Genomic DNA, 142,108 nt, shown 5'->3' with positions numbered 1-142,108 from the left:
TTCCATTTCTCCTTCCTCTCCCTCTTTCTCTTTCTCTTTTCCCTTCTCCTTATCTGACAATAAAAATCAAAAGACATAAAAGAAAATTAAGGCATAGCATTAGTAAAAATCCTAAATAAAGAATAAAAAATAGAGCTTACCATCAGCCCTTATCCTCTCCGTTTCTGCTTCTACTCTCCACCCATTTTTCTCTTCTTCCACTTGGTCCCTCATCCTTAATAGCTCCAGGGCATTCCTCTCCTCAGTTTCCTCAACCATGGCATCTATTATGGAATGAGTATCCATCTATAAATCAAAATAAAAACAGGGATAAAAAAATATAGTATTATAATCAACTCTCTCTTTCTAAATTTTCTTCATATACATACAGAATCCAGTCAACATACATGTGCAAAGGCGTTGTGGAACCGGCTATACAACTTAAGTCGTGCGTTTCGTGCGGTCACCGGGTTGTTGAGGTTCTCACGAGCGAAGGGGAGCAGTCCTTGCTGGATATGATGACGCAAGGCATTGAACTCTTCGGGCTTAAAGCTATCCCTTGTGAAAGCGTTGTACGCGGGGACGTTGTTGACAAACAAGTGCGCTCTTCGGATAGAGAACGGGAATTCATGTGCAGGTCTAATAGCGGCCTCCTCGTCGAGCTGCAAAGAGGATATGGATGTATTGGACAAATAGTCTATTGAGTTATCAATGTTATCTTTCGGCGATGAGGGCGTGGAAGTGGCGTTGGAGGAAATCATCACGGATATCAAACGCGATAACGGAACTTTTTCCGTTGACCAATGACCTGGACCTTATAGACACTGTTTCTTCTTCACTTTATGACGTAACTATGAAAGCCTTCATCTTTCAGAATCGTTTGGCGTGGTTATTCTTTCATTCCTTTAATATTGACTCTGGTGTTCGACCCAGTTTAATTAATTCTTGGAACACTTTCACGTCATTCTTTCCGCCTGCAACCTTTTTCAATCAATTGGCCAGCGTCAGGAGTCTAATTGGACAGCTCCTTGGCGCTACCTTAAAGTTATTTCATTATGTATTCATCTTCTTTCAACTCTTATATGATGAAAACCGCGGAAAATTATAATGATGCTTTGAACGGCTCCAACAACCATTTGGCCGGCCACAAAATTAACATTCCCGGTTTCAGGTTTGATCTTTCCGATCTTGACTTTCATCTGAACTCGGTTCTAGACGATTCTATTGAGCTGTTTAGCAGATATAACCCCTCAAAGTTTCCCAAGGATTTACGCGGCCCCGCGGGTGCCATTCATTAAACGTTTACGGCGACCTATCGGCCGAAAGGAATCTCAATATTAATCTATTCTAGTTTCATCTCCTCGTCCCTGCCTTTCAAATAAGATCGTAATTAGAGAATTTCATCGACGGGTTTTGGAGTTATATGCGAAGGAAGATGGTCTCTTAAACTGCACGGCATTCCTACTACGCGCGCCCGCGGATTTCGCTTGGATCTTTAACCGGCCCTACACAATCGATACTCAACCCTTAAAAATAACCAGTATATACGATTTTAATCTGCAGAATCGGTTCTTTCGAATGAACTCGGTCTCGAAGATTTTCATCGAGTCGTTCCGAAGATACAGGTCGACTGTTTCCTTCTTTTTTTCCGATGTTCCGCACGCGCGCCTCCCGCATGGAGCCCCCGCTCAGACAACAGGACCCCTCTTTCGACAGCACATGCGTATGGACCTAGGTTCCATTCCCCATCTGGACAAAAATCAAAGCTTTTTTGACGAAATGGTGAACTCCAAGGTGGCCAGCACTGAACATGAAGAATCAATCATTCCCTGCCATCATGAATTCTGGATTCCTGCCACATGATCCATTTATTCTAAAACATCAATCATTCTTCTCCATCATCAATTATCATCATCAATCATTCATTCTCCTAAATCATTCTTCTCCACCATCATGGTCAGTTTCCCTATGGATCCCACTCCTGAAAATCAAATCTCTTCAACCATTCCCAAACAGAAGAATTATAAGTGTTTATATTGCTTTCAGAAGGGTCACACCATCACCAGGTGCCATCTAGTTACTTATGATAAACATAAAGGATTAGTTAGACAGATTGGTAATACTGGCATATGGCTTTCAGATAATTCCTACATCCCTTTAGATTTTTCTAGGTCTGTGAAAATTTTAGTTGAACTTCTAGTAGCTGCTGGGACACTTTCAGAAACCACCCAATTGGAACAATAACACTCTTTGGACAGCTTATCAACTTCCTTGGACTTCAAATTCTCTTCACAGAACTTTACATTATATATTCAGACACTCAGAAATTCAGTCATTCAACCCCAAATCATTCACAACCTTCAGAAATTACAATTATCAACCCCATCATTCATCATCATTGCATTGCATTCTTCCTTGGTCTCATTGTCAGGCAGGAAAATTATTGTATTCTTCAGAGTGGAATTTAGTCTAATATGTGTCTGTCTCAAGGATATTGCCTTCAGCAGAGTTAGATCTTCTTAAACATTCACCCCTCATTGATAATTGGACCTTCTTTTGGAAACTGGACTCTTTGGATTGGATACTGGACTATGGATATTCTGGATACATAGGACTATTGGACTTTGGATTGGACTTGGATACCTTGGACTCAGATATACTGGACTTGGATTATACTTGGATTCTATTTGGCTTTGGACACTGGACTCTTTCTCCTTGGCTTTGGACACTGGACTCTGGATTTGGACTACTACTCAGGACTTTGGATTTCACCTTTTGGAGGAAGAACACTGGACTTTGGACTTTGGACTCTTGGACTCAACATTCTTCAACTCTTTCTGGATCACTCTTCTCTTTGGTGCATTGCCTGGGGACAGACAATAAGTTGGGGGAGGATGTGGTGCTCCATTCCAAACCATAAGTAGTATTTTATTGCTTTCCTTTATACATATTCATCATTACAATGCCCATTTCCCCATAACACTTCACAAATACCTCATTATTATTGCATATTCAGATTCTACGCCAAATTTCACCTATAGTCACTCATGCATAGTACCCCCTTATCTTCAATGGTTCAGTAGTTATAGAGGATATAAGACTTACAGAAACCTTACAGTCTTCATTAGTTACAACACTCATTCCATTAGTAGCTTAGTTGAATCATTACATCACATTCTTTTTACAGATACTTTCTCACATACTAAATCCTTTACATACATTACTCATTATGTACTATGCCTATTGTACACATTACATCATTGGATCTGTGCTTATCCCTTTCAGTAGTGCTCATCATTACAAGTAGTTACTATGTTCACATCACCTTCTCCATTTGTACAAGCCTTTATTCCCATAGCCAGAACCTTTCCCCAGTTGTATAACCTTCATTCCCATAGCCAGAACTCCTCATTGTCTGTGCTCATCCTTCCTTCATATAAGAACTGTCCTTCCTCCCTCACTTGTACCTTATGCAGAATTTATAGAGAATTTTAGATACAGAAATTATAGTGCCCATTCTCATCAACCCATTGCCATTGAACCATTGCCAATTGCTTTCCCCCCCTTCAACCATTGCTCCAACACTCTCACCCTCAGTAGTCAGTAGTCAGCTCATAGTACTAGCTCCTAAGATCAAGTAGAAATCAGCCACACCTTTTCTTCTTTTTCTTAGTGTTACTCTCATCCCCTCAGCATTAGTCAGGAAGGCAGCCTCATCAGCACCCTTGCATAGCTTACATTAGTACTAGTGTTGCTATACATTTCCCTTCCAAGCTCTATTCTCCCCTTTGAGTGGTTCCACAACGGGGCTATGAATCGCTCAAAGGGGGAAAGGGGAAGGAACACTACCCGGGAGAGATATGAGTCAGGGATCTCTCATGAGTATATACAACCAGGGATAGAAGGGGAAGGGGGAGAAGGAGTGTAATATTCCGTTTGGACTCTTCACTGTTGGCTTAAGGCTGGGCTGGCACACAGGCTTGGAGCCTGGGAAAAAGGAATTCTAGGACACCACTCTTGTATTACAATACTAGCCCAGGAGAGAAGTTAGTTTCTCTCTGCTGAGCTACAACTTGAAAGGATGAAAGGGAAATGAAGCTCACCTAGCCCAGGAGAGAAGTTAGTTTCTCTCTGCTGAGCTAGGAGGGCGTCGGGGAGTCTGAACCTAAGATTCCGTCGAAAGGCTTATGTAATCTCGTCTTGGGAGTCCTCGAGGGGGGGCTCACAAGGAGAGAGGAGTAAGAAAGGAGAAAATAGGGAAAATGGGGATGGCTTACCTAGCTGGGAGAGATATGAGTCAGGGATCTCTGCCGGCTAGGAGAGGTGCGAGGACCGGAGAATATAGTCAAGTGGGAAATGTGCCTGTGACTGTTCTTGTGAAACCTTGCGGTACGCGGAGGCTTCACACTCTGTTTTGGTAGTGTTGATAGGGAGGGGCTCTTTTGGCTTTTATCCCTTTACCTTGGAGAAAATTGGCCAGTTCTGTGATCAAAAATTCACAGCTGTTGTCCGCGCAGACGATCTTCACTTGGTCTCTGGTCTGCCGCTCCCACCTCGTGATTGTCCCGATGAGGTGTTTGCTGGTTTGGTCCTTTTGAACCAGGACTTTTGCTTTGCTAAAGCCAGTTGCTAAATCTTGGATGGTCAGTAAAAAACGTCCTTGATTGAACGTGTCAACTTCAAAAGGTCCAACAATGTCAGTGGTGATTACTCCAAGCTTACTGATTTCAAAATCAGAGGAAGAGAGTCTATTCTTGTTCAGACTCTTGGCCCTGGCACAGACACCACACTTAACTTCACCTTTTGGTAGGGATAACAGTAGGCCCGCACAGGGTTTCTCCTGAATGATTTGCCGAACTCAACGCATGCTGGCATGGCCGAATAATCTATGAAAATATAGAAGTATGGTCTCATCTTTGTCAAGACTGTTAGCAGGGACGGTGTTTTTGTCCTTGTTCTCAATGTTCAGTGGGGTCACGAAAGGATGTTGTCTCATTTGGACACGGACATCAGTCAACACCGGGCAGAAATTTGGCTTGGTTGATGGCAAGATCTTATTGCAAGCATGGGAACAAAAAGCAGGAGACATATGTGGAACAGGTTGAGGGAACAAAGGGGAGGGAAAAGTCCACCTGTTTTGGGATGGCACAAAAGGACAACGGATAATTAGGGCCTCTGACTTCAAGTATATATTGAAGCAGTCCTGTTTTATATCATACGCAAAAAGTGTGTCAGCCTTGCGGAGCGCTGCAAGGGATATGAGGGTTGATTGCGCTATCTCACAGTATAAGACTCCGTGAATGGTCACTCGCTGGTTCTTGACACCATTAAACATGAGATCTCCTTTGCCGGTGATGAAAGCGTCATTCCCGGGAGTCGCCACTTTGAGAGGAATAGGAGAAGAGTAATGGCGAAAATTACAAAACAGTTTGAAATCACCACATAGATGGTGGGACGCACCTTAGTCCACAATTGGAACTGTTGTCGACTCCTCAGCCAGAACGTGTTCAAAATTAACATTGGCCAAGTCTTCCGCAACATCCCCAAGCTCCACCATGCGGGCAACGGTTTCCTCTGTTGTTTGGTGGCTGTGGCTTCATTTGTCCAAGGCCGTGGGCGTTGACTGGCCTGGGTGCTGGGATTATTGACTCGTTGGAGGGGGTACTGGTGTAAGCTCCCAACAAGGGGAGCTTCACTGAGCGAAGAGGGACGCAGAGGGTTGGGGATGAAGGGCAAGGGAGGATCCTTGGAGGGATTATGGAACAACTGTGCAGCTTGTATTTCAAAAGGAGCTAGCTCAGGGGAAGGTCAGTCCCTCCCTGTACATACAATTGAGAGAAGAAGAGAAGAGAAGAAGAAGAGGAGAAGGAGCAATGGGAGAGAAGGAGAGGTGGAATGCTTACCTAGCTCAGGGGAAGGTCAGTCCTTCCCTGCTGAGCTAGGTGGGTGCGGGGCGATGGGATCTAAGTAGGTGGCCGGATCCCTGTCTGTGACACTCTTGCGATAGGTTCGGTGAGCTCACAACTGGGGCCGGTAGGAGTCGGCGGCACGTGTCTGAGTCGCAGAGGGAAAACAGCTTGGCGGCTGCTGATTGAAACCGGGGTGGGTTGGTGGGCAATTTGGTCCTTGCAAAAAGGGGCCATGGGTTTGCGGGTAGACACCCCTCACCTATTGCCAAAACCGTAAATCTTTTTCTCTCTCTTTTTTTTCCCCTCCAAACCATGTTGTCCCCTGCCGCCACCAACGTCACTACTCCGGGCAACACCAACCAACGAGACATTGCAAGCCTACCAGGCGCACCAGCCTGTAGTCGCAGAACCCGTGATCAGCTGCCCCCCACTGATACCCCCACCCCTGGAATTCCCCCTGATGACTCTGCACACCCATCCACTCCCCATGATGCCCAAAGATGAACGCAAAGCTAGGCAAACACAGGCGGAAATTGACCGTATCACAGCTTCCATCATTGGCGCAGTCAATGGACAAGTCCGCAATGAAGACCGATTGAACGGTACTGGATTCCATTATTTCTTCCATCACCCCGCCACCAACCTCCTTCATGAGCGTATTGGATAATCCATAATGCTCAACTCACTTGACCGGAGCCTGCAACAAGGCCTACAGCATATCTCCAACTTGCACCAGATGTATCAAAATCTGCGTGCCCTTTTCCACACACTCAGCCGTGCATCCATGATGAGTCTTTTTTGTTGTCTAAAATTGTTCTTGTTTTCAGAGTCTTCTTCAACCCCGGAGATTGCGGCCAAAATTTCCGATATTTTCAACAACTTCAAAGATATGGGTGTCCCTTTCACCAGGGACACGTGGGCCGGCATGTTTCTTCAAGACGGACTGAGCTCGGTACCAGCTATCCAGGAATAGTTCAATAGAAGACTCAAATATGACTACCAGACAGCCACACCTAAACGGCCTCCAATGTCATATGACGGTATGATCACCCTGGTAGACATCATTTGAAAACAACAGGACTTTCACATCAGCAACCGATCGACATCACAACAAAACACCCCTTTGGCAATGCAAGCAGAGTCCCTCCCAGCTTTCCCGCCGGCCGATCCACAATTCCTCGCTCATCCAACTGGCCACCAACTCAGCCATCTGGACAACACACCAGACGCCCATGATTTTATGGCGATGCAAGCCGGACTTTGCTGGCAGTGTCGATCCTCCAAACACCTCCTGCGCAAATGCCCCCTTTTAACAGCCAGCAACAGCACCACCCCACCCCAATCAACATACCTACGGCACACCGGGAGCTTTTCAGTCGTTCTACCCAATTGTGACACCTCTGAGTTTTGTCGGTAGGATTCAAAAGTGCGGATTTTCAAAGATGGGGCGGTGAGATAGACAAAAGGTTGGGGATATGGGTCTGGGTTATTCGGAGAAGAATAAAAACAAAGCAAAACAAGAAAAAAAAAACAATAGTGATGATTTTCTAAAGAGAGATAGAGTTCCAATGCTGAGTTGATGACCACACGAATGACCCTTACGCCTGTTCAGCCCCAAACACCCAGCGGCCCAGGTGAGGATATACTGATGGTTAGCTACTCCACAGTAGCTTAATCAGCAGTATAGGATGCAAACAATCTAGGTTTAGAGAGCTCAAGATATGGTTCCAGTGTGTGATGACAGAGATGTTTGGTGGCAGATTGGGAGGGATTTCAGATGAAAGAGAGATAGAGAGAAAAAAAATTCCAGGTTGATTATACCCTACTCTGGGCTACCTGTGCTGATGAGGGAGATTTTCAGGTTGATTAGGCCCTACGCTGGGCTACCTTTGTCAATGATGATTTTCAAGGATTTTTGTAGCGAGAAACTTTAGGCGCTCATAACTAGAGATCGCCAAGTGGACCCGCGTGCGGGTACCCGGCACCCGTGGTCGGTTACCCACCACATGGCGTCGGGTACCCGCGCGCGGGTGCCGTGTACGGGTCCGGGTGCGGGATTTTGGGCAGAAAAGCACCAGGTACCCGGATACCCGCGGCAGGCGGGTCTTCCAGGTACCCGGGTACCCGCTGTTACGGTCACCGAGGGGGTTGATTCCTCAAGATGACCGGGACAGATGCTGGTCATCAAGGGGAATCAGCCCTCTCAATGACCGGGACAGACCCCGGTCATCAAGAGGAATAGCACAGCCCTCTCAATGACCGCATCAAGAAGAATCAGCCCTCCCGATGACCAGGATCTGTCCTGGTCATTGGGAGGGTTGTTTTCTCTCGATGACCGGGAAAGATCCTGGTCATTGGGAGGAATCAACCCTCTCAATGACCGGGACAGACCCCGGTCATTGAGGGGAATGGAACCCTCTAGGTGACCCGGACAGATCTCGGTCATCAAGGGGAATCAGCCCTCTCAATGACCGGGACAGATCCTGGTCATTGAGAGGAAACAACCCTCTCGATGACCAGGACAGAACCCGGTCATCGTGAGGAAACAACCCTCTCGATGAACGGGATAGAACCCGCTCATCGAGAGGGTTGTTTCCTCTCAATGACTGGGACAGACCCCGGTCATCAAGAGGAAACAAGCCTCTCGATGAGCGGATTCTATCCCGGTCATTGAGAGGAAACAAGCCTCTCGATGAGCGGGTTCTATCCCGGTCATTGAGAGGAGCCATCACTCCCGATGAGCGGGTTCTATCCCGGTCATCGAGAGGAAACAACCCTCCCGATGACTGGGACAGAGCCCGGTCATTGGGAGGAACCATCACTCCCGATGAACAGTCTGTAGCTGTCATAGAGTGAGGGTGTTGGATAAAAAAAAGCACAAGTACCCGCAGTACCCGCAAAAAGTACCGCCAGTACCCGCCCGCGGGTGCCGTGTAGGGGTACGGGTGTCTGAATATCACAAAAAACACCGCGAGTACCCGGGTCCACTTGGCGATCTCTACTCATAACCTGATGAGAAACGGGCAAGAGGATGCGCACAATCACATTACACTTCAAGGATAATTAAATTTCCCAAAAAAAATACTCAAAGTTTCATTGAAAAAAAATCACTCTGTACTGAAAAAAAATGCAAACTGAGCGTGCTCAGCCAAAAAAATAAAAATGTGTCAGACTGAGTAAAAAACAATGGGGCACATTTTTGGGGTGATTTGTTGGACGGGCCTGCACAAGGCTTGCATGGGCCCCTAACAGGCCCGTTGGGCCCATTGAAAAAGTAGTATTTGTTTGGAATTCCCATGCTCTGCTAAAATGTGAAATGGGTCAAACTGAATAAAAAACATGGGGGTACATTTTTGGGGAGATTTTTTGGATGGGCCTGAATGAGGCCCACATGGTCCCCACAAAGCCCACTGGGCCCATTGAAAGAGTAGCCTTGGTCAAGAATGCCTATGCTCAGCTAAGAAACAAAAATGTGTCAACCTGAGTAAAAAAACGTGGGGCCACACTTTTGGGGAGGGCTTATTGACAGACCTGCATCAGGCCCGTCAGGGCCCACCCAAAGCTGGTTTGGCCAACCCAGAATTAGTCTTGGTTAAGAATGCCCATATGATGTTTCAGAACAGCACCAATTGACCACTAATCAACAGAAGATATTGAAGGGCTTCTGACATCTGTATGACATTTGTGCACTCACAGAATGTATGTCCAGGCCCTTTCCTTTTCCTTGGAACCCTGTTGGCCCATACGGGCCTGGCATCAGGCCCGTCCAAAAAGCCTCCCCAACAATGTGCCCCTAGGGTTTTTACTCAGTCTGACACATTTTATTTCTTAGCTGAGCATATGCTTTCTTAACCAAGGCTACTCTTTCAATGGGCCCAGTGGGCTTTGTGGGGACCATGTGGGCCTCATTCAGGCCCATCCAAAAAATGTACCCCCATGTTTTTTGTTCAGTTTGTCACATTTTAGCAGAGCATGGGAATTCCAAACAAATACTACTTTTTCAATGGGCCCAACGGGCGTTTTAGGGGCCCATGCGGGCCTTGTGCAGGCCCGTCCAACAAATCACCCCAAAAATGTGCCCCATTGTTTTTTACTCAGTCCGACACATTTTTATTTTTCTGGCTGAGCACGCTCAGTTTGCTTTTTTTTTCAGTACAGAGTGATTTTTTTTCAATGATTTTCCCAACCTCAAACTTTGAGTATTTTTTTTGGGAAATTTAATTATCCTTGAAGTGAATTACATGTAGAGAAACTGAGAGACAAGTTTATATACATGTAGATTGAAGGGGGTCTAGGAGAGCCCTAACAGCAACCCAGTCCGGGGTTACAACAAAATTCAAGGGAGAAAGAGATCAGCATAATTAGGAACCCAGGCTTTATACCAAACTTAACACAAACACAAGTCTCCCTCGGAGGTTGCGTTCGGAGGCACGAGGCGCAAAGCCTCCATACAGCCCTCCTGGGAGAGGTCGCTCCGCCCGGACGGTCGGCCGCCCGCCCCCTCTTCGCAGTACAGCCTGACGCCGGAAGGGGAGATATCTCGCCGCCTGGAGCCCCACCGTAAACAAAAACATGAAAAGTTCTTCCTTTCAACTCCAGAAAACTCCAGCGTAGACGCAGATAGAACTCAGCCCACCACTCCCCGAAACAGAACAACTATTAGAAAAACAGTTCTTCAGAAGAATTTGGCTTTTCTTGAGGGTCTTCACCCGAAGGAAGGACTTTGGGGTTGTGCACCCTCATCCATTGACATTGCAAGTGAAACCAACCGAAGTTACCGATTGATCAGGCTGAGATAGGACCAATTGTTTTTGCTTGGATGGAAACTTTGAAACAGCTGATCTCATCTCGACATGTTGAAGAGGTAAACTTAAGGAACAAATTTATCTATTTGGAAAAAATCATGCTACGCTATCATGAGATACGTGCAGTTTCAGAAACAACGAAAAAGGTTGCTATTTGAGAGGTTGGAATAGAAGAAACAGAGCAGAAAAAGAGTCTGAATGTTCAACGGGCCGAGTGATATTCCATTTGTCCATCATAATACTTTGCTCAGTCGGCCTTCCTTTATGACTGCGGATTCGCATGACGGGACGGATTTGGTCGGACAGTCAGTGTAGCTTTTGACACTGGCCACTCCTGCTGAATCGCTACATTTGATGACGCCAGGTTGACCAATTCCTCGACCAGAGCAAGTTACACTCCCAACAGTACATGCCACCACTTTATCTGCTACGATTCTACTTTTCCCACAATTGGCAAAGACAACCACCTCAGACCCCACGCTAATGCAGTATCCAGCGAGCATGGAGTTCAAAACGACAAAAATTGTTATTGGGCGGAAGAAGTGAAATCGCATGATGGTTGTGTTCGGTGGACTGGATGTAAAACTGCCGGTTCCTTATACGCAGATATTTGCTGAGCTGCTTCCAAAAGGTCAGCTGATCAACCAATAAAAAGGAAGTAACAGTTAATTCATACCTGGTTGAGAACGAAGATAAACACGTTGGAGCCTCGAAGTTATAAAAATTGACAAGTCCTGACAACGCTTGTTTTAAGTTGGAGATGGCGGAATAAAAACGTAGACCTTGGTCAAAAGTCCGAATACTTTTTTAATGAAGTTGAGCCAGACCGCTTGAAGGCCTTCTGGAGCCGACAGAGCAGGTGACAAAATTGACTTGTTCTATACATAGCTGCCGGGAAAGAGCTTTCCTTTTCAAGTAGCAGACCGAGTGAACTCAGAGTTCGGTCCGACACTTGTTCCAGCGGTCGACGAATCTAAAATTGGTTCCCTTGGAGTCAGCCGACATTCGTAAGACTCCAAGAGAGTGCCCTGATGGTCATTGAAACAAGTTGTCGTCAGCTCGGCCTCACCTTAATCACGAGGGGCTAGACGACCGGACTACTCTTCCCCTGGAACGGTAGGGCTTCGGGCCGGCCGGCGTGAAGTTGGAAGAATTAAACAAATTTTCCACCAGGGATAATCCCCCGCTGGGTTCAGTTTCAACTTTCAACCCCAGGAACTGGCCCCAAGATGCCCAGGCCATAGAGCATTGCCGGGCCCTCGGCTGCATCTGTCGCAGACAGGGTCTACTATGACATACTTGTCTCATGTTAGCGAAGATTGGTTCAAATTGTCTGGTTGCGACTCGAGCAATCCAGCGTTCGCTGCTCTGGCTGTATTTAGCTTCGCTCGAGAGGGAATTTTTCTTTCCCTCTTTCTCCATCTGGGTGGAAGTTGTTTTACTTTATGTGCCTATTCGTGAACCTCGCCACAATCCTTTTGGCATAGCAAGCCCACCAGCCGGGCATGACTTGAGTCTAGAATTCACAGCCCCAAAAGATTCTATTTTGAGCGAACATTGGTATTCTGCCCTGTCGAAGTCGAAGGAGGCTGGCAGTGGGTGTTTATCAATGAGTGTGCCTGTAAGAGAAGGCAGGTTAGTGCGAGTGAAATGTGACCTGTCAGTCAAATAGACGATACGAGGAACAATTCACCTCATCAGCCATCTGAACAGTTTAGGACAGAATCCGGTTTGTCTGAAGAGAAATCGCTCTCTCATGGAGCCCTGGCCGCTTGGCTTCACACTTCTTACTCGGACAAATGGGGTATAAATAAGAGTCTCTTCAACCCCATTTCCATCCCTTTTCATCATCCACCCACCCTTCTCCAGGTCCCCTTGCTATCTCAAAGAACAAACAAGAGAGCAGTGCTCTCCATCGTTCAACCCCCACCCAAAGTACTCCCTCTACTGGTACGCTTGAGCGAAAAACTATTCCCTTCAAACTAATAACCTGAGCTTATTCCTTATCGCACTCTTGTCAACACCACTATCCAACCTAGTCATAAAATTCCCCGGGATACATCTCTCAAATCGATCTATCCACTTCTCATCATGAAGGTTTCTCAATCTTTCGTCGTTGTGTCTCTTTCTGTGGCTGCGCAAACTCAAGTGGGCATGGCCACTCCGGTACCAGATGCCAGTGACCTGAGGTGAGCCTATCTCTATTTCGCTATATGACTTCAAGCAGGATACAAAAAAAACTGACAGATATTACTTACTTACAGTTTTGATTGCAGTTTTGATTCGCCGCTCGTCAGCGAAGCTGTCCTTACCGAAGAACTTCCAACCCGCCTAGTTCCCAAAGGTTTCGGAAAACGTGCCCACCCATCTTTGTTATCACTTGACCCTCGTGCGCGGGCAGTCTCCCTGAGTTTGAACTCCAATGGACGCGTGAATCAACGCGCCCACGCCCAGGCAGACCGCTCAAAGCTTCAAAATTCCATTCACATCGGTGATAGTAACATTCTCAACGCCAGCTTGGGGGCACATAGACCTCTCCATCCTCTTCTGTCATCCGACGAGCATGGTCTACGAACCAGCCTCCTGGATTTATCCCTCAAAATGAAGCGGTCTGCTGGTATGCTCTCATTTGATCCCTCTATCTTAGTTTGAGTGGAAATATTGATATTCACTCTTCACACTCACTTTGATGGAACAGATGAGCCATCAATCCCGGGTATCATTCAGGTGGTAACTGGAGATGTTAACAAGCCAGTATCCGACACCTTATCGAACCTGCCCGGCGTGGTAAACAATTTTTCAGCACTGAAGAAAGTCCTGCCTGTGGAACCCGGAGTAACCAAGCAGCTTACAGGAATACTCGGTACACGTGCTCTTCCGACGGAAGCCCTACCGGCCTTGTCGGCCCTTCCGCTATCTAGCCTTCCGCTATCCATCCTTCCACTATCCAGCCTTCCGCTATCCAGTCTTCCGCTATCCGGTCTCCCGCTTTCCAGCCTTCCCCTTGTCAGTGAGCTGTCTAAAAGCATGCCTGCAGGCACCACTTTGTCTGCACTTCCTGTCGCCGCCCCCTCAACTGGACTTCCTATCGTGGGCTCCCTTCCTATCTTGGGCTCCATACTCAGTGCTCGCTCCGAGCTAGCCGATCCTTCAATGGCCGTGCTTGGAGGATTGAGCCCGCCTGAGTCTCTTCCAACAAACCATTTCAACCCTGAGTGAGTAGTCTTTCGTTGAGATCACAGTTATGATTTAAATCTGACACTTTGCGGAGAAACCCAGTTTACTCAGCGCATCGGATATCATGGCAGCCGGCGGGGCATTTCCCATCCAACCGTCGCACTCTCTCGACGGCCAGACGCTCCCGAACGAGCCAAGTTTTGCGAATTTCTCCCAGCTGTTTGCGGATGCCCAGGCTATCCAATCCAGCGGTGGCGCGGTTTTCCCCGAGGCCGTGCTTCGGAGTGTCAAAGCGCCCAAGAAGCACAAAGGCTCAAAAAGTCATCATGAAGACAAGAACGATGATGACAGCTCAAAGGATGAAAGCTTGAAGGGCAATCATGAAGACGCGGAAGATGAGGATAGCTCAAAGGCCCATCATGAAGACAAGGAAGACACCGTCAGCCCAAAGTCCCAAGCTCAAGACAAGGAAGATGACGAGGCTGCCCTCATGAAGAAACTCCTTGAGAAGCTTAACGTCAAGGCTCTTGTCCCAGCACCCTCCGTCACGACCATCGAGACTCAGGCGCCAGCCGTCCAGGCCGTCGATGCCAAGGCTACCGACCTCACATCCAACCAGCTCCCCGACACACTCGCCCCTCTCACCAAAAAAATCCCGAAGACTATCAAGACCCCTCTAGATGACTCTCAGGAAGATGACATCGATTATAGTCCCGGACCTAAACTCCATCGAACACGTACTGTCATCAACTTTCCTCATCGGAAATAATCCCCGCGCTACGTAGTTAATGCTTACGAACCTTATCATGCCCCCCCCCCACAAAAAACACCTAATTCTCTCCATAATATACTCTGTATCACATCATAACTTTTTTCGAAATTTATGTCTTTCTTCTCTCTTCTCTCAATGCAAACTTCTACTCTCAAGAATGTAACAACTGTTCAAATCCAAAGAGAACCTATGATTGATTCACTCCACAAAAGTGCTATATGCCGAACATTTCAAACGGACTGCTCATGAACTGTCCTTGACTTGCTTTGTTTTAGAAAACACCCTTATGTGTCGCCCAAAAAAACACCTTGATTGATTCACCAAACGCACCTTGGTTGATTCATGGCTACAATATTCCATATCACACAAATTTCCTTCAAGGGCTCCACAATCTGTCTTCATCAGTTCTGTCTGTTGAATTCTGTGAGCTTTCTCATCTCTTCCTTTCATTAATTCCAGCAACGGTGAAAGCGCTATGCTACTGGTAGCGTAGCATAGCGGTAGCATAGCGGGATTGGACCGCGCTGCACTACGCTTTTTGGAAGCGTAAATGCGCTGCTGCTATCACTACTTGGCTCCTAGGGATAAATTTGCAACTATTTAGCGCACTAAATTAGCGGAATGGTAGCGCCAGCGCGCTACTTCTTAGCTCAAAAAGCGCGCTTTGCACTACATTAGCGCGGCTGTAGCGCAGAGTAGCGCGCTATTATTTACGAGTAGGGGGGGGGGGGGGGGAGAAAATGAACTGAAAAGCTATAAACAGAGAAAAATTAAACAAGGCATGAGAGCACCCAGAAAATGAGAAATAATTGTCAGAATACTGATTTGGTAAAGCAACCCGCCAAGAGGCGCAGAGGAGAAACAGAGCCTGATGCTAAGAAACGTAAGCAACAGTGTTTCATCCCTCCAAACAGTCACACCAAAACAAGCCACAAGCTCGGTAGCTAACTCCGAGTTTGTTTTGCAACAGCTACAGCAGGTGATGCAGGCAACAACACCCTGAGGGTACAAGCCACAGCCGGAGGACACGACAACTCCAGGTCAGTCTTGATTCCAAGATCTTCGCTCTCATGAGTACTTAAAGGGCCTGAGCCCCGGCGGAAAGAACAGACACCAGACTAATAGCTTCATCGTCTACACAGTTCTTTAAGCCACAGAATAACCAACCGCCCAGCCAGCCTCACCGCTCGTATAAGTCTATCGACCGACGAGTGAGTCCACCTTTAAGTCCTAGTCAGGCCATCATATGACTGAGACTGACCAAGATGGACCTTTAGCCACAGCCTTAACCGGAACGACTCGTTGCGATCATAAATCGTCACCACAAGCGTGCAGACCATAAGAGACAACAGATCATTCTCTTTGTCCAAAGCCGATCCCTTCCTTTCTCGTTTCTCCCCAAGACCTCATGTTCTCTCCTTTCTTCCATTTCTCATATAAACTCAGAAGCACGGCAAACCGGCCTGCTCTTAGGTGAATAATCTCTTCACTCCATCTCTATCAGATCATGAAAGGATGAACTTTCCGTTGTACATAGCCTCAGCTCATTCATCTGACATGAAATCACATTATCTTAGTTGTCCCAAATTTTACAATAATTTTATCATCATTTCCTAGAAGCGTTGCACTTTTTGACCGGTACATTTTTATACTTATTAAACTTGGGGTTCTGTTTGGCAGCGTTGATAACTTCTTGACAGGCCACAAAGTCACCGCCTAGCTGGACTCCGTTGCGCAGCCACATGTGGCTGCTTATACATCACTCAATTGTCCGGATTGCAAGGCCTGACCTACCCGAAGCGCAGATTGCCCCGGCTGCCGAGAATGTGCGCTCAACACTTGCCGAGCTGGCTGGACAGGCAAGGTAATCCCGAGCCAGTGATCCCAGCACTGGGAAATCCTTTGAATGAGCCTAGAGAATACAAAGAATCAGAAGAAATTCAAAGAGAAAAAGTGAAATAGAAGTGGTTAAACTCACTTTCCACCAGGTCAAAACACAGGACTTTTTGTCCATTGGGAATTCCCCATTATTGTAACGCTCAAGTTCAGTATTGACATCAAGCAAATCTGAATTGGTTGGGTAGTAGTTAAATTCATCATCTTCGGATTCACAGTCGATCGGACTTGCATTTTTCTCGAGTGTTACTTTTGGTGGAGCCGAAACATTTTGGAGCTCTTGAAGCTGCTTTTCTTGAGCATCAAACTTAGCTTGAATCAGTCGAGTGATCCTAGTGAGGTGACTTGCAAATTGCTTTGAGAACAGCATCATCCGCCATGCTGGATGAAGAAAAGTCGCCATAATAACTGTGTCGCATGCCAACACTATATTTAGGTACTTGTTTGTCACCTTGATCATTGGATCAAACATCGGCTCAAGCACAGTCAAGTAAGCAGCAGCCTTCTTTTTGTCCAGGCTGTCCAAAATTTGAATGTATTTGTAAAGGACCATCGGTAATTTGGCCCTGGGCCCGTCCCCTTCCATTCTTTTCGTGAGCTCTAGGAAGTCCTGTAAGATAAAACAAATGTGTTTGGCTCATAAAATATTCGTGATTAGATTGGAATGAAGAGAAATACCCTTAAGATGGTGTTCAGCTTGTGGACATCCTCCCAATCCTGGGGTTTCAGATCGTACAGCTTGAAGAAGTGAGAATTGGCAGGTTTGCCGATGAACTTTTCCGAATCATTGTTGAGAAGCTGCTTAATGAACTGTTTTGAGTTTAATTGCAGTCAGTTATCCGCTTCGTTGAGGTAGATAAGCCAAGTCAATTAGTTCAATTGAGGCTGACCTTCCTGCCCTCATACGCCCGCTGTCGACTATTGTATGCAATATTCCATTGGATACTGTATCCTGCGATGAGACCACGGCCTTTGAAGCCCAACTTTGATGCCCACAACCTCCACTCCTCTTGCTTTTGCGGTGATGATGTTATTCTACAACAGATATAGTCAATCTAGGAGTTTGGGTGATTCAGTGTTGCTTTCATGTATTGCGGAAGTGAGACAGGCATATCGAAGCGACTCACTTTCTTTAGTGTGAATGCAATCCCTGATTCATCGGACTCCACAATATTGTTGTTGTCATTTTCCCACTCCCAGCCAGGTTCCGGCGATGCCTTTTCCGCATCTTCGGGATCGATTTCCTTGTCTTCAGAGACATCATCCTCTACTTCAACTATATCTTCATTGTTTGATTCTTCAACAATAGTTACTTCATCTTTGTCTTCCTTGGTAATCAAGTCGAGGCTAGGGAAATATTTATCGGTCCTCTCAGGGCGAGTGATTTCCTTTGACAAATTGAGTGCCCTCAAACCAGCGCCAAGTATGAGAGCAATCACGTGACAGATACACCGGTGATGATTCTTTTGAACATCCCAGTCGGTTGAGTCGACATCACGAAAAATTGAAGCAACACCGGTAGCCATTGTGAAGTTGTTACTTCCGGAGTCGGTTGTCTGGGCCAAAATGTAAAGAACAATTCAAGATAAGATTTTTGTGCGCGTGAAACGATATAAAAGACAAAAAATTGCTTATCTGGCGATGTAGACCGTGCTTGACTAGAACATTGGCAAATGGGGAAGCAAGATACTTCCCATTGTGATGCCAAGATACATACTTGAGCGCAAGGTGACAACATACATACAACGGTGGGCCGCTACGCTACATTTAGTCTGTAGTTCAGCGCAGCGTAGCGGATCTAAACTACAAATGACAGGGTTTTCCGTTAGCGGGCAGTGATTGCCCGCTACCGCTAACAGGCACCCCTTGAAACTACAGGGCCTCTATCGCCGCTATCAGCGCTAGCAGTGCTATTCAACCGCTAAAAAAAGCTGATAGCGCTGTTAGCGCCCGTTAGCGTAGCGTAGCGGCCCGTAGCGGGCGCTACAACTAACGGCAATGTGTCAGGAACTACGCAACGCTAAACTAGCAGATAGTGCACGCTACGGATAGTTTAGTGTAGCGGCCCACCGTTGATACATACTTCCAGTTTTCATTGATGTAGCAGCAAGTCATTCCAACAAACGCTTTGTGGCTTCCCTTTGTGGTCCACACATTGGATACAATTGACAAGCGTGAGTTTGAAACCTGCAAGCAAATTTTTTCAAATGAGCCACGACTTCGGTTTGTAATAAAAACAAAATACAGTACCTGAATTGCTTTGAGCACCTGCGAGTGTTGCTCCAAGTATAGTTTATGAGCTTGTGAAGCAGCCCAGACACAAGATAATATCTGAGTATTGTAAAGAGCGTAATTGAAGCAGACACGTAAGAGGAAATCTTTGATTCGCAACCAAGGAAGGGATTGTCGAACGATCCATATGACAATTAATTTATTTAACGTTGTATTGTCATATCGTCCTTTTGAGGTATAGGCCATTAAATTCCCTGCTCCAGCGGGAGCAGATTTTGACTTGTCTGTAGCAATCTTGGCGGCAGTCGGGGGAAGTTTGGCACCTGCTTTGATGGCATTTGAACAACCGGGGCAGGCAGGTCGTGGGCGAGTTGATCCTTTGTTATACGCACCATCTCAATGGCTCTTGAGATTGTAAGTGGAACAACCTGATACTTTGAATTCGTTGGGACACCATCGAGAGGCGTACGCATCGGATTTATCATTCTATGTGGGATTATACCAATTCAAAGGCCAATCAATCATGGGTGAAGTCACATTGAAAGATAAACAAAGCAACATAAATACCTGCTTTGGACCTTCTCCGAGGGGGTGGAAGTACTTCAGTGGATGATCAAACCCATCCCTATCAGTCATTTTGTCCTTCTTGTTCCCACCAGCAGCTTTTTCATTCTCTTTGTCAGAGTCCTGTGCCGTATCTACATCTACTTCCTGGCGAGTTCGGTTGGCGACTTGTGTGACACCTGAGAAAGCCTATATGAATAAAATATGATATCAGTTCAGTTCAGCAAGTCTGCACATTCAATTAAGCAATGTAGGAATCAGATAAGTTCAAGAAATAGCATACCGTGCGGCCATTACTAGTTTGATTTTTACCCTTCGATCTGCGACAATCATCTTCCACATCTGGACCAGATTCATCATCAAATGTCATCACAGCGGTAGGAGCCTGCCTTTTCTTCTTGGTTGGATTCACTGGGCCAACCAGGGCACGACGGAAGTCACACGAGGTGGGGATGAATCCAGGGCAGGAGCTTGGTGTGCGCAGGCGGGATGATTTGCGGCGTGCAGATTCTGGGACGGAATTACTGGTGTCTGGGTGGGTATTGAGAGGGGTTGATGGTGCTTCATCCTCAACTTCTTGGATTACCGCCATCAAGTTATGGTCATGGATTAGGGGCAAAAAAACAAGGATTATTTTGCTGATGACAGATGTGGGTGGAGCCTGAGGACAGGCGAGGAAGACTCGTGTGGGATGTGGGAGTAATGTGTACGCAGTTTATCATCAATTTTCAGCCCTAGCGCAGGTGCGCTGTTGTGCTGTGTGCGGATATGCCAGCATGTAGCGCACAAGTAGCACATTTGAGCCGCTGTGGGCTTTTTCTGCACTGTTGTTTAGCTATAGCGCACAAGTAGCCCGCACATAGCACATTTGAGGCGCTGCAGGCTTCTGCTGCGCTATTGTCTAGCTATAGCGCGGGTTGGGCGCTGCACTTTTGCTAACAGCCTGGGGGGGAAAGCGCGGTCGCGCTAAACTTAGCGGTAGCATAGCGCTCTGCGCTATGGTCCCGCTATTATAGCTCACGCAGTAGCGCAGTTGCGCTACGCTACACAAAAAGCGCGCTTTTGGTAGCATAGCGTAGCGCTTTCACCGTTGATTCCAGCATTTCGTACGCAAATGCTGTTGAGTATGTCACTCAGGTGTTGTTTTCATTTCATTTCCTTTTTCCTGCTTCCACCATTTCTCATACATGTCCCACACCTTTCACAAGTTGTAGTTAGTGTACCTGGGGCAGCAGGCGTGGAAGGACTCTTTCACAATCCTTCCACGAACCTCAAACACCGGCAACATCGTGCCTGCTGTCCTCAGAGTTTCTTTCGCATTCGCTCAACAAATGCAACTTTCTACCTCATTAATTGGCGTGAACCGGTTCTTGAGCGGTAAGAAAATGAATCACTTGGATTGACAAAAGCAATAATGAAAATTGTGATTGTACATCTTGACGCTAATTAGAGTAAAACAGATTTTGTACCAGAATGTATCAATTGACTTGATTATGACAGAAACTTTATTGTGACTGTTGATTATTATTTTTTTTTCAAAAAACAGAGGCAAATATTTCAATGTGTTGTTTATATGGAAGACGTATTCAAACAACATACTGACCAGCAACAATATGTTTTTTGAGCGCGGTGATATTTGACGGCGTGACGTGCAGATCAATCTGGGTGCGTTCGAAGAAAGGTAAGCACAAGGAAGGCCCAAAGACAAATTAGGACACAGATCATGAGCTAAATGAAGAGACACGCACATCGGTGAGGAGGACAAAGATGGTGCCGTTGATCACCCGGTAGTCCACCTGGCCGGGGAAAAGCACGCCGTAAGGCTGCACGGTCGTCGCGGAGTCCTCATCTACCTGCTCCAGCTTTGAATACATCACATTGTACTCCTTGGGTGATCGGGATCACCAGGTCATGAGGGTAAATTTCATCCACTGATTTTTCTTTTCTTCCAATCACTCACAAGAATTCCAAGCTGCAAACTGCAGAAATCATAATATATGCTTAGTGTGATGTGATAGAATTCACAAAACTAAGAGCATTTTTTGCATTATAAGAAAACTGGTCTATCTGACAGGCTCAGAGACATAAGAGTATAAAAGAAAACAAGTTTTATGTCCACTTGTCTGCTTGTGTCTGACAGCACCCTCAAACTCTCTCAAAGGTGTGCTAGTAATTCAACCAAATCAACATTGCTCAACTCTCACTTTGCTAAAGCTGATCACGTTTGACTACCGTCTAGGTTTGTCTTGTGCCGTTATCCACCGCTGTCCGCTTGTTGGCTTGTGTCTAACAGCACCCTCAAACTCTCTCAAAGACTTTTGTCTTTTACGGTCAGCTTCTGTCAACCCTTGTTGGACTCTGCAGCGCAGGCCTTACCTCCGTTAACGGGGTTGGTGATCCTGTTGCTGAGGCTTGGACCTAGTTGGTCTTTGGCGTCGGAAGTTAAGGGACTGTATCAGGAGTAAGGTCCTGTCAGCATAACTTTCCTAGCTGAGACAATCCCAGCATCCCGACTTACCTTGTAGGCTTCTGAGTCTGCTTGGGTTGCTTAGAGCATTCACATTTGTTCGCTAAGTTTTTGGGTTAAACAAGCCCGGGTTTGTGGGCAGGTTAGCTGACAAGTTTGCCTTCAAGTGGGAGAGTTTTGGCATCCACATTCTTTGGTCCCAAACCAAGAAAAAAAAAGGACTCATCTTCGGTTTGGGACCGTATTCATTGCTGAGCTGGGGAGGCTGGCTCACCAGCACTGACCTAATGGCTGGTCCAGCTCACCTAATGCAGTCACTGAGTCAGCTCCCCCAGCTCCACCCACCCCACACCATCCCAGCTCTTCCAGCTCTAGCCCAAGGCAAGATAGCCAGCTCTTCCAGCTCCACCTGCCACACGCTATCCCAGCTCTTCCAGCTCTGGCCCAAGGCAAGATTGCCAGCTCTCCCAGCTCCACCTGCCACACACCATCCCAGCTCTTCCAGCTCTGGCCCAAGGCAAGACTGCCAGCTCTCCCAGCTCCACCAACCACACACCATCCCAGCTTCTCCAGCTCACAACCAGCTCCTCCAGCTCCTCCACACACATAAAAACCCAGCTCTTCTGTTTCCCTGCCACACCAATATCCAAATATGCACTTCTGCCACCCACCCAGCTAATATAGCTCTTTCTGACACACATATACCAAGGCCATACACCATGGGCCAGCTCTTCTAGCTCCTTGGCCACATAAATATCCAACTCTTCCAGCCCTTTTTCCACATATATAACCGGTTCTCACACCAATAAAGGGTAGTGAAATTACAGATAACAGTAATTTGATGTTAATTTCACTGGTTATAAACTGTTATAGTTACAGTTGATATTAACAGTGGTGTGCGACTTTATTGCACCCCTTCTTATATCATTTCTTTCTACTCTTTATGTTATTGGGGCAAGCCTCACACCAGATAACAAACTGATTTTAGCGCAAAAGAAGCCTGTGCAGGCTTGCTACCACTTCATCCAAGCAATAAAGTATCATAACAGCTTTGAAAAAAAAATGTGCCAATCCAATGGCAGTTAGTAGTAACAACACCGCAAGTGCTACGCTACGCTATGAAATGCGGCAAAATAGCGTAGCATATCAGGGCCAGGCTATTCCTCAAGCCAATTAGCTATCAAGCAGCGGGGCCATGCTCTTCCTCAAGCCAATTAGCCATAGCAGTAGCAGGGGACTGCTATTTTTAGCGCTAGCGTAGTGAAAAAGTCGCTACGCAAATTTTGACCTCTGGGTAGCAGAGCAAATGTTTTCTGCTTTTGCTGCAAAATAGCGCAGCAAAAGAGGAAATGAGGCTGGACCCGCTTTTTAATGCTTTTAGCGTCTTTTCGCGGGCACTGCGGCACTACACTTTTTGCTGCTGAACTTGCTTTTCTCTATGCTTTGAGCAAATTTTAACTGAGAATAGTGCTAATAGTGCACTGTGCCGCAGTAATATTGGGCACCAGGTCCCTCTTTGCTGAGAATGGGTTCCAGAGCACAGAGCACGCCAGGGCTTTGGTGCACTGAAGAGCAGGATGAGCGAAAATTGCCGCTCTTCAGCACTCAGCGCAGCATGATTTTGGCTTTTTGGCACTAGGCAGGTGTAGCAACCAAATATTGCTGTTTAACTCTGCTATTTCTGCGGTCAGCATAGCAATTTCCTGCCACCGGCCACTGAGATAGCTGGCTACAAATCTTTGGGGTTTTTTGCTCAAACCCATTAGCAATTTGGAGTGTATGTTATCAACACTGGGTCGCTACGCTAACCATAGCGGTTAGTGTAGCGTAGCGCAGCGCAAATGCGCTATTTTTTAGCGTAGCGTTAGCGCAGATGCGCGCAATTGCGCTAACGCTACACATGCAGGGCGCAAAAGAGCGCGCGCTACAGCGCCTTTAGCGGGAAAAAAGGGCTTTTTTCCGCTAAAAGCGCTGTAGCGCAGCGCAGCGTAGCGCAGCGTAGCGTAGCGTAGCGACTGTAGCGGCGCGCTAACGCTAACAAAGAATTGGCGCGCTGTTAGCGCCGCTGAAAATTAGCGCAGCGTAGCGGCGCTAACAGCGCGCTAACGCTATGCAAAATAGATGGGCGCTTTTTGCCGCTACGCTAACGCGTAGCGCTGAAATAGCGTAGCGTAGCGTAGCAACCCAGTGTTGATGTTATGTATTTGTGAACCAAATGCATGAAATCCATGCATATGAGTGTGATCCCTATTCATTTTGGATTTAGTGGAGGTTTGTTTGGAAAACTCAATCTGATGCAGATGTTGGGTTAAACTTGCCTTAATTGGCAGTAAGGCTTTGTTTGGACCCCATGTTACACTTGATAAAGGGGTTTATTTCTCACACAGAAGCCCAGGGGGTCCGTAAAGTGAGCTCAAGATGGGGGGAAAACTTCAAGTCACACTTCAAGTCACACTGCAAGTCCGTGCTCAAACCTCAAAGCAAAACCAACCAACTCAACCCAAAAACCCCCTAGGCTCACCCAAATTCACCTGAACCAAACAGCAAATCACCTCACCAATCAACTCAAAACCTCTCACCAAGTCCAATTCATCTCACAATTATTTAAAATACAACCATGCCTCAAACCCGATCAAGTCGCCAAGTTCAATTCCCAACTGGCAAATCAGTAGATTGCAGTGGCGGAGTTCGCAGTCGTGGCGGTCGTGGTGGCGGTCGTGGCGGTCGTGGAGGTCGTGGCGGTCGTGGAGGTCGTGGCGGTCGTGGCGGTCGTGGCGGTCGTGGCGGGGGTTGTGGCGGTAGTGACAGCGGTCGTGGCAGTCGTGGCAGTCGTAGCTGTGGTGGAGGAGCTGGTGGCAGTGGTTGTGCTGGAGGTGATTCTTCAGATGAAGAGGAGGGGGGAGATTACAATCCGACTGATTTGACACTAGAAAACTTCAAGAGCCACCTACCCTCTTGGACTGAGAACCAACTCCGCCAGGTGATGGCAAAACGAACTAGACCCTCTAACAAAATCTCGACTCAAATGCAAGAAGTACTCCTATTCCACAAAAAGAACTACATCAAGACCAATTTGATGCTTGCTTTGATTGGGAACATTATGGAGAAGATGGTCAATTCTTTCTTGTAAGTTTGCTTGCATTAACCTCCAAGTTTCCGAAGATACTGATCAAACATCTACTCAGAGGAGAAGATCAGCCCCCAAGACAAAAAAGCAATTGGAATCAATATGTAGCTTTCAGCAGAGAAAGTTTGATCATACCAGGTGGGGCCATGTAATTAGAATGTATGCCTGATTTTAATTACTCCAATTCACCGGCTGACTTCTTTGTCAAATGTGACTCTAGCCTTCACCAGGAGGACATAGACAACAATATTGCAGGAGATGATGACGCAAGTGAAGTTGAATCACTCGTTGGAATTGATCAAGACAATAATGAGTCCCTCACTGGATCAGATATCAATCAAGCTAGCGACAAAGATGAAGATGATTGCTATACCACTGATTCATGCAAAAAGACCTTGGCAAAGGTAATAAAGGAGTGAAAATTACGTTAACATATCATAATAAAACTCACATGATATTGTCATCTAGTTTCGCCAAGTTGCCAAGAAATTGAGGTACTCGCCGAGTTCCAAAGCTGAGTTTGTAGCAATATGTCTAGAGAAAAACTGTCAGAGGCCACATATTGTTGAGAGAGATGTACGTACACAATGGAACTCAACACTTGCTCAACTCAAAAGCCTTCTCCAATGTGAAGCTGCTGTGTAAGTCGTTCCTTCTATTTGGGATTATAATTTTATTAATAACTTCTCATTGCCCAGTGTTGAGTGGCAGCGCAAAAAACGACATGGTCTCGAGCGCAGGCATCAGTTGGATCAGTCAGATTTTGACTTGGCCCGTGATTTGGTTAAAGTCCTGAGCGTATTCTCCGAGTTAACACGTCAAGTATCTATTGCAGGCTCCTCTTGCTTGTCCAATATTGTCATATACATCAACCAAATCACCAAGCACCTATCATCGGTTATCAGTGATCAAAGCAATGAGGAATGCCAGCCAATTGGGATTGAAAATAACTAACAAATATTACAGTTTAACCGACACCTCCCTGCTTTATTGAATAGCTATTTGTATGTAGATTTCGCCCTGTTGTTGACTTTTCTATTCTTACTAATTTGCTTGTGTGTTTCAGTTTTGCACCCATCTTTTAAGGATGAGTACTTTAAGCTCGCAAAATGGGAGCCTGAATGGATTGCTGAAGCAATCTGCTTGGCCCGGGATATGTGGGTATTGTTTTACAAGCCCAAATCACTGACTCCTCCATCTTCTGCACCAAATACAACCTCAAAGGTAATTCATGCATTTCAATCATGGCTTGCCTGGTATATATGATTGATTGGTCTAAATTTTCCACAGCCCCAGACAATGATGCTTGCTGGAATTGGAAACGCTGCCGCTGTCCAAGGAGGAAAAAGCTCGATGGACGCATTTGATATCTGGCTGGCGGGCGGACTTGTCCTGGAGGGTAATGATCTGGTAAATCCGCTGAAGTGGTGGCTTCAACAGAAATCTTCCAGTAACACACACGGCAGCCTATTATACATGGCAATTGATGTTTTAAGTTGTCCAGGTGAGCCGGCTAACAATACATTATAGTTATTCCCTTCATCTAACATTTGTTGGACTTGATAGCAACTTCTGTAGATGTGGAACAAGCGTTTAGCTTTGGTCGGGATTACATCTCTGCAAAAAGGCACCGACTCCAAGCATGTTGAGGTGTTGTTTTCTTCTTTATGCTTCCATCTGTCTGTGTTTTCCTTTTCTTGTTTCCTTTCACCTCTCATATCACAGTGTGTGACATCTCAGCTTGTATGTAGTCTAGGCCAGGGAGGCAGGCGCGGAAATCCTCTTCTTCACTCTTTCCGCGCTCTGTCCTTCCTGACCTAGGTTAGTGTCTTTCCTTTTCTCTCTCTTTCTTTTCTTCATATTGCAATGAACTCACTCTTTCCGCGCTCTGTCCTTCCTGACCTAGTTCATTGCAACAGGTTATGAGCTCCAGTAGCCTTTGAAGCAACAACCTCACTACAAGAGTCCGTAAGCTTTTGAAAAAGCCTAATCAACCTATGTCTTCTTCCTCGACACCTCAAGTCGACAAAACTTTTTCCACCATGTTGTCCAATCCCTCTCCCTGACCTTAAAGAGCATCCAGCTCTGAAAACTTCCGGAATCAAGCCTCTCAAGCTGCCAGGGATGGGCTCCAACAACTCAATCAGCAGCGGAATGCCCGTTGCGTTCTACGCAAAGAATAAACGAATCAAAGAAGGCACCTTGGCCACGTGGAAACAGGCATCTGAGGCTGCCAGCAAGACAAATAGGAAAGCAAAAAGAAATTTTATAGTCTTGGATGATGATTGAGCTTGATTGAATAGTTTATAAAGGCAAAAAAGTATTTCAGAGTAAAAATTGGTTTATAACAGAAATCAAGGTAGATTTTGAAGTTTTTTATTGATCATAAAAATATGAGTATTATTTCTTGTGCACCAGTTTCCTTCTCACAGAGAGGGTGACAGAAATTAGCATTGGAGGTACCCGTGGTACCCGCCAGTGGTACTTGTGGTACCTGCCAAGCGGTGCCGGGTGCGGTGTGAGGTACCTGTTTTTGGTCAAAAAACCCGGCGGTACCCAGGTACCGCTTGGTACCAGGGTCCCAATCAAAATTCTCTATGTCACATTGAGTGCTTTGATCCTGTCATGCGAGCCCTAGATGTGCTGGTGGAGAGGAGAAGCATTGGAGCAGTGTTGGAGTTGAAATCAAAGCTGTGTCATGTCACTTGCCATCAAGTGACTACTTTTTTTTCCTAGTGCACAGTCCTCAATCCAGTGAATCAAACTCTGCTTTCTCAAGACGCGCCACAGAAACCAGGATCAACACTGGGTCGCTACGCTAACCATAGCGGTTAGCGTAGCGTAGCGCAGCGCAAATGCGCTATATTTTAGCGTAGCGTTAGCGCAATTGCACGCATATGCGCTAACGCTACGCGCACGCGGTGCGCAGCTATTTTAGCTGATAGCGTAGTGTTAGCGCAGATGCGCGCAATTGCGCTAACGCTACACATGCAGGGCGCAAAAGAGCGCGCGCTACGCTGCGCTACAGCGCCTTTAGCGGGAAAAAAGGGCTTTTTTCCCGCTAAAGGCGCTGTAGCGCAGCGCAGCGTAGCGTAGCGACTGTAGTGGCGCGCTAACGCTAACAAAGAATTGGCGCGCTGTTAGCGCCGCTGAAAATTAGCGCAGCGTAGCGGCGCTAACAGCGCGCTAACGCTATGCAAAATAGATGGGCGCTTTTTGCCGCTACGCTAACGCGTAGCGCTGAAATAGCGTAGCGTAGCGTAGCGTAGCGTAGCGACCCAGTGTTGCCAGGATCAGCGCTTCAGGATCCACTTCATCAACATCTCCCTCCTGCACAAGGAGCACCAGTCAGAGCAGACAAGGACCTCCGCGGCTCCATGACTATGAATCTCAAAAACCTAGACTTGAGACATAAGGAAACACAAGTACTCACTACCGCCGCATCAATACTCATGGCCTAACTCAATTGCGGAAAGAGGCTGCCAAGAACATTACCCATCACCAACTGACCAACAAGATCAAGGAGGATCTGGAAAACATGTACTACAACTTCCAGTGCAGCATAAATAAACTCTCTGTTGAAAGCGGTATAGGTGCGCATCTATTGTACGAGTACTTGGGGTGGAGGCAGAAAACATGATCTGCAACCAGCTACAACAACTACGCCAAGTATGACCCAATGGCTAAAAAGTTGTTTGCCAAAGGTCAGTAGTTGTTCATCACGTTGATCTTCTGCTTTCATCACTCACCCAGCAGATTTAACTTGGGTTTTGGTTATGTTACCACAGGTGATTCTGAGGAAGTCCATCACGTATGGAATCTCAAGATTCAGGACAAGAAGAATGCTTACTGTGACATGGACTACATTGAATCAATAGTTGATGGTTCTATAGAGAAGGGAAGAAAGATTCAAGTGGTATCGTTCAATTGTAGGTTGCAAGTCAAAAGTACACTTGAACAGTGGTGACCGAGTGGGTCCGCAAAGCTACAATTGATGTAAGTACCAGTGGTGTGTTGTCTTCTGGCTATCATCAAGCACTGAATTCACTTGCTTTGTAGCTCAAGTCAATGAGCTTTTTTTGCCAAGTCAAAGGTTTTTTTGTGCTTGCCTTGCGTCACCCAAAGAGCAATTTCTTTTGTAAGTAGGGGACGCCGCTTGGCATTGAGTTCCTCCAATTGTCAACTGGTGACAACAATCCGCTTGGCAATTGTGAAGAATATTTGTACATAGTCTGGCTATTTTTCAGGGCCTTGGTGGCCGTTGAGATCAATTTTTGTGACTGACATGTGCCTGCTTCATTGTGTATTACAAATTTTGCACTGTACAGAATCTGAAATTGATGATGTTACAACTCTGATTGCAGCTCAACTAGAAGAGTTGAGGATTAGAAAAAAATAATAGAAAGATGGAGACAGCTTGGGCCACACCAGAAAGTTAAATTTGAGCAACAAATGTGCAGAAACTCATGCAGGAGATTGGCTGCAAATTTCAAACCTTCTGAAACAAACACACACACACATACTAGTGTCCAGTGAGCTCAATGGCAACCCTGGTGCTGGGTTACAACAGTAATTAGCTAAGTTAGGTGGAGCTTGGTGCAACATTTCCAAGTTAGACCTAATCAGTTTGATTATTTTCAATCAACTGCAAATCACTCTTTCAACACTGATCAGAAGATACTGTACATACAACAACAATTTACATATAACAGGAAAGAAGGGGATGGAGGAATAACGAGACAAGAGGAGAAAACTAGCCCCAGAAAGAATACTGGCTGACTGCTTGTTTCTCTAAATCTATTCTTTGAGTGTCCCAATGATTGAGTCGGGCGCGTATTTCTTTACAACTTTGGGATCGTGCAACACTGGAGGGGAAGGACGTTAGTTTCCTGAGCACAAGAGAGAAAATGCATCAGAATGGTGGACAGTGGGGTTACTCACTGTTGAACTCCTCTGTGGCATCGCGACCAGCATATAGCATGATGGCTTTCTCTCCACCAGGATGGTCACTAGTGCATATAAACAGTATATATGTCTTGTAAGATACACGAATATGTCACGCCAATCCACAGGAAAGACTTACGCTTTAAATTTGGTGACGTCCAACACCTCCCCGTTAACAACTACCCAGACGTCATCTTTCGTTTTGTGCTTTGCAACTTCGTCCAACGTATACTGTTTCAACGGCCCTTTGTCTTCAATGGTCTTGCCCGCGCCAGGACCGTTGGGTCCTGCCTGATTGGGTGTTTGCTGCGGGGGTGCACTTTGTGAAGCGGCGGATCCCGAGACGGTTGAGCCCCCGCTCCCAGTTGAGCTGAACTGACCATTAGCATCATCCCAGTTAAACGTGAGCTGGACGTTTTTGCTCTGCGGGTTGATTTCGATCGTCGTTTTCAAGTGGTTTTGAATTTGACCCAAGCGGGCAGCTGGCCCAGAGCCGGTAGCCAACGAATGCAGCAAGTAAGAGGATGCCGAGTCCGCCGCTACTCGCCCAAAAACGACACATCCCAGAAGAGATGACCCTCCCAATCGATTGGCTCCATGAACTCCACCAGCAATTTCTCCTGACGCATAGAGGCCTGGAATGGGCTTCTTATTCGTGTCGAGAACCTGAGACTTCTCATTGATTTCCACACCCCCTGAAGAAGGTGAAATGAAAGTTAACAGCTGAATCGTGATGCATGCGCGCATGATAGAGATCGAGTTGCCAAAAGCTCACCCATGCTGTAGTGCAGGACGGGGGTCATCGAAGCTACAAAGAATGGTCCCTGCTGCATGCTAAAGTTGTAATTGTGAAAGAATTCTATTTCGGCGATCAAGTCAGCAAGCGAAGGCATATATCAGAGCCAGCAAAGGATGACTCACTCTTCTTGTATGGGTCGGCCTTTTTTCCTTGTCCAATTTGAACGTAATCATCAAAGGTACTTTTGAGTTTCGACTCCGGGAGCCCCATCTCTTTGGCGAGTTCACTTCCGGTTTCGAAGCGCTTCATGAGACCTCTTCCAACATAGTGCTTACCTGAACAACATCTCGTGGAATGTAAGAATAGTGCAAAGCATCGCTCATGGCTAAAAATGGAAACTTACAATGCCATAATATTTCGTCCGACGATTCCTTGTTGAGTACAAGACGTATTGGAAACTAAAGCGATGAATCGTTAGATTGAATCTCAAAAAACGGGAGGATTATTGGAACGCACCTTGTTGTTTTCCCACATCTTACCCGTAACGTAATCACGGTGCCCCAGCTCGTCGACAAAACGATTTCCTTCTCGGTCCAAAAGAATTCCACCGACGCCACGCAGAGCCTCGGCAGCCAAAAACTTGACCTTGGCGTCGGGTTCATTAGGATCGACTAATCCAGTAGGGTGGACTTGAACCTTTTCCCAGTCGATCCCGGCACTACCTATGGCAAGTGCCATCTTTTGGCCATCGCCCGTGCAATGATCTCCGTTGGTGGTCGGAAGTTTGAGCAAATCGGGGCGGTGCTTTGCGAGCAGCCCGTCTGGGGAGAAGTCGGCAGCGTACCCACTAAGGCGATGGGGCAAAAAGATGAATGAGCAAAGGATTTCTGTATCCTGTAACAACGGGCGTGACTCCTACCCAGTTGCGAGAATGACTGGCCCATTCTCAGTGTAAGTTTTGCCGTCGAACTCATATTCGACTCCAATGACCGCTCCGTTTTCTTTCAGAAGTTTGGTTACTTTAGCTTTCTTGATGATCTGAACACGATTAGGGTCGTTATCCGCTAGATCTTCCAAGGCCTCCATTTGGGCGTAAGTGCTATTGTGGAGAATCTCGATTCAGCTCTTGCTTTTGAAAAACCTGGATGAAGTAGCCCAGGTATATTCGCTCACATAGTCATGCCAGGAAATTGAGCTCCACCCCGATGGGTACGCTCAAACGAATGGCCACCAAGTCGGGAAACCTTGGAGAGATCTAACGAAAATTTGTCTTGTAACCAGTTCACTGCCTCGGCTGATTTCCCGGTCAAGACCTTGATGAGATCGTCTCTTGCAAGGTCTCGGGCACTTTTTTTAGTATCTTCGAAGAACACTTTTGCCGAGTCTGGGATTCCCAGCTCGGCCTGGGCGTTGGTGCCGGCCCCATTGATACCGGAGGTGGCTTTGGTGGAATTGCCCTGGTTCAAGACAAAGATTGGGCTTGGTAGTCAGTCATCCAGGGGTTGAATATTAGTATGATGGGCGAAATAAGATTACTGACTCCGAAGCTGTCACATCAATAGTAACCCAGAGAGAGGATTGTAGTCAGCACAAGTCCGGCAACAAGTTAGGACAGCAAGTCTGGATGGGTTCGACTGACAATGGGTTTTTGTCAAGCACCAATACGTTGGCACCTCGATCGTAGAGTGTGTGGGCAGCAGACAAACCACTCAAGCCACCTCCCACGACAATAACTTTGGACATGACTAGATGCTAAGACGCAACAGGAGTTCTAGTTGAGACGGAAAAGGTTGACTACGGATGGATGGATAAACAGGGAGAATGGATGATGAGATTGCTGAGGTTGGGACAAGCTGGGTGTGCTGTGAGTAGTGGTGGGCATGGGCAGATGATTTAAATAGATGAATGTATGAAACAAGAGAGGCTCACATAAGCAGATTTGTTTGTATCGGAACAGCCTTATGAATCGCATGAGCATCATCGACAGCTGACCTGCGTAATCAACACTAGCAACATTACCCCACAATCGGCGTCGGTGTGGGGTACATATTTACATAAATCAACAGGCCCAAAACGGGAACCACGGACGATGTACCCCACAGACCACGGAGAGAGAACAGTGGTCAAAGAAAACGAAGGCAGACCGTCGACAGTGTCCTTTTTTGGGGGGGTCCAACCAATCAGAAGGTGCGCAATGGTCTTGAAATTGGGCACCAACCAAAATTCTTGCCGGATGTGCATGAGTCACGATCCGGAACATGTACAAGCGCGCAAATGAATGACATCATCTTTAATTGAGCTCTGGAGTCCTGGGGGCAGTCATTCTGTTTTCTTACACAAGGAGCACATGAGCTGCACATCTCAGCCTTTGGGCAAGAGAACCCATATCCTCCCATATCTGAACAAATGTCAGTGTCGACTACATATTTATTTATTTATGGAAATATTTATGTCAGTCCCTCATGTTCAGGCCATGATATGTCCAAACATTTTACATTTTTGTAGGCGTTCCCGGGAGCTTCCTCCCATTTCCTGCGAGTCTCTTGGCCAGCTTTGACTGTCGTCAAGTCTCAAACATTTGGATCCAAGCTCGAGACGGTTGTGGTTCACAAACCCACGCAGCTGTAATAGACTCAGATAGAGTCGTATTGGTTTTCCTGGTGGCGCCGGAGATCGAGCATCTGAATTGTGAAATGTTTTTACTCTGCGCTTACATAGAATTCTGCTATTTTTAGACTATGCTTTCTAATTTGGAGAGCTGTTGGAGCTTTCCGGAAGGATCGGGCCCCAATCTTGTCAGACTGATTTACTCAGAAATTTAATTGATTGGGCTAGATAAGAAGGACTTCAAAGAACAACCAATCTGAAGGGATGGTCTTGCAGCCAATCTGAACCACTACCTCTTGATTTTGCCGAAATTTTGTTCTTTCGTCTCTCCAATGTTGCAACTTTCGGTGTGAGATAAATTCACGGATTGCAATGTGGTGTTTGATTGGTGCTGTATCAGCTGGCGTAGAATAACCAGTTGATGACGAATTTGTATTGGATATATTTTTCGATGAGGTGAACGTGCACAGAGAAAGAAGGATGTGTATGAGTACAAATGCTTCAGTTCGGTTGGAATAAACTAAAAAGACTGTGATCGGATAAATCTTTCCATTCTAGCCAAAGGACCGCACAGCCGACCCCAAAGATTAAGAGGCAAAGGTCGTCGATCAAGCTACTAGTGATGGCAAAGTATTTCATAGCAGTCGAGGCGAGAGTAGAGTAGGGCATCGGCAGTGACATTATAAGGGTATCGAGCAAACCAGGTGACGATGCAGAACCCTACAAAAAAAGCCCGCAGGATTTCAAATGAGCTACATGAGGAATAGTGGGGTTCAGATAAACGGTCCTACCCAATTGAACATCCATCTGGTGGCCTGGAGGGCTAATTCAATCGTCACAAACATCCAAAACACTGGTGCTGGCCCAAGAGCTTGACGGACCGCAGGGGTCGAGCCAGAGGGATAGAGAGCCTCCCATTCAGCTTTCAGATCGATGTTCGAGTCCTCAGCAATCGGGCTGGAGCCTTGAAGGACTCTCCAGTAGTTCGACAAAGGATTCCACCATAGCACAGCTGAGACGACGAGACCGATGACTGTGAGTAGATTGAGTAAGGGGAAGATCCGATCGACCCACGTCTTCTCTCTTGGTGCCTGGTTGCCCATTTGCATCCCACTCAGGCCGGCAGACGCTTGTTGCATCATCGGGTTGGGCGCAGCTTCTGTGCCAAACATCTGGTCGGAAGGTAAGCCGCCTGAGTTGGGCATCTCGAGTCCCATCGCCTTGATCATTTGGAGCATCGGATCGGCTGCATTGGGGGGAATTGAGGAATTCATCGATAGGCGATCTAGAGATGGATCTGAACGAAGTTGCCTTGTCGGCTGCTCAGGTACGTTCATTTTCTGGCTTGTAGAAATTGAACTGGTTGATGATGAAGGTGGCTTGGTTCCCGCATTTGAAGAGTTCGGTGGCCGATCGGTTGAATCCAACTTGGAGATATCCACGTCTGGTGGTTCAGTTGAGACCTTTTCTGATGGACGAGGGGAATTTTTTCCGGGTTAAGATATTCAGATGTATCATCAGCTTTCCCTGCGATTTTCTTTTCTTTTATATTTTTAAAACCACTTCGTCAACTTACCGGCTTCTGAATGAGGGTAGATTTGGCTACTTTTCATTGCTCCGGTAATCTTGGCCAGTCGATCATTTCCTCTTGCGAGAATTTTCGCCTTTCGAGCTTCGGAACGCAATCTAGCTGGGGAAGGAGCTTCTGATTCGGTGTCTTGCTTTGATTTGTCGTCTGCCATTTTCTGGTTTTCGGGCGGAGCGCTTCAGTTTGTCTAGGTTTGCCTTGACGTGGCTTCGGCAAGGAGAATGGATAACGTGTGACAGGTCAGGAAGAGCTCCATGTCACGGAGTCTGAAAGGGGGCCGACACCCGCATGCGATTGGTCAATGGTGACAGGAAAGTGACAGAGGCTGAAGGCAGACATGTTGTTCCAGTCTTTCCAGTCTTCTCCACCAATCGACATCAACAATTTCGAGGGGAATTATCACCGGGTGGCACTGGATTCCACATATCGTACCTCATAGAAAGAATCACGAATCACCACGATTAAGCGATCAGGCGGGCTGAAATCGATCGAGAATTGGTTACCTTTCATTCCAGATGGCACCATCAGCTACAATCAACCTCCACCGTCCTCCGAGTCAAGTAGATGCTCACCTGAATGATTATTTCCTCAATGAAGTCAGTCAGTCAGTCATCACCATTCCATTCGGATTTCGAAATTCAGACTGGTATCTGTAGACGGACTAAGTAAAATAACATGAACCTTAAGATCGTCTCTTTACCCGATCCCTCCACTATTTAACCATAGATGATTCATTCGATCTCCGAATCAGCTTCACATGCGTTACAAACTTCATCAGATGCGAAAAGGGCCTATCAGGAGCGGAAAAGATTACAACTTGGTGGAACAGCCGTCAAGGAAGAAGAACCAGCTCGGATCGCCAAAAATCAGAAAAATGATCTTGACGAAGCTCATCGAATTCGTATGGATGCAGCTGGCTACAAAGTTGGATGGTCATTAGCTGAAAGGTTTCTTATTTTATTTTTTGCCTAGCTTCTATGAATAGGATGTTGACCTCATTTCTCGATCTCATTGTAATATAGATTATCCAGAGATAAACCCCGTTTTTCAAAAGCTACACCAGACCCCCTTGAAGTTATCAAATTTATATGTAAAGACATGTATGTAACCAACGTGACTAACCTTTTCTAGAATATTTCGAGCTCAAAGTACCGCATGACGTCTTTTTTGTGTTGATTTGAATCTCAGTTGGACAGCGATGTACAATAAGCAAGTAGACAACCTTAGGACAAACCATCGAGGAATTTACGTGATTCAAGACCATTCTTATCGTGCATTTTTACGGGTCAGTGTTCCGAAAGGATACGAATCGGAAATGGATGAGATTTGTAGAAAGGTGAATGCTCAAAAACCGATTCAGAGATCTCTTTGGCGTACTGCGACTAATGTGTTTTGCTTCATCATAGATGGTGATCTTTCCTTCGGCAGTCATCAGAGGTGCTTTGATGAATCTAGGCATTCAATCGATAGTCTCCGTCGAAATAGCTATACCCCAATGTGAGTCCTATACAAGATCTTATTCGGATTCCTTCCCTCACCTACACTGCCTTTTTCATTTCGCGTTTCAATCGGATTGTAACTTGAGTTTTGTTGTCCTTAACAGGCACATTTCAAATCCGTACTGCCATCACATCTCCGAACCCTAATACGCCTCCAGGAAACCCCAACCCTAACAAGCAAAACTAAATCAATCCTGATTATTGCGACTTGTTTTTTTTCATCCTCCTGGCCTATGCCTCATGTACAGATATCTTTCCTTTATGCTATTTCACCATGAGTAGCTTTACATCCGTTATGGCAAAAGCATCCCCTAAAGCACTTTTATATGGCTGGCTGCAATGAATACAGTTATTACAAATAATGGAGAGGCATTCAAATGGTAACTTCTGGGAGCCAGCCCCGCCAGGTGGCTATGGGCTTGGCCGCCTGGACAGTTAAATCAGGTATCCGGGACAATCCGACATATTGGATCGCCCGCGCCTACCTGCACTGATAGCAAACTTCAAGTCCCCGGGCAAGCGACCTCCGAAGGATATGAAGGGTCCCTATGAGACGGCGTCCCCCCCTACAGAGCGACATTCCCTCCTCCCGCGCCTTTGATCGAAGGACTTAGCTGAGGTCGAATTATTCAGGTGGCGCGGCCTGTTCCACTTATTTATTTTTGCCCTCCAGATTCATGAACCAATCCATCTGCTGATATAAGTTCATCGCCATGTGCTCTGGCGAGTCTGGGGACCCATGAGTGCCCTCCCACATTTGGTAAAACATACAACGCCACCTTATACACGGTTTTGAAAGAAGAGATACGAAGCAAGTGGTTTTTAGGTAATCTCTTGCGAAAGGTTCTGCGTCGCTGGGTGAAGTGAACATACGCGGACGATAAGAATGATTTTTAAACCGCTGCGTCAATGCAGTGCGATGAAACATCAAACAGGGACTTTCAATGGTTATCTCTGAATGAGTCCCCCCCCGGCGAACACTGGCTTGTTTGCCTTCCAGCTCGTCGCAAAGGACAGCAACAAGCTGGATGGGGCAAGCAGGAAGCTTCCACACCCAAAAATAGCACGGGTGGTACCTGTGGTACCCCGCAGGCGGTGCCGGGTGCGGTACTAGGTACCTCAATTTGGCCACAGAGGCTAGAGCGGTGCAGTACACCCGGGGAGTCCATCCACGGGGAAATCACGCGGATTCCACGAGGACTCCACGTGGTAGCCGCGCGCGAGGTCGGACCAGCGGCTTTCGGTCCAGGGAATCACGGGATCACCACCGGGAGGATCACCCGTGGATTCCACGGCAGATTTCGGCACCGCGTGGAATCCCCGTGGATTCCCTGTGATCACGACGTGAAGGTCGGGCCCACGGATGGATCACGGGTCCTTCAACCGTGGACTCCCCGTGGATTCGCCGTGATACCCACGGGCGGGTCGAGCCCACAACAGGCAATCCGGACACCAGCTATAAAAACTGGATTGTTTTGCAGCAATTCATATTCATCTGGAGTACAGGGTAGCATATGCTGCATTCCATGGATTTAAAAAAGAAAAACAACAATAGATCCTATTTTACAACAGGAGAGAGAATAAAAATAGAGCCAAGAAAATAAGGCAATCATTGCCAAATCTCGACAATCACCACTAGTCCACCAGACTCCTGAAGAGACATCAGTGAGCGCGACGATCAACCAGTTGACACCGCAATGATGACCGCGGGTGGGAGTACCCAGCACAATCTCCGGCGTGCTTGGCGTCTGTCTTCTGCTATTCTTGCTTGTCGTCCGATGATTGCTGTCGTATTCGTCAGACAAAGAGTGCTTGGGACGAGAGGTGGCTCAGAGGCCAAGTAACCCTTGGACAACCTCCTGGCCGATCTTGTCGTGCAGAGCTGCTCTGAAAGCAGCGTTGTTTGAGAAGCTCGGCTTTTTTTCCAAGAGCTTGGTCTCTATCGCGATGAAGACCTAGTTGAGTAAAGCGGGAAACCGGGGCAGGAAGGGAAGAGAGAAGCATCGAAGGCAGAGGGAAGGATCATGCGGCGGCTGCGATCACAGGGGCGGGCTCGGTGGCCGCCTGCGAGACCTCGGGCGTAGTGTGGGCAGGAATCTGTGGGGCGGCGTCGGAGACGGGCACGGGCTGATGGTGCGGAAGAAAGCTGCTCAGCAACAGCGACTCTGGCAGAGGGGGATAGTGTGCTTACCTCAGCGGGGGCTGCCGATTCGGCCTCTTCTTCCTGTGTGGGCTCGGGCTTCTTTGTGGGCTCTTTCTTCTTCTCGCCGACAGCGCCGAACAAGCGGCCGCTGAACCGTTGGGCCAGCTTGGCCAAGTCCTGCACCAAAAGAAGCATGAAGAGATGAGTGGACAGCTCTGGGAGAGAGAGAGAGAGGAAGATGGATCGGCTGACTTTGGGGGACTTTTCCTTCTTCTCAACTTTCGCCTCCTCTGGTGTCTCCGCGGGAGCAGCAGCGGCCTTGGCCGGTGAGGCTTCGACAGCCTCGACGGCGGGCGCTTGAGGGGATGCAGGAGCAGCGTCCTGGGCAGGCAACATCAGCGTGCAGTCTGATTGGACCCAACAGATGCGGGGGGGGGGGTGGGGGGAAACAAAACATACTTCTGCAGGTTGGGGGTCGGCGGTTGGCTCAGCAGCGACAGGGGCCTCGGGCTCGCTGGCACAAGTCCCTTGTTGCCCTGGGTCATCCAGATTAATCAAGCCGGACCGGAAGTTTGAGCCGCGGCGGTTATCATCAAATTAGCCCTAATCTCCCGGTGAGCTGCATTCTTGTCGGTTCCACCGGCAATTCAGGGCCAGCCGTGGGTTCCCCGTTGTTGAGAACAACGAGGAATCCACGGCTGCCCCTGCATGTTGTGTGCTTGTGGGCTCCACTGCAATCCCACAGGCGGCCGTGGAATCCTTGTCATTCTTGACGTGGAAATCCCAGGCGGGTGGAGACGACGGGCTTTCCCGTCGTCTCCACGCATTTTCCACGGGAGGGTGGAGACGACGGGGGGAGCAGTGAATTCCACGTGGGTTTCACGTATCCAGTGATCCCGTCGTCTCCACAAACCGGCGGGCCAGGAAGCACCCCCGCCGTGTACCCATGTACCAAATGACTATGTATCCTTACCTGAAGCGCTGTAGAAATAAAGGTTGGTCACGGTGTTGAAATGTCCGCTTCCGCCTTCTTCAAGAATGTTTATCCGGGCTTGACTGCTTATTGATGTCTCGGCTCCGCACTGCTATCAACAGTCAGTCAGCTACACTAACCATATCTGTTAGCGTAGTGTAGCGCAGCACAAATGTGCTATTTTTTAGCATAGCGTTGGCGCAATCGCGCGCATCCAAACATATCTAAGCCCTCGTCCCCGAAGCGGCCGGGGGGGACTCATTTGGCCTGGGAGAGATGCATAGCATCGAGATCTCTCCCGCAGGGAGAGGACTTATGAATTATCAGGCATTTTGGCCTGAGAGAATCTGGATGTTTTGGTGGTGGCTGATGTAATCACCACCTGCAGACCACAGTTTTTGACAAGTTCATTTTTTGTCTTAAAAAATGGAAGCTTGTATTTTTCTGAATCCAACTGTCTGTTCAGAATTTTGGGATTCCATCGCCCTTGTCCCCAAAGAATATTCAAAGTTTGAGATACTTGGCCGTTTACTGGCAAGGGAGGGGTGTTTTTAATTAAGATTTAATTTAGGTGGGAGATAAAACTTTAAAAGTTGGACCAGTCTTCAAGAAATCACTAATTTCCAAAAAAGATAGAAAATAAATTAAAACACTTGGGGGGTGGCTACCTATGTAGGATTGTAGCCAAGATGCTGGCGCTCAGCTGGGATAGAATATGGATGGGAGAAAATGGAAACCTGATTTTATAATCAAAGAGAAAGAATTCCCATGCTTCCTTTTGAGATTCTCTCATGCAAGAATCTCAGTGTTAGTTGTAAGCCCCGCTTGCACCTACAGCTTGGTGGTGCCGCGGGCTTTGTTACGCTCGGCGTGCATCCGCACTAAGGCTACACGCACAGGGTGAAAACTATTCTAGCTTTTAGTGTAGCATTAGCGCAGATGCCCACAATTGCGCTAACACTAAGAGCATCCACCCTTGTTGCAGTAAATCTTTAGGTAGCCAGCAAGAAACACTGGGTAGTTACGCTACCAGTAATGGTAGCATAACGGTAACGTAACAATTTTTTTTGCATTATCATTACAGTTATCCGTAATTGAGAATTTTTATGTTATAATTATCTGTTTGCACTTATTTTTTGGTTAAATTACGTTAACCTGTGGGCGGGCGGAGATTTTTTTCCCACCATTGCATTACTGAAGTCAAGGAAAAAATGGAATTACTAGTAATATAACGGATAACGTAATTAAAAGCAATGTATTATTATTATTTTGAGGGGAGGATCGCCTTCAATGCCTTCCCGGCCTCCGCGAATTCCCCAGTCAAAGGGACATCCTCGCAAAGCCACATCAGGCTACTAACGCAGTGCAACATGGTTGAGGGGAGTAGGCTCCCGCGGCGACTGCTACAAACATCCAAAGCTGCTGAGAATAATCTATTGACAGCGCAAGAGCTCCCATGTTTAGAAAAAATCTTGCCATATTAGGGCTGTTTCATCCCTGGATAATGTGATATCACATTATCCAGGGGTGGAGCACTGTACATTACATGTTTCAATGTGATAACGCATTATCCAGGGGAAGAGCGCCGTACAGCATCTGCTTCACGGAGATAACACATTATCCTGGGAAAAAATCACTACGTTATCTGTGTTGGGAGGCAAAAAAAAACGGTTCAATTACGTTATGGGTGCCGCAAGAAATAGAGAATTACTGATAGCAGTAACGTAGCCTGGCGTTCACTGAAACCACTAGGTTACTGAGGTAACGTGGATAAAGTAGGGTAACGTAATTACCCAGTGTTGCAGCAAGTCCCACAAGGCTTAGCTAAAGAAAAAAACACCCTATATGTATGGACATACATACACCCCTCAGTAATTAACACAATGCCGCCAATGGCATTGGTGACCGGTGATCCAATCAGATCCAATCAAATGACCTGGTGACCGGTCATCCAATCAAATGACCGGCCATCCAAGCAAATGACCGGCTATCCAATCAAATGACGTTGTCTGATCCATGCTTTCTGTACATGCGACTTTCAGTAAGCTTCTCTGACATCATCCTCAGTGCCTATGTCACCAAATTCACACTGCACTCAGCCGCATGTGCATTCCCGCCCGCACTATTGCCAAGAAGAAATTCTGTCATGCTTGTCAATATGAATCACAACACCGGGTTTGGGCAGGCCTGCCTGATTTGCCATCCCCAATGTTATACCCCACCACTCAAATCCCAGTTTGGATTTGCGTGGGCTGAACCGTGTGGTTGCTGCAGGTGGGCACCAACCCTGTCTGCACTGAGTTTGACAGCGCAGACAGATTGGTGTCCCCCTTGGCCTGACCCATCTGGCTCAGCCTTTGGAGACGCTTTGTGCCTCCTCAGAGAGGCTTTGTTAAGCACATATGAGGTTGAACTCAATACAAGTCCCTCCCTGTGCTTGCAGGGCGCAAGCACCCTTCCGCTTGCAGGAGGGACTTGTGCCTAATGTCCAACATTTGGCTTGAGGCTGCCCAGCCAAATGTTGAAAAAATCCTTCTAACCCCCATGTCACCGCATACCCCTCTGATTTTTTCACAGCCTCCAGTACCATTAGAATCAGCCTTTGTTTCTACATAATCTCATGTGTCCAAAACAACACCTACCACCATCCACTGAAAAAAAAATGATGTAGAGATTCCACCTGGGATCCTATCCGGCCTGATGTAAACCGCATAGCCAGTCTGGCCTAAACACATGAAAGTAAGGTTTGACATCATACATGAAACCCTGTGGGACTCCTTGCTTATGCACTCAAGAGACCTGCCCATATTAATCCAATACTGGAAAAAACCATGAGAGTGTGTCCTACCTCAACCTTTGGATATGGCTTCTTTGCATTGCTCAGGAATAGCCCCCACCAGAATGGCCACTGAGCAGCCAGTTTTTGATGGTTTTACTTGAAAAAATATGTACAGGACAGCTCAGATTGAGGGCTATAACCTGGTATATGGGGCTTTGAATTGGAAGTTGAGAGGGAGAGGGAATAGAGATGTAAATACAAAATACGTGATTTTCTGCGCAAAAGCCTGTCAGCCTCAGGCAAAGAATGTGACTTTAGTGCTAAGCCTAGCTTAACTAAGCCTCTCAAACGGAGGGTCCGGGGGACCTCGCCCGGAGGGCTCTCCGCAGGAGAGGTTTACGCCTAATGTCTGAAGTCTGGCAGGGAAAGGAAGGATATTCAACCAAAATCACTAAATAATTATTTAAAAATCAGAAAAACATGTACAAAAAAAACTGAATCAACAGATTCATTGGCAGTGCTGATGCGCACCCTCACCCAAAAATTTGAGCAAAAAGACCCAAAACTGATTGAAGGAATCCGTTTTGAAGGTCAGAGGAATCCTGAAGGATATTACATTGCTCTGAAGATCCATTTTTGGATTTTCTGATAATATGCACAATTGAATTTCCTTTCTGCAACAAAATGCAACACTACATGTGTAGGATCTGCGGGTTTGCAAATCCAGGATCCACCAGGCATGATGGTTGCGCATCCTTAGTTTACATTTCTTCATGTTTTTTATTTTTATTTTTAAACCATCAGTACAGTGCAAATTGTTTGGATTGAGGAGATGAGACTGGTGCCAAATGAAAGCTGAGGTCCAGAAGTATCTTTTGGCTCTGGGGCAGGTCCACAGGACCTGAGGGGGAGGCTGGCTGAGGCTTAATATTTTCCCTCCAGCCAATTGTGATTTCTTTCCCAGCCAAAATTTTGACATTACGCGCAAGTCCCTCCCTGCGGGAGGGGCCGCTTCGTGGCCAGCCACAGCGAGCCTCCCACCAGGGGGGACTGTTGTAACCCAGGACTGGGTTACGCTAGGGTCTTGCCTAGGCCCCTTTTCCATTCATGTATATAAACTAGTTCCCTGTTTACATACATGAAATATCACTTTGTGACCTTGTTCTTCCGCATCTCCTGAGCCTGAGTTCCATCAGGTTATGAGCGCCTAAAAATTTCTCGTTTCTCTCTCGATTTCTCTCTATAGCCTAGTGTAGGGCATATATTGTTCTCTCTATTGTCGTATCCTCTTTCCACTCTCATAGTCATCAATGGTAGCCTAGCGTAGGGCATAATCGACCAGAATTTTTTCTTTCCTATCTGTCCATCTCTATCCATATCTCGTACCAACTCTAAATTTTGATCGGATCCTCAAGACTCTTTTGAACCTAACTCTGCTGATTAAGCTGCTGACGAGTCGCACTCTGAAGTATATCCATATCTGGGATGCTGGGTTTTTGGGGCTGAACAGGCGTGTAGGCAGAGAGACCAACCAACGACTTGACACTCTACCATTTTTTTCCTCAACTCCACCTCACCGCCGACACACCCCATAACTCTTCCCTATCTACACATCCTCATCGTTTTCATCTTGTTTTTCCTTCCCCACTATCTATCACTTCTATCATCGACTCCTTTCATTCTACACCTCAATAATAAAAAAAAATAAAATAAAAAATAAAAAACTCTCCCTCGACCGATATCTTTCCCCCTCTCCAACTTTTTCCTTTTTTTCTTTACCCAGTTACTCCTCTGTTTTCCCCACCATGTCCGACCCCGCTCAATCCTCCCCGGCACACCCTGTCGGCTCCACCTCCACGACCACCCCCGCTAACTTCCGCCAAGACAGAGAACCACCACCGCATCAGACCCCTGTCGGAGGCGAGGCAGACCCAGCCGATCCACCACCACCAAGACAAGCCACACGACGACCATCCAGACGGGACCTCGTTGATGCCGATCTAGACAGAGTGGCCTCAGGCGTTATCGGATCGATCACGCATGGTTTCCGCGACGCTGACAGACTCTTGGCCGATGGGTCAAACTATGGAGCGTGGCAAGACTTCATCAACAAGCGCATGCGTGACGCTGTCAACGTGACCAATTTCTATTGAAACCCAACAGGCAACGTTTACCACGAACGTGTCGGACGGGCCCTCCTTCTGAATTCCATCAACCGTTCCCTTCATCGCAACCTCACCAGATTAGCCACAGCTCACATGATGTACACTGATCTATCAATGCGTTTCAATTCCGTCAGTCGCGCGGCTCATGTCGATCTCTACAGACGTTTGGTCAATTTCGAAGCCTCCGAACATGTCTCCACAGCGGCCATCACTGCCCACATTAGCGACATTTTCGACGAGATGACCGCAATGCAGATGCCTTTCACCCGCAATCACTGGGCAGGCCTGGCACTTCAAAATGGACTGTCTGCTGAGCCCGAGCTCCAAGCAGAATTTGATCACCGTCTAGAGATCGACCTCCAAGACTCAACACCGGAAGACCCGCCGATGACGTTCACTGAAATGGTGCGGCTCATTGACCAGATACGCCGGCAACAACGAATTCAGGATGCCAGGAGAGGAAGAACGCAAAACACTCCGACTCTCTCAATGAATGCCGCCACCGCGACACCTGCCCCGCCTGATCAACAACATCCCAACTTGCCAACTCATCCTCCCTGTGCAACCGAAATGTGGCCCGGTTTCAATCAATTTGCCAACTTTCATCCGGACAACATCCCAGATGTTCACGATTTCATGGTGATTCAAGCTGGACTATGTTGGCATTGCCGCTCCCCGGACCACATGCTTCGCGACTGCCCTTCCCGTCCGAGACCAAACAATCGAACCGCCAGACAAGCAACGGCCTTCCGGGAACCAAGACCAACACCTGCAAACAACTATCCTCCAGGTTTTCAGTCTTTCTACCCGATCATCACTCCACCCGGTTTCAACGGCGTCTACCCGCAACACAACAACACAGTCCACCTGAACAACGGATACCAACGCTTCCAATCAATCAGGAATCAACCTCCTGCCTCTCGCCCTGCAGACTATTACCGCCCCAGCCAACGGACCAACCCTGCTTCAACCTACCACGGTTCTCAACGGCCTCGCCCTTCTGCAAATGAGGCGACCATGGAACCTCCGGAGGACAACTCCACTGCGTCCTCCGCAAGGATGGTCGAACTCGGCGACGTAGCAGATGGCTACGGCAATGTCCACTTCGGACATGTGATGGCGGGAGGATCAGATGATGTGCCCATTGTTGATTCAGGTGCGTCCCACCACTTGTGCGGTGATTTTCAACTCTTGTCTAATTTCCGTTTGTTTTGCAACCCTATTCCCCTCAAAGTCGCTACCTCCGGCAATCCCACTTTCATTACGGGCAAAGGTGACCTCACGTTCAGAGGACTTGACAACCAAAACATGACGATCCACGGAGTGTTATATTGTGAGATCGCACGCTCCACTCTGATTTCACTAGCTGCTTTGAGGAAAGCTGACGCATACTTTGCGTACGATATCGCTCAGGACTGCTACAAAATCTATTCCAAAAACCACGTTCTTGTTTTCAATTGTCCTTTTGTACCCAGTCAGAACCAATGGGTATTTCCTAAACCAATTCGCTGCTCTCCTTCCCCGTCCTTGTCTGATATGCCACCGTCCCCTATGTCCAAAAGAAATGTCATGCAATTATGCAAACCTTCTTTCTGTCCAGTATCAACTGAGACGTGTGTGAAAATGAGACGAGAAGTTTTCGTGACCCCGCTTGATGTTGAGCCCGAAAAAGACAAAATCGTATCTACTGACAGTCTCAGCTCAGACGAGAAAGTCCTTCTTTATTATCACAGACTATTTGGACACGTCGGTTTGCGGAGAGTCCGACAAACTTTGCTCTGGCCTGCCAATATGGATCCCTAAAGGCGACATCAAATGCGACGTCTGCGCCAGGAGCAAAAGTCTCAACAGGAACAGGCTGATAAGTAGCGACAGAGATATAACAAAGCTAGGGGTTGTCACTGCTGACATAATAGGACCTTTTGAGGTAGAGACGTTCAACAAGGGAAAGTTCCTACTAACAATTCGTGATCTAGCTACAGGATTCAGTGAAGCCAAAGTCCTGGTTGAAAAGGAGCAAGCAGGAGCACTGTTGATGGAGACGATCGCCAGGTGGGAACGACAGACCTTGGAAAAAGTCAAGATTGTGCGAACAGATAATGGGGGCGAGTTTTCCAGCACGGTTCTTGCTGACTTCCTCAAGCAACGGGGCATCAAGGCGGAAAGGGCCCTGCCTTATCATCACTATCAAAACGGTGTGATTGAACGTTTTAATAGAACGGTAGCCGACATGGGAAGGACTATCCTCATTGATAGCGGTATGGGCAAACCCTTCTGGGGTTTCACTTTCATCTGGGCTTGTGACACGCTGAATCTAATTCCTAACAAAAGAAGTGGTGCACTAACACCTTTTGAGGCTTTCTACGGTTTTAGACCATCATGCGACAGGTCAAAAGTCTTCGGCGAAAAAGGTTTTCTCCATGTTCCCTCTGAGAAGAGAAAAAAGCTGGATGAGCGCGCGCTGGAAGGCCGGGTTGTTGCGCATTGCGATGACTCAAAAGGCTGGGTGTTTTTAATCAATGGGACGAACCAGCTAATCGCGTCTGGTTTGGTGGAATGGGAGAATCGTGCGCTGAAGATTCTACATGGACCAAAGCCTCCTTCCAGGTCGATTCTGGATCAAACCACCAAACCGCCTGCAAAGACAACAGCAAATACGGAAGCACAGTCCCCATCAAAAGTTATCTTGCCGTCACCACCTGTGATTCCCCGTGTACAAAACAAATCTGACGTCTCTTACATAGTGAATCTAATGGAACTGGGGAACTTCACTGATGATCTAGTTTTTGAAAAACAGGAACTGATGGTAGATCAATTGTTGTTGGAGTGCACATTCTTCGCAACAAATGTGCCGAAAACTTTCAAACAAGCAAAGCAATCACCTGAGTGGATCCCCTGGAAAGCCGCCATCAATGAAGAACTCCAGAACCTGAATGTCATGAAAGTCTGGTCCGTCAAAGTTGTGCCGGCTGGGCGGAAACCACTGAAGGGCCGATGGGTGTTTGCCGAAAAGACAGATGAAAATGGAGTAACCATCAGATATAAAGCGCGGTATGTAGCAAAAGGTTTCACACAAGTCATTGGTTTTGACTATCTAGCTACCTTCGCGCCCACTGCCACTTTTGTCTCCATGCGTCTGATACTAACACTGGCAGCCAAGTTCAATTGGAAAGTCTATTCTTTCGACTTTGTTGCAGCTTACCTGAACGCGCCAATCGATGAAGAGGTCTATGTGGAAGCACCTGAAGGCATGGACGTAAAGCCTGGAGAAGCTCTTTTGTTACACAAGACACTCTACGGTACAAAACAAGCAGCACGCTGCTGGTGGTTACACCTGCGTGGGGTGCTGAAGGAGCTAGGTTTCGAAGCCAGTCAGTATGATAATAGCCTGTATACCATCAAACATAGCGAACAACATGGAATCATATGGATACACGTGGATGATGGCATCGTCACTGGCTCATCCAACGAGTTACTACAGAGGCTTGAGACTGGTTTGAAAGGCCTTCTAAAAATCAAATGGACTAACGGACTCGAATCAATTGTAGGACTCAAGATCAAACGCTGTAAACAGGGTTTTCAACTACGACAGCCAAAGCTCATACAATCTATTCTTAAGTCTCATTGGGACAGAGTTTTCGTGTCAAAGACTCCCCTACCCCCCTCCCTTGAACTAGTCACTGACCCTGATGGCGACCCCTCCAAGTCTACTGATTTCCTCTCGATTATAGGGGGTATCAACTACCTAGCGGTGGGAAGTCGACCAGATCTGGCGCATGCAGTTAACCTCCTTGCACGTTTCTCTGCAAGCCCAGGAGTAAATCACTGGAAAGGTGTTCGACACCTGATCGCCTATGTTGCTGACTCTCAAGATCTTTACCTTAATCTCTTTCCAGACTCCTTGCCGAAACCGCTGAAGTGTTTCTGTGACGCTTTGTGGGGCGGGGAGTTTGCCAAATCGACTTACGGGATCTTGGTTACATTTTTTGGTTGCCCCGTACTATGGACTTCTCGCCGTTTTGCCACTGTTGCGGCATCAACTTGCCAAGCCGAGTATATGGCCCTAGGTATAGGAACAAGGCAAGTACTCTGGGTTCGACATCTACTTACGGATGTTCTGAAACAAAGTTTTACAGGCCTCATGCATTGCGACAATCAATCTGCAATCAGAGTTTCCGTAGATGATTCCGCAAATAAACGGGTAAGGCACGTTGACAGAGAGTTTTACCTCACCAACCAGGCGTTACATGAGAAGAAGACAGAACTAATATGGGTACCAACCAAAGACCAGTTAGCTGATGTTTTTACCAAAGTGCTAAGCAGGGACCTTTTCGAACAATTCAGGACGAAGATCATGGCCAGTTCCTAGGCGAGGGGGGGAGTGTTGTAACCCAGGACTGGGTTACGCTAGGGTCTTGCCTAGGCCCCTTTTCCATTCATGTATATAAACTAGTTCCCTGTTTACATACATGAAATATCACTTTGTGACCTTGTTCTTCCGCATCTCCTGAGCCTGAGTTCCATCAGGGACTTGTGTTAAGTTAGGTGCTAAGCCGAGTTCGGAGACGCTTCGCGCCTCCTCGGAGAGGTTTCGTTAAGCTCGGTATGAGGTGTCCTCTCTCTTCTAGGGGGTTTTTACCCCAGTTGCTTTTCATATTGGGAATACCAGGCCATTCGCCAGTTTCCCTCATCTTCATATCCGCCCATGTCCCCAGGTTTCAGAACCTCGGGCCTCAGATGTCTGGTGTGATCCGCGATGCCTTACCAGATAGCCCGGATTATCTACCGGAAATCCCCCGGAGAATTGTTCAAGACATGGTTTTGGGTAGATGCATTTAACTGAGAATAGGTCTGGATTTTAGGCGTAAAGGGGAAGAAAGAAACTAATTAAACATTGGCAATCGTTTAGTCGAACTCATGAAGTGAAAGACACGGTTTTTTGGGTAGATGCATATAACTCAGACTAGATCTGGGTTTTAGGGGTAAGGGGGAAGAAAGAAACTAATTAAACATTGGCAGTCGTTTAGTCGACCTCTTCAACAGAGGGTTCGTCGGCTCCAGGTCCGGGTGCGCCTGCACCAGGGAAACCGCCAGGTCCACCGGGCATGCCACCTCCTGGCATGCCACCACCAGCAGCGCCGTACACCTTCATCTGCGATTCAGGAACGGATCGGCATGTTAGCTCAGAGAATTCACCGATGGGAAGATGGGGAGAAGCTTACCATGATGGGGTTGGCAACAGCTTCCAGGGCTTTTTGTCGCTCGTCGTACTCTTCCTTGGAGGCTTCCTGGGAAGCATCGAGCCAGCTGATGGTCTCGTTGATTTCCTTCTCCAGTTTGGCCTTGTCATCGGCGTCCAGCTTGTCCTTGAGGTCACCCTCGATGGAATTTCGGAGGTTGTATGAGTAGGACTCCAGTCCGTTCTTGGAAGTGATCCGGGCAGCAACGGCCTCATCTTCGGCCTTGTACTTCTCGGCATCGTTGACCATTCGGTCAATGTCTTCCTTGGATAGTCGTCCCTGATGAAGAAAAGGGCAGGGTTAGTGCACGAATGGACGAAAGGACATGAAAAGACAGTCTTACCTTGTCGTTAGTGATAGTGATCTTGTTAGACTTTCCAGTGGTCTTGTCGGCGGCGGAGACATTCAAGATACCATTGGCATCGACATCGAATGTGACCTCGATCTGGGGTACACCACGGGGGGCTGGGGGAATGCCGGAGAGCTCGAATTTGCCCAACAAGTTGTTGTCCTTTGTCCGGGCACGTTCTCCTTCGTAGACTTGAATCAAGACACCAGGCTGGTTGTCGGCGTAGGTCGAGAAGATCTCGCCCTTCTTGGTGGGAACAGTGGTGTTTCGCTTGATGAGAGGGGTGAAGACACCACCGGCAGTTTCGATACCCATGGAGAGAGGTGCGACGTCAAGAAGGAGAAGATCTTGTGTCTTCTCGGAAGTGTCGCCAGACAAGATGGCAGCCTGGACAGCCGCACCGTAAGCAACAGCTTCATCGGGGTTGATGGACTTATTGGGCTCTTTGCTGGAAACGAAAAAAGGGGGAGGATGGTCAAAACGAGCAAAAAGAGGCGGCAAGATTCAAGCGAGACGCTTACCCGTTGAAAAAGTCGGAGACCAATTTGATAACACGGGGGATACGGGTGGAGCCACCAACGAGAACAATCTCGTGGACGTTGGCCTTGTCGATCTTGGAATCCCGAAGGACCTTTTCGACGGGTTCCATGGTTTTTCGGAAAAGGTCTTGGCAGAGCTCTTCGAAACGAGCACGGGTCAAGGAGGTGTAGAAGTCGATACCTTCGAAGAGAGAGTCGATCTCAATGGATGTCTGGGCCGCAGACGATAGAGTCCGTTTGGCACGCTCGCAAGCAGTACGTAGACGACGAACAGCACGAGCATTGCCTGAGAGGTCTGTAGACGAAGGCAGGATGTTAGCGAGTTGGACTGCCTCTGTAGAGAGTGAAAATGAGCTGCTAACCTTTCTTGTTTTTGCGCTTGAATTCGGAGACGAAGTGGTTGACAAGACGGTTGTCAAAGTCTTCTCCACCCAGATGGGTGTCACCAGCGGTGGCCTTGACTTCGAAGATACCCTCTTCGATAGTCAACAGAGAGACATCGAAAGTACCACCTCCGAGATCGAAGATCAGAACGTTTCGCTCCCCAGTGGTCTTCTTGTCGAGCCCATAGGCGATAGCAGCGGCGGTGGGCTCGTTGATGATCCGAAGCACATTGAGGCCGGCGATTAGTCCAGCGTCCTTAGTTGCCTGTCGCTGAGAGTCGTTGAAGTAGGCAGGAACAGTGACGACTGATGGGGGCAAAGAAGTTAGGGTTAGATACGGTGCCAAAGGTCCAGATTGGGGAAGAGGGGAACACTACTTACCAGCATTTGTGACGGTAGTGCCCAGGTAAGCCTCGGCGGTTTCCTTCATCTTCAGGAGAACCATGGATGAGATTTCTTCAGGGGTGAATTCCTTCTGTTCGCCCCGGTATTCGACAGTGATGACTGGCTTGCCGCCCTTGGGGACGACCTTGAATGGCCAGTCTATAACGGAGGAAGACAGAGATGAGTCAATGCCATTCTGCTGTGATCGACGTGTGAAGGCGAGGAATACTTACGCTCCATGTCGGATTGGACCTCGGCATCCTCAAATTTTCGTCCTATCAGACGCTTGGCATCAAAGACGGTATGGTGGGGGTTCATGGCAACTTGGTTCTTGGCGGCATCACCGATAAGACGTTCAGAGTCGGTGAAGGCGACGTAGGAGGGAGTGGTTCGGTTTCCTTGGTCGTTGGCAATGATCTCGACCCGGTCATTTTGCCATACACCGACGCAAGAGTAGGTGGTGCCAAGGTCAATACCGACGGCTGGGAAATTACAAGCACGGGCTCAGTAAGAAAAGGGATAGTTCTGGGGCAGGAATGGGGGCAGGATAAGGCCACTCGGCAGAAGAGAGACATGGACAAACCTTTTCCGTTGCTGTTGTTGTTGGACATGTTTACTTAGGGCTTGATATCAGGGGTTGTTTGGGGGATGTGGTATGTGTTCTGCGGAAGTTGATGGTGGATGGGAGGGGGGGGTGGTGGCTTGAGAGAGGAGGCTTTTTAAGTTGGCTGGGTTGCACCAGCGGGTGAAGGTGCCATTTCCTTCCATTGCCATCCATCGCAGGCTGCCGTGCGGAGGGAGGACCACAATCGGGCCCACGAGCGTGCAGCGGGCGCTGGGGGAATGTTCTCGAGCGATGGAGAACATTCCAGCACAGGCCAGAGGGGATGTCACAGCAGATTGCCGGCTCGCGCGCGCGAGGTTGCGCTCGAGCATCCCAGACAGCTCGAGCGGATTCCACAAGATGTCAGCAGATGTGACAGCCTTCAGGCAGCCCTTGTGGCCGACAGGTTCACAGCCGCCATCATCGCGCGCAGATGCCGCTTCGGGCCGGGCTTCGGGGGCCTGAACAGGCCATTGCGGGCGGACTTGACCATGGGCCGGGGACTCCTTCGGGGCGCCCATTCCTATCTGACACGGCCATCTCTTCAGACTTGGACAGCTCCGACGGCCGATGGCAGTACACCCGAGTCCAAGTTGCAATCATGGAAGCAGCCGAGCTGGCGAACCTGCGGATTCAGCAGAGCTATACCAAGGAACGGAAAATCGGTGAAGGTACTTATGCCAGCGTCTACGAAGGTCATCAGAAAAAATCCAACAGAAAAGTGGCTATCAAGAAGATCAAGGTTCGATTTTCTTTTGGTGTTTTCCATATCGCTGTTCCCCCGGCCCATCTACTGAACACGATGACGCGTCAAGAAAACTAAATCAAATCGTTGTCTTGATCGCACAGGCCGGTCAATTTAAAGATGGATTGGATATGTCAGCTATCAGAGAGGTTAAATTTCTACAAGAATTAAGCCATCCTAATGTTATTGGTGTCAGTGGTTCCAATCCTTGCTCTGCTTTTTCCCAGTGCAGAAAATAACCTGAATGCAAATCTTGGAGGGAACCAGATCCTAATGGACTAATCTAATCCTTGCTTCTTGCATGATCAGCTCTTGGATGTTTTCTCATCGAAATCCAACTTAAACTTGGTTCTAGAGTTCCTAGACACCGACTTGGAAGCAGTCATCAAAGATCGTGAATTGGTTTTCCAAGCTTCAGATATCAAAAGTTGGATGTTGATGACAATGCAAGGGCTGGACTTTTGCCATCAAAATTGGGTTTTACATCGGGTTGGTAATTTTTTATTTTATCTGAACTGTATATTTTTCTTTAATCATTTCAACCAGTTCATAGCCGCGTAAGACGAGTGATGTCTCCATGAGCTACTAAGTTTTACTTCGATGATTTTGAGTGACGGTTTGACTTTTTTAGGACATGAAACCTAACAACTTGTTAATTGCTTCAGATGGGACCCTCAAGATTGCCGATTTCGGTTTGGCGCGTGAGTATGCTGATCCCGGTACAAGGATGACATGTCAAGTAGTGACTCGGTCTGTTTCTCATGATAATGACACGTTTGACAACTCTGGAGTTTACTAACCAGTATGGATTTGTTCATCCTCCCTCTGCTTCAGTTGGTATCGTCCGCCGGAACTCCTGTATGGTGCTAGAGCTTACTCAACTGGAGTAGATATATGGGCAGTAGGCTGTATATTTGCAGAGTTGATGTTAAGGACTCCTTACTTGGCGGGGGAAAACGATTTTGATCAATTAAGTACAATCTTCCGAGCTCTTGGAACACCAACTGATCAAGATTGGCCGGTTTGTTCTCCTCGTCTCCTTCTTCTCTTTGGGTTTTCCACAGCGTCGTTGGTTTCCTGCCGTCTGAATCTCTTCTATATTTTTTTTTTCTAATTAGGGTCACAAACGATTAGCAGACTACGTCGAGTTTCCTAAGCAGTATAAGCAGCCACTAGATCTGCTGTTCAGTGCAGCTAATGACGATGCTATCGATTTCTTGGAATGTTGTTTAAAGTTTGACCCACGGAAGCGTATAAATTCTAGACAGGTGTGTACACTGAAAAACACAATTGCCAAACACACTAAATTCAATGAGTCATAGCTGATAAGTTCCGGAGTATCTTTCCGGATGATTGCGACTCATAGGCTTTACGGCATCAATACTTCAATTCAACTCCATATCCAACTAAACCGCAGAACCTACCAAAACCTAAAGGTGCATTAGTTCCAAGACAGATTGCACCGCAAGACCATGGAGCGGGCGGCGGTGATAGTAAGAATGGCAATGGACCCAAAAAACGAAAGTCAGTCGTGGCGAATTCTGGCCAAGATGTCGAAATGGATGATCGCACTCGAAAAATCGCCAAGCGTTTGGATTTCAGCTGAAGGTTTTGGTTTCGAGTTCCTTGCTGTTCTACAGCTTTATCTTTTTTTGTCTCGCGTAGTTTGATGTACATTAACTTGTTAAGCGTGAACACATTCAGGAAAAATTATATATATTGATTTGTGAAGCGGGTGCACTACGGAATCTTTTCAGCTGAATAACCTGACCTGTCAGTACGGTAGTCAAAAGATAAGCTGGATAGGTAGAAAGGTGTTGGATGGAGAGCTCAAGGAATCGATAGATTTCACATCATAGAGAGGAAAATGACTATGTCACAACATCCCCCCCCTCGACAAGACACCAGTAAACAGAAAACATAGAAAGCAAGAGATAAAAAATTAAAGGAAAGTAAACGAAGAAAAGAAAAAAAATAACAAAAGAACTTTAGGTAAAACCTTGAATAGCCGCTCCACATTTTTCGTGCAGTGTTTTCCCTAGAGCCTTAGTGAGAATGTCCGCAACTTGTTCCTTGCCGGGGATCCATTCGAGAGATGTCTTCCGTTCAAAAAGTGCTTGGTTGGTTACATAGAAATCACGTTCCACATGATGCGTCTGTTTGTTTGACGCGTCTTCACAGCCGATCTTTACGGCAGATTGATTATCGCATAGAATCCGAACTTGAAAATTCCCGCCAATGATGTCGAATAACAAATTCCGGATCCACAACGCGTGCCTGGTTGCGTGCCCCAAAGCCATATATTCTGCCTGACACGTTGAGCTGGCCACTGTGACTAATCTGCGCGAGACCCACATCACCGGCGCGCCGTATAAGCGGATGATTACGCCATATGTGGATCTGGAGCTTGGTCCACCCCAATTAGCGTCAACAAAACATTCTACCGGAGGAGTATCATCTTTCGGGTGGATTCGCAGGGAAACTTCTTTCGTGTTCGCCAAATATCCTAGAAGATGTCAAAGCCCCTTCCAGTGGAGTGTTGAAGGACGGGACGAGAAACGGGCCAGATAGTTCACGCTGAATGCTATATCTGGTCTTGTCCCAACCGCAACGTAGCTTAAACCTCCTATAGTCGAGAGGTAGCCCTTGCTATTGATGCCGTCACACAATTCATCACTATTCGCAGTGTAGCCTTCAGGAAGGGGTGTGTTGTGCGAAGTCACACCGTCCCAATGTTCTCGCAGAATTTTCTCAATCAAATTTGGTTGGGTCAATTCAAAACCGTCCGCTGTTTGTCTGATCTTGACTCCCACCATGCTTGTCAGTCCCTCAGACCATTTGATTTCAAGACTTCCTTTCAACTGATTTTCTAGGCGTTTAAGTGCTTTGTCGGAAGATCCAGTGACAATGCCGTCGTCTACATGGACCCAAATGATCGATTTGTCCTGCGCGTTGCTGAGCGTATATACACTGGAGTCGTAATAGCTTGAGACATAACCCAGGTCGGCAAGTGTCTTGCTCAGGTGCTTCCACCAGCAGCGTGCTGCTTGCTTGGTTCCGTATAAGGCGCGTTGAAGCAGGCATGCTTCTCCCAATTGCACGTCTAGGCCTTCTGGTGGTTCCACCCAGACTTCTTCATCGATGGGCGCGTTGAGATAAGCCGCCACAAAATCGAAGTTGTATATGGGCCAATTGTTCCGCGCCGCAATTGTCAGGTGGATTCTCATGGACGTAAAAGTCGCCGTGGGAGCAAAAGTATGCGCATAGTCAGTGCCTTCTTTCTGGTTAAACCCTTTCGCTACATATCTGGCCTTGAATTTGATGGTCCCATCATTATTGGTCTTCTTTGCAAAGACCCATCGTGCCCCCAGTTTGCGTCTCTGTGGGGGCAGACGCCGTACTTTCCAGACAGCTTTCCTGCATAGGTTTTTGAGTTCGGTGTCTATTGCTGCCTTCCAATGTTCTGCATCTTTGGATCTCATTGCCGCCTTGAAAGTTGTTGGGATACCATCCGAGTCATCCGTGCAATTCGCCAAGCACAAGTCGACACACTTCTCCTGTTCTTCAACTTTCTGTTCCTCGGTGAATTCATTCAATTTCAGCAAGTTTGTCACCGGCTCGGGAGTCTGGGTCGGGACCACTGTAGCGGAAGGTAGAGCATTCCGTCCGAAATCTGCCCACGCTGACGACACAAGCTTCTTCGACTGTGGAAGCCAGAAAGTCCACCCTTTTGATTCTTCAAGGTGGCCAACAACAATCCCTTCGACTGCCTGGTCGTCTAGCTTCTTCCTCTTCTCGGGTGCCACAAGAACGTACGCGCGTAAACCAAAAACCCGTGTTCGGTCCAGCTGTGGTTTCACCCCGTAAAAGCATTCGTAAGGTGTTTTCTCTTTTGTAACCCTGTTTGGTATCCAATTGAGAGTCCAGGCTGACCACATGAACGTGTATCCCCAAAATTCGCGTCCCAGTTCGCTGTCATACAGAATGCTGCGGCCCATGTCTGAAACAGTCCTATTGTATCTCTCAGCAGCCCCATTCTGGAAATGATGGTATGGCAGAGATCGCTCTGCCACAATACCTTTCTCGCTCAGAAAAGCGGCAAAAACCTTGGAATCGAATTCACCTCCGTTATCCGACCGTAGTATCTTCAGTTTGGACCCTGTTTGATTCTCCCATTGCTTGATGGTTTGCATCAGCATGTTCGCAGCATCGGCCTTTGTTTTGAGGATCTTCACTTCACTGTATGATGTATGTGCGTCTCGAATGGTCAACGCATACTTGCCGCCAGTCATGGTTGGCCTTTCAAACGGACCCATCAAATCAACACATACCACTGATAGCCGCTTGAGGGATCTTCCTGAGGGGCCTAACTGCGAGGTTTGGGTTGCTTTGCAAATGGAGCATACCGGGCATTTAATCGATCCCGTAGGCATGGTCTGAGGAAGACCGTAACCCAGCTGAAGCTTCACCAGGCGCCTAATTTTGCGGAGGCTCGCATGACCAAAAAGTCTATGCCAAAAAAGAAGAGTCTTCTCATCTGGCGTCAAAACTTCAGGTGTCCAGGTGAACTGGCTGTGTTCAATGTGATCAGGAGACTTGAAAATATTATTGGCATGGATATTGTAATTCAAAACTGTATTACAAGATTGATCAGAACTAGAGACTGAGGAGGCCCGGATCGGTTTTTGCAATGGCCAGGTGTTCTTGATGGGATCAAACGTGCTCCGCAATAGTACTCTGCCATCGCTAGCCATCAAATCAATCGAGTCAAAATTCCCATTGACACGAAACTGAGCATTAGACTGTTTGAATGCAGCTATCAACAGTAGAGTTGATCGAGCTTGCTCACAGTAGTAGACCCTTTTAACAGCGATGGTTGTTTTGTTCATCCCTGAAAATCTCAAAGTACCCGTACCTGTGATGAAATCGCAGGCGGTGTCAGTCGCTACTTTGACAGCGATTGGTTGAGCTAGCGGAGTGAAGTCAAACAACGCACACCTATCCCCGGTGACGTTGTCCGAAGCACCAGAATCCCAGATGACTTCTTGGCCATCGCGATTGACAGTCATCTCGCGAAGATTGAATCGGTGGCCTGAGGGTTCCGCGGATAGGTTCTCGTTTTCAAAAACAAACTCTGCCTCTTCTTCTTCTTCGGCGAACAGCTCAGGATTAATTTGTCTGGTCTCAACTGCTTTCTTGGTGGCGTTGGGATCGACTGGTTTTGAATGAGGCGTGTTGTGCTGGCGAAAGGTTGTCGGTTTGGAGGTAGTTGTCCTGGAGTCCGGCTGAATTGGTTTGATGTAGGGAACCCGATCAAAATTGTATGTGATCAAGCAGGGAGGGAAGTTTTGTTGACCCGTGGGCCTTTGGGGCATAGTCCGAAGAGGTTGATTGTTCTTTCGACTGGTCGGGCAGTTCGGAGCAAAATGACCTGATTGCTTGCAGATGTAGCAGTGCAGGGGCTTGTCCAGAGCCATCGCGGAGACGCTTGAATCTTCCTGAGGTCCTGAAACGACACCTGAAACGCTAGACTCGTTTCGGCTAGCTAGATCGACTGCTAGAGCGGATGGTTCTGATCGTCCCGATTCTTCGGCCAAACGGTGTTCAGTGCGCGCGGCTTCCCAGAAGCGACGTATGTCTCCGGCCGACGGTAGCTCAAAGTCGTGAGTCTCCATGAAAAGGCCGACTTTCCGATCAACTACTGATCCGAGGTGGTCCCGTAGATTGCCCTGGAAGATAAAGCTGACGATGGTGTCCCACGTGAGTGTGACACCTTGCTCCCTGAAGGTTCTCGCGCACTGGTCGATCGCTGTGATTGCTTCGGCCGAACTGTTATAGTTCGATAGTGATATTTGTTTGAAAATCTCCCATGTGTGGAGCTGTTTCGCGCGGTTGATGATGCGAAACTTGGACAGTAAATGTTCGTAGACTGCAGCTGAGTTTTCAAAATCAACGAGGTCGTAGGATAGGTCACTATGTACTGAAGAGTGGATAATCCCACAAGCGATGGTCTCAAAATAGGGGTCAACAATTGAATCCTTGCTCGGTGTGAAAAAAAGCTGATTATTGAATCTTTCAAAGGCCGTGAGGCGAAGAGCGTCCTCCCAGCGTCTGACATTTGATCCGTCCGGTTTGAGTATGTCTTCAGGATCCAACTTATTGATTGCCGCGTTGATGATGGCTGATTTTTTGGCTGATTCATCAAGCTCACGACGTCTTTGAGTGCGTACCTCCTCAGCTTCCCGGCGGGCTCGATCCTCTTCTCGTCGAGCTCGGTCTTCATTCAAACGGGCCTGATCCAGCTCGCGTTGGAAGCACATCTCGGCGATGAGACTGTTGAGATCGACTTGTCCCGTATGTTGCGATTGAGGTTGCGGCGCAGGATTAACGTGAGGAGGCGGTTCTGTGCGTCGCCAGTTGTTGGACGAGGATCCAATGACTAGGCCAGTCAAGCGAGGTTGGAAGGTGGTCTCCTTGGGTAAGTCGTCCGACATTTCCCGTCCTTTGCCTTTGCCGTTGTTGAGGAGAAAGGATTCGTCGCTGTCATGCCTGTTATTGTTGGACAGAGAAGGACCTTCTCCATGGGAATCAGAGGAGGGAATGCGTCCAAGTTGGCGTCGGAAGAGGTCATTTGTCAAAAGCTGCGGGCCAAGAACGCTTTTGATTGTCGGGTTCTTCGGGGTTGTGCGGTCTACAGTCCGTAGTCCTGGGATTGCGCCGAGCTTGGGTTTTGGGTACAGGCGGCCGGTCGGTAGTTTGGTATTGGACATGATGCTTGAGGTGACGAGAAGTGATCTTGCGAGTCCGGTGTTGAGAGAGTAGGACAGAATCAAGAGAAAAAGGAAAAATGGAAGTTGTCCACGGTCGGCGTAGGCGGTCCAAGGTCGAATAGAACCACAACCCAACTTGCTGGGCTACACGCAAAGTTTAAACCCAGAATGTTTCTCTTTCAGCGGCACCGTGGCTATGGGTGATCAGTCCAACGTAAATATCTGCAGGATATTCACCACGGGCTTGCTTAAAGAGTAGCAAACTAAGAATCTACCCGCGAGCGTTACCACACAAGACTAGGAATTACAAGAGAACTATTCTTCCGAGGTCGAGTTCGGTTGGATAATCAATTGAAGAGAAGAGAAAAGGATATTTTGTTATTGGTTTTATATTTATTTTTTTTATTTATTATTATTTTGTTTCGAATCTGATGTGTAGGATGTATAGAAGTCGGATAAAGAAAAAAAAGAAAGAGAGAAAAAAAAAATCAAGTGTTGAGATAAATAAGGGTTGGTGATTATTGGTGACTCGCCGGCGGACTACGATTGCTCGTCTGGAATGACTACGGTGCTTGTTTTTGATGAAACTACTAGGATAGGACTCGTCCTGATGCCGGCTACGGGTGTGGATGATGGGTAAACTTTGTTTTTTGAAAGATTTTTTGAGCTACTCCGGCGAGAGGCTCATAACCTGTTGGATGGAGAGCTCAAGGAATCGATAGATTTCACATCATAGAGAGGAAAGAGAAACTATATAGTGTATCTACAAGTCTGTGACATGTGGCGCAGTTGAGTACCATGACTATGTCACAACAAAAGGCTGGGGGCCCACATCACACTAGATTTGAGGTTAAACTGCTCCAACATGCCTGCTGTAACTTCTTGCAAGAGTAACTGGAGGATGTGAAAGGCTGGTATGAATTTGGATGGGCTACTTTGTATTGAGGCAGGCAGAGCTTTATGGGAAGAGGTAGTAAAACACACTACATTTTGGAATAGTAAAAGTTTAAAATCCACTTCCCACACAGTATAAACCTTGAATACAAATCCATTAGCCATGTCTTCCTACAACAGTTTCAAAAAAGGGGTCACATATTTTCCTTGTCCAGCCAACTTTACTGATCAAGTTGGCACTACTCTCAAACTTTCACTGTGCATCAGCAAAGCAGGATTAATACCAGAATGTTCTTTTGCACCACCAAATTCCACCTTGGTGCCCAAGAGTTTCGGCATCAGGCTTGTGCAAATTGGAATGATGTAGTCATTAAATTTAACATTTCTCACTCCACATTAGAAAATCCAAATACCAAACATTCCCTCAGATTATAATCTTGCTCCTGGATTAGTGCTAATCTAGGCTGTCAACCGTATTGATGAAGAATAAATTGATGTGTAATTATGTTGTATGCACCTAGAGCTCATGTAAGCTGTGTATGGTGCATACTCCACGGGACCTGTATCTAAGGTTTGGGCCTGTCCCAAGGATGCTTTTGTTGAAAAGTAACCCCGGGACAGCTTCAACCTGTCCTGAGGACACCCATGTCACCATTGGTCCCAAGGATGCCCTCACAAGCATCCTGAGGACCCATCTGCACCAACAGCATCCCAAGGATGCATCATTGAGCTCAGAAAAAACCATCATCAGGATACACTTTGAGAAGTTGTCCTGAGGATGATTTTGAACACCAATCCTCAGGACACTCTTCATCAAGGTGTCCCAAGGATTGCTTTGAGGGATTTGTGAAGCTACATGGATTATTTATGGCTTCACATGCAATCTGTGCATGAGAAATATCAATAGGCAGCTCAGTAAGCTCTCCCACACCACAAACCTTGCTGTTGAAGCAGCCAGTATGGTCCCCAAACCCACTTGGGCTTGCTGAACAGCCTGTGTGGTCGCCTGCTCACAGGTGTGGGGGTGTTGCTGATGTTGCCAGGGGGTAGCAGAAGGCAATTGATTGCCGGTGGGGTTGCTCGAGGTTGGTGGTTCAGCGCTGCCTGAGTCTGGGCTTGTTTTTGGTCTTGGTAGGCAGACATGCATCCTGAGGATGCAGTTTAGGAATATGGCTTTTTAGCATCCAGAAGATAACCTTAGGACACTTTTGAAAAGATTTTCCCGGTGTAGGTTGACCATTTGGATCCTGGGGATGCTTTTTTCCCTGCCACAGGAGGTGCATCCAAATGACCTCCCAACATGCATCCCCAGACAACCCATTCAGCCCATGGTGTACACCACAGGGCACATTCCTGGAAATGCACTACATCTCACAGACATCCCTGATTGAGAAGCATCCAGAAGAAAAGGTGAGGTGCACTGAGCATCACTTGGACATTTCTGGTGTGGTGATTTATATAGGCATGCGTTGTAGAATGTCCACTCGGGGATAGCGCGGGCGGGAATGCACAGAGCGGCTCAGGCAGAGTGCATTCCAGTGACATAAGCACTGAGGATGATGTCAGAAAAGGACGCTAAGAAAGCTTACGGAAAGTCACACACGGACTGGAATGCACATATTTTGGATCGGAGCGGAAAGACAGGGCTGAACTGCGGCGGACTACACATGTGGACTGGTAGCAGCGGCGCGTCAGCGGGTGAGCCACAACAGCCAAAGCGGGTGGAACTGGGGTGGAGGCAGTGGTGAGAGACTGAATGGCGGGGGCTAGACAGAGGACGGTGGGAGGTCAAGCATTGGAGATGGGCAGATTCTGGGAGAATGATGTGCAGAAAAGCGGGCAGAGCTGAAGGACTAGTGCAGGAAAGTGTCAGATGTGCGGGATTGGGTGGGAACGGTGATGTGGGTGGAGGGAAGGACAGGAAAAGGCTCAGGGGTTTCTCTTCTCTTTCCTCATCCTATAATCCTATCATCTTATGGATTACTCATTATTGTACTTACACTTGGGACGTACTAGAGTATTAGGAGAGTTATACGTGACCTTATCTTTACTTTCAAAGTTACTTGCGGAGTGCAGAGCTTTATACACTTGCGGATTATTACGCTATAGATCAGGCTCAGAGAGGAGCGCTGAAGGCTAGCGGATAGTAGCAGTGCAGAGCCAATTCACCAATAATCACACAGCCCAGACACAAATATTCTTGAAGAAGGCGGTTAGGGGACATTTCCACTGACACACCAGCTTTTATTCTCACACCGGAAGTGCCCATGTGATGCTTGGCCCTACATCTTTCAGTTGGACATCAAAAAAAGCCTTCCATTGGACACTCTAAATTTAGAGTGTTCAATGGACATCTTGAGGGTCCAAAAAAGTCAAAATCCATTGGACATCTGGCTGGAGTGTCCGGCATCCACCACAGACCACTGTCCTTTGAACACTCTCAATCAAGAGTGTATAAGGGACACCAAAAAACTCTGTCTGGAGTGTCAAAAGGACATTTGGGCACAATTTTCCAATGTCTTAGTGTAGGGTTTGTGTGCTTGTGGGCCCCTGTTATCTTTGTGATGATGTAGCTGGTAGGTACTCTGTCCCCCTATTCCCTACCCTCCCTTGACTCTGAGGCCCTGTGTTTGACTTTTGGGCTGCACGATCACCACTCTCCTCTCCAATACTCCAACCCCTCCTTCTCCCATCCATCTACACCAGGACCCCACCCCTTCCAAGTTCCAGGGTGCTGCTGCTAGTGCATCAGCTTTTCAAGCTGGCCTGAAATTTTGGCAATCCAAGGATTTTTGCATATATCAAATGGACACCTGCATACCATCTAGTGAACACTTGGAGACCATCCACCAGATGCCTTCTGAGGTAACATCTCAAAATTCCACATTTTAGGTTTGTAAATTTGAATTTTGCACACAAAGGTTCAAGTTATCAGCAAGAGCCAAAGATCAGGGCTTTGTAACACTATTATATTGAATCTCAACAAAAAAAATTCCATGTTTCTTGAGTAATTTTCTTCTAATCATTGATTACACAACAGATTTTCAGTTATCTGTAATTATGGTGTTCAAAGTTGGTTTGCATAATTTTATGCATGCATAAATCATAAAATCATGAAATCTTTTTTGCAGGGGATATGACTGTCTGATTATGTAATACAAAATTTCCTCACCAAAATATTTTTATGATTTTATGATTTATGCATGCATAAAATTATGCAAACCAACTTCGAACACCATAAATATAAAAATGTGATATTTTTGGCACAAATTGAAGATAATAGTGTTACAAAGCCCTGATGTTTAAATCTTGCTGATAACTTGAACCTTTGTGTGCAAAATTCAAAATTACAAACCAAAAATGCGGAATTTTGGATAACGTATCTGCCCACCGCATTAGGGGGATGTAGAGAATTGGGTCTATAATCAGATTAGTATTTACACCATGTTTTGTATAGATCCACTGTTAGAAGCTTGTTTTTCTTTTCTCTTTTTTTCCTCACACATACAGTCATCACTCCTCACCTCAATAGGTGATTATTCTTCATTCTTTGTGTTCTATTTCCCTCATTCCCAAGATCTCACATTGTGCTCACTGCAGTCCACTGGTGCTTCTCAGGTGATTATTCTTCCTTCTCTGTGTTCCTTGTCCCTTGCTCCTCCCAAGATCTCACATTTTGCTCACTGCAGTCCACTGGCACTTCTCAAGGAGTGTCTGCATTCAGCACTTACTCCTAGGATTACCAAGGAATAAATTCACTCTTGTGTAGTCCAAATTGTACTACCAGGAAGAGTTTACATGGTCCAATTAAATTGGACCTGATGTGGTTGCCAGGGAGGATTATTTATGCCAATCTTCCCTTAATTCACAACTGTTGCCAATGTTCTCAAGTAAAAAAATATATTACACCTGATTAAGCTGGGTTAGAACTGATTAAACTCTGATTACTCTGTTCCATGGGTTATGCAGGGTTATGTACACCACTGTGCTTGGAAACCTGTGGAAACTTGTGGAAACATCTGAACAGTCAAACACCCTAGAACACCCTGCAGTAAGGTAGTAACACAGAGCCCCCTCTTCCTCTACCCTGGCCAGCTGGCCAGTTGAAGAAAAGAAATAAAAAAAGACAACAGCTAACCCCCCTTCCCATTGGCATAGCCATAAGGAAAAAAGTAGATTTTTGGAGAGTACCCTTAGCCAAAAAAAAGCACCTTCATACATATTTGGTGAGTACCCTTAGCCAAGAAGAGGCCATTCATACATGTTTGGTGAGCACCCTTTTGGGTTTTGGCCCAAAAATTCATACTCTTTGGTGACCCACCTCCTAAAGGATTTTTCCAGGGTCTGGTATGAATCAGCCAAACAAAGCCATTCCCGGTGCCCCCCAATGTATGAAATTTGCCAAGATCTTGGAAAGTTTGTTGTTCCCCTCTTTATAGGGTTTCCAGACTCCTAACAAACATTATCTTCACTAGTCCCTCCCAAACAAGGCCAAAGGCCTTAACTAAGTCCCACCCCTGGTGAAGCCCCCCTGGTCAGTTGAGTTTCACAAGGACAGTCACAGGCTTACACAAGCCCCAGCTGTAGATGACATTTAGGGTTCTCAAAGTTGAGTGACATAAAATCATAGCATAATTACTCTTGGACTAAAGGTCAAAAAGCTGATATGGAATCTTGTGTAATGTGATCTACTATCATCCCTCTACCCCCAGCAAATTGGTCCATATCAGTTTTTCAACATTGAACTTGAACCCATAAGGCTTGAAATTTGTATGTTTTGAACTTTGAGAACCCTTCTCCCCAGGCTAGGTGAGCATTCCTTCCCTATCTACTCTTGTTGTACCTACTGAGACAACTGTCATGACATTCTCTGCTGGCTAGCCTGAAATAAAACCCGGACAGTTTGGACCTAGAACCGCTCTCAGGTTTTCAGCTCCATGTGCCCCTCTCGAGCTCATTTCCAGTGAGGGTCCACGTGACCCCTACCCCCCTCCCAAGAGAGGCCCAAGACCTTAAATAAATCCCTCCGGAGGGAGGCCAAAGGCCTTCCTCTTGTGGATTTATATTTATTATTGAAAAGGCTGTTCCTAGGACCTCTGGGTTGGCCTTTGTGATCCAGCATCAAGACGGTATCGCGAGCGAGTCGGGAAGACTTATGATAATATTGGTGCATCAAAAATTAGCCAAGAGGCAGGGCTTGCTAATTATCCAACAAAACAATGCGGGGATTTTTGTAGGTGAAGGAGCCATAGAAATATTTGTGAGAATTGGTGATCTTGCCCATTCCGCACAAGTCCCTCCGGTGGAGACGCTTCGCACCTTCGGGACTCAGTTAAGTTTGTAACAGACGGTAGGCTGCCACCAGGAAAAAAAGCGAAGCAACGTGTTTTCTCTTTTAGAGCCTAGTGGTGTCGTCTGGATCGTCGGTGCATCCTTGCTGGTGGTCAATCGAGTCGACCGATTATAACGTGGATTACCCTGAAGAGCCGACTGGAAACTATCCATAGGCCGAGCGTGGCGATTGAAGGCCCCCTAGTACCCCTAGCGGTGTTTGTTTGTCTTTGTTTCCCAAGAACTGGTCGCCGACTAGAGAGTTGGTCACGCTCGTTGGCAGGCGATTTCAGGATTCTACTTGGGCCCACCTTATGAACCGGTAACCGGTTTCCATACTGCCATAGATCCATTGCCGGTGTGCTCCCGTGAACTGCTGTAAATATTTGACGGGAGCTCGAGGTTTTGCCTATAAGTTTTGCCGGTGAGTCATATGTCTATAAGTTTTGCCGGTGAGTCATATGTGAACCTTGATCGCCCCCAGTCCCCACACTGCTTGCCCGATGGTTCCAGACTGTGCTGAGGGCACTGCAGGCATGGAAGTGATTGCAGAGATTTAAATATATTTCATGTCACCTGATCCCATCCGGAACTCGATTGATAAAGAAATATGGAAGCTGCTCGAGGCTCCTATGGAGAACTTAACTCAAATCCCTCCTTGCCAGGCAGGCAGGGACTTCGGCCTTGTCAAGTTACCTCCTACGGACATCTGGGGCGATGTGGCCGAGGACAGATAACCGGCTCCGTCCCCGGACACTTCTTTTCCTTGCAATCGGGCTCCCTCTCACTTAATATTTAAATACATGTACATCTAGCAATTAACTAGTCGTCCATTTCATTTTCGTCGGTTCGCCGCGGCGTGTGTTCGCTGACTTGAACTAATCGGCGTCCTTATCATCAGTCGGACTCCGAGTGATGTAGTACCCTAACAGATGTATTCCCCACTCTAATCACTCGATGAGACGCTTGCCGGTTCTTGTTAAGTCCGGTGGCCAGTCTTCTATCTATTGAAACTTGAATCATCAAGACCAATCTGTCAACAGAGGTCAACAGGCTGGTCAAGTCACAAAGACAGGCAAGCCTCTTCTCCGCGTCTCTTCTCTCTGATCGCTATCTTCTACATGAATATGTACCTTGTTTATCATCGTAAGGATCCTGAGCACACACTGCCCCCAAAGAAAACACAATTTTTAGGCCAGCAGGTCTTCGATCACCGATCCTATTTTCGGCCAAACTACGTATCAACCCCTTTCAGGGAATCTTTGGCAGGATGTCGTTCTGTCTCCGCCAAACACGCATGCCGCCCTAGTGTCCAAGCATCCAAACCTCAACTCTAATATCGAATGAAACGATTTATTTAAAACTGGGGATCAGGAACTTTCGTTCATATTCAAGGTTTTCTTGCTTGTGATCGAGTAGTCGATTGGCATTGATTGCGGATTGTGCTCTTCCTGAACCTGAGCGCCAGTCATGTCCCCACACTCCTGCATGAGCTGGGGGGATGTGTAGTAATCCCTCCATCCTCAAGCTCATCGGGAACTTGGACATTCCATACAACCTGAGCTCATGGCGTGCTTGACGATGATTTCTCGGGGGGATGCCTTGCAGTTCGTTGCCAATCGAGACTGATTAAAAAAAAAAAAGAAAGAAAGAAAGAAAGAGAGAAAGCTTAATGCTCACCTTTGGCTTGGCCTTGCATATTCCCTTAAAGTGACCCACCCATTCCCAGTCGCCATCCTCGATGGTTCAGTTCTAACAACTTCTTACAACATTCGCTCTCTTTCCCACTCTCTCCTGCCTGCCCTTTGTTGCCTGGAAGCGGCCTGCGAGTCTCTGGCGTGTCGTGTACCTTGGCTTGGCTTGCCTCGAGCGTGTCAGGGATCGACCCTATATATCACCATCTTTTCCATCTCTTGCGTCTAAGCTCGCCACTAAGCTCTCCATAAGACATCATCGGTGGGTCCAGGATATTTCCGGAAGAGGTGCCCCTCAGGTGATCGACCTGCCCGGTTGGACGGCTTTACCTTTGTTATAGCTCTCCAGGAGGCCAGGAGGGTTCTCTTGATGTCGAACGTTCCCCTCCTGACGTGTTCCGGATCCGGCGCTCAGTAGAGCACTGCCGATGGCAGAAACATATGGTCAGCACCCGTTTCATCATCGCTTGCAGTCATCACCCCATCGCCCGGGTATAAGCCTGCTTGTCTGGTTGAAGAGCTCATCCCGGGCCCATATTCATAACCAGTGGTGTATGTACACGTCCTCATACACTCCTCTGACCCCCAACAGACATTTATTTTTGTATGTGGTATTGACATAAAACTGTTTGGCTGCTGGCAAACAGCAGTCTCCAGCCAGCCTCAGAGGCAGCAGGACCAGTCCCTCCAACTTGATCAACACGAGCCCTTGTCCGCCGCTGCCCCCTCCGGCCTACTGCTGCTGGCCACGCAGACCACTGCTCTAGCACCCTACCACGACCACCAGCGACCAGCATCAGCACAGAACCACCACCAGCCCAGCAGCAGACTCACCTTCCGCCTCAGCAAGCTCCTCAGTCGAGTGGGCATGTCTATTTCCATCGACAATCCCCTCATCTTCCTCTACCCCAAGCCACTCTCGACAGCCGAGCATCTAGCACATATCAGCAATCCCAATAGCAGCAGCAGCAGCAGCAATAATAATAATAATAATAACAATAATACTAGTAATAACAGTAATCAGCAAGCTAATCTGCTCGAGAACCGAGCCAGTGGTCGAAGCCATCCCCAGCCAGCCCTCTTCCCAGCATTCCAACCCCCCTCGCCCCTGCACCCGCCCAGCTCGGATCATCCGACGGTCCCGCCTTCGATCGATGAGCTCGACAGTCGCAGCACCATCCTCTCGGGCTCATTGATCCTCAAATTCTCAAAGCCCAAAGAAATCAGAAAGATCGTGATATCCCTCTGCGGCCAATCCTACATCGGCTTCAACGACCGTCCCTACGAATACCAAACCATCCTCGATAAGGAGCTCGAGGTCGACTTGGAAGCCCAACTCTTGAGCAGCCCAAACCAACATCCCAGCCCCGGAAGCGTCCACTATAACTCTCAGTACAAGACTTACATCCTCGACAAGGGAAACTATCGCTTCCACTGGTCATTCATCCTACCCCCTGACCTGCCTCCCTACGAGAGGGGTCAGTTCGGACGGACGACCCACAAGGTCGTAGCCAAGGTCAAACTGGGCTCCGGTCTAGGCTTAGGATTGAAATCCGTCGGAAAGAATCTCACCTCGATCCTCTTCGGCGTCGGGGGCGGTGGGCATGAGATCGAAACTGAATCCTACTTCGTCGCAATTAGTAACCCGTCTGGCAACAACGAAGACGTTGGCGAAGATCTTGGTCTCAATCTCAACGTCACCGAGCTATCCGAACAGTTAGGGGTGAGTGGAGCTGGCGCTGGGTGGAATATATTCATGATGATTCAATCATTGCTAGCTTCAAGTAATTGATGCTAATTTTTTGGGGGGTTTTTCTTTTCTTCCTACTGTCAACAGCCGTATACGCTATCTGCGAGCTCTTGCTACTTTACAGTCGCCGGCCTTTTGTCGTTCAAATTTAAATTGGAGGAAATCCCTCAAAGGAAGAAGATAATCAAAATCTACAAGATCGTCTGTCTTATCAAGCAACAGTATCGGTTGATATCCATCAAAGATAAGGACTCTCGCACCGGTGAACCCGCCGAATCTTGGCCACCACCCCAACGTCGAAAGGTGTTCGTTCTCGATCATTCTAACGTGCTCGACATCAAGCGAGTTCTTCCCAATGGACTGCCGTTGGAGCCATCTGATCCGTCGCACTCGGGCAGTCACACGCCTGATTGTACGACTTCGGCTTCCAACGTGGGTGCCAGCAATGCGCCCGGTCGGACAACTTCCTCTCATCGCCCAGCGGGGACCGTCCAACAGACCTCGCCTTCGCAATCCCGCTCCAGATCACGTATCCGAGGCCTACTGATAGGCCCTGGGAGGAGTGGCGAGCACCCAAGCGGCGAACATAACGATCAATCGCGCCATGGAAACCACTCCTGGAATGGGCTCACCTCCATCAGACTAGGGCGCCGGCGCGAAGAGCCTGCTCCCTCAGAACCACCCCCAGCTGCTCAAGAGCCCCGACTGTATTCGAGCCGCTCCGCAGACCGTTTGGGAAACCCTTCTCCAGCCAATCACCAATCGAGCCCCACCAACAATCCAGGCACTCCTCTTGCCCAGAGCGACATCCCAAACAACACAGCACCCCAATCTGCCAACGCTGGACATCAGAGACCACGCTTGCCCAGCCACCATTCCGTGGTCGGCAGACCCGTCGAACAACCATCTGGTGGTAGCAATCTGGAGGCTTTCGAAGCTTTGCATCTCGAGCAGGTCCCGCCTCCCCCAGCCGGTCACCCCCGCCGAGGACGACAGCAGGAAGGCACACAGGCCGGCCCGACGGCGAGGGACAAGTCACGCACTTCTCGGAGCCGGGGTCGCAAATCTCGTCCCGAGCATGGCCCTCACGATGCCCAGCCACACCCCGAGCAGGAGATCCCCTTGGTCACGCTGACTGATGACCATTTATCTTGGGAGGTCGAACACATCGGGTGAGCTCTTATTTCGTGAAATCCTCACCATCATCCTCATCCCCCGATTTTTCACGTTGATTTTTGCTTTCGACTTATCCTCTCTCTCTCGCTCTCTTTCTCTAGCCGACTACCAACTGATGATATTATTCGACCATCCACAAACCCTGGCACTCAAACCAATATACACATTTTTGTAAGTTTTTTTTTGTCAGAAAGGATTTCGATCACGCGTTCCGACGGTGACCGGCACACTCACTTTGTATTGTCCTTCAGCACACGTTGTTGTTTGAGATTCATTACAGCGTTGAGGATGATAATCGTAACAAGCCTTCGGATTTCAGCGATTCAGGGGGTGCTCATGGGCCCAAAAAATCACCTACGGATTGTCACTCCACTCCCAATCCGATCACACGAAAGGTCTTGTCAATCAGAAAACCTGTTCAGATTTCTTCGTGAGTCTAATTTCGTTTTTCTCTTATTGAGGTGGCGAGGAAGGAGGAGAAAATGTGGTATGCTCATTGTTTAGTTGTCGGGCTTGGATAGGTGTTGTTGCATGGTCGAGAGTATGGTCTTGCCGCCCTATTCACAATTCGACCCCAACGCTCAATTTGTACAGCATCCGACTCCGTCACATGCTGCGCGCATGTTCAAATGTGTTTGTGGGATGTAGGTGGTATTTTGGGTTTTTGTGAACGATTTGGGGTGGATTGAATAAGTATCTGACGGATTGTACCAATCTACAATCACACAGGTCAACCGATGTCCTACTGAAGACACAGAACCCGAAAAACTCTCAGCCTGGCCCGAACGACCAGCAGCCAGAGACCCTCGCCGCCTCGTCCTCTTCAACTTCCTCCGCCTCCGCCTCTTCCTCAGTCACCACCTCCACCCTCACGGTCCGCCCAACCTCCTCCAATTCCCACACTCCGTCCACCGACCTCCATCCCACCTCTTGCGTCATCCATCATCAAGCCTTGCCCGGCAATCAGAACTGTAACCTCAATAACTTCGACAATTGCTTTATCAGTATCAAATGAAATCATTCATCACCCGCCTATTCTTCCTTCACTTACCCTCTATCTCTTGTTTGCATTAGGATATTGATAAACCTACACATAAAAAAAAATTCAGGCTGCTTCGTTGAGATCCTCCGGCATCGTTTCCAAAAAATCATATATTTGTATATATATGTATCGTTAGATTTCAGAGACGTACATCCATAATAAACATTCTTACTTTCTTCATTCATCCGTAGCCTGCTGGATCTTGTAAATACATCTACTACTGAAGAAAATCTGTACATAATAAAGTAGAAATAGTTATGATTATACATATAAAGCTTGTGTATATCAACATTTCTTCTTTATTGGCAGGTCAGTTTGTGGATGTATGTGACTGAAGTATCTGTACAACCAGATTTTTGCTTACTTGCATTTGACTCCTGTTGGCCATCTCTCCAGTCTTCATAAACACACCCAAATTCAGTTGAGTCGTCATGGTTTTGTCCTTGGCCTGTCACTTTGTATGTAGCTATAGATCTCTCACTGACTGTCTCTCTCTATCCAGTTTGGTATGTGTAAGGAGGAACCACTTCAATCATTTGCAATCCTCCCCCAAAAGAAAATGTGACCTTGGAAAACCTATGACCAATTTTGAATAAAAAAAAATTGACAGAAGTAAAAACTAAACTATACTGAGCATGCTCAGCAAAACAATTATATTCACAAACTGGGCAAAATGCATTTTTATTCAGTTTGGCAAACTTTGGGGTGCTGCTGAGCACACTCAGTTTAGCTCACTTATTATTGCTGTGCCATTTTGTTCAAAAACATTGACATTTTCCCCAACCCAAACAGAAGATTTTTCTTAGAGCACAATTGCAAACAAGTTTTGTGACCCTGGCAAGCACTAGGATATTTGGTACCTGTGGCCAGTACCTCTCACACTAGTGCAGTGGTGCTGGGGTTCACAGTCAAATTTTACAAAACTTTGGAGTCAATTTGAAGGTGTTTATGAACAAAAAATATACAAATTTTGGAAATCTGTCCACATGGAGATGCTTTGACTGATGAATCAGTGCAATTTGTCAATTTTTATAAAATTTGTTCAGAAACACCTTAAAATATGCCCTAAAATTAAGCAAATGTCAATTATGAACCCCAGCCCTGATCCAATCCATGAACTTTTATCTCCTACTCTTCAATGGCATGAAAGATATTGAAAGACTTCTCTTTGACTCTGTAGTGTAAGAATTTGAAGAAATTAAGGATTTATTTATTTCTTAAGTAAGTAATAATATTTGCAATTTTAGATAAAATAGAAATGGCCTATACATCAAGGCAGATATAATCTAGCAAATATGATATAAGAAATGATTATAATTGTGATTGAGACTGATAATTTGCATTCTGTTTTTGATCTGATTTGGCAGTTATAATTCTAATTAATTTCTAATGATATTTAGTTAGTTATTTGATTAAACAAGAAATGAACACAAGTTCAATAAAGCAATTAACTTGAATTACTTTACTATAATACTGATTTACACAATTGATGAGTATCAATGGTTTTTACACTTTCAGAGAATTAATTGTCTTAATAGGGGGGTTCACAATAGGATAAAAATAAAACTTTAGAGTCAATTTTAAGGCCTTTATCAACAAATTTTTAAAAATATGGCAGGATGTACAGGATTAGGTATCCCCTGGCAATCAGAGGGTGTTCTTCATTTTTTAAAAAATTGTCTGTAAAGGCCTTAAAATTGGCTCTAAAGTTTTATTTTTATAGTATTGTGAACCAATAAATCAAGGGACTTGGAAAAACGACTCCCATACGTTGCCGGGACTGGGTTTGGGAGTCGTTTTCCCAATCATATTTTTCTGGGAGTTGTCCGCACAGTTTTATTATTATTTTTTTGACCATAGAAAAGGGAGTTGGCTGCCTAATTGACCCTCCACAGAACACAATTTTCAGAGTTGTCTGCATGTACTGGTAGTTACCCCTGTATGAAATTGTTACGCGGCATTTAACCCCGTATAAAATTGTTACACAGCATGCAACCCCGTATAAAATTGTTACACAGCATGTAATCCCCGTATAGCATTGTTACGTGGCATGTAACCCCGCATAACAATGTTGTGTGGCATTTAACCACTGTATAACATTGTTACACCCCATGTAAAGTTTACATGTATCAAGCTTCTGGCAGTGCAACATGTAACATGTTCCCACATCACACAATCCCCATGAAACATGTTTCTGCAACACACAACCCCCATGTAGGATGTTCCCGCAACACATATGTAACCCCCAAGTACCCCGCATGAATGTCCCACACCATGTAACCCCCATGCAAGAAGTTACATGTACACACCACCCGTGACATGCACAAACACCATGTAACCTGTAAGCAACAGGTACGCACACCACAAAACACATTTAAACACTTGGCATCCAGCATGTAACCCAACATGTAAAATTTAGCCCAGAATGTAATATTTCACCCCCAATGTACCAATTTGTTAGGGTTATGTAACTGGGGGGTGTGCACACCGCCATTGGAGCAGAAGGCTGGACGGAAAGTGCTGTAAAAAATGCAAACATCAGCGGAAACATGTAGAAATTGCTTCATTTGAAAGTAGAGATTCAGGAGGTTCTTTTCAGCCAATAAAATGGATACAAAGTTCAGCGGGACCATGTCTAAATGAGGTTTGAAGTTGGTAATGCATGATGACTAACGTGCAGCCCTCAGATGTAATGTTCAGATTACAAAATATAACCATAATTTTCATAGCAGAAATTAAATACAGCATATAAATCTAACTGAAATTCTTAGACTGTTTGGTTGTTTAACAAAAAAAGTTATACAGTTAGCGGTAATTTCCTATTAATCACCCCCCCCTTATATCTCATGTTATGATGACACAATATTGCTAATAATTTAATATCACAGATGATATACATCATTAAAAGATTCCTGGAAGTTTCAGACTGTTTGGTTTTGTAACAAAAAAGTTGTGTGGTTAGCAGTCATTTTCCTACTCCGTCTGCGCACCCCTCATATCTCATGTTCTGATGGCACAATATTGCTAAAAATTTCAGGGGTTTCATCTTATGCATATTTCTCTGTGATCTGAAATTTTTATGCATGTGGTGCTTGGGAAACAAAAGTTATGAATATGGCGGATCATAAAATGTGCACCCCTCATATCTCATGTTTTGGTGGCATGCTATTGCTATAAATTTTGAGGGGTTCAATTTATGCACAATTCTCTTTTATATCAAATTTTTACGCATGTAGTGCATGGGAAAGAAAGTTATGGGTGGGGCGGATAATAAAAAGAATATAACTATTTAATTAGTTGCGGCAACTCCTGAAAAAAAATCCATTTTGGGAAAACAACTCCCAAAAAGGGCCGTAGCCCCAAAAAAGGGCTAGGTTGACGTCCAGAGCCGGTCACAATTTGGTCCTGGCAACGTATGGGAGTCGTTTTCCCAATTTATGGGGGTCGTTTTTCCAAGTCCCTAAATAAACCGATTCACTTTCTGCACTGCAAAAAAATCTTTGCGCACTGTGCAGTGCGCGTAGTTCCAAACACTTTGTGCACTCCAGGTGACAGGAGAAGGAAGCCACTTTTTCCAAATTTCTTTTGATTAATCATCAACAGGCCTTTTATTGTCCTCCTTCATTTTTTTGGGAGCTTTTTGAAGCTTCCTAGTATACTGAAAACCCCAACAGGTACAGTCATTTGGGGACCTAGATTTGATTCATGTTCCTGCATGCCAAAAACTCCAAATAACTCATTGAATCATGATATACATATATAAAGCTCCTTCAGAACTTTTTGACCACTTTTTCCAAGAATAAGGCTTTGAAAAGTTAGGAAATTTCACCACATACTGGCACACTTTCACAGATTTCATGTGAAATTTCCTGATTTTTCAAAGCCTCATTCCTGAACAGAGTGGTCAAATGTTTCTGAAGGACCTTTATATATGCATATCGTGATTCAATAAATTATTTGGAGTTTTTGGCATGCAGGAACATGAATTCCAGGTCCCCATGAAATGGTGGTACTTGTTTTGTCTCAGCATACAAGGAAGCTTCAAACAACCGGTTAAGTGGTTTTTACAAATCATATTTTACAGGACATATGTGCCGTAAAAGCGGAGGTATGTAAAATTCTACAGAGGCATGGGGTTTATGTAATTTTACAACCCATAATGCTAATTTTGAGGGATGTAAATAAATGTGTTGTAAAATATAGTGGGTGAAATTGGCCCAGGAGGCCCTTCACATGATATTTACAAACCATACTTTGCATGTCTTGCACATGTAGGATGTGTAAGTACATAAGAAGCCTTAAATGTATATATTTACAAACCATAGTCTTGCAAGCAATGATGTCATGTAAAAGTATGTATGTAAAAAAGCTTTTGATAAGCGTGAGATAGAATTTTGCACCACATAATGCAGAAATTTGCAATTGATCAACAAGCAACAAGGATGAACATCCCGCCAACAACAAGATTCAACAATCACATCAAAACACAAATCAACAAACATATCAAAATAATGAAATCAGCGACTAGGCATGCAGCCTCCTCAACCTTGAAAAATCCTTCCCCCATTCAGTCGGAACCCACGAAATCTTTCCCTATTCACTCGAATTCCCACCGCCTGCCCATCCGACCTCCCAAGTGCCTGCGATGACAAAGATGACAAATTCGAAAAACAGGAATCAAACTAGTCCTTGACTCTTTCTCCCTCGATCTAGCCCGCTTAGCTCCCTCCCACCATCTAGTCCGAGACCAATCACCCCTCCCAACCCCATCAGCTCCATTGCTCCAATCAACTCTCTCATCCCACCAATAACTTCTGATTCCACAGAAGAAAATCCTACACCCGCGAAAACAGTCCCAGAACCCGCGAAAAAAATCCCAGAAAGTCCTACACCGGCTGAAATTGTTTCCGCAGCCGAAAAATCGACTTTCTCTCCAACCACAAGAGCCATGCAGCCGCCCAAAAGGTTCCCCAAGCCGTCAAAAACCACGTTGAAGTTGAAGGTGTCACCGAAGCCCCCCAAGATCTCAAAATCTTCATCCTCATCCTCACAACACCGCTCAAAAAAATCGGCCCTTTCCACGACGTCCCAGAAGGAGGATGAAGATGAATACAGAATTACATTGTCTGATGATGCTGACGATGAATCTTGCAATCGTAATGTCAAGGACTTTGAGTCCGACTCCGATGACGATGCCGGTCCAAGCCCGCCAAAATCAAATCCAACCCGTTGACTTATTGTTGAGAGTGCAGCCGAGTCTGCCTCCATCCCCGATGATGCTGATTGCTCCAATTCCGACAATGGCGCTTGCTCCGACTCCAATGATGCTGATCCAAAACCAAAACGCCAATCAAAAGAAAAAGAATGGTTTCTCCCCGACATGGACGAGCAATTCAAAACCTACATTGATCATGGACGTACCCTTGACAAGCAAGGATACCCAATCTATCCAAATGGCAGGACGAATTTTCTCCGGTTACCTGGAGAACAAATCACCAACTTTGGTACTGTCGGATATACGAAGACGTGCTCAGTCAATTATCGCCGCAATTGTACTTGGAAAGTCTCTTGATATTTCTGCCTAGGAGCTCTTGTGTGTGATAACCCATCGTGCAATTGGGCAGGAGCACCACCAACTGGAAAAGCAGGTAAAGAGAAGTTCAGCAGCAAGTAAGTATAGTTTGCAAACGAATTTTACATACCATTATCGCTTGCAAAATAATTTTTACAACCCATATCGCTCGCAAAATTAATTTACAACCAATAACTGATTCTGCCTTCATTTCATTTGTTCACAGGAAAATGAAATGCAAAGGCCTTGCAGGCAAATGCCAAGGAACTGTCATCCACAAAACCTGCCCGGACACGGTAGCGACTCGATTTGATCACCACCTCCCGACTGGATGGGGGCTCCTCAGACACAAGGGCACTCACCCTCATCCTTGGCCAGAGGCCAAAAATCCCGATCGTATTGCAAAGGAAGAGTTGAAGGCGGAGATCAAAAAAAATCCCAAAGCGGGTGCTCTTAAGCTTAAGGTATGTCAATCAAATCTTATCTAAATTCATTTTGGAAAGCTCTAATCCTCTCCCCTTTCTTGTTTGGTAGATGGGGAAGGGGATCAATCCTGCATCTGGATTCGACAGTGTTGTATCGCTGCATCCGGCTTACATCAACAGGGATCGATTGGCTTATTACCGCCGAACTATACTCGCAGAGTTGGGGTTAGCCCCAGACAAACTTGGTGCTGGTGTTGGCGACAAATTCCTCTTGGACATGTTTGGATGGTCCGCGTAAGTAATTAGGCATTATTTATGTTTTAAATGGTTAATTTTTATCTGATAGACTTTCAATTTTTACATCTACAGGCGAGGAATGTGGATAATATCCTCATCGTTCATGCCACAGTCAGAACATTTTACGTTCCAAACAAAATGGATGTCGGATCGCTTACTGGCTCGCGATCAGCAAAATGAAGTCTACAAAGGCGGTCTTCCGTCGGATGTAACTTACCGATACTTCAAGAACGGATACTTGCTAACAACATTGATGTTTTGCGATGAACTCCAACGTTGGATTCCAATCCAACTGACTTGGATGCGGGGCCTAGGTGAAGAGTATTATAAGATCCACTTTGCCACATTATTCCGGCAATTCTTGTCCGCTTCTCTCACTCCAGCCGAACGGGATACACTCGTACGCCAAGTGGTAGACTTCTCAACCGCTCAAGTCAAAGGTTTTGTATCGGCATACATTGAAGTGTTTTGTCACGGGACTCGCAAGGAGGTTTGAGGCATGTTGAAAGGATTCCGGGAGCATTTCCGGCAATCAATTACGCAAGTCAAGCGGAATCGGGCGCTCATAACGGTAGATCAAGAGGTAAGTCTTCTTATTCATGTGTTTTGTAAAAGTACATTTGCAAAATTACTTTGCAAATGTACTTTTACAACTTTTGCAAAATTATTTTACAACTCTTTCTACCGTCATTGAGCATACAGCTGATTGTTTTGTGGCCACATCTTATTAGGAGCCTTTCCGGAAGGCATGCATGGGTCTCCTGGACCAAGCCGAGCCAAATGGCCAAACTCACGAGGAGAAGGTTGACTTTATTCGACGATGTTATCCAAAGGTTCAAAAGTGGCTTGATTGGTGGACTGTCTCAGATATCGAGGCCCTGTTGTTTCCTTCCCAAGAACCACGCCTTGAGGACACACCCAACGGACTTCCTGATACTACAAATGGCCAGGAGAGCTTGCATCGGACTTACTATTGTCTTAGGTCCGTTATTTCTTTACAAATCATATTGGAAAATTACAAATCATTCTGATAACACCTATTTCCTCTTTCCCTCCTGTAGTGAAGGAAGACAATGCTTCATGGTTGGAATGATTGACCTTTACACTTTCGTCGACATGCTGGAAAACGACTGGAAAGCACTGATGAGCGGAATACCAATCAAATACGGCGACGATCTCAAGGATGTTGGCGCCAGCTTGGGGCTTGGCAAGAAGCGCAAGCGTGGTCAAGGGAAATTTGTAAACGATGGGAGACCACCAGACACTACTGACAAGCTTGTTGAGAAGAAACAGAAGAAAAATACCAGTTGGCCACCAAATGCAACCAACTTCAACAAAAATCTCTGGTCCGCCTATCCATCCTACCGCCGGGCCCCGCCCAACAAGCCCAAGCGCACCAATCGCTGCTGGTTAGCCGCCGGATTGGAATCTCTTTTTGCCCTCTTCAACCCGTTATGGCTCCGCGGAATCAGTGGAAAGGGCAATGATCTTTTCTCCCACATTGCTCATCATTTCTCTTGTCGAACCACTGGCGAATTGAACGGCAGCAACACCATCCGATCAACTCTGACTCGCGGGCAAAACATGATCTTCAATATTTTGCGTGATAAGTATCCTGCCGAATTTATCCCGGGTGCCTTTGCATCGTGTGATCGATTCTTGGAGGTATCGTTGGATCCCAAGCTCCACAGGAAGCCTGAATACAAGCAGCTTTTTTCGATCAAAGAAGGACAAACGTTTACTTGTGAACTCCACCCTGATAGACAACAATTGCACCCCGATCGAGCGAGCAGAATGTACCATGTGCTAACTATCAAGCCTCGAATGTTCGACCAAAACAGTATACCTTACTCCGATGTTGCCAAGCTGATGGAGACTTGGCAAACAACTGGTTTGGTATCAATCTCTGGACTTGTGTGCAAAGAATGCACAAAAACCAAGATCTCTCCTAAACCTAAGCCGAAGCCGAAGAAGAAGGCAAAACTCCAAAAGATATCATCTTCGGACATTACTATTCTCCAGGACTACGGATTATCACAATCGTCTTGCCACTACATAGTTGACCGATTGAAGCTCGTTTTTGATAAGGACAATCCTCCTCCTCTTCATCTGAATTTCCACCTCGAGGCCACTGCCACTGGCTTTGGAAGCGACGCTCTCCAGGATGAATTCATGGGTACGACTAATTGGCCATTCAAGATGGAAGTAGGAGGTGCGACTTACACACTTATCTCTTGAGGCTACTGGGCCCATCACCATTACTGGTGTAAGGTCCTGCGAAGCGCAAACATCTCCGCCGAAAAGGGTAGCTTGACTGCTGTTTGGCTACATAACGACGCCAAAAACAATGGGTTTGCTCAACAGATCAATTGGGTTCCGAGTTCGATTGCAGGTGCAGATCCACATACGAGCTGGCTTCTCTATTCTCGGGTCTGGACCCCTTCGGAGGAGGATTATGTTGATCGGGCGATTCAGAAGATAAAGGAAGACAATCCAGGGGCAAGTGGCGACATTCCATTCAAAGAATTGAAGTCTATCTTGAATGTCTCCCACACGTCAACATCAATTTCACATCTGGTCCCAACAGAACCGAATAACACATTCACCACCTCGGGAAAAACCGGAAAAACAAAGAAAAAAACAAGAGCAAAGAAAACCAAGAGCAATTCAGACAAAGACAACGATGGCGAGTCTGCGATTGTGAATATTGTAGAAGATATCCTAGAGGAAGAGGAATCTTTTTTTGCTAATCAGTTGGGTCAATCCGACCTTGTTGATCAGACTTTGGATCCTGCCTTCGATCAATCAGAAATTGTGGATCCTGGCCTCGATCAATCAGAAATTGCGAATGGATCCAAACATCACGATGAAACTCAAACTCAAGATGTCAAACCAGACACTCAAACTCAAGAAGTTCTGTCAAGGCCTTCACTTCGACTGAAGGTCATCCCTCCCGCTGAGCCAATACCAGCCAGGTGACGGTCTGGCAGGATCAAAAAATGATTTATGTCTTGTTTTTTTTTTAATTCTTCCCCCCCTTTTCCTTTTTATCTGTTTCTTTGTTATTTTTCCATATTATGTGTACGGCACATAGCCAAAAATAAGCTTGATGTCAATTTAGGTGCTTAGGTTGACTGTATTGTGACAAGGGTTGCAAGCCATGGTTTGTAAATTTCTATTTTTTAGGTCTGTGTTGTGGTTTTGCAAAACATTTTTTGCAAACTATAATGAGCTGTGGCTGAATGGTTTGCAAAATTGCTTGAAAGTGTGTCAAAGTAATGTTTTACAGATTATATTTCTTGCAACCCATATAGTGCGTAAATTATGTGTTGTAAAATTGAATTAAACCGGCCCTGAGTTGTATTTTGCAAGCGTAATCTTGCATACTTTCTGTTTTGCATTACATTTTTTTGGAGGGTGAGTTGTAAAAATGCATAAAAAGCACCTTTTGTGCATTTTTACAACCCATTTTGTTTGCAAACCATATGTCTTGTAAAATATGGTTTGTAAAATTACAGCGACCCTCAAACAACTCCCAAAACTTCACAGAGGACAAAAGTCCGCAAGTTTTTTGCGCATGCGGCAAGGACTGAGGATTTTTTTTTTCATTTCCGCATCAGGTCCAGGAATGTGAAGGCTTGATGTAGTCGATGGGATGGATGGATTTGTAACTCGGTCTTTCAACAGCAGTAGGTGGGTTTGATTATCCCAGTATTGGGTTAGGTTAAGAAAGTAGTTTTTCCGGCTGCCACCGTTTGAGTGGAAATTGAATAGAACGGACACAAAACAATCGAAGCGAATGGGTACAGAAGAAAGTGAGCACAGTCTGCCGGTCAGCGACTCAAAGCTAGCACTACTACCAACGGCCGACGATAACTATTCGACAAGACTGATCAAAACTTCGATCAGCCATGGGATCCTAAAATTTGGAGCGTTCGAGCTGAAATCCGGCCGGAGCTCGCCATACTTCTATAACTCAGGTCTGTTCAATACCGGTTTCCTACTCAACCTTCTCGGCTTGTCATATGCGTCGAAGATAATCGAGTTGAAGGATCAGCTCGAGTTCGATGTGATTTTCGGGCCGGCGTACAAGGGCATCCCAATTGCCTCGATCACGGCTGCCGAGCTCAACCGGCTGGATCCGCTGAAGTATCATTCTCTCGGCTTCAGCTTCGACCGGAAGGAAGCCAAGACGCACGGCGAAGGCGGCACGATCATCGGCAGCCCACTCAAGGGGAAACGGGTACTCATCGTCGACGATGTTATCACCGCGGGCACAGCAATCAGACAATCGATCAAGACCATCGAACAGCACGGCGGTCACTTTGTCGGCGTCCTCGTCAACCTCGACCGACAAGAAAAATCCAACGACTCTGAGCTCAGCGCGATCGAGATCGTCGAGGCCGAGTTCAAGACTCAAGTCCACTCAATCATCAAGCTCAGTCAGATCATCGACCTGCTCAAGTCCATTGACGGCTACCAGGACGAACTCTGTCAAATGGAAAACTATCGTAAACAGTGGGGCATACAGCCCGCCAACAACTAACCTCCCACGGGAACGAAACCAAGCGTCTCTTTGGGGTTCCTCTCACTCCTGCTATCGTCTTGTCAACCTAGTAGATATTGGAATGTCCAAAAATTTTCAGATCATTATTAAGCAAAAAAAAACAATATCGCAGGCGTGATTGAGAATGAATAATGAGCACGAAAAATGAACAACCACCAGCTGGGGTGCACTCAGGGAGAAGCGTATAACTAAAGTTAAGAACAAATTCACGTGTGGGCCCATTCAATAACTCAGCTCAAGCAATTGAGTCCAGTGCCCAGTTATTAAACCGGTTTTTGTACCAAGAATGATATCGACGAGTGGAATCGCAGCGCCAAACGTGGTGTGGTACAGTCCCAATCCCATCACCTTGGCAGGGTTCGTGGGTTCCTGTTGGAATAACAAAAACATGATTTACGGGCAGCTTCCAAGCAAGAGTTACAATGAGTACAGGGCAACAATGGTAGATTTATCAACAGGATGAGTTGTATACAGGAGAAACGGGAACTAATGAAACACAATTTTTAAATAGATACAAGTCTGCTGAGAGCTTCAGAGTCGATGTCAGAGGATCAATGTCTTGAGAGGAGCATGACCACCTGTGTGTCGTCGATGTGATGGGTTTTGGCGTCCTTGGGGTGGGTGTTCTTTTCGTTGCAAGTGCTCAAGATGCTGTTGACAGCCTTCTGGAGGATGTGGTCCGGGCTATGTCCAGTAAAATACATATCGTTAGCTGCCTAGGGACTTTTAGGGGGATGGAGGTTGAGAATGCTTACATTTCTTTCGCAACCACTTTGTCCTTGGAATTGTGGAGTGACAACTGAAACAAGAAAATCAAACTTGTGAGTTCCTCTCGAGCGCACACGGCAGGGTCACGGCGGGACTTACTTGGCAGCTTCCAATGGAAGCAGAATGTAAGCTCTTCTCGCGCAAAGTTTGAGCTGCCCTGTTGAAAGAAGAATGCAAGAATGAGAGTAGAACAAGGTCAGTTGAAAATGATACAGTGAGATAAAGGACAGTCAGCGTACTTCAGACATTGAGATTTGGAGAATATTTCAGAGACGCCTTTGCTGCTGGTGCAGGTGACACTGTCGGCGGAGGCTCGACGCAAGAGGCGGTCGGCATCGAGGTGAATCGCACGACGACTGACGGAGTGCGCCGCTTCCTGTTCGGAGGCCTTTGCAAAGAAGCCGCCCATGCCGAGGGCCATGTTCATCGGGAACACGGCGCCCCCAAAGCAGGCGCCGCCCATTGACCAGGCCAGGCTGTTGATCCATGGGGATCCAAACATGCCCAGTCCCATCCCGCCCAGCGAGTAAAAGCTGCTGTACATCCCACCGAATCCGCCAAGCCATTTCGCATCGACGTCTTCGCTCTTCGCCCCGCTTACTTCTTCCGCGCGCGATGCCGCGACGAGCACAAAGAGGAGGGTGATCAGGTAGGCTAAGGATACCATTCTGGATTGGCACGGAGCTGGGTGAAGGTTGGGTTAGAGTGGGTGAGGCTGCAGTGTTGGTTAGGGAGGCTGGAGTGTTGGCGCGGTGGGTTGGATAATGATGAGTGAGACATAGAGGCGCACAACGAGCCCGCTTTATACCTTAATCAGTCGCTGCTGGTTTTTTTTTTGGAAGCAAGTCCACCACTGGCTGATAATCGAACCCGGAGTAACGTAGATTTTGCGGGCAGTATCTACATACCTCCCAAAGCTGGGTGTGAGAAGCGGCACGAGGCCGGTCGGTAGGTAGGTAGATGGAAGATGTTATGTCCAACCAGGCTGCCAGTGCTCTCTTCCCAGACCTTTCTCTGTGTTGCTTCTACCGACGGAAGCAAGCCCACATCGGTGAGAAATACCCACCACCAAACACGGGATGAGTGCAATTGGTTGGCCGCGGAAGTCTTTGGGCGAGACTAGGCTTGGAAGCTTGGATAACATCTTTGGCATAGATGTTCTATACAGGTCCCATACCAGCCCATACCCATGTCGCTGGAATAATCGTGATCTGAGGCTCAAGGAGGTGCCGGATGAGCAAGACGCCGGTTCCTGCGCCGTCGCCGGCAGAGTTCTTCTCGATGGTCCGGCCGGCACCACGCAACTTGGCGTCTTTTCTTGACTGGGCAGGCTGTTGATCTCGCGCAACTGTTCCTCATGAGGGGCTTTCACGACGGGCGCTCTTCAAGAGAGGCATGGCTCCCTGCCGGCGCCGGTCCGCTGTCGGCACTGTTACATACGTCCAGGGCGCCTTGTTCAGGATGGACACCTCGGCGAGTTACGTGTATCAAGAGATGCACTTCTACATAGCATGCATCATGCAATTGCAGCGCTCAACTGACCCAGGGAAAGGCAGCCTCTGCTAGCTCATCATCGGCAAAACTTCCGCGAACCTGAATGTAGCCTAAACAAAGATCACCAATATAATTTGGTTGTGGATTTGCAACAACAGCAAAAAAAAGTGCAACAAAAAAAAGCGACCGACATGCCGAGTAGCCTCCCCGGGAAGCGAGTGCTTTAACTGCTGGAACGGACCAGTCATTGAGGCTCAATGACCGGAACGACCTGGCCATTGAGGGAGTTGTGTGTTCCCCCTCCCCGTGGCCGGTTGTACCGCTTGGCGCTCATCTACATGTGTCAGCATATATCGGCAATCACGCTTGATGGCCGGGTAGCTGGTCCGTACCGGTCATCAAGGCTGAACTCTTGATGCCGGGTGTGTATATTCTACTTTCTCATACATCTGGCCATTGAAAGGAGTGTGAAATGTCCTCTCAATGGCTGGGGTCATCAAGAGCAACACACTACTCGATGGCCGGCCATCAAGAGGGTGTACACACTCCCATCGATGGCCCGTCTATTTCAGTCATTGAGGGGAGTGTGAATCTCGTCTCGATCATTGTCAGACGTACACACTCCCTTTGCGACCTGCTATCCGGCCTTCAAGAACAACTCACCAAGCCTTCAATGGCCGACCCCGACCGGTCATCGAGAGGGGATCAAACTACTCCCCTCAATGAACATTTCATTCCGGCCATTCTGGTCCGTTCCAGTATGACCAATACCCGCGCCGGCGATTGGTATCGGTCATACTGGATGAGATCCGCCCGCGGCTGGGTGGGAGGGTGGGCACCTGAGATGGTCAGCATACGTACTTGACATTTTTTTTGTGTGTACATAACCACGGTGATTCTACCAAAGCAGAATTGCTTAGGCTAGATTCATCTTCCCAAAACTTCCCCCTTACTTTATTTGAGCAGGCGTGTGGAGGACTCCACAGCTTTTTGAACCAAGGAGTTTCACCTTGGAAGGCATGGGTCAGTTTTGGAATAATAAAAACATAATGTATGAGCAATTGCAAAGCAAAAGTTACAATGAGTATAGGGCAACAATAATTGAGTTATCAACAGGATTAGTTGGATACATGAGGAAAGAACAGTATTGAGACACTATTTTTGAATAAGATTAACAAGCTGCAAAGAGTTTTAGAGACGGAATCAGAGGATCAATGTCTTGAGAGGAGCATGACCACCTGTGTATCGTCGATGTGGTGGGTCTTGGCGTCCTTGGGGTGGGTGTTCTTTTCGTTGCAAGTGCTCAAGATGCTGTTGACAGCCTTCTGGAGGATGTGGTCCGGGCTATGTCCAGTAAAATACATACGGTTAGCTGTCTAGAGACTTTTAGGGGGATGGAGGTTGAGAATGCTTACATTTCTTTTGCAACCACTTTGTCCTTGGAATTGTGGAGTGACAACTGAAACAAGAAAATCAAACTTGTGAGTTCCTCTCGAGCGCACACGGCAGGGTCACGGCGGGACTTACTTGGCAGCTTCCAATGGAAGCAGAATGTAAGCTCTTCTCGCGCAAAGTTTGAGCTGCCCTGTTAAAAGAAGAATGCAAGAATGAGAGTAGAACAAGGTCAGTTGAAAATGATACAGTGAGATAAAGGACAGTCAGCGTACTTCAGACATTGAGATTTGGAGAATATTTCAGAGACGCCTTTGCTGCTGGTGCAGGTGACACTGTCGGCGGAGGCTCGACGCAAGAGGCGGTCGGCATCGAGGTGAATCGCGCGACGACTGACGGAGTGCGCCGCTTCCTGTTCGGAGGCCTTTGCAAAGAAGCCGCCCATGCCGAGGGCCATGTTCATCGGGAACACGGCGCCCCCAAAGCAGGCGCCGCCCATCGACCAGGCCAAGCTGTTGATCCATGGGGATCCAAACATGCCCAGTCCCATCCCGCCCAGCGAGTAAAAACTGCTGTACATCCCGCCGAATCCTCCAAGCCATTTGGCATCGACGTCTTCGCTCTTCGCCCCGCTTACTTCTTCCGCACGCGATGCCGCGACGAGCACAGAGAGGAGGGTGATCAGGTAGGCTAAGGAGACCATGTTGTGTTGGTGTGCAGGTGGTTGAGGTTGGGTTGGAGTGGGTGAGGCTGGTGTTGGTTAGGTAGGCTGGAGTGTTGGCGCGGTGGGTTGGATGATGAAGGGAGAGACATTGAGGTCAACAACGAAAGCCTTTTATACCTTCAATAGGTGCTGTTTTTTTTGGCGAGGCTTTGATGCACGCCTTGAAAGCAAGTCCGCTTGCTTGCTGAAAATTCCGGTCATCGCATCTCGTAGATGGATTAGGCACACTGCTGGCACCCGGTGTAACTTGGATATTGAGGGCATTTCCTACAGCAAAGCTGGGCGTGAGAAGCGGCCGCCCAGTCCGCAACATGGAAGATCCCATGACACAATTGTCAGAGCCGGCAGGAGAAGACTCTCTTTGTTACTTCCACCAACGGAAGCCTATTGGTCTCAACATTCATCACCAAGAACGTGCGAGTTCAATTTCTTGCCCGCTGGTCAAGGCAAAGCCTGATGCCCAGGCCTCTGGGAGAATCATGATCTCATGTGGGCATGTGAATGGGCTTAAGGAGATTCTGGTTTAACAAAACACCAATTCTTGAATCGTTGTTGCCGGGGCACCCTGTTTTACTGGTCCGACCGGCACCAACGGAGGCTCATTGGTCTGTACTTGGCCTCTTTTACGCAGCAGTCTGTTGGTCCTGGATTCTGCGTCAGCCCAAGCATTTCTCAAATGGGGTTTTCACGACTGGTGATCTTCATGAGAGTCCCACCTCCCTGCTGGCCCCGGCCGCTACCGGCAGATCTCTGTTCCGTCTGGCGTGCCCTGCACCCGCTTGATTTCTATTTATCGGCGAGTTATGTATATCTACGAGTTTTGTGTATCTACTGTTGCGATTCTAGCACATGCGGGCGCTCAACTAACCCGGAGAATGGCAAAGTCGACAGCTCATCACGGGTCTAACTTCCCCCTTACTTTCTTTGAGGGGGCGTGTGGAATACTCCACAGCTTTCTTGACCAGACGGAAGAGTTGCAGTTCAACTTGGAGCGTCGTCGCAGTAATGAGCATCATCAACCAACGGCCACCGGACCGCCACAGAAGAAGAAACGACCGGGTAATCCACCCTGGCGCAACAAATTCTCCGAACAATAGCTCAACCACAAGTAAATACACTGGCTTCCAGCGGGATAGGTTAAATATTCTATAAATGTGCATTGGATTTTCTTTTCATTAGTCACTTTTGCACTAACAAAAAATAAATATTTATGAGCGATTGCAAAGCAAAAGTTACAATGAGTATAGGGCAACAATTATTTATTTATCAACAGGATTAGTTGGATACAAGTGAAATGAACAATGTTGAGGCGCTGTTTTTGAACAAGATTAACAAGCTGGTAAGGCTAAGAGCTTCAGAGTCGCACCCAGAGAATCAATGTCTTGAGAGGAGCATGACGACCTGTGTGTCGTCGATGTGATGGGTCTTGGCGTCCTTGGGGTGGGTATTCTTTTCGTTGCAAGTGCTCAAGATGCTGTTGACAGCCTTCTGGAGGATATGGTCCGGACTACGTCCAGCGAAAGACACACGGTTAGCGGTCTTGGAGACGTTCAGGTGGATGGAGGATGAGAATGCTTACATTTCTTTTGCAACCACTTTGTCCTTGGAATTATGGAGTGATAACTGGAGCAAGAAAATCGAATTCGTAAGTGGACTGTCTCTCGAGTGCACACGTCAGTGTCGCGGCGGGACTTACTTGGCAGCTTCCAATGGAAGCAGAATGTAAGCTCTTCTCGCGCAAAGTTTGAGCTGCCCTGTTGAAAGAAGCGGAGCAAGGTCAGGTGAGGATGATACTATAGCGAGATAAAGGACAGTGGTCGGCGTACTTCAGACATTGAGATTTAGAGAATATTTCAGAGACACCTTTGCTGCTGGTGCAGGTGACACTGTCGGCGGAGGCTCGACGCAAGAGGCGGTCGGCATCGAGGTGAATCGCGCGACGACTGACGGAGTGCGCCGCTTCCTGTTCGGAGGCCTTTGCAAAGAAGCCGCCCATGCCGAGGGCCATGTTCATCGGGAACACGGCGCCCCCAAAGCAGGCGCCGCCCATCGACCAGGCCAAGCTGTTGATCCATGGGGATCCAAACATGCCCAGTCCCATCCCGCCCAGCGAGTAAAAACTGCTGTACATCCCGCCGAATCCTCCAAGCCATTTGGCATCGACGTCTTCGCTCTTCGCCCCGCTTACTTCTTCCGCACGCGATGCCGCGACGAGCACAGAGAGGAGGGTGATCAGGTAGGCTAAGGAGACCATATTGGATCGATGTGCAGGTGGTTGAGTTGGGGTTGGAGTGGGTAAGGCTGGTGTTGGTTAGGTAGGCTGGAGTGTTGGTGCGATGGATTGGTTGATGAGATAAGTGACTGGTGTACAAGACAAGCCCTCTTTATACCTTCAATCGGTCAAGTTTTTGGCGAGGCTTTGATTCACGCCGTTGAGGCCAGTCCACTTGCCGAAAATCCAAGTAGAGACACCGCTGAGCCTGGAACTCGGTATAACTTGGTGATCGCGGGCATTTTCTACAATTTTGAGAGAAAGCACAGGCCATGGGGTACATAGATGAACGATTCCACGAGAGTGAGAGTTGTCATGTCTCTAATCTAATCATCACATTCTCTTTGTTGCTTCCACTGACGGAAGCCCATTGGTAAAAACGGAAGTGGCCGGGTAAAACAGGGTGGAAGTTGGGATAACGTCTGACAACGCCGTTTGCCCAAGTCTCGTTCCCACACCGCTGGAACAATCGTGATATGTACAATCTGGGCATGTGAATTGGGCGGAGTACTGGCTCGAACTCAGCTGTCCGCCGTCAATATCACTTTATAAGCACACGTGATCCACCAGTGCAGTGCTGCAACACTCACCACGCCGTTTTTTGGATGGACGGAGAGGGTTTGGTCATGGCCCATCCCAAATCAGAAATTCTTGAATTCCTTCACCAATGCTTATCAACCCAGCTCAGCCAGCCTGAATGAATGCGATCATTTTGCTCATTCAGCTGACTAGCCGTTTGGCATGAGTCAAAAAACCCAGATGGAGAGCTGATCAATCATCACAATTTCCGAGGAAAAAACACTGTCATCATGTTATAATTTTTCATAACTTTGCTCTTGCAATACATGCATGCGCGAAAAATTTATGTTTACATTTTGTTAAACTGCACTTCAGGTAAAAAGTGAAGAAAAAAAAATCACATTTCAGTATCCAAAATGATTTGTTCTTCGTGTTTTTGTGCTAATGTATGATACATTTCAAAACTACACAAATACCAAGGTGAACAAAAAAATCCCAAAAAGTAGAAAAACAAACAGACAAAAACACTATGTGAAAATTACTGTGTACTGTTGAAAGTCAAAGTGGGCTTTGTGAGGTCAAATGAAAATTGGAATTGTTCTCGGGGGAGGAAATTTGATGAAAAGTGTTTATACGTCAAGAATAATCAATCTTCCATCCAAGTGATGACAGCATGTTCACCCCAGCGGTCACGATGAATGAAGTCGAACGCATGAGGAGTCGAATCGTGAGTTCTAATTTCGGCGAGATAGTAAGTGCGTTTACCACCGGTACCGGTCTCATCGGTCTCAATGATGCGTGGCCGAGTGGGAAAACGGAGCGGATAATCAGAGTCGCCCGACCAGGTCTTCTCGATCGTCCGCATGTCCTCGCGACGCAACGGGACATCAAACCGGGTGACCGTGTATCCCAGCGTCACTAGCTCCCGGCCATCGTCGTACACCGCCCGACGCATGAAGTTGTCGCCCCCGAGGATCTGCGCCGCTTGCTGTAATAGCAGGAGATGGTTCAACGCGTTATCTGACCGGTCGAAGCTCGTCTGGTGTTCTCGTGCTGTGTTGATTTCATCATTCGAAAGCACAAAACCCAGATTTGTTTAGCACCCTTCTGGCCTCTTTTCCTCAGGTAGGCGATCACTCACCGAACGCGTCCGTCCATCCATGCCACAAGTGGTGCAATGAGAGAAAGGGAAACCCGGATTGAAAGAAGCCGGTACCGTCTCCGGGCAAGTCCAACTGGTGAAGGGAAGTCAATTGGGTTACGACAGTTTCCTTTGTCTTACCGTGTCCAGCCGCGCGTGCTGCACTATTTACGAATATAAACCACACATTGAGGGTTTGTTGAGGATTGATCAGTTCACAGTGTCCAGTGATCATGTGTGGTCAGAGGACTATGGAGTGGAACTCGTACCACAGCGAATACATCTCATCGCCTCCAAAGACATTCTTGGTTTGCTCGACGCAGTCAGCATGAATCTTAAGCATCTCTTTGCACAGTCCTCGGGAGATAATGATCCCAGCACCGCCGAAAGCCATGTTACCAAACTGTCGGATTTGCGAGACTCCCTCGGACGAGGAACCCACTTTATGGGGACAGCAAAATGACACGAAATTGGAAGCGTTAGTGGGAGTGGCGAGAGATGTGCACCGCGCAGAGGCGGACAGGCAGCCACTCACGAAGCCAGGATTGGTTGGGATCATAGTTACTGAGTTCTCGTCTGAGCATCCGTTCGTCGGTCCATATTGTGTCATCATCCCCAACGATGTACCAGAGTGGTTGTCGGTCAGCCTGGCGGGCTGCCTCGTCCATGTCCCGGAGCATTCCAAAGTATCGCAGCTCGTATCGGGCCGCCTGACCAAGCCAGCTGGTCGTCAAGAGCACGTTATCCAGCCCGCGTTCGTCTCTTAGCTTTGCCGATAAGACGTTGGCTGCACTTTTGGCCTCGCCTGTATGGTCCTCTTGGGGGAGGACTACAATTGCTAAAGGTGATTCTCCTCCGTCGTCTTTTACACCAAGCCAAGCCGGCCACAGTTCTGAAAGAACACTTGCTCGATGAGCTGTTGTCGCCATACCAAATATTCTATAAGTGTGATACAATTTAATCAGTTTAAAAGGCAAAGAAAAAGGTGTCATTGATCACGACTCTTACAGGTCGGATGGGCTGGGGGCATGACTTGGAAGCTTGATAACCCGAGGAAAAACGCGCAGAGTGAGAGGTTTAGTAGCTTTGAGGAGACGGTTGGAGGTTAAGAGGACGGGCCAGCGCAAGGGGTTTGTCCAGCCGATGGCCGAGGCGAGAGAGGCTTTGTACCATTCCACGGGAGCGTCAAGGCCGAAGAGGAGAGGACTGTACTCGATTTCGACGGGCTTGATGAGGACGGGAGCCCAAGAGTGAGAGAGCCTAAAGAACTTGGAGGTGGAGAACGAGGGCTGTCGGAGCCTCTTAGGGGTAAGGAAGAAGAAGGTGGCCGAGATGGAAAAAACAACGAGGACAGATAGGATCCGTCTTTTTAGCGTGCGTACCGCCCCCGTCGGTTCCGTGGCCAGAGTGAGAGTCGAGGGGAGATAAAGGCTGGGGAGCTTGCCCATGGTCTTCTTCCTTGCGGCAGCAATTTTCTAATCTGAATATTTTATTATTTATCTTACTATTTCACACAAGAACCAGAGGAAAGAGAAAGCAGGGTATCATTCGAAAATCTTAGCCGTTTTTTATGACATCCGCAAGCGACAGAAGAAGTTTTAGGAGGGGGAAGGCTCTTGGCACGTACAATGTTTTTTGAGGGGTTGCGGTGGGTGGGATGTTGAGGGGAGATGATGAGCTAATGGCGGGAGTCTGGTTATGCTATGACGATCAGAGGCGAGCAGAGTTGTCAATTGATTTTCACAGCTTTCTTTGTGTTGACCGCGAAGTTGAACCTTTGTCGAGCAGGCTCAAGCTTGAAGAAGAACGGTCAAGAAGAAAGAAAGCAAGACCGGCGACTAATTTTAGTAATAATAATAATCGGCTTGTTTCTTTGACCTCTCAGGTTCTCACTGCGGCGGTCGATTTGCTGGCTTGAACGTCAAAGCTCGGAGGGATCTACTGAATGTGTCTGGTTTTTTTTCAGGGGGCGATTGTTTCTTGGTAGACTGTCCTAGCTGGTCCAAGTGGGGCTCGGTGGAAGCTGGTCTAAGGGGGGCGATGAAGATAACAGAGTTTAGATAGAAATCAGACGGAAAGGGCGGACGAGCTGGATGAAAGCATCTCAAGATGAGCTATTTTGGCAGTCAGTACCCGGAATGAAAAAGAGGAGATATAGTAGAGCACAGTCAAACCCAAATGTGGAATGCTGAATGAATTCCGCTGGCCAATGAAGAAGAGGAATCGCCCGAAAGACACCGTCGATTTTATCCGGAGAGGCTCAGTGGGATAGCCAGCTGTCCGAGAGAGTCCCGTTTGGGAGGGGCGAAGCAGCAGCCATCCATGGATGATCCTAGTGGTCTCTTGGGCGTTTCCTTGCGTTGGCTCTTGGCTATGTAGTGTCCCCCAGCAAACCCGCTTGTCCGCACCACGAAGAGAATACATAATCTTCTACCTGAGCAGATGGGTCTCATGAGCATCCTTGTATCCATCCTGCCTTGCCCACATGCTCCAATGCAACCGGCACAGCGCAGAGTCTCTAATCGGAGGTGAGGCCGAAATCAAAGATGGCCACGACCTGTTGACTTGCCAGGCCGTGGTCCGACCTGCGAGCATTCATCTGCTCATCAGAGGAGCGGATCGGTCACAGGGGTCTAAGGACCGTGAGAGTCATCTTCAATACGCCTCGGCGCACCCGGGTGGCAGATCGGCAATCACTGGCCAGATCCTCAAAGGATGTAAAACCAAAACATGGGCCCATGAGAGTCGACGATAAGGGTTAGCCAAGTCGATGTATCGGCGAAAGAGCGAGAATAAGGAACCCCACTAGCTGCCTTCCCAAAAATGGACATGCTCGCTGTCGTCGAGCTCTTCTAGCGCTCGAAAAGGCCATCATGATCAAGAACCTGCTGCCTTGCATTCTTGGCTCCAGACCTCCATGCGCATGTATGCAGTGTTCTCCAGCGACCCTGGGCACACTGGAAAAGTGGGAAAACAGAATCGGCCCTCATCGGCTCAGCACATCCACCGCCTCCCATCGGCATCGGCCATCTTGATCATCTCTCGGCTTGAGCTCCGCACAACGTGCATGTCCATCTATCTCCAGCAACAACCTTGAACACATAAGTTATGTATAAGTATCATTGTCAGACTTTTGGTCATGAGGATTGACGTCATACGGTTTAAAACTTTTGGGACGGGACTCTTCATACAATGAATGACGTATGCACTTTTGTTGCGAGATAGAGCAAGATTCGGAAGTGTGGATTGTTACAAACATCCGTATGCGTACAAAAGAAAAGTGTGTTTCAGGAGCTGACTCTGCTGCTCGGCACTAACACAAAATTGATGGCTCAACTTCCCAAGGATGCATTTGAAGTACTACGTTGATTCATACACATCTTGAACTGCTTGTTATCCTATAGGAACTTAGACAGCAAAGAAAAATAACCTTAATCAAACTGCTCACCATTGACAGATCTTCTAATTACAAACTGGAGGACTTCCCATCAATCTGGGAACTCAGATTTTTCCAGATTTTGCGGGGAAATCTGGGCCCAATCGTCCCAAATCCTAGATCTGCCTAGATTTCCCTGCGAAATCTAGGAAAATCTGGGTTTCCAGATCGGCGGGAAGTCCTCCACTAGCAGTTATTTCAATCCTCTGGTTCTTCATCAGGTTCTCAAGAGGAGGGCTGCTAGGTAATGGTTGTTTGGAACACCCAAAATGTCCATTTTCAATGCAAGCACAAATATCTTGGTGGCATGGCACATGAATGACTGACTTATACTTTCTCAGGTCAAGTACTGGAGGACTTCCCGTCGGAATCTGCGGGTCTCCCAGAAGTGATCTGGACCCCAAAAAGCTAGATTTCCCTGCGAAAATCTAGACTTTTTGGGTCTATATTGACATCTGCAAGAGTCCCAGATCGCACGGGAAGTCCTCCACTACACTGCTGCAGGGAAGCCATTTCCTTGAAATGGCATCTTTGGGACTCCCTTATAGCCCATTGGCCACCAGCAAAGTGTGTTTTTGGCTGCCACATGCATCTGTCTGATATGGCCAAATTGAGTGCCAACTCCTTATACTTTCTAGAGGTGAAGCTGAATATTGTCTCAAATTTTTGATAAAAGCAAAGGATCAAAATGAAATGGTTATGGTGAGGCCCAGGGCATAGAAACGGCAGGTACTAGCTTTCCAGTATCAAAATCATAAGACCTTCAGAAAGTGAGAGTGTTAACTATGTAATTGAGATCAACTTCAAGAATGTGTCTCAAGACTTGGGTGCCACACCTGTTTTCCCCCAAAGATGCCTTGCACCCACCAGAAGGTGCCGGTGTAAAGCTCAAAAGTGTTCCTGAGAACCTTTTGCTGAGTGCAGAAAGGGATGAATGAGGTTACCTCTGCCTTTCCTGGGTCACTAGACACTAAAACAAGCCCCCCAATCTACGATTGGAAGGTTTAATGTAATGATAGTGGAGGTGTATCAAAAGATAGCCTACTTTGAGCAGGTGGCTTAAGGGTTATGGTGATGTAGCTGATGTGTAAGTGTTGTAATGAGGTTGTAATTTGTATGTAGTTGTTATGTAATAAGGGTAAAACCACAATATAGTGGGGGCTAATACTGTAGAGTGAGCAAGTGTTGTACTGTTATGGGGTAAGCTGAGTGCAAGTAGTTTGCTGAGAGAAATTACAACTGGGGGGAGGAGAGCCTCCTCAAATAGAAAAGAGTGAGACATTTTAGCTCCAGGGGAACAAGAGAATGAGGGGTTTTAGCTGCCCTTAAGACTACAATGAGGTATTTTGGCTGGTGGTTGACAGGTCACATGAGGTCATGATGTCATATGAGGGAATTTAGCTAGTGAGAAATAGGAGGTGAGATGTTTTAGCTGGCCTGGCCTGTAAAATGATGTCATCTGCAAGCTGCATGAGGGGTTTTTGCTATCTTGACACCTGCATGATGTCATCTGTCAACTGTCAGACTGCAGCCCCTATTACACTAGTCTGCATGCACCTGCATAAGACTGCATAAGCCTGCATCAAGTGTGCATAACACTGCATAACACTGCATGACATGTGCAAAGCACAATGAAATGAGTGCAGCTGATGAGGTAAAGTATATGTAAAGGGTAGACAAGCTGTCAGGGTGGTCCATGTAACGGATTACATGTCCTGGGTAAGTGTGGTTTATGTAACGGATTACATGACCTGAGTATGGTGTTTGTGTGTGTGAAACTGACTGATGGTGTCTTGAAAGGGTTGTATCTTCTGATCCAGAGGGGTGTAAGGTGTGTTGTCCATGGTGCCCTGTGTAGTTTTGGCCGTAGAATCCAGTGGTGCCGCCGTATTGGTTGATTTGAGAGTGTACATATGAGAAAAAAGGAAATTTTGAAATGGGCTTAGATGGGCAACCATCAAGCATACCACACCGGGTGTCTGTTTTTTTGGGGAAACAGGTGTGGAACCAGGGTACCTGCATGGGTACTACCCCAGCTCATCCAGGAGGGGTGGGGGCTGGTTCAAGGCTTCTACCCCACACCCCATTGGGTCTCCGGCTGTAAGACTCAAAAGTGGGTTTGAAACCCTTTTTCTGAATGGCAAAGGGGATGATGTAGGTGCAAAAATCTGCCCTCCTGGCCATCAGCTAACAAGACCCACAAAGGTAAGCTTGGAAGTTTTATTATCAAGTGATAGGAAGTCTCTGTTCCAGATGAAGTTGTTTGACAAGACACCAGGGGAGATTTTGACACACTCTCCAGAGAGTGCATACTGCACCCTTTTTCTGTAACTGTGCTCAATACCTTTGATGAAAGTAGTGTAAAAATTAATGAAGAATTATAGAACTAATCCACATATGATCTAGAGATTGCCAAGTGGACTGGGGTACCCACCGCGTGTCTGGGTACCCGCAGTGTTTTTTGCAATATTCAGACACCTGTACCTGGACACGGCACCGGCGGTACTTTTTGCGGGTACTGCAGGTACTTGGCCTTTTTCTTTTATCCAAAACCCCCACTCAATGACAGGACAGACTGTTCATTGGGAGTCTTTTTTCCTCTCAATTACTGGGGAAGAACCTGGTCATTGGCAGGAATCAACCCTCTCAATGACTGGGACAGACCCCAATCATTGAGATGTTTGTTTCCTCTTGATGACTGGGACAGGCCCCTGTCATTGAGGTTGTTTCCTCTCAATGACTGGGTTCTGTCCTGTTCATCAAGAGGGTTGATTCCTCATGATGACCAGGATCTGTCCCGCTCATTGCAAGGACTGATTCCCCTTGATGACCGGGATCTGTCCCAGTCACCAAGAGGGTTGATTCCTCCCAATGTGGTGATTTATATAGGCTAGTGGCGTAGAATATCCGCTGACCGCAGCACATGCGGAAATGCAGTGGGGTGGCTGAGCAAATGCTCAGTCTACATATCCAAACAAAAAATAAGCATCTGTGCTTATGCGTACCATATGTAGGCTGAGGAAAAACCTTGAATGTATGGTGTAAGACTCAAAAGCGGTTGTGAAACCCTTTTGCTGAATGGAGAAGGGGATGGTGGAGTTGCAAGCTCTGGCCTTCTAACTACCAGATAACAAGACCCACCAAGGTAAGCTTGGCAAGTTTTAATCACGTGATAGGATTGGTTGGTTCAGGATGAAGTTGTTCAATCAATGTGTATAGAGTATAGAGTACTAATGAGTGTTGGTGATGAAGATGTGAAGAGGGGGAATTGAAATGAGGTTGGGTGAGGTATTGGTATCAATGACAAGAGTCGGGATGGAACCCGGGTTGGCTCAGGTGAGGTGTGAAGGGTGTGGGAGCACTATGCTTCAACTAGGATTGGAACCAAGGACGGGGCACTGGCACTAGGCACTTGTTATATTGATGCCGAGAAGAATGTGTTAGACTTTTAATTGTACTTCTAAGGGTAATAATATGAAATTGTAGGTAGTACATATTTCAGTGTGATGAGGAGTGATATGGTGTGATGTGGGGGGAATTGCCAGCATGAGGAACAAATGGCTGGAGAGAGGCCTCCTTTTATACCCGTGGGTGAGGGATTTTAGCTCCAGGGAAACAGGATTTGGTGAGCTATATAGCTAATGGGGTAAATCCCTACAAAATATAGTTTGACAGGAGCACAGCCTCAAAGGGACCTACCCTAAAGAAACAGGGTGCTACATACAACAGAAAGGGTACAACCCCGCAGAGTATTATAAATACAAGCAAAATTATGCATATGTAATACAAAGTGAGCTTGAAGAACAATAAGCAAGAGAAACATTCTCCGTGACAAGTTTAAATCTGTGTAACTCCTAAACCGGTGGAGATAGAGGGGTCATTCCAGTGGGTTATTTTGTGTGAAAAGTCCATCTCTGGGGTTAATTTTACAATATCTTTTATGTATAAAGAAGTATTTGTACTTAATATGTTTAATATGCAGTTTATAATGTACTTTAATATTTAAAACTAAACCATTTTGACACTGTTGATGGTTGATTGATCTTACCGCACCGGGCAGGTACACAGCAGGTGCAAGCGGTACCTGCCAAGCGGTGCCGGGTACCGCCCAACAGGTCCACTTTGACATTCTCTAGACCCAGCTGACTCCCAGTACATGCTGGCCATTGAGATGGGCCTATCCAAGCCTTGTAGGCAGTATAAACTGCCCACCAAGATCAGATAGGCCCATATCAATGACCAGCAGGTGCTGGTGGTTGGGCTAGGGATTCTCTAGATCAATTACAAGCACAAACTGGGCATCAAGTCGGCAGAGACCGCGCTTGGTGACCAAAATGCACTGGTCATCAGCACCCTGGCTCTTTGAGCTCAAACTCGAATCAAAATTATTCATCAAGCCAGGGAATACCTCGCACGATGACCAGCACATGCTGGTCATCTATCTGAGATTTTACAAGCTCAGTAGGCAGTAAATTCTGTACAACAAGCTTGGAAAAGCCCAGCTAAATGGCCAGTACATGCTGGCTGCTGATCTGGGACTTTCCTAGCACAATGTGCGGCTCATGCAGGCTCACTAGGCTGAGAAAAGCTTGGCTCCACCACCATTATTTGCTTATCATTGAGCTGGAAGTTTCACATGCCAGTGCCCCGTAATCAAGTGGATGGTGTCTCCACTTGATGGCCAGTACACACTGGTCGTTGAGAGGAGAAAAACTCCATGTGATGGCCTTACAAACTGGTGATTGAGCAGAGGATTTCTCCAATCAATGGCCGGTCTAAATGGTCATATACGCACCGGCAAGTGGAGGATCCCTGTGTGTACCAGCAATTGATTGGTGAACCCCAATAGTTGAGTTCTGTGAGATTATCAGCCTAGGTGAACAGCATTGTCCTCATAAATTGAGGAAGGTGTTGGGAGCTAAACTAGCTGCAGATAAAGGTAAGCAAAGCAAACCATTTTCCGCAGTCCAATTCAGCGCAGCGGAGTCATGAAAATACTGATAGACATCTGAATTATGAATACAGTTTTGACACTCGCGAGCAGCAAGACCAGACCCAAGGAAAATCCCGGTCAAAGAACTCTAGCAGAGAGAATAACTACTGGCACTAAAGGTGAGCAGTATGATCTCTAGCTAGCAGTTATAAGATGGTTGCTAACGCATCCATCTCTGTCCTGTCAGGAAAATTCAAGCAGGATAAGACCAAACGAGCCAACTAATCAACTCAAAGAGTAGATACAAAAAACGGTGAGTGAGCAATTCCCGCGCAAGGCAAAAGAAACAAACAGGCTGAGATTGTTGGTCTGAACAGATAGTGTTGAGAAACTCCTACACCGTTTTGCCAAAGCGCACTAGCTGGGAACCAAGGCCATAAGGCACCAGCAATGTAAGAGGAAACTCAGCTTAAGCCAAGCGGAGAGCAACTCAAGCTAATGAATTATTGCAATGCAATATGGGAACACAGACACAAAGAAGAAGGTGTTCTTCATTCATCTTTCAATTCATTTGATCCCCAATCTCTAAAGTAGAAAGAGGCCTATCTCTTGCTTTTAGGTTAATATTTCTTTCTCTCTTCTCTTAAGAGTCTTTGTACTTAGATCACATCTATCACAACAAGAAGTCTAACTTAGAAACATATTTTAGTTCTTGCAAATCTTTCAAGTTCAACTCACTGTAACACACAAGATTGGATATGGAAAAGCTCAGTATGAGCTCAGTATAAACATACAGCTGACCCACAATTGAGTTACACATAAGTAAATGGTTCACATATGGAAGACTTACAGAGAGAAATTATGGTCTGGCACTCTCTAGAGAGTGCACCAAATCCCTCCCTGGTGATAAAAAATGGGAAAAATCAAAAGTTTTTCTTATATTTATATTTACTCATAGGAGGCCTCAAATTACAACCAAACAGACCCCATAATCAGATTATACAGCCAACTTAACCCCTAGTCACCACTGGGAGCGTAACTTGAGCCCCACTGTGTAAGAATACAGGCCAAGGGGAGCGGGCCCACTCGCCTAAGGCAAGGAGGGTACCGCAAACCACAACAGCTGCGGAAGAAGGTAAGCCAAGCAAACCCTTCTCCGCAGTCCAAGCTGCTTGCGGGGTTGGGAAAACTGTGCGCATCTTCTTGATGAATGCAGGTACCAACCACGACAGCAGCAAGATAGACAAAGCAAGCAAACCTGTCAGCCGGGCTACCATTCTAGAATAGAGCCCCGCCTGCAGCTCCGGTAGCGCAGCCAAGAGCACCGTAAACCGGGTGCAGAGCAGACCGCAGCGCGGATCTCTGCGCAGCATAGATTTGTTTTAAATTGTTTTAAATATTACAAATAGCTTCCTAGAGAAGCTAGACACCAACGGGACCGCCGCGCGGTCCAGAATCTCTTCTGTACAATATATCCCAACTAGGTACAAGTAACAAAAACAAGGGAGCATGTATAAAAAGACCCACTCAGAAGATCCACGTAATACTCAGCAGACAGCCACTGGTTGCGCGAAAACTACGTGGGCTTGTTAGCGGCTAAATCACTCAGCCACGCGATACAGAGTACTGTAGTACCTGGTCGCATGGAAACAACAGCCGCCAGTAGGCGGCTAAACAATCAAGCCACGCGACTCAGAGAACTACAGTACCTGGTCGCGTGGTAGCAATCTTCTTCCGAGCTCCGTCGCAGCAACAGTAGCGGAAAGACTCGGACACGAATCGCCGAAGAGCTCCGCATAGGAACCGACTCCTAGTGATCCTCCACTCGAGAGCAGAGGATCTCTAGCGTGTCATTTCGAGTAGAACTCTTTAAACGAGTTCCGAGAAGAAAGAATCTTCCTTGTGACCGGTATCCAAGAGATACGGGTCTTACGAGTAGCAAGACCAGTAAAGAGGCTGTGCCTTCCAACAAAATGTATTGGAAGGCCATCCAGGAGAATAGCGAGCCGACGAGCCTCCCAGAAACAGCATAAAAGCCGGTGTTGGGAGGACTCTGGCTCCCCAGAATCGTCAATCACTTTAACCGCCCAGCAGCGCACTACTTCGCCGAACATATTCGTTGATCAGTTCGCTCTCAGCTTGTGTTAGATTGTTTTTAGATTCATTGCTCGTCGCTGGACTCCTGCTCCAACAGTAAGTCCAGCTCATTTTCTCTTTATCATCTCGGGAGTAATCCCCATCAATTATATACTTGGGAACTTGTCGAACAACCCCCGCTTGTCGGACCCCAGACAACACAGGACATACTACCCCTGCTTGTCAGGCCCTGTAAGAACCGCCCCGGAGGGCACCTTAACCATTCCGCTGCTCTCGCGGCCCCTCCGTTACATCCCATCAGGGATATAAATCTTTATAAACCATCATCTTACCGCATCTACAGACGCGCCCACTCGCCGCAGTCACTCGTGTAGCTAGAGGACTTCGTGTCTTGGCATCACCGAGCCTGACAAAACCTTGCCGATTGTTGTTACTGGAACAGATCTCTTCTACCACCTCTGGTGAGTAATAGAGTTCCCGCCCTGATAAATGACAAGGAAGAAGCTGATAGCTCTTCCCCTCCAAACAGGCAAACAGCCCAAAAGAAGAACTCAAGCAGCATCTACTGCGAGCCAAATAGGCAACGCAAGAGGTAAGCAGCCGAGTTCCATAAGCTAGGAAAAAGAAGCAGAGGCAGAGGACTGAAACACCAATTCTGTTAAAGCAGATATTGTTGGCAGCCCGGACCAATCGTAAACCCTAAGCCAAGGCAGCAAAAGAGGACCAACCTCAGCCCAAGTAAGAAAACCTTACCTAAACCCACAAGGGAAGAAGAGGGTCAAAGACTGACGTTGATACACAACATCAATAGATCAGCGGCAGCTTTGCAGGACAGCAATATCCCCTCTCCCTCACCCAAACCTAGACAGCGGCCCTTTAGTCTGCTTCTAGGTAAATTCTTCTTCCTAACTCAATCTCCTTTCTTTCTTATGTTAGGACTGTTACTACAACTTGAACTACCGTCTAATGAAATATGAATTCTAGTTCTCCTAATTCTCTCACACTGCACTGGAAGTTAGACCCTACGGACAAACTGTAGCACGCTGTCAACCCCTGTCACACACTTTCATGCCTCAAGCCACCTTTCCTCAATACACACATACTTTTCCCTCCTGAATTATATATCCAATGAATATATTAGTTTGCCTTTGTCTGCTGTCTGCATGAAATCATTCAGCACTGCCCCTGCAGTCTGTGCCATTGTTCTCTGCATTCTAGAACTTTCACCTCCACTTTTGTTTGGTTTTATTTCATCACATGCCATTGTTCCCTGCATCATGCATGCACTTCTTGTTTAAATTTTACACAGCCCAGGCCTGCTGAAATCCCTCACTGGGGCTGCCCTGGAGCTAAAATCCCTCACATTTGTCTATATAAGGAGCTCTCTCCCCCCCATTTGTAGTTCCTCAGTTTATTACTCATCAGTGATTCACTCACCACCTTGTACAACCTACAACCATACTCATAACCACCCTTATATATCAATAACAACTCTTTATATGGTGTCTTGAACAAACTCATCTTGAACATACCACTCCTATCACCTTATTAAAACTTGCCAAGCTGAGCTTGGTGGGTCTTGTAGCTGATAGTATCAACGGTGGGTAGTTATGTTTCCAATAACGGTAAAACAACGGTAACTTAACAATTTTTCAGCCGTTATTGTTACTGTTATTTGTAACGGTGTGGTGCTCCATTCCAAACCATAAGTAGTATTTTATCATCTTCTTTTACACATATTTATCATTACACTTCCCATTACTCTATAACCCTTCACAAATACTTCATGATTATTGCATATTCAGATTCTATGCCCCATTTCACCTATAGTCACTCATACATAGTACCCCTTTATCTTCAATGGTTCAATAGTTATAGAGGATATATGATTTACCAAAAACCTACAGTCTTCATTAGTTACAACACTCATTTCATTAGTAACTTACTTAAATCATTACAGTACATTCCTCTTACAGATATTTTCTCACATACTAAACCCTTTACATACATTACTCATTATGCACTATGCCTATTGTACACATTACATCATTGGATCTGTGCTTATCTCTTTCAGTAGTGCTCATCATTACAAGTTGTTACTATGTTCACATTCCCATCCCCATTTGTACAACCTTTCTTCCCATAGCCAGAACCCTTCCCCATTTGTACAGTCTTTATTCCCATAGCCAGAATTCCTCTTGATTGCTCATCTTTCAGATCAACATAAGAACTGTCCTTCCCCTCACTTGTACATTTATGCAGAAATTATAGTAGAAATTAATCATCACCTATTTGCTCACTGATATCATTGCTGTTTCCCCTGAACCCATTGCTATTGAATCATTGCAATTGCTTTACCCCTCTTCAATCAGTGTCCCAACCCTCTCATCCCCAGTAGCCAGTAGTTAAGCTCATAGTAATAGTTCCTAAGATCAAGCAGAAATCAGCCACACCTTTTCTTTCTTTTTCTTGGTGTTACTCTCATCCCCTAAGAATTAGTCAGGAAGGCAGCCTCATCAGCACCCTTGCACAGCTTACATTAGTACTAGTGTTGCTATCCATCTCCCTTCTAAGCTCTATTCCCCCCTTTGAGTAGCTCCACAATGGCAGTGCATTATGTGAAATGCCGGATGGGCGGCAGTGAGCAGCGGGCCAAATGATGGGACGGTGAGAGAAGCAAACAGAAGGGAAATGACAAGCACCTGTCGATGGTGCGGGCGATGAGATGACAGAAAGAAGTGAGTGCATTGCATGGAAAGAGAAAAGGAGATAAAGCGACCAGAACCAAGAGAAAGGAAAGAAGCAATACCTGTGAAATGCCGGATGGGCGGCAGTGAGCAGCGGGCCGAATGATGGGACGGTGAGAGAAGCAAACAGAAGGGAAATGACAAGCACCTGTCAATGGCGCGGGCAATGAGATGACAAAAAGAAGTGAGTGAGAAAGAAGGAAAAACAAGGTGTAGCTATCATCTAATATACATGCAAGGAGATAAACCTAAATAAATGATACTACATGCGCCACAGTTTTTCCTCCTCGCTCTGCCTTGTCGTCCATTGCTCCTGTTACATGTTGCTATATCTCAACACATTACGGTACTTCTGCAATGTGACAGAAAAATATTCATGTTTGTTACGTTACTGGCGCCTGTGGAGCGCCAGATAACACCCAATAATGGTAGCTCCTAGTAATATATAATATTACTGGTAACTATACCTTTTGGCCAGCCAGCTCTTCACAAGAGAGAGCCGGCTGACAAAATATGTGTTTGAGAAAAACTTTTGATTTTCACATTTCTGTATACCACACCAGCCTTGGTGCAGCCGCCTGTGGCTGTCAATCTCACTTTCAGAACCACAATTGTACTGTTGGGTTACAGGTGATCCAACTATATGACTGTGGCATGTTCATGTGCAAGAGTCACTAAGTACCACCAGTTCCACCTAAATCCTAAACTAAGACACTACTAAAGCCACAAATAGCACATATGATAGCAATGAACTACAGCCTCAGGAAAACATTTTACTTTTTACTGACAATTAAGAGATCAGGTGTGTAAATTGAGATCTGGGAGGCTCCCAGATTCAAGAGGGAAGTAATCCATTGTCAGCTTGACCAAAATCCCTAGCAAGTTTCTCTTTCTGTGAAAGAAGTCCGCAAATTTGGTAATAGGTTCCCTCTGTCAAGTAGGTTGCATCTTCATATAATTATACTTGTAAAACCCACAATATTAATAATTTTTAAAGATTTAGAAGGGTTTTACATTTTCTTTCTGCAGCAACAAACAAATATAGCAAGTGAGAAAAAGATTTTACAAAAAGTTGGTGCTTCATAAATAAGATGTCTTTTACATTTGAGGTCGACTTTTAAGAAAGAAAAATGAGTTCTGCTATATTCAAACAATTTTAAGAAATATAATATGTTGATGAAAAGAAATATGAATTCATCATATTTTACAGAGATTATCTGCGGAAAGTGGGTCCAGTGTTTATTTTGAAACGGTTATTCTGTCGTACATAAACGAACTGAAGTGAGCTGAGAATGGAAATATGGATAGATAGTTTAATCAAGAGGAAGAAGAAGACGAAGTAGAGCTAGTGGAGCCGCAGCTATTCAAAGTGAATTTGCTAACGACTTCTTTTCTTCCTGGATATAGGGAAAAATATTTTGGATTGTTAGACGAAAATTTAACGAGATGTCCTTCGTCGCTGGATTTTTTCTTTGGATGGCCGGGATAAAGCATATCATTATCGGGTGCCCTTCGAAGTCTAGTACGACCGGTGTTGTTCTGAAGTTGTTGGGGTCCTCGAACTTGGGAGGCCGCTTCGATGTATGATTTTATCAAACAGTCTTGGGAACAGAACGCGGAAAAGGGCATATCGATTGTAGACTCGGTCGATTGGTCCTTATTCTGCTCTTCATCCTCATGATTGTCCCAAGGAGCACTTCAGATCCAGATCAAAAAAAAACCAGATAGCGTTTAAAATAAGCACAATATTTTCGTCAGAGTCGCGTTCACCACAAATTACAGAAAACGGGGTTTAAAGTTCAAGCAGTATGCACCCATGGCGAGGAGAAATTCTCGTATCGCAAACAATGCACCAATCAGTATCCATGATGGACGGATACGATCACTGTTCCAATCTTGGGTGTCAAGGTCGTTATGGCAAGAGTTCGCCTGGTTACTTTTTCGGCGGCCAGGCATTGGGAAGAAATGTTTGTATAAAAGAAAACCTGTTAGCCTCTGAGAACTGATTGCCTTCCAACCGAAAACTTGGCTTACGGGATATTACCTAGGCTATTTGGTAGTTGAGAATGTGAAGACACCAACGGACTGGAGGGGAGTGCGGACTAACGAAGAGATCGCTCAGTCGAGTTTTAATAGCCTATTAGACTAGATCAGTTCAGTGAGTGCCGAGAAGATGAGATGTGAACGGAGGGAGTTAGAGAGCAATCTCTTGCGGTATGATCAATTGAAGATGTCTGGTACTTATACCCGAGACAATTAGTCCTGATTGGTCGAGCTGGCGCAAAAATATCTATGAAGGGCTATTTGGCCAGAGTTAATTGAGATACCAATTTGAACAGACATTGTTAATTGAGAGCCGAAATCTTGTCGGGAGCAAGCGCAGTGTCGCCAACCCCTACCCCACCTTTGGCAAAAATTTCAACAGGCACAACTAGGAGATGCAGCATGTCTCAACCGGGTGCCAGAGGTCCGGATAAGTTTATCTATGATCAAGTAAACATGTATGAACCTCTGATGAAACTGGGCACGGATTTGATGGAGATGGATCGGACATTAGACATTAGACAACTTGAAAAAAAAGATGACTTGCGGTGCAGTTTGCCTGCCGATGGGATGGGTGTGTATACACAATTACAAACTTCATATCAAGACTTCTCCACAGTCAAATGCAAGTTGTGCATTGGCCGATTTTCAATTGAAGTTTCAACGCCTCTTGCTAATCTTCATAACTTTTCCGTTATCCTGTGCGGTGCCAGTTCCATCCGGTGCGGTGCCACCGTTAGCGCAAGCACCTAATCATGATTCACTAAGGACGTACCTGTTTCAGTCACACCATCATGAACCGCTGTCTGCAAATCTTTATCAAGTTTGGGGATGTCGAGCAACATCGGCTTTCCATCGATTCAGACCTGTGCCCAGACTGAATGGCTGCATGGTTATTTGGGTTCTCCAACATAAACTTGGATCCTCTTGAGAGATATCTAGCCTCCGATCAAAAGCATAGGAGGGGAGGGCCTCAAGGCATCCAACAAAACCCTATAGATTATATCCGATAGATATGAACATGATCAAGCCGACAGTTCTTATCAAAACGTTCAACGGCAATGAACTCGGCTATGTATCAACGCGCCCATATCTCTGATGGTCAAGCAAATCTTACATACATACAAATGAATGTAGAAAGATGTTCATCGCCCGATTGCTAGAGGTATGTGCACGCAGCGCCACTGAATCTTGCACACGTGTCCCGAACTGATAAACCAGAGTCGGGAAATCAATGACGTTTCCAAAATGTTGTTCATGGGCGCTTCTCTATAGCTCGACGCGAGCCTCTCCATTGGAGGACTGACAAGACCTATGGCCGGCGCAAAGTCGTGGCACATAGACGTTTGTGCCAGCGATAGGTCTTGCCGGACTTCCGGCGTATGTACTTTTGACTGCAATAGATCTCATCCGGCTAAACGACTTGTGTTAAGCTCACTCTGCACGGCAGTTGCGCGAAATAAAGTTTTTCTTGGCGTATTGGCCTGCGGGCTGTCAGATTGCCGGCAAACGGACATCAGACCAGACAAGCCTGGGTTGTTTTGCCGACAAAAATGGTTGACCGAACAACCGCCAGCGCACAAAGGCCCAGCAGCCGCCAGCTGGAAGAGTTGATGGCGAGCACATCAGCGCAGACGTAGGACACAAGTGACTGATATCAAGCGGGACGGGTCGACCCGAGGCCAGCCCAAGACTCAACCAGCTGGTACCATGGCGAGCTTAACATTAAAGCCTCTCCGAGGAGGCGCGAAGCGTTACGCTCCCCCGAGGAGGGTATGTATACGCTTGTGTGAAGTTTGGTGACATGGTGGATGACAACCGACCCGTCGGGCCGGGCTCTGCAAGGGCTTCAGCGGATCGGGTTGACCCGTTGACCCGGCAACTAGATTATATTCACAGCCCAATTACATGGCTCCAGGTAGAGGCTGGAACTAGAAAATCTCAAGAAAAATGTCCCTTGCCCTGAAAGTGTACACTGTACAGGCTCAGCCTGGGCTGGCGCAAAGCGCGACCTCTGAAGTAGGTCTTGATTGTATCCATTTGGTGTGAGAGCTTTGAGCCTTTTGGTGGGAGTTTTTTCCCACAGTGCCTTTTCTGTCCAAATCTTTCATGCCTGTAGTGCCATCAGATTAAAGCACTTGATTTTCTCTTTCTTTGAGTGTCAAAAACCAGCAAACACCCCTTTGTTTCTTTTCATGCTCTCCTCCCCTCCCCCTTTCAATTTTTGAGTGATTGACCAGAGCTTCAGAAGGATGCATGTGGTGGTGGTGTAATCTGGCTGGGGGGTTAAGAGGTTACATTACTGCAGAGCAGGGCTTGTATATGTAATTGGGGGGCTTGGGGACTGAGAGCATCCACATCAGTCGCAGATTAAGGAGGGATTTGCGTAAATCCTCCTCAGCAACCACATTGGATCCAATTTAATCAGACTGAACTCCTCCTGGGAGTACAATTTGGACTAAGCCAGAGTAAATTTACGCCTTTCTAATCCTGGGCAAACTTCACAAAATTCTCTGCTCCAGGAGGGACTTGTGCCTAATTTCCCAAATTTGGCTTGAGGCTGGATTGATTTGGGGCAAAGTGTTACAAGCCTGATTTCTTAAAAATATATAATCAATCTTTTATTCAACTCCCTTGGCAATGATCTGTTTAATCTCTTTGTTATGGTCTGGTCTAGGGAGAGAAAGAGGAAGTCAGGGTTTCAGGGTTTCAGGATCCTAATATGGTAGATTGCAGGATGAGGAAGCATTCTGGGATCTCCAGGATCTCAAACCTTGAGAGTGCCATCTGTGACATGTATGTGTAAGCTATATAGATGGAAGCCTGCACTGCAGAGTCTGCACCATGGCTCATAAGGCTCTTGGAGAAATCCATGTACTGGAGGACTTCCTGTTGGTCTGGAAAGTCAGATCTGAGCCTACAGATTTCAGATTTTGCAAGGGAATCTAGGTCCCCAAAGTAATCCAAATTTCCAGATTTCAGATTTCCCTGTGAAATCTGAAATTCCAGATTTATTCAAATTCAATGGGAACTCCTCCACTATGGCAGCAAGTCTAGAAGGCACTAAGGACATCAAATTCAAACAACTGTTCTCATTGAAAAACAAGCCAGACAAGCGAGTTGAGAAACAGTTAAAATATCAAGGGTCTTGCCACCACCACATCTAACTCCAATCATTTCCCTACCCACCATAACTTCCAACTTCACTGATTTTCAGCCAGAAAATGGTAGTTTTGTTCATTTTGGCTTTTTGAGCTAAGAGTGAATTGGAGTACTTGTATCAACCTGTGCAAATTTCATTGAACTGATTACTGTGTTCCCTATGGACTGACAACCCAGCACATTTTTTGCCAGATTTCTTTGCACAAAGGCCTGCTCGGACTGCTATCCCAATCCATGATTCATCTCTCTCATGGGCATGATGAGTAAGACCTAGCTGATAAAGCTGAAGTTCAGATTGCATATCTCCCTTCTCTTCCTCCTATTTAACATGGAGATAAAATATATATCATGTTAAAATATGCAATAATCATACTCCTTAAGCCAGCCACTTCTTTCTATTAATACAGATTGGATAACCAAAAGGAGAACTATCCACAATGCTTCAAACTCTCAAAAGCTCAAGCACTATGTTGGAATTTGTGGCACTTCCCACAGTGCCATACTGTGATTTCTTTCTGTAACTGTTCCAGAAGTCAACTTGTTGTGCATGTGTAAATCAAGTCTGACTAATGTTCATCTGCTGTTGAAATCATGCTTGTGTCTTCTCTCACCAATAAATCAGCTACCAGGAAAATATGTGGCAGATTTTATTTCAATTGAACCAACAAAGCTACTAGAAGATAGGAGAGGAAAGGTAACAGACTTTCAATGTACATCCAAAACAAAAATTATTTGTTTCATTCTCCAGGCCACTCTCAACCTGGTTTTAAGCCAAAAATCACTTTGTGAGGATCACATTTCCCCTTGAAATAAGCAGTTACAGCACCCGCCACCACCTTCTTTAGTGGGAAAATCCAAGTCTGTTATGTGTAGCATTAGGAGAGCATCCAAGCAGTTCCAGAAAGATTTGGAAATAACAGAAGGAGAAGTGTCCCCCAATGATTTCAAAGTGCTCATTGGTAGTTACAACATTGGTCTGCTACACTATAATACACTACAAAGCCACTTTGTGTTAGCTTAGTAGTGCTAACAGTGGCCCTTTATTCTGTAGTGTTAGCATGCTGCTACCATGGCTACACTGTGTTACACTAAGCTACAGCACTTTTGGCACCAAAAAAAAATACAAAAAGCCACTAACAAGCACTGTACCACAGCTTAGTGGCCGGCCCGGGGATGGATAATAGGCAGCCCGGCACCATCCAGACAAGGGGCTTGAGCTATTTCTTGAACAGGCCTCTCATCTAAGTAAATGGTCTAGAACCCCAGAGGCTGTCCTGTCTGGTTCATGATCAAAAATTAGGATTGGTGCAATTGGAGCCCACAGGTGGCCCATTGGAAAGCCTGCCCATTAGCCATCCTGCCTGCGGGTCCCTTTTTGCAGCCTGTGCATGCATGTGGCGTTAGCATGGATCCCCCACAATTGCACTGAAGCTACACTAAATGTGAGCAGAGTTCTGCTACACTATGTCACAGTAATGCTGCAGTTATTGTAGCTGACCCATCCTTGGTAGTTCATTGGTAAAGATCTGTGGATTGTTTGGCTTTCTTGAAATCAACATGGGGATCCAACCTACCAATGTCCAGTCATTCACATCATCATCCTTGTGAGGCTGGTTCAGGTTGTGGAAAGGGAGATCTCAGATACATCTGAGCAAACATGAACAGCCCAATTAGCAGTAGGGATCACCATTCTTGGGTTGACTCACTCAATGGCAGGTATTTGAGATTGTGAAGCTTTCTTAATAGCCATCATGAAACCTACAAGCAACACCCCCTCAGCCAGCTTCAAGTCACGCAACCATTTTAAAATGGTGAGTTTTCCTTATTCTTACTTACTACATACTGTGGATTTGTGCTTACAACGTGCGGAGTGTATGACCTGCATACTATTTATCAGACTCATTGCAGAGTTCTGAAGATTAGTGGAACATAGCGGCAAAGAGCAGATGCCATTGGTAACCACTCAGCCCAGTAAACATTCTTGAAGAAAGGGCAGATTTGGACATCTCTTACCAAGTATCTCTACACCACACCGGCCTGCCTGGTCAAAGCCCGCCCCAACATTCCCTCCACTGCCGCAGCACCGCCACCATTAATCATGCGCTCCTGCTTATGCGAGCCTTTCCGTGCTGTGCCGCTCCGCGCACGGCCGCACCATTGCCGTCTGTAGCACACTCCGCTGTGATCCGCAGGACCCCTGGAAGATTGTCTCAGTTCAGTTTGGGGACATTAGGCCCAAGTGCCTCCTTCGAGGGTTGCCCTTCGCGCCAGACCAGCCGTAGCAGGGCCCTCCAAAGTAGGGGACCGGTGTTTAAGCTAGGGTAGGCCGGGAGACAAGTCAGCGTGCACAAAACTGCAAGTGAAATCTCCCAGCCAAGATTGCAGTTTATGATTTTATGTAAAAAAAAGAAAAAAAAGAAAACAATTTCGAACACCATAAATCTCAAAGTGCCTTGGTCAGGTCTCACTATCAGCCATGGAAACAGACCAAGGATCCTCTCTCAATGGCTTATCCATGCTGGCTCCTGCAGCTGCTTGTTTCTCGATGGGCGCAACGGCAATGTAGATGCTTCCCGAACTGTATAAATCAACACCTGGATGTTGTTTCCAGATGAATGCGTTCAGATGGGGTGGCATGATCTATATTAGTGCAGGAGCAGATATGTATGGATAACCACACGCCTAGATCCCTGTACCAAGTTTATTGACTGATGAGTCGGCCACATGGATATGAGGAGCAAGGATCAACAGCTGCGAGGCTCCCGCATGGCATTGCCAGCCAGTGAGAGGGGGATCGTGACGACCATCAGTCTCTGTTACTTCAACGGCCGACGGACCATTGCATACAAGAATGTTCACAAAAAGAAATCGATTGAATGGAGCAGAATGAGGAGAGGAGAAGAAACAAGAGATGCAAGCGCGCCATGTGAAGTCATATATGGAATCGTAAAAGGTTCTATCACATCAGGGGATCCAAGGGATCCTTCTACGTATGTGTGTGAGTGGGTATTCATCGCAAGGGTGGCCGCCAAAAGGTATATCTCAGTATCCACAAGATCTAGTATGTCACCGAGGCTCACACTCTCAAGAGAGTCCGACGATCTTGCCGGTGGCGAGGTCAATGTCCTGCTCGAAGAAGCCCGGGCGGGTACTCAATCCGGGCATGGTTTGCCTATATACCACAAATCAAAATCATCAATCACTCATTTCCTCAAAGACCAGCCCCTCCAAAGTGAAAGTTGGCATGTTGACTTACATGTCTCCGACGATCGGGTACAAGAATCCAGCACCAGCAGACATCTTGATCGTGCGGATAGGGAGAGTGAAGCCTGGATAAAAGAAAAAAATCGATCTCGCGGGGTTAGAACGAAAATCTCGGCAAAACAGAGTGCAAGATCCACTGACCTTCCGGTCGACCTTTCAATTTAGGGTCATGACTCAAGGATAGATGAGTCTTGGCCATACAGATCGGGAATCCGCCAAAGCCTTGCTTCTCGTAAGCCGCGATCTGACTCTCGGCCTCCTCGCTGTAGCTGACACCCTGGGCGCCGTACATCTCCACGGCGATCTTCTCGATCTTGGCCTTCAACGGCTGGTCGAGCTCGTAGAGGAACTTGAAGCTTTCGTTCGACGGTCCCTCGCATGCGGCAATCAGCGCCTTGGCAAGATCGATCGCTCCTTCGCCTCCCATGGCCCAGTGGTTGCAGGCTACCGCTGAGTGAGCTCCCGCCGCCTTGGCTACGCGTTCAACCAGGGCAAGTTCCGCTGGGGTATCCGATCTGAAAAGAAAAGAAAAGAGAATCAGGATCACCGTGTTACCGCAAACGTCAATCTGATATTCTGGAGAGACTGACGTGAATCGGTTGACAGCAACGACAACATTGATTCCCATCGATCGGGCGTTTTCGATGTGCTTAGCCAAGTTGGAACATCCTTTCTCGAGGATCTCAAGGTTTTCCTCCAAGTATACATCCGCCAATGGTTTACCTGGTGTGACTTCAGGACCTCCACCATGCATCTTGAGCGCCCGGATCGTGGCCACCAAGACGACAGCGTTGGGCTTCAGACCGGAGATTCGACATTTGATGTTGCAGAACTTCTCCATTCTAGAAAGGGAGTGGACATGCTCAGCAGACTGTCCACGATACAAAAAAAAAAGTATTCTTCCCACACCAACTCACCCAATGTCAGCTCCAAAGCCGGCTTCAGTGACAACGTAGCCGTAGTCGCTTTCGCTTTCTCCTTCTTCGATTCCGGCGAGTTTGAGAGCGATTTTATCAGCGATGATGGAGGAGTTTCCATGTGCGATGTTGGCGAAGGGTCCAGCATGGACAAAGACCGGGGTCCCCTGAAGGTCACAGCAACAGTCGGTAAGTATCGTCTGTAAAGAGACCAGCTAGTGATGGTATGGAACTCACTTCAAGGGTTTGCATTAGGTTGGGTTTGATGGCATCTTTCATCAAGACGGCCATGGCACCAGCGCAACCAATGTCATCAGCGGTGATGGGCTCTCCACTTTTGCTGTCAGCCACGACCATCCGGCCCAATCTGTTGAGAGGATTGTGTCAGAGAAAGAAAAAGGTCGACATGTGATAATGTGAGGAACAGAGACCGGACCATACCTTTCCCTCATGTCGGCAAGGTCGTTACTGAGAGCAAGAACGGCCATACATTCGGAAGCCACGGCGATGTCGTAGCCGGTTTTCAACTCTCGACCTTGTTCGGCAGGCCCTTGTCCGATCGTAATATTCCGCAGGAAACGATCATTGGTATCGACTACTCGATGCCTGATGGTCACAATCGTCAGCCACAATCAGACGTAGACATCATCGAGTGATGGACAAACCAAGTGATCTTCTGCGGGTCGATATCCAGTCTGACGAATCGGGAGCGCTCCTCTTGGGTGAGTTCATCGGGCGTCTTGTTGGTGTCAATGCCCAGTTTTTTCAAGCGACGGAGCATGATAGGTGCGAATCGTCTTTGGCCTTTAATTGCGGGGCAAAGACGGTTGAAGAGCGCTGTGTCACTTTGTGTTGACTCGTGGAAGTAACGAGCATCGATGGCGGCAGCTGAAAGAATATGCATCAGTTTGAGTGCGAGAGAGATCAATTTTTTTGAATATGTATATAAAATCCCACTTACCTAGCAAGTTGTTGGCGGCCGTTGTAGCATGGATGTCGCCGGTTAGATGCAAGTTGAACTCGTCCATGGGAATGACCTGACTGTATCCACCGCCGGCCGCACCACCTTTGATTCCGAATGTTGGGCCCTGGGAAGGTTGTCGCACGGTTGCGAAACTGATTTTGCCAAGATGGGCGCTCAAGGCTTGGACCAGGCCGATAGCAGTGGTAGATTTACCTTCTCCCAGAGGAGTAGGTGTAATACTGTGTGTGTGTGTGGTAGAATCATCAGCTGGTTGCCCAGTTGAGACTCGATTGATAGACATACCCAGCAACCACCACATATTTTCCATTCTTGCGATGTGCAAGCCTTTCAAGGATGTCGAGATTAATCTTGGCCTTCGATTTTCCATAGAGTTCCAACTCGGAATCCAAGACGCCGATCTCACTAGCAAGGGTGGCTACGTTTTTTGGGTTATGTGCCATGGCTACTTCGATGTCGCTAGAAGAAGAAGAAAAAAAAAAAAAGCTCGGGGGGTTGTCAGATGATGGTTCGAGCTATAAATGGAGCGAAGAAGACATACCTGGGTACCTTATCGAGCCGGTTGAGCTTCAAGGGCTTGATAGAGCGTTGCTTAGCCTTTTCGTTGTGTCTTATGGCACTCAACAGGGTATTTTCCATGAGCATGGCCACGGTCATGGGGCCGACACCCCCAGGGACCGGGGTGATCCGGCTGGCTACCTGGGAAGCCGAGTCGAAGTGGACATCGCCGACCAATCGGTGGCCGGATTTCTTGCTGGGGTCGGGGATGAAGTTTGTTCCGACGTCGATAACGATGCATCCCGGTTTCAACCATTGGCCTTGGACGAATTCTGCTTTGCCGATTGCGGAGACCACGACGTCGGCCGTCTTGAGCTGATAAACATGACGGGGGGGGGGGGGGGGGGGGGGGTTGTAATTAGTTTGTGGGTACTCTCAGAATGTGTGGAAAGAAATTTCTTTGACTTACGATTGAGGGGAGGTCCTGAGTGTACCTGTGGCATTGGGTGACGGTGGCATCTTTGCGACGGAGCAGAGAGCAGACTGGGGTGCCGACGATATCGCTCCGACCCAAGACGACGGCCTGCTTGCCGGACAGCTGGAAGCCGGTGGACTCGATGAGTCGGATGACCCCCGCAGGCGTGCACGGGTTGAAGAGCGGTTCGGAGCCTCTGGAGCTGAGCAGTCCGATGTTGTACGCATGGAAGCCGTCGACATCCTTGTGAGGACTGACGGCCTCGGTGAGCCGACGCTCGCCCTCCTGGCCGATCGAGGCGCTCAGGGGAAGCTGGACCAGGAGACCGTGCACGGACGGGTCCTCGTTGAGCCGGGAGATTTCCCGGGCCAGCTCTTCCTCGGAGGCGCTCTCGGGCAGGATGAGATGGACGAAGGCGATCCCGGCCTCTTCGGCCGCCTTGCGCTTCATGTTGACATAGGTGGTTGAGTCAGGGCGGTCACCCTGTTGGATGATGGCCAGGGAGGGTTTGAAGGTGGGGGAGGTGGCTTGGATCTCAGCAATCCTCTGAGACACAGCCTGCCTGATCTCTCTGGGTGGGACGGGGGGAGGGAGGTCAGTGATGGGCGATATGTATGTTTATGTGTGTGTGTGTGTGTGTACTAACTTGGCTAGCTGGGTGCCATCAATTAGTTTTGAGCTCATCCTGAGTGAGTATGGCCTTGTGGGATGGGATAGGGGGGGGGTGCGAGGATGGGTGGGAGAAGGATGGAGAAGAAGGTTGGGGGCTGATCTGGGCAGAGGGGGGGAGGCGGCGGAGGCGAGGAGCGGGCGGCTGGGGGAGATCAGCGGGTGCCGGCGGATGTACGGGTACAGGGGATGAGGGGGTGCAGGGCAACTGACAAGCTTCGGGACGGTAACCACCCGGTTGCGACGAGCGAGGCACATGTGGTTCATGACTGGCGGCAATGGGCAAGACGAGGCTGGTGGGGGCCCAACTTATACTCGGAAGTTTTCCTGGCCAGAGTCCGACAGCCAGCGTACAGTTCATGTAGCCAGGCTGGGCGCGGCACTGAAGATCACGTCGGGGCAGTACGGCATTGAGACCCTTCTCACATTCGGCTGTACACCTGCCACTGAACTGTACCATTAAAACTGACCAACAGAATGCCGAAGAACCAGTCGAAGGGCCTATCGGAAACCGGTATGTATAAGGGTTGGGTGTGCTGCGGCCAGCGCAGTACTCCCGGGCTCACTGCAGAAAAGTGACTGTGCAGGTTCAGCACGAATAAGAAGGAGGCAGAAGGAACTGTCTTTCCGGGCAGCCGGAGTGCACGGCGCGCGGCCACTCGGTGCCAATCCGCACATGTATGGATGCTGCCGTGCTCCAGATAAGGTTCAAGCACCGCTGCTCACGCTGTTGATCAGCAGCTTTTGAATTCCTGGCCTGCGCTTGGTTCAAACAAGAAAAGCCCCCTGCGGGAAAACCGTTGAATTAAGCGCCCCAGTCCGCCAGGGGACGATGCGATAAGGTTGGCAGGAAGGAGCCTGTATGATGTACCACATGAACACCGGGCTGTGGCTATCTCCGACCCTGGTCGGGAAGAATCGCGCCGGAGCAGGCCGGCGGCAGGCTGCCGTCTGGACTGTACAATGCTCATGCACATTCTTCGTCTGAGACCGAGCGTCCGGCCGGTGCTTGAGGCTGGGGCGCTGGTTCTTTTTTTTGGTTGGTGTGGGCGGGCGCGGCCCCCATTGGGATGAGCCAGGGCGCGCGCGCGGACCCTGCAAGGCTTTTCTGGAGACGACCCCCTACAGCTCTCCAAACAATCGACCCGGAACAGATCACAGATGGCCACGCAAGACGAGCAAGCCAAGCCGCACGAGGAGCACCAGTACCTCGACCTCATCCGCCATGTCATCCAGCACGGCCAACACCGGCCCGACAGGACAGGCACTGGAACGTAAGCCAAGCCTCGAGCTGCCCACCGCCCGCGCGCGCTGATCGAAGTGGCCTGCAGTCGGTCGTGTTTCGCCCCCCCACAGCTGCGCTTCAGCCTGGCGGACGCGACCCTGCCGCTGATCACGACCAAGAAGGTGCACACGAAGGCGATCATCCACGAGCTGCTCTGGTTCATCCGCGGGGCGACCTCGACGGACGAGCTGCGTGCGGCGGGGGTCCGGATCTGGGAGCCCAACGGCTCGCGGGCCTACCTCGACTCGGTCGGCCTCTCCCAGTACGCCGAGGGCACCCTGGGCCCGATCTACGGCTTCCAGTGGCGCCACTTCGGCGCGGCCTACCAGGGCCCGGACCACGACTACTCCGGACAGGGCGTGGACCAGCTCCGGAAGGTGATCGAGGCGATCGTCGAGCGGCCGACGGACCGGAGGATGATCCTTACCGCCTGGAACCCTGCCGCGCTGCATGAGATGGCCCTCCCGCCGTGCCACATGATGTGCCAATTCTACGTGACTCTGTGTGTGGGCGACTGATTGGTTTCTGTGGCTGGGCTGATTCTCAAACCTTGCTTGCTTGCTCACACACCCAGGCCGGATGAAGCGCATCCCAAGCCGCGGCTGTCGGCGATTCTCTACCAGCGATCGGCGGATCTGGGGCTCGGCCTGCCGTTCAACATCACCTCGTATGCGCTGCTGGTGCACATGATCGCCCATGTGACGCAGACCGAGCCCTTCGAGCTCGTCATCCAGCTGGGCGACGCCCACGTGTACGCCAACCACATCCAGCCGCTCTCGGAGGTGCAGCTGTGCCGGAGCCCGAAGGCGTTCCCGACGGTCAAGCTCAGCGCGGCGGTGACGGACATCGACGGGTTCACGTTTGACGACGTGCAGATCGTCGACTACTCGCCCCATCCGCGAATCGGTAGGTGGCCACACATACATGCTCTGCTGGTGGGTGGGGCGGTGCTGACTGTTTCTGCTTGCTTGGCCCGACAGAGATGGAGATGTCAGTCTAGGATTGATTATTTATTCCCACAAGGATGATTCGCACTAGGATGTCATTGTAGATTAGACCGCATTGTGCCTGTGCTGCTTATTATTATGTAAATACATAAACACCAGGGCTGGAGTGTATAGAGTGTGTTGTTTGAGTTTTCCCAGGCGGGAGTTCTGTGACAGGCGGCTGGGGCAGCTCTCGCAGTGACAGCCCTTCCCTCTTTTCCGATCGCAGCCTGAGCTGGCGGGGCATTTGACTCCGATCGATCGATCCCCCTCCTTAGCCAGCCCACTACCACCCTAACCCCAGCCAGCCTCAGGATGGCCCCGCGATCGCCCCAGAGAAGACACCTCCCCTTCCTCTCCGCCCAGCCAGCCAGCACCAGGCCACAACCAACAGCACACTCCGCCCACTCCTCCCCAGGCTCAGCAACACCCGACCCAAAAACTAAAAACCAACAACAAGAGAGCGTGCCCGTCGACGACGAGGAGAAGCCGAGCGACTACGACCGCGGCGGATACCACCCCGTCCAGATCGGCGAGCGCTTCCACAACAACAGATACCTCGTCGTCCGCAAGCTCGGCTGGGGCCACTTCAGCACCGTCTGGCTGGCCCACGACCACCAGTTGAGTCCATCCAGCCCCTTGCTTCTTAAGAGACTCTCACTCACACCCTCTCTGCGCAAAGACTCGACCGCCACGTCGCCCTCAAGGTCGTCAAGTCCGCCAAACACTACACCGAGACCGCCGAGGACGAGATCAAGCTGCTCGAGCGCGTCTACTCCGCCAACCCGACCCACCCCGGCTACGGCCACGTCGTCGCCCTGCTCGACCACTTCAGCCACAACGGCCCGAACGGCACCCACGTCTGCATGGTCTTCGAGGTGCTCGGGGAGAACCTGCTCGGGCTCATCAAGCGCTACGAGTACCGCGGCATCCCCGAGCCCATCGTCCGCGAGGTCGGCAGACAGATCCTGCTCGGCTTGGACTACCTCCACCGCGAGTGCGCCATCATCCACACCGACCTCAAGCCCGAGAACGTGCTGGTCTGCATCGACGACGTCGAGCGGCTCATCCGCTCCGAGCTGCTCCTCACCCACCCAGCCCCCGCCCCGGAAGACGCGCTCATCGGCCTCCCCTCCTGCCAGGGCCGGAGCACCCATCTGACGCCCCGCCAGCCGGCGGTGCCCACCAGCCCGACGACCACCATCACCGGCTCACAGCCACTGCCCAGCCCACGCGGATCGAGCTCCGCACTCGACAAACTGGCCCTCCAGATCAGCAAGATCTCCTCCTCCTTCTCCTCCACCTCCACCTCCACCTCCACCTCCACCTCCACCACCTCCTCATCCTCCACCTCCCCCGCCTCCCTCCTCGACGCCTTCCCGCCCCCGCCTCACCAGGCCGACTACGGCTCCATCACCGTCAAGATCGCCGACCTCGGTAACGCCAGCTGGGTCACCAACCACTTCACTGACGATATCCAGACCCGCCAGTACCGCAGTCCCGAGGCGATCATCGGCGCCCCCTGGGGCCGTCGCGTCGATATCTGGAGCGCAGGCTGCATGGTCAGTGATATAAACACACACTCTTGTTCTCTCTCTCTCTCTCTCTCGCCATCCCCGATCGCCGAGCTGAAGATCCGCAATCTTCTGCTTCACACAAGCTGTTCGAGCTCTTGACCGGCGACTATCTGTTCAACCCCGACGCCATCGCCAAACGGTACTCCAAGGACGACGACCACATCGCCCAGATCATCGAGCTCTTGGGCCCCTTTCCCCTCGACTTCGCCCTCTCGGGAAAGTTCAGCCAGGATATCTTCAATCGACGCGGTATGTCTCCACCCGCCCTTCACAAGATATCTGTCCATCATACTCACGCTACACACCCCAACAGGCGAGCTGAAGAAGATCCATAAGCTCAAGTACTGGAACCTCCACTCCGTCCTCACCAACAAGTACGGCGTCGAGCCCCAGCTCGTCCTCAAGCTGTCCGACACCCTCGCAAAGATGCTCCAGATCGACCCCGCCAAGCGCTGGAAAGCCTGGGAGATCCTCAACGACGACGGCAGCTGGCTGTCCACCGACGAATAACCATCACCGCGGCCTAAACACATATATATCGCACCGTTTTAAAACTCTCGACGTACTCGTCGTCTTCTCTTTTTCGAATCATCGGCGGCGGGCCAAGGCGAATCCCCGACCCGGAGCACCAGCCGTCCCGCGGCGGCCCCCCGCCCACCATGCATGTATTACTACCGATCACCCTCTCCTTCTTGCCTCTTCTTCTCGCCCGGAATCTGCTCCTCCCCCCTCCTCTCCTCTCCCCTCCGAGGAAACCCCAAAACTATTATTAATCGTCGCGCCCGCTGATTCTGTGGCTACTTTCACTCCCTCTCCCTCCGGATCTGCTTCCACTCTCTTCTTGCTCTTCCTTTCTCTTTCTCTTTCTCTCTCTCAGCTTAGTTCTTGGTCCTGTAAAACCACCCCGCTAACACCGCCCGTCCCGTCTTGTCTCGTCTAGTGTGAAGTCTTGTTCTCTCTGTTCTTGTTCTGTACTGCGATGTACTCGGATCCCACGCCTCTCTTCTTTGCCCCTCCTCGGGCTCTCCCGCGGATCCTCTCTTGCTCCAACTACTACTGCTGCCACCTATCTCCTCGTTCCTCGGCTTTTTCTTTCTTTTTCTTCTAGATGATGATCGGTACCCTCATGAATCACGAATGGAACACATGCTTCTTTGGTCACTGTCCATCTGTGTCCTCGGCTTACACGCCCATCGATCCAGCTCGCGTCTCTGTGTCCCGTATCGGCTGCTCTGTCCTTCGTCACAGCCAAGCGTCCGTGGCCGCCATGGCGCCGCTTTGGTGAAGTAGATGGCATGCGTGATGTGGGCGCCGCGTCCAGCCTCACCATGTGTCTTCTTTCATTCGAGAGGAAGTGATCTAAATACTTGGAAATCGAGACACTCGGACCTTATATGTACTCGTCGTTCACCAAGAAGAGCTTTGGACGAGAGATTCCTCATCAAGGACTTAGGAAGCATTTTCTTCGACTCTTGGCCAGTGACAGAAAGCGCGTGTTTTGTGTCCCAACCATGTTTCTCCAGACCTCAGTATTCTATGGACGCCCCCAAATACACACTATGTAGTCCCCATCCGGCCTTTAAGGTTGCGGTGGTTGGCACACCACCAGCGCCCGACCCGCAGGGCAAGGACATCTGTCTACCCAGGAGACAATCTTGTAGATCCATTTACATCATAGTCGGTAAGAAGGCGAAAGGAGCCCGGGCGGAAAGTAATGGGAAAGGAAAAGATGATTTCTCAAGATTATAGTGGCAGAATAAATACAGATCACACAAGATGTACAGAAATCTCTCTCTCTCTCTTTAAAAGCTCAACTTGTTGCTGAACCGATGTTCTTTAAGGTACTCGTTCCCGCACTCCAAGTATGCTTGTTTAGTGATCGAGGCGTGGAGGAACTCGGGGCTCGAGGAGAACCTGGCCATCCCTTTCCACGGCAAGAGTCTGACCTCTGGGGTGGCCAGGTGGGGTCGGAAGATGTTGCACGGCGAGTCCATGGGCAGGATCGGGCGTAATGAGTTCCACAGCCGGACGTCGAAATTCGGCAGCGTGATGTGTCCCCCCGTCAAATAGATATGCTGTAGATTATTCGACCCAAAACAAAAGTAAATCGGCCGCCTTGACCAGACTGTTGCTGATTAAGATAGCACACACCTGTGTTAATCGATCCTGGACGTCTTGGCTGAATTCTTTCAGCACGTATTGGACCACCTCGACCAATCCAGCCTGGTCGACTCCGGCGAGCAAAGGTTGATAGAGCGGCTCGGGCACCCGGATCCGCTCGATGTTGATGTGCAAGCGGGCGCTCTGTTCGGCGTTCCCCTCGGTGTCCAAGGCTGCCATGATCGTGCTCGAATCATCCTTGCTGGGTGAGATCCCCTTGTAGAACGCATTCATCAGACAGTGCCGCTTGAGTTTCTGGCGTTCGCGCGTGTGCTCAATCGTAAACGCATCATCATGCTCTAGTAGTTGCTTTTCTACCGTTATTAACTCCAGCAAATCATCCTCTTCGTCGGCTGATTCATCTGCTCCGACCTAAAGAGAAGTTTAAGAAGTTCTTTGAGTGATCATCAAAGATGGAAGATTGATTGCAAAAAAAAGAAAAAAAACCTACAACATCTCGATAAACAGCCCAATCCGCATCATCTGCGCCGAAGTTATCATCTAGGAAGTCAACACGTCAGATGGAATCGAGTTTCCAAGTAAACCATTAGCTTGTTTAGAAAAGAGCGAACGTAAAATATGTGAATGTGAATGAGACGAACCATTGGTTTTCTTCCTCTTCTTGTTCCCATTGACGGTCTTTCCAGGGGGTTGGTCACTGGCTAAGTTGGAGATCGTTTTCATTCGCTGTTGAGCCGCGAGCGACTTGCGATCCGAAAGCTGAACCCTCCGTTTTTTTCTCTCTTTAATTCTGATTAACAGGTGCTGGCAAATTCAGAATTCCTTTGGGATTAGCGGGACCAACTCCTTCATCAGTTTAGAAGGAAGGGAAATAAATGGCTTGGATGTACCTCGTATTGTGCTCGAACTTTTCCCAGCCAAGCTTCAGGATTAGAGAGTCTGTCTTCTTTATCTCGTCTTTCTATCTCCGCCTGGTTCATACGCTCAGTCAACCTGGTGCGCTTTCGCACAAGTCTTCTCGACAACAGGTTCAAGGGACTTACTTGTCGAGACTTTTCTGCTTCCCGCTCAGCTTTGGCTCGCTCACGCGCATCATGACCAGCTTTCATAAGTTTTTGCCGCCGCTTTTCTTTGAGTCCCTCTTCGTCTAGTTGATGGTCAGGCACGTCTACCAATGGGAAACTTGGTTCACCCTTGACCAAACAAACCAATTCATGATCAGTACAGCCTTCGATAGTTGGGAGTTGGGATGGCGTCTACCTTTTCAGCTTCTTCGTCGATTCCCAAGTCTTTATTCCTCGCTTTTTTCAGTTGAAGTTGCGTTTTTTTGACCAGGGCTTCCAATTCTTCCTCGGTTTCAAAGCCTTCCAATGAAAGTCGTTCCAAATATTTGGCTTTACACTCTTTTGTCTTCCAGGATTGGATCAGCTGGAAAGCTTCTAAATCAGCTTCCTTTTGTAGCAGCTGTGAAATCGAAAACCAAAGAGATTGCAGAGCGATTAGATTCAAGACGAGTGAGGCTGGTTTCTGAAAATATAATCATTTCAAATCACAAACCTTCTCCATTCTAATCCGGGAAGTTTGCTGCTGAAGCCTCAAGCCAGACTGCCGTTTTCTCTCTGCTTGAAGGGTCAATTCAGCTTCGGTTTTTTCGTTCACCTCCTATAAGCACATTCAAGGTTTCAGCTGCAGCCCCGTGCATCATACAGAAAAGGGAAAGAAAATCCCAATGCCTAAGACTGACAGTAGTACTGAATGGAAATTGGATGACACGATTTGCTTCTGCCAAGAAATCAGGATTGTTGAACTTTCGGATATCTTCTTGAAATGCATCAGCAGAAAATATGCAATGATCTTGGACCAAATCAAATGCCTGGAAAGGAGTCATCCGGCTTGGGAAAGTTGAATATTTGACTTGCATCAGCCGGAGTAGAAATTCTGATTCTTGAAGACCTCCCCAGTTCAATCGGCGAGATTGAGCGATGTGTGGTACCCCAGAGACGATGGGTATGATGGTTGTGCTGGAATGAGATGATGAGATGACGAGAGAGGTTTGCTGGTCTTGTGGGAGGTCGTGGTGGGTCTCGTGATACGAAAACAAGGAGTCGACCCCGTAACAAACCGATGGAGTTTGATATGTTTCAAAAAGTAGCTCGGACATCACTAGAAGCGAAAGATTAGAAGAGGGATCAGACAGTAAACGCCAAAGACTCGTTCAGCTCAAGATTGATACGTACGTCCCCGAGTATAAACCGGATTGCATAACGCTTCAGACATCAGAATTGGATGCTGTACCGTATCTGCGTTGACCCCTAATTTCAAGAAAATATAGTCCAACATGTTTTCCTGTAGCACACAGGACAGTGGGAAGATATTGATGATTAGCGTGAAGTTTTGTATGCAATCTTGCGGTTAATAGACCGTGCTGGAAAACTTCTTTGCTTCATCTTCTTTCATATGCTATTTCGATTTGATCGCTTCGATTCCCTTGCTCTGACCGGATAAAAAATGAGACTATTGCGCACCATGCTATCGTAATTACAGACTACACCTTCTTCGTGCAAAGGTCTGGCATTTGAGCGAGAGTTGGCGTCGACGTAGGAGCAGGTTCCAGCCAGCATGATTGTTCGGTTTGTTTTCCGATCTCGGTAACGTGATACAACGCTGTCGGTATCGATATAGGGGGACGACATCGTTCCGTATCCAGCGCGAATCGAGCAGGAACCTGAGTGGTATGACCAAAATAAACATCAGCCTCATAGATCAGAGTTGGAGGGTAAAAAAGCTTTCGAAGCGAGCGGAGACCTACTTACCATTGTCAATGACAATCGGAACGGATGGAGTACAATAATCGCTTTCGTATTCTTCTGGGCTGAGGTAGGGTGGAGCTGGTACTGCTGGACGATCAGGTACTTTGTAGACTTGAGTTCTCGGACGCGACGGGTCGATAATCGGGACGATGGGTGTTTGAGGGTCCACTCTGGTCAAGCACTTTGAGGTGATGGAGTCAAGCATTCTGGTAAGGGATGGACACCAAAGCGTTCGCCAGGGATTCGCTGATGGATGATCGGGCCGAGAAGTCAAAAGCGGCTGCAAGAACTAAATGACCTGCGGAGGCCTCAGCACATGTCTCTGACTCCCCACTGCATACATAAAAACGGGCGAACATACCGATTGGCCTAAGTCTTCCTGGGACGATGATGTTGTGTCTGGACGTGGCGAAAGAAAGGCAGAGCAAAAACCAATTAAGAGCTTCCTGCTTTGACGTGTACTTGCTCGTGATGCTTGCTGCAAATATGGGAGCGCTCTGATCTCCTAAATACCCTCACACTCCATGTTATGCAAACACTTCCATCAGTTGTACATAACCATCATCGCCGACAACGATGGAAATGACTCCATAACAACTCACAAACCCAATGAAATGAAGTCAACCAGCAATCTGGGGACAATCATCCACCTGGCTTGTGTGACTCTCCAACCGAGACTCTGGATTCTGGAAACTGGCAGCCTAGCAGAAGACATGAAGATACATACCATAAACACTAACAGGCTCACTTCAACTCTTGACTCAAGAAAATGCCCGGCTAAATAAACAGTCGCAGCAACCCTCCTTGAGGGTCCTGCCCCCCTTTTGGTCCTCTTTTCTACCTATGGAAGACTTACAATCTTCACATTCTCTACAGACATCTAGTGTTTTGTGAAACAAGAAAACATGTGCAAATCCAGGAGTTCTATACGGCTCATGTCTTGATGAACGTCTACCGCCACACACTCTGGTTAGAAATTCCCTCTTTACTGGTTATAAGTTTGCAATCCCATTGCCGGATATTTGAAGTCTCAATGGTAGAAAATCAAACCCGATTTTTCATCCTAATAACAAAAACCACCTCGGACAGTTTACTTTGAGGTGCCGGAATTCATATCGTACCCATCACCCACTTCATTCAAAGGAGCATATCCTTCATAATAATACATAACAACAATACATCTTCCTGCAATCTCTGCTTGAAGCCAAGGAGCTGACAGACCATTAAACTAACATCCGGGAAGCTTGAGATATTCGAGGGGGGCATCAATCGTAGTACACGGTAAATTCAAAGTGTCAAAATGACCACAATCGCCCCGGGTAGCTCAGGAGATCTGGAAAATTTAAAGGCATATCGAAGACGATTCCTTGCGATCTATTTGTATGTGAGTTCTTGTTTTTATTTCCCTGTGCATTTGCCGATGTGAGCATGAAGTGTTTCGGAAGACCTGTAGAATTGCTCCACTCAGCTCATCTGTTACCTTGATTTGCTTTGAAAGAAGGCCATATGGAGGGTAGCTCACCAATAGTACCTCCACTGACTTCAGTTTTTTTTTTTTTTTTTTGGGGGGGGGATGTGAAAAAGACGTTCTCTAAACTCTAGAATCCAATGATCAATGCACTTTCCAAACCCAGAATGCTTACCAAAAGGGACAATACTGTGAACCAAGTCAATTTCACAAACCAACAAGACGAAGAAGAAATATAATCAGCCTGCTTGTCAGTGCGACTCTATGACTCTACCGGAATGAATGCGATTTGGAACGAGATGGGAGTAAAATGGAATCCAGCTCACCCATCTTGGTTGACCGGGCTTTGCGGGGCTTGACCAATTTACGAGCTTGGGAGGTTGAGTTTGTACTTGACTCGCAGATGGTTGCATCTTTGGTGCAGACTGAATCTGATTTGGTTGGTGGATTGAGAGTCCTAAAGCAGATTCCTAGTAGCTAGAAAACGGGGAAAGCGCCGCGGAGGAAGAGTTCTCGTAAGATTATCTTCAGTCCCACTACTACTAGTCTGGGTTGGATGACAAGATGCTGGAATGCGAAAATCTCACACAAAAGGGTGCTAATAAGATAGGCTGAATGCTTCGGTACTTTGAGGCAGGCACAGTTTGAAGATGAAGGTCCTGAGCCAGAAAGAAGTGATGGATTGGCTTGCCTTTATAGGCAAGTCGAAGGCTCTCAAGGCCATTTGACAGATTGAATCGATTGAGTTTCCTACGAGTCGTTGATCCCATGATTTCTCCGAAATTCTTAGAGTTTATAATAGGGCCCCGCCCAAGACTCCCCCAGTTTCCAATCCCCCATGTCCTTGGCACTGCCAGAGAAGTCTTTGGCATAAATTTGGCCTGGAATGGCGCAATCCCTCCGGGGAACTTCACCCCTTGATCACCGCTCACGATAAACTTATGTATTGCCAGTGTGGTAACCTATCAGCTCCTCGATTGCGGAGAAAATGTGGTTGATAAACCTGATACGGGGTTGGTGTGGGTCCCTCTGTTTAATAATGTATGCACGAAGGCGGATGACATTCTTCTGCTCATCATGCAAACAAGTGAGTGGTTTGATTGTCTTTGCTTTATCATCAATGTGCGTATTGTGTACACTGATCAGTGTACCCTCTTCGCAAGTTGACCGTGTGAGGAGCCATGATTCAGAATCTTTCCGGGGCTCTACGACGCTGTCTTGCCCACGTGACGAAATCTGAGGTTATACCCGGTCCCCTTCCAATTGGTTCACCGTACGGCCAGCAGAGTATCTCCTGCTATGCTTGAATGAATCAACAAGGCCGAGTAACTAAGCTGGTCTGTCCCATAGTTCTATTCATGAATAAAAATCATGGGGATTGCATTTGTACATGCTGCAAACAAACATTAACAGCCCAGAGGCACCCTCGAATTTTTTAGGGGCACATGGATCGACTTCAGCACACCAGCCGCAAAGTAAAGACCTCCCATGGAGTGGCGCCGGGCTGGAAAGACATTCAAGCGGATACTTGTGATCAGCTGCTGCACACTGTGGCGGGCTAGGAGAAAGTTTATTGGCTATGGGTTCGGCCTGTGCAGCGTGCGCAATACAAAGGAAAACATGTTTGTCCACGAGACCATTTGCTGTACCGTGTGTCTTGGCTGTTGCTACATTGTTGGCTATGGCCAAGCTGAAACGGCCCTCCATCGTGGACAGTTGAACAGTTCTGAACAACAGCCTTGAGGAGATTTGTACCCTAAAACAATCTGGAATGGGAAAGAAACTCCCTGAAGGTGTCTGAAATAAGCTTCGATAGCCAGGGTGAAACATTAGCCAGAGCCTGAGGTCTCAGGGAAGATGAAAAAAGAAGTTACTCCCGAGATAATCTCATGGAAGCAGACCTCAATCGAATGTGGAGCTGGAGTCAATATACGAGTTTGAGGAATAGAACCAGAAAACCGTCCAAAGCTGAAGATTCTATAACTCAAGCTTAAGATTCAATAGGAGTAGATGTCAGAATTCCCCCACTACGGAAGAAACAGCCAAGCGCTGCCGCAGGGGGGATACAAGCAGTGAAGCGCTACAGCGTAAGCCACAAGGTTTCACAGCCTTGAAACTCAGGAGATGTAACTTACATCAGTTCTCCTCCTTAGTTTCCAGTGACAAAACCAGCCTCCAGCCACCTAGGGGACGGCAACAAGCCACACGACCCACCGGGTGCAGTGAACGGTCCAGGGCAAAAGATGACGACCACGTGGAAGCATCGTGAGCATAAATAGCGTTGACCTGAACGCCCAGATCAATCCCCAGGCTAATCAGTCGTCATACCTTTTTGCACAGCTCACTCGCAACCAGAATCACTTCGCCAGCGTTAGCCAACAGAATCAGTCTTAATAATATTAAGTACGTAGAAATAGTCCATAGGGATGAGGAAGCAATCATGTAGACTAACGTCAGTGCATGATTAAACCAGGCATCGACCAACCTCCCCACAAACAAAGGATTACTCAGGTTGAACAAAAGTGAAAAGCCATTCTCGTCAGCTAACAAGGTGAGGAGTTCACGTAGCTCTGCAACTCGCTAGGACAAACAGAGACTAACCAAGCATGTGGGAGACAGATCAGCCACACGCAATCTTGTTGTATCCTTGGTCCAATCAGCCTCAATCTAGCCCATCTGATCAAATCACCAATTTCCTAGTTATCCATTTCCATCATCTTAAATCATCTCTCAGCCAAGCGCGGACCATCAAAGTCCTGCTCTTAGGTAAATCTTCTTTCTAGTCATTGTTATATATAAAAGAGGATAAAAGAAAAAACATCATTGTATATAACGGAAATAGTTTTCTTATTGAAATAAACCTCTCTTAGTTGTTTGAAACTTTACAGTAGATAGAAAAGGAGGTTGCAATGGAGATCTAGATAAGAACATTTTTTTCATAAAAAGAAAGAAGAAAATAGAAATATATCTCTACAAATCACATGAGTAATCATTTTCCTGATGATCTGTGGCATTTAAGGCCCTGTTTGGCACCGATATGAATATAGGGGATATAATCACCAATTAATTCAATAAAAAATACAAAATTCAACGTAAAGCCTTCAAATTGTTTTGCAGGCAACCTAAAGTGCCGTTCTCTTCAACTGATAACTTGGATTCAACTGATTCATCAATCTTCAGCACCATAATACCATTATATTGCTTTATATTGGTCAAACATGATATAATGGTATTATGGTGCCAAAGATGGCTGAATCAGTTGAAGAGAGCAGCACTGTATGTTGCCTACAAAAAAAAATTGGAGGCTTTATGTTGAATTTTGTTTTTTTTTATTGAATTAATTGGTGATTATATCACCTATATTTATATTGGTGCCAAACGGGGCATAAGATGTGAAAATTGTATCTATTTGCGCTAGCGTGCACCTGGGCAAGGACGCCAGACAGGCGCGCCCTTGGCTGGCAAGACCTAGCCGGGAGCTCTCTATGTTGAATGCAGAAAAAGTTTTGAAAATATTTTCATATTCTAACGTTAGAGGTTAGTTGGATTGCATCCCCTGTTAAAATTTGACCCTTGATAGTTATGAACCAATGAAATCAAGTAGAGGGCTTCCTGTGCAATCTAGGACCCCGCAGATGTAAGTTTAGACCCAAAAGGTTGATATTTTTGCAGGGAACCATAGATTTTTGGGATCTAGCTCACTTCTGGGAGGCTTGCAGATCTTGAAGGGAAGTCATCCAGTGAGTATTTATCTCCATATTTAAATTTTGTGCCTAAAATCTTAAACCAACTTGAGGCAAGAAAAAACAAGATCTCATGTGAATTGAAAAGTTGATTTGTTTCTGAATCTCTTTGGATTGGCCAATGTTACAATAAAACATGCTAAATCTGTTGTATTCAACTTCAAGTGAAACCTGTGTGAAACCTCAATTCTTGTGGTATATGAAGTAAGGATTTAGATCCAGCAAGTCAGGTTGGAAACCAGGTATCCTCAAATGAGATCTGGCATACCCAAACTAGAGATGGCACTTGGGTCGGCACCTGCCAGCAGGTACCCGGAACACCCGCCGGCGGGTGCGGGTGTTCAGTTTTTGGGCAGGAAAAAAACGGGTACTCATCTTGGTGGGCCAGATGGATCGGAGGGATCTCTCCGTCTGAAGAGGTGGGAGGTGTACATACCACCTCAAGTGGAGAAATTCCTCCGCCCAGAGGTGTGTACACCTCCTCAACCAGAAGAGTCCCTCCGATCAAGAAGCTTGTGCACCTCTTTGACTGGAGGGATCCCTCCGGTCAAGGAGGTACGTACAGCCCTGGGACTCCGGGAGGAATCCCCGGTGAGGGACTCCTGTCCGTACTAGCGGTGGCAGTCGGTTGAGGGGATGTTTGCTGTTTAGGCTGCCCTCGAGGTGATGGTCCGTGAAGGTGAGCGCGGATGAGATCGGTGATAGCTTTGGGGTTAGGTGGTTTTGAGAGGTTCGCCGGGGTCTGGATCCTCGGCGGCGGTTGTTTGTTGTTGTTGAAGGGGGGGTAGGAGGTGATCTTAACGAAGAGAAAGAAGGGGGATTGCGAAAACTCTAGATGAAGAAAGATCGGCGAGCTGAGCTTGAAGGTTTGAACTCTGAAGATATGATCGATATACTCTTGATGGTCCGTATTCTGGGGATCAGAATGCCATGCCTCTCCCATCATCCAAGTTCGGCGAACTTGGACTCCGGGAGAGCCACATGTCACGTGTATTTCATCATCTCCTCCGCGCGCTACGCGCGCACACACACACAACAAGCAACAGAAGCAGGAAAAGGAAACACAACACAAAGAAATGAGGAAATCACAGTGAGATGAGATAGAAGGAAAAGAGGCATGGAGAAGAAGGAAAAGCAGCAAGAAAGGAAAAGCCAGAAAACACTCAAACCAGACAAACCAAACAGAAAGAAAAGAAGCCAGAAACAAACAAGGAAATAAACCCACAGCAGGTGCTGTGTTAGGACCAAGAAAGATGAAGAGGCTGGGAAACTGAGAAAGAAAGGAAATGGGAAAAAAGTGTTGAAAAGGGGGGAGTAGAAAGAGAGAAGGGGGAGGGGAAGATCTTGAAGATAGAGCCAGTTGAAAGTAAGAAGGTGATGGAGAGGGATCTTGAGGTTTGACGGTGGATTCTTGAGTCTTGAAGCGTGAGAGGGAAGTTGAGTCTTGATGATCTTGCTGGCGGCGGAGATGTTCCTGACTAGCTGGCCACGAGAGGGGCCACCACATCCACCCACCACTTGGAGTCTGTCCCCAGACTCCTTCGACGTTCGGTGCGGCCAAAAGTAAGAAGAGGAAACTGGAAAGGAAACCAGAACAAAGGTCCCACGGATGGCTCACGAAGTGGCGACGTAATGCTTACAACGGTGTAGAGATACCCTAAGGTGCATACTAAGGAGGGGGACTTACTTTTGGTCAGTAATGCCCCCGCGCGGAAAGTACCGCTTGACCTGATCCGCCGCAAACCGGCGCTTGAGTTCTGTTCCATCGAGCTCAGAGAGAACGTACGAACCCCCTTGAACCTGCTTGACCACGCGGTAAGGGCCGTTCCACTTGTGGGCAAAGAGCTGCCCCCACTGAACCTCGAGTGATCGATTGTATGCGAGGACGAGGTCGCCAGCCGAAAGCGGGGCACGGAACCGACCAGAATTCTTGTCTTCCCAGTACCGAACAGACTCTCCGCGCGCCTTCATCATGCGCTCGTAAGCCAACGCCCGAGTCTCTTCGCTTCTTTCCAGCTGCTTGGACCGCGCGACCAACAGATCCTCCGTGCTGCGAACCTCCTCCCAGTCCACGCCCAAATAAGACTCAATGTCGAGATCAATGGGCAGCGCTGCTCGCTGGCCGAACACTAGCTCATACGGAGAATATCCCGTCGTACGCTTAGTTGAGATCCGATCGGCGAAAAGCACCAGAGGCAGAAATTTTCGGCAGTTCTTGCCTGATTCGCCTGCCAACTTGACTAATGCCGCTTTAAGAGGGCCGTGTCCTCGCTCGACCATGCCCTGACCTTTGGGGTAGTAAGGCGTGGAGACTCGATGCTGACCTGGCAACGAACGCAGCATATCCGCTAGGGCCCCGCCAAATTCTGAGCCACCGTCTGTCGAATAGGAACGAGCTAGCCCATAGCGCATGATCCAGTGTTCTTGAAGGAATGCCGCCACAGCTTCGGAAGTGAGATTATTCAGAAACTTTGCCTCAACCCATCCGGAGAAATCGTCCCGAGCAACAATCAAATACTTGGCGCCTCCAGCTTTGATGTGCACGGCATCCATTGCCACGCGGCCAAACACCGTCTCTTCGCCCGTCGGGTACCGTGGCTCCAGGGGGCGCTTCAGATCCCTCTTTTGACACGCCTCGCAGCTCTGGCACCATCTGGCGACAGCCTGTTTCAATGATGGCCACCAGAAACGATCCGCTACTCGGCGATAAGTCTCGGCGACGCCTCGGTGGCCTAGATCTTCATGGAGCTTGCCCAAAATCTCGTCCTGCTTGAGGGGTAGAGTGACAACAATTCGTGGAAGAGGGCTTCCGCGCTTCATCAAGCGCCCCGCCTGCACAAAGAATTCTGCCGACTTGCGCTTTAGTGCTTGATATGTCTTGGGGTCCATGCCTTCAGGGCGAGTCAAAGTCGTCAGGTAATCTTCTAGCTGCCGCCAGAACCCTTCCTGGTATCCGTTGTATACTGGTTCGGAGCAGGTCGAGTAGGAATGCAGCGGCCTCACGTGTGGTGAATCTTCGTCGAAGTCAAAGCTCGGTGGATCAGAGTCCTCATCGCCCTGCGGCCGTCGAGAAAGTCCGTCAGGCATAGTAAAAGACTTGCCGGGGCGATGGACGATATCAAACGAAAAGAGTTGAATGAAAGAGACCCAGCGTGTCATTGGCGCGTTGGGTAGACTGGGGGCGTTAATCATTTGGATGAGCGACTGGGCGTCAACTTGCAGCTCAAAGTGCTGGCCCCATAAGACCGTCTGAAGTTTCTTGAGAATTCGTGCCACACCACATAGCTTGAGCTTTGATTGTGAATACCGCGACTCGACATCCGAGAAAAGCAAAGATTCGTAAAGAGCTGGCCGGTCAAAACCATTCGCGTCCTCTTGCGTAAGAACCGCTCCAGTAGCGTGAAAACTAGAATCAACCGCCAGTTTAATCTTTCCAGCGTCAGGCCCGTAGTCGATCTTCACTAGGACAATGTCCCTGCCCACGCAGACCTTGAGCGCCTCAACGCCGCCTCGCAATCCGCCGACCAAACAAAGTCCGCGTCTTTGCGCGTCAGACGTCGAAGAGGAACACAGATTTGGGAGAGGGAGGGGATGAAAATGCGAACATACACCACCACGCCTAAGAAACCCCGAACCTCGGTAGCATTGACTGGAGTCGGCCACGAGAGTATTTTATTGACTTTACTCTTTGCCATCCGCCGTCCCTCCTTGCACACAACATGCCCGACGATCTCAAGAGCGGGGACGCACGCCGCTAGTTTTGATGCCGATACAGTCAAACCTGACTCCTCAATTCGAAAGAGAATCCGCTCCAGCGTCTCTGCATATTCCCAAATGAAACGCCGAATACCAGAGTGCCAAGGAAGGAGCTTGTTGTTGTAATCCGAAACGGGGCCCTTGATGCCCCCATCGTCGATGAAAATGCCTGCGTGGTCCGGAATCTCCTCCTGCAGGATCCACATCATCTGCGCTTGGTAGACGGCAACTGAATTAGTAGCACCCTGCGGAAGACGCGTGAGCTGGAACCTGCCCAATGGGGTTTCAAAAGTGGTCAGAGGTCGAGAGATCGGATCTAGCGCACGCTCGTCGTAGCCGCCCATGATGTCGCCAAGCCCGTAGCATGCACGCCCTGAAAATGACTCCACAAACTCTTCGGTGGCCGGTGGCACGCCCGCATCCTTGACCGTGACTTTATTTAGAGGCTGAAGATCATGGACAATCCGAAGTTTGCCGTTGCCTTTGAGGACACAGAAGACCGGACTTGAGTATGAGGAAGTTGACTGCTCGTATAGGCCGGTACGGACTCGCTCTCTGATCAGCTTGGTATACTCTTCAAGCTTTGCGGCCAGAATTGGGATTTTGCGCTTCTGCCAGGGTTCGTGTTCAATGACCGGAATGACGTAGGGCAGCCCGTAAGAGTCTTTCAACAGCCCGCGCTCCCCTTCGTTGAAAGCGATGGCCCCGTTGCGCTCCGCAAGAACATTCTTGATGAGATTAAGCTCGTCCGGATACAACCAGCCCTCGGGCCCAAAATTGACTACCAAGAGACGCTCCGCCGTAACTCTTCCTTTGGGAACAAAGGGCCCCGCCAACGAGCGGGACAGTCCCTGATACGGATCACGAGAAAGGGGAGGCCGTTGCAGCGGCGGATTGAGTCCCTGCGGCATTGGCACATTGACGGGCTTGATCTTGCGCGCGACCGGCTTGTACTTGGCTGCGAACACCAAGTACTCTCCGCTCCTCCAGGCATCTAGAAGTGTGGCCTGGGCACGATAACTGAGACCACACTGGAGCAGGCTCCACGTCCGTAGCTCGGCCGGTTCCTCGAAAGCCGCTTTATCTGCATAAGACAAACCAGATGGCGGGGCGAGGCTCACGAGTGTGGCACAAGGTATTGCTTTGACAACGTTGTGGGTATCTACCCCCGGAGGTGCACATTGGGAGGAACTTACTTTTACCTCTCCCAGCCTCCGCGCCATCCTGAACTCCACCATGCCGCCCTCGCAGTCCACCCAATGAGAATCTAGTTTAGACTCCTTGCGGAGTGATGAGTCGCCAGAAGGGATAGAAACACCATTCGCCGGAGACGAGGCCCTCCTGAGTCGGAACAGGGGTAGTGCCTCCTCCCGGAGGTCATCTTGACGCAGAGTTGTACCATCTACAGTGGTGACAGAAGAAAGGGGTCCTTGGAGGCTCACAACAGTGGCACGCGGTAGAGTTTTTGACATTGACGTGGCATCTAGCCCGGAGGTGCATGATTGGAGAGAACTTACTTTTACCTCTCCCAGCCTCCGCAAAGTCCCTGGATCCTCCTCAAACGCCCGAGCCTTCGTAGATAGAGAAAGTAGTTTACCCTCATTGCGGAGGATCTTTAGTTTACCCTTGTCGCGGAGGTAGTGAAGTTTATCCTCATTGCGGAGGGTCTCGATAGACGGAACTAGATTAGCCTCGTTGCAGAGAGTCTCAATGGACCGGGTTAGTTTATTCTCTTCCCGGAGACGAGAATTGATGCGTAGTTTATTCTCATCGCGGAGACGACGATGATGAAGCGAAAAGTTGCCTAGACTGGAAGACAAACAAGGATCCGACGAGTCGCTCACATGTGTGGCCAGAGGTAATGTTTTTGACAAGACGGTAGAGTCTACCCGGGGATGCATACCATGGAGGGGACTTACTTCTACACTTTGTGCCCCCGCGGGAACCCCATGATGCCACCCACCATTTGCGCTTGACGCGAGCGCCCGGCGAATCCTTTTTGCCGGATCGAGTGAGAAAGATTCAGGAAGTAGCGGAAACGGAGACCGAAATGGCGGAAGGTTGGTGTTTTTTATTGGTTTTCGATTTTGTGGATGTTTTTGACTTTTAACGTTTTCGACAGGCGAGATAGAAGAAGCAGACCGAACCGAAGAAAGAAAGCAAACGCTACCGTGGGCCTCTGAGGGGTGAGTTGGTTTCCCGGACAGCATGCGAGGCCCTAGATTATTGCTGCCGGACAACAAGCCAACTCCACTCATAAAAAAGAGAGATGCTCCTCCCCCTCGGGCAACTCCATGACGCGCCCGCAGTGAGTGAGAACAGCCTTTCGCCCGTGTGCCGGAAATTCCCGCTCCCACCGGCCTTTTTCGATGGGACAGAGTGAGAACTCAATGTTCCGTCCTTCAGAATCGGGGAGGATGATCCGCTCTCCTGCCGTGGGAGAGAACAAGAGCGTTGCCTCGAAATCCATAAGGAACGGCCGGCCTAGGATGAAAGGGCTGTCTTGACGGGTAATCCAGAAGTGGCAGTAGCCCACGATGCTCTTGCCCACTCGAACCGGAACGTCCTCAGCAACCCCAATCAACTCGCAGGCCTGGTTGTTGATGCCGTAGACCGCAGAGCTGAAGTTGACGCGCGGCGTCAAGTTGAATTGATTCGCCATACTGTCGGATATGATATTCAGCTGCGAACCCGAGTCGATCAGCGGAGAGCCCGCGCTCTCCCCTGCTCCGATAAGACAAGTGAGATAGCCCAGTGGGCAGGAGTAGAGACAGGGGTTCACCTCCGATTCTCTAAACTCCCGGCCTTCCGCCAAAGTGCCCGAGTGCACTTTCAGTTCTTCTGGGCCCACCTCCACGCGGCGCCGTGAGACCCATTTCTTAACACCGTCTGATACTGCCGGGGAAACTGAGCAAATCTCAGCAACAGTTGTCGAAACTGGGAGGTCAAAAATCTTCTTGACGAAACCCTCGACAGCGTCCGGATGGTCTCGTGAGACGTCTCGCTCGAAACGGACCTTGGGTTGAGAGCTCGTGACTTTAGGCGGCGTTGCTGGCCTGCTGGGAGTGCCTTTTGGCGTAGAAGACCTGGGATCGGGATCGTTCATGATCCGATCGAAAAGCTCCTGCTCTTCCGCTGGTTCCGACTCGCTGGGACCGCTAGGAGCAGTCGCCGGCTTCCGTAGCTGTCGTTTTACCTGAGAGGGCGGTGCCAAAGGAGCCTTATACGGCCTAGACTCCTCGTGCCGCTTCTTCCCAGCTGCTTCCGACTCGTAACTGCCCGAGAATGATTGGGATGAAACCGCTGGGGGGTACCACTGCTCTAGAGACCCGCAGCTGGCCTTGAACTCCACAGAGGCGGAGTGAGTCGACGAACGTGGTCCAGGAGACTGGGGACGAGAGCTCGACGACTGATTTGGTTGAAACGACGCCACTACGTGGCGGATTGGGCGAGTACGATCGAACGGGATGAGCGCCCCGTTGGGCAAAAAGAAGTTGTTGCCCTTCTTCTCAACTAGCCCAGCGTCCTGATCTTTCTGCAGCTCGGCGCAGCGCAAGGTCCCGTGATTTTCGCGGTGACAGTAGTAGCAAATCATTGGCCCACGGTCGGCCGATGTTCCCGATTTTCCGCCCCCCTGCTTCATGTACTGTTCAAAAGCCTTGAACATCCTCGTGAGTTCGTCCACGGAGGCTTCAGGCTTAGAGTCGGAAGAGGATGCTGTGGGGCGCTTGTCGGACCCCATCTTCTTCATGATTTCGTTCGCCTCCTGAAAGGGCGACGAGACGGGGGCTGCCGATCGAGTGTCTTCGAATGTGAGTGAAATTTGACCCTTCATGACAGTATCAATTGCGGCGCGAAGTACCGCAAAAGCCGGAAGCCGTGCGCGATTGTCAGTTGTGACCACCAAAGTATTGTCCTTGATCATTTGATCTCGGATCCGGCCCTGGAAACCCTCAGAGAACGCCTGATAGAACGCCTTCTTGAGCTCCTCAGCCGAATCGACGTGACCCTTAGATACCAAGTAGGCCTGAATTGGATCCCAGGCCTTGCGGAACCCGTGGTAATCCGATAACGACGACACCCCGCCCTTTTTCACCCAAGAGTCGACCAGACTAGTGATGTCCCTTTCGGTAAACAACGCTTTGTCGACATCGACCCAGTAACTCAGCATCGCCGCTTTGAGTTTGGTCCAGTCGGGAGGCTTGTAACCATCGAGAGTTGCGAGGATTGTTCTCGTCTCTCCCGTCTCCACAAAGGCCCCGATCTGGCGGGCCTTGTCATAGTCCGACGCCCCATCCAGCTCCGCCGCGAGCTCGTAGTCGTCCAGGAATTGCTCCACGTCGGAGCCCGCAAACTTCAAGCTCTTGTCTTGCGGCTTGATCTTGATCATCCTCCCGCGAGGGGGATCGGGGTTGAGGTCGGCCATCGTAAACAGAGCCTATGGGAAAAAAAGATCGGATATCGAGGATGGCTCACGGAGTGGCTAGGTTGTTTTGACAATGTAGAAACCTCTGAGGTGCAACTGAGTTGGAGGGGACTTACTTCTACCTCTCCTATGCCCCGCTGCTGAACACCAAAAAAAAGAAAAAAAAAGAAAAAGGGATCCGAAAGAAAATATGGCAAATTATAACCGCCAAACGGCCTCAAAACCACAGTCCGAGACTGTAAATCTTGAGGTCGCTGGTTCGATCCCGGCTCGGGGGACCAAATGAGGGACTCCTGTCCGTACTAGCGGTGGCAGTCGGTTGAGGGGATGTTTGCTGTTTAGGCTGCCCTCGAGGTGATGGTCCGTGAAGGTGAGCGCGGATGAGATCGGTGATAGCTTTGGGGTTAGGTGGTTTTGAGAGGTTCGCCGGGGTCTGGATCCTCGGCGGCGGTTGTTTGTTGTTGTTGAAGGGGGGGTAGGAGGTGATCTTAACGAAGAGAAAGAAGGGGGATTGCGAAAACTCTAGATGAAGAAAGATCGGCGAGCTGAGCTCGAAGGTTTGAACTCTGAAGATATGATTGATATACTCTTGATGGTCCGTATTCTGGGGATCAGAATGCCATGCCTCTCCCATCATCCAAGTTCGGCGAACTTGGACTCCGGGAGAGCCACATGTCACGTGTATTTCATCATCTCCTCCGCGCGCTACGCGCGCACACACACACAACAAGCAACAGAAGCAGGAAAAGGAAACACAACACAAAGAAATGAGGAAATCACAGTGAGATGAGATAGAAGGAAAAGAGGCATGGAGAAGAAGGAAAAGCAGCAAGAAAGGAAAAGCCAGAAAACACTCAAACCAGACAAACCAAACAGAAAGAAAAGAAGCCAGAAACAAACAAGGAAATAAACCCACAGCAGGTGCTGTGTTAGGACCAAGAAAGATGAAGAGGCTGGGAAACTGAGAAAGAAAGGAAATGGGAAAAAAGTGTTGAAAAGGGGGGAGTAGAAAGAGAGAAGGGGGAGGGGAAGATCTTGAAGATAGAGCCAGTTGAAAGTAAGAAGGTGATGGAGAGGGATCTTGAGGTTTGACGGTGGATTCTTGAGTCTTGAAGCGTGAGAGGGAAGTTGAGTCTTGATGATCTTGCTGGCGGCGGAGATGTTCCTGACTAGCTGGCCACGAGAGGGGCCACCACACCGGGTCAGCAATTATATTGATGACTGGGAGGATTTCTTCCCAGTCATCAATCTACTAGATGTGTGGGAGGACTCCCTCAAATGATGTCAGGATCCCACACGCCGCCCTTTTGGCTGTCACAGCTTCTCCCAATCACCACCTCTGCTATCCAGTCCGCGCTGGCCTGCTCAGTTTGAGTCCAGTTCTGCCGTCGAGCTCTGCGCGCCACCGCATTCAGTTCTGCGCTCCGCTCTGCTCCTTTCCGCACCGCCTGTGTGCCGCACTGATTGCTCCGTGGACAATTTGACACGTGTTCCAGAATTGATCACCACACCGGTCATTGGGCAGAGCACACAACCCGCTTGATGACCGGTCATTGAGTGGGATGTGTACCCCAATGACCGGTAATTGAGCGGAGTACACACCTTGTTTGCTGACCAACCATTGAGTGTGATGTTCACACTCAATGGCCGGTCATCAAGCCAGATGTGTATTCCGTTCAATTGCCTGTCATTGAGCCAAGAACACACCTTGCTTGATGATTGCCAATCAAGTGCACATCAAACTCGCCAGTCAACCAGCAGGGTGTGCTCCGCCCAATGACTGGTCAACCAGCAGGGTGTGTGATCCGCTGGATGACCGGCCATTGAGTGGGGTACACATCCCGCTGGTTGACCGGTCATTGAGTGGGATGTGCACTTGATGGCCAGTCATCAAGGGATATGTACCCCACCCAATGACCGGTCAACCAGCAGGATGTGTCCTCCGCTTGATGACTGTTCATCTTGATGACTGGTCATCAAGTGGGGTCTGTACTCCTCTTGATGGCCAGTCTGGGGCCAGGTGGGCACTCCACAAAAGAGTGGAATGGAGTGTACTTCAATGCACTCCAGTTGAAATTGTGCCAACTGGAGTGCATAGCCAAAACCCTTTGCTCAAAAAGTGAGTGCCTGGATGTATACTCCATTTTTTTTGGAGTGTATCTAGCTGCACTCCCTTATTTTGGTAAGTTTTGGCTTACCCTGGCCTGAGGCTGTACTCAAAAATAAATGGAGTGCCCCTATGGAGACTCCATGAATTTGTAGAGACTGTAAAATGAAGATGTGTCTGGTGAGAGTCGAACTCACAACCTCAGCTATGCTGAGACACATACTAGAGTGCTGCCTTTACCAACTAGGCTACAGACGCTTGTGGCTGCCAGCTAGGTGGTTGGTTGGTAGTGCTCATGGGTCGATCCGACAGCCCTCCATACTGTGGTGATACATCATGGTAGCAGACTAACAGACAACTCAACAGAATTTGGAGGGCAAAATCACAGCACTCCAATATTTTTGGAGTACCCACTCCCCAAAGCCAAAAATGTGGAGTGCATGAAGTGAATTTTTGGAGTGCATTTAGGCTGACCCTGAGAAAAGGGAACACACAATCAAATGATAAAGAATCTAAAAAGAAAACAAAAACAAGATAAATGAAACAAAACAAAACCCACATGACACATGTGTTAGGACCAAGAAAGGAAAAGAGAAACTGGGAGGGATTGAGAATCTTGAGGAAGTGAGAAAGTATGAGAAGAGATCTTCTTGAGGGATCTTGAGAATCTTGAGGCTGCAGGGTCTTGCTGGTGAGATTGCTGATCTTGCTGACTTGATGATTTTGATGATCTGGAGGGCCTGTACTGGTTTGAACACCACACCATCCAATCCAGAAAATCCAAGAAAACGATCCGCCACTAACAAAGGGCCTAGCCGTCCATCCAAAACCCAAAAGACAGACCTTCCACCCTCATCTCCTCTGACTTGGAATCCATTGAAATTGTCTACGCCCGCGCTCGGAACCCCTCCTCCTTGAGAGAAATCCAGCCAAACCCGTCGGTCCACACATGCACCTCCGTTGCCTCTGCACGTTGTTACTCCTCCTTGACAACAATCACCATCTCCTTGAGTTTACAATCACACTTGTAACCTGCTGACCCCTGAGCCCGTCCTTAGCCACTATGCTACCGCCGCAGCCTGGGCCAACTCAATGCGTCGTTGGAGCCAGAAACACAACCTATGCAAGCCTCTAGTTGATGAACGCTTTGCAGAACACCTCGCCACTGGTCTTCGCGCTCAAGAACAATGCTAAAAAACCACCCATCCGCCTCCTCAAGAGGCATCTCATCATTCTCCACCTTCTCAAAAGGCACCATATCCGTTGCAACCAAGAACACCGCTCTGCCAAACTCCTCCATCACCAATCCCTTGTCGCCAGCGCCATATTTCAATAGATGATTCTCCGCCCCGTTCTTTGGCTCCAAACCAAAACCACCCGTCTGATCCACGTAAGTGTTTCTTATTCCATTGCTCCGCTCCGTTTGCCGTTGACCGTTGTCTCCTAACTCTTTTGCTGTAAGCCAAACACGCTCCCAACACCACACCGGCTGCCAAGCGGTCCTCTACACCCACAAATTCTCTGGAAGGGACCAAGTTCAACAATTGTGACTCCGCTCCTCAAGAAGCCACTCAGCCACCTGCAACTCCGCTCTGCCAGAGTCCCCATCTCCGCCTCTGCCTAACAATCCGCGCCTCGCCGCTGACCCCAACTTCCTCAGGGCCTACAAAGAGAGTGTTGTTGCCAAGCGCATCAAAGAACTCCATCAACACATTGAGTTTCTGCTTACTTGCTCCAATCTTCCGCCGCCGGACCGTGGTTGCTACTTCAACAGTATCCTCCGCTCAGATCAAGTTTTCCGCATGCGCGCCATCAATTTTCTGCCCATTCAACCACTAGATCCCGCCGACAGCGCTCCTCAAGATCACTCCCGCCGCGGTAATAGCGTGCAGTAACAGACCCGCCGTTCATTTCTTATCAATTGTCCGTATCTTGTCTTGTATATATCTAGAAAAAGTCCCGCTGTAATAAACACGTAAAAAATGACCTCTTTGTTCTGCGTAAGTCCCGCGCCTTGTGAGTGATATCCATAAGAGAAAAGAAACAGCACTCCGAGGTAAAATACCGTAAGTGAATCATCCATAGTGCACCTGGTTCGTGACCACCTGGCATCAGCGCCATAAATCCGTAAAGCATGGATAAATAGAATACATAATAAACGTCGCTCTC

At 47.9% G+C, this 142,108-nt stretch overlaps 16 protein-coding genes across 16 annotated transcripts; 7 read left to right on the top strand and 9 right to left on the bottom strand.

Moving 5' to 3' along the window:
* Positions 1-6,200: 6,200 nt before the first annotated feature.
* PtA15_7A786 (uncharacterized protein) lies at positions 6,201-6,392 on the top strand (the record flags this gene model as incomplete). Its single annotated transcript, XM_053171429.1, has 1 exon — positions 6,201-6,392. One exon carries the CDS (start codon positions 6,201-6,203, stop codon positions 6,390-6,392), a length of 192 nt encoding a protein of 63 aa, XP_053022612.1.
* A 6,392-nt stretch (positions 6,393-12,784) lies between these two features.
* On the top strand, positions 12,785-14,639 carry PtA15_7A785 (uncharacterized protein; the record flags this gene model as incomplete). The annotated part of the gene is made up of 4 exons (XM_053171428.1): positions 12,785-12,882; positions 12,970-13,310; positions 13,392-13,908; positions 13,973-14,639. 4 exons carry the CDS (start codon positions 12,785-12,787, stop codon positions 14,637-14,639), a joined length of 1,623 nt encoding a protein of 540 aa, XP_053022611.1.
* A 4,835-nt stretch (positions 14,640-19,474) lies between these two features.
* Positions 19,475-19,926, bottom strand: PtA15_7A784 (uncharacterized protein; the record flags this gene model as incomplete). The annotated part of the gene is made up of 2 exons (XM_053171427.1): positions 19,475-19,513; positions 19,618-19,926. 2 exons carry the CDS (start codon positions 19,924-19,926, stop codon positions 19,475-19,477), a joined length of 348 nt encoding a protein of 115 aa, XP_053022610.1.
* Positions 19,927-29,725: 9,799 nt separating this feature from the next.
* PtA15_7A783 (uncharacterized protein) lies at positions 29,726-32,354 on the bottom strand (the record flags this gene model as incomplete). The annotated part of the gene is made up of 11 exons (XM_053171426.1): positions 29,726-29,793; positions 29,870-29,937; positions 30,012-30,567; positions 30,648-30,731; positions 30,794-30,946; positions 31,015-31,069; positions 31,128-31,458; positions 31,531-31,710; positions 31,785-32,068; positions 32,152-32,158; positions 32,251-32,354. The coding sequence occupies 11 exons, from the start codon at positions 32,352-32,354 to the stop codon at positions 29,726-29,728; spliced, it is 1,890 nt and encodes a 629-aa protein (XP_053022609.1).
* A 1,365-nt stretch (positions 32,355-33,719) lies between these two features.
* On the bottom strand, positions 33,720-34,960 carry PtA15_7A782 (uncharacterized protein; the record flags this gene model as incomplete). The annotated part of the gene is made up of 3 exons (XM_053171425.1): positions 33,720-33,938; positions 34,010-34,686; positions 34,795-34,960. 3 exons carry the CDS (start codon positions 34,958-34,960, stop codon positions 33,720-33,722), a joined length of 1,062 nt encoding a protein of 353 aa, XP_053022608.1.
* Positions 34,961-35,532: 572 nt separating this feature from the next.
* On the top strand, positions 35,533-36,492 carry PtA15_7A781 (uncharacterized protein; the record flags this gene model as incomplete). The annotated part of the gene is made up of 5 exons (XM_053171424.1): positions 35,533-35,753; positions 35,829-35,906; positions 35,995-36,142; positions 36,213-36,303; positions 36,410-36,492. 5 exons carry the CDS (start codon positions 35,533-35,535, stop codon positions 36,490-36,492), a joined length of 621 nt encoding a protein of 206 aa, XP_053022607.1.
* Positions 36,493-38,327: 1,835 nt separating this feature from the next.
* Positions 38,328-38,844, bottom strand: PtA15_7A780 (uncharacterized protein; the record flags this gene model as incomplete). Its single annotated transcript, XM_053171423.1, has 3 exons — positions 38,328-38,432; positions 38,497-38,625; positions 38,701-38,844. The coding sequence occupies 3 exons, from the start codon at positions 38,842-38,844 to the stop codon at positions 38,328-38,330; spliced, it is 378 nt and encodes a 125-aa protein (XP_053022606.1).
* A 10,544-nt stretch (positions 38,845-49,388) lies between these two features.
* Positions 49,389-51,871, bottom strand: PtA15_7A779 (uncharacterized protein; the record flags this gene model as incomplete). The annotated part of the gene is made up of 8 exons (XM_053171421.1): positions 49,389-49,517; positions 49,588-49,884; positions 49,949-50,402; positions 50,476-50,788; positions 50,856-51,182; positions 51,258-51,419; positions 51,494-51,742; positions 51,844-51,871. 8 exons carry the CDS (start codon positions 51,869-51,871, stop codon positions 49,389-49,391), a joined length of 1,959 nt encoding a protein of 652 aa, XP_053022605.1.
* Positions 51,872-52,297: 426 nt separating this feature from the next.
* PtA15_7A778 (uncharacterized protein) lies at positions 52,298-54,215 on the top strand (the record flags this gene model as incomplete). Its single annotated transcript, XM_053171420.1, has 7 exons — positions 52,298-52,606; positions 52,714-52,800; positions 52,919-53,098; positions 53,241-53,359; positions 53,444-53,630; positions 53,728-53,877; positions 53,976-54,215. The coding sequence occupies 7 exons, from the start codon at positions 52,298-52,300 to the stop codon at positions 54,213-54,215; spliced, it is 1,272 nt and encodes a 423-aa protein (XP_053022604.1).
* A 13,511-nt stretch (positions 54,216-67,726) lies between these two features.
* PtA15_7A777 (uncharacterized protein) lies at positions 67,727-76,499 on the top strand (the record flags this gene model as incomplete). The annotated part of the gene is made up of 9 exons (XM_053171419.1): positions 67,727-67,850; positions 67,946-69,021; positions 69,136-70,220; positions 70,326-70,395; positions 70,476-70,654; positions 70,746-70,868; positions 70,954-70,963; positions 75,838-75,902; positions 75,980-76,499. The coding sequence occupies 9 exons, from the start codon at positions 67,727-67,729 to the stop codon at positions 76,497-76,499; spliced, it is 3,252 nt and encodes a 1,083-aa protein (XP_053022603.1).
* A 4,860-nt stretch (positions 76,500-81,359) lies between these two features.
* Positions 81,360-82,106, top strand: PtA15_7A776 (uncharacterized protein; the record flags this gene model as incomplete). The annotated part of the gene is made up of 1 exon (XM_053171418.1): positions 81,360-82,106. The coding sequence occupies one exon, from the start codon at positions 81,360-81,362 to the stop codon at positions 82,104-82,106; it is 747 nt and encodes a 248-aa protein (XP_053022602.1).
* A 7,836-nt stretch (positions 82,107-89,942) lies between these two features.
* Positions 89,943-91,885, bottom strand: PtA15_7A775 (uncharacterized protein; the record flags this gene model as incomplete). Its single annotated transcript, XM_053171417.1, has 5 exons — positions 89,943-90,349; positions 90,438-90,601; positions 90,842-90,878; positions 90,973-91,376; positions 91,446-91,885. The coding sequence occupies 5 exons, from the start codon at positions 91,883-91,885 to the stop codon at positions 89,943-89,945; spliced, it is 1,452 nt and encodes a 483-aa protein (XP_053022601.1).
* Positions 91,886-105,242: 13,357 nt separating this feature from the next.
* Positions 105,243-107,033, bottom strand: PtA15_7A774 (uncharacterized protein; the record flags this gene model as incomplete). Its single annotated transcript, XM_053171416.1, has 5 exons — positions 105,243-105,346; positions 105,465-105,586; positions 105,685-105,752; positions 106,819-106,902; positions 107,001-107,033. 5 exons carry the CDS (start codon positions 107,031-107,033, stop codon positions 105,243-105,245), a joined length of 411 nt encoding a protein of 136 aa, XP_053022600.1.
* A 4,906-nt stretch (positions 107,034-111,939) lies between these two features.
* Positions 111,940-115,675, bottom strand: PtA15_7A773 (uncharacterized protein; the record flags this gene model as incomplete). Its single annotated transcript, XM_053171415.1, has 13 exons — positions 111,940-112,027; positions 112,112-112,184; positions 112,261-112,634; positions 112,710-112,961; positions 113,037-113,203; positions 113,274-113,403; positions 113,478-113,642; positions 113,702-113,924; positions 113,998-114,239; positions 114,304-114,477; positions 114,560-114,891; positions 114,986-115,562; positions 115,638-115,675. 13 exons carry the CDS (start codon positions 115,673-115,675, stop codon positions 111,940-111,942), a joined length of 2,835 nt encoding a protein of 944 aa, XP_053022599.1.
* A 1,146-nt stretch (positions 115,676-116,821) lies between these two features.
* PtA15_7A772 (uncharacterized protein) lies at positions 116,822-120,018 on the top strand (the record flags this gene model as incomplete). Its single annotated transcript, XM_053171414.1, has 8 exons — positions 116,822-116,934; positions 116,992-117,447; positions 117,520-117,851; positions 117,926-117,935; positions 118,210-118,551; positions 118,614-119,493; positions 119,592-119,757; positions 119,822-120,018. The coding sequence occupies 8 exons, from the start codon at positions 116,822-116,824 to the stop codon at positions 120,016-120,018; spliced, it is 2,496 nt and encodes an 831-aa protein (XP_053022598.1).
* Positions 120,019-121,310: 1,292 nt separating this feature from the next.
* On the bottom strand, positions 121,311-124,644 carry PtA15_7A771 (uncharacterized protein; the record flags this gene model as incomplete). Its single annotated transcript, XM_053171413.1, has 12 exons — positions 121,311-121,583; positions 121,660-122,040; positions 122,120-122,169; positions 122,271-122,433; positions 122,520-122,600; positions 122,673-122,822; positions 122,890-123,093; positions 123,187-123,291; positions 123,374-123,792; positions 123,867-123,975; positions 124,155-124,354; positions 124,443-124,644. The coding sequence occupies 12 exons, from the start codon at positions 124,642-124,644 to the stop codon at positions 121,311-121,313; spliced, it is 2,337 nt and encodes a 778-aa protein (XP_053022597.1).
* Positions 124,645-142,108: the final 17,464 nt, after the last annotated feature.

This window comes from Puccinia triticina, chromosome 7A (assembly GCF_026914185.1).
Source record: "Puccinia triticina chromosome 7A, complete sequence".
NCBI classification, from domain to species: domain Eukaryota; kingdom Fungi; phylum Basidiomycota; class Pucciniomycetes; order Pucciniales; family Pucciniaceae; genus Puccinia; species Puccinia triticina.
The sequence above is the reverse complement of the archived record's forward strand: the minus strand, read 5'-3'. Positions and strand labels throughout refer to the sequence as shown.